The sequence below is a fragment of the Solanum stenotomum genome, chromosome 7, assembly GCF_019186545.1.
Source record: "Solanum stenotomum isolate F172 chromosome 7, ASM1918654v1, whole genome shotgun sequence".
Classification (NCBI taxonomy): Eukaryota; Viridiplantae; Streptophyta; class Magnoliopsida; order Solanales; family Solanaceae; genus Solanum; species Solanum stenotomum.
Genome location: NC_064288.1, coordinates 6,498,841 through 6,643,019, shown reverse-complemented (window position 1 = coordinate 6,643,019; position 144,179 = coordinate 6,498,841). Strand labels below are relative to the sequence as shown.

Genomic DNA, 144,179 nt, shown 5'->3' with positions numbered 1-144,179 from the left:
ATTAAGTAAGCCTAAAGAGCAAGAAGATTGATAGTTGCTCTTGAACAACTGAACTCGATTCTTCCAAGGAAGAAGATGAATTGAGATAGAAGATAGAGAGAGAAAGAAAATTTCTTATTGATTTGAATCGATACCTTTACAATGAAATCAACGAGTATATGTAAGGAGGGACAACTATCCATAAATCAGTTATAACAACTTGTAACCGACTTTCTCTACAACTATTACAACTCATGTGTCCCACTTAACAGACTCAAATACAAAATTAACGACTAACTCGATTTCTAATCAATTGACATGTAACAATACTCCCCCTCTTCATCTGATCCTTGACCTCAAGGATTAAAATGTGGAAACTGCTGGGTGAAAGACTGATCCCAAGTGCTATCATCTTCAAACACATTGAACCATTTGACTAACAACTGAGTAGCAGGTCTGCAATGCTTCTTGATAATCCTCTTGTCAAGAACTGCTTCTGGTGTTAAGAGGATGTGACCAGCGTCAATATGAACCTTAGGGAGGGTAGCCGAAACAATATGGGATCCTAACTTCTTTTTGAGCTAAGAAATATGAAAAGTAGGGTAAATTCGAGAGGCAGGGGTAATTGGAGAGTGTACACAATTGAACCCACCCTTGCTATAAATTGAAAAGGACCAAAAAACTTGGTTGAAAGATTTTAGAAAGTATGAGATTTCAATGATGTCTGTCTGTAAGGATGTAACTTTATGTAGACCTAATCCCCGACTACATAAAACCTACCAGTCCTTCATTTATCAGCTTGAGACTTCATCCTACTTTGGGCTCTAGCTAAATGAGACATCAGGCATCTCAAAGTAGCCTCTCTGGCTTGTAAACTCCTATTAACCATGTCAAGTTGGGAGTCAAACGGCATGTGAGGAAGGAGCGGATGAGGTGATTGACCATAAATAACAGCATAAGACGTCATGTTAATAGTAGAATGAAATGAAGTGTTGTACTACCATTTGGCCAGGGCCAACCATTGGGGCTATTCCCTAGTGTAGGTTTCTCAAACGTCATGCACCTGAGATAACACTCAAGACACCTATTAACAACTTCAGTCTGTCTATCTGTCTAATGGTGGTATGCCGAGGAAGTGAGCAAGGTGACCTTCTGCAATTTGAACAATTCTTTCCAAAACGTGCTTGTAAATACTGGATCTCTATCAGAGACTATGGTTTTTGGCATTCCATGCAGTTTGAATACCCCATTCATGAAAGCCTGAGCCACATCCACTGTAGTATAAGGGTGTTTGAGTGCCATAAAGTGAGCTGCTTTGCTCAACCTGTCAACTACCATAAAAATAACCTCATGTCCATCGACCTTTGGAAGACCCTCTATAAAATCCATCGAAATATCTTGCCATACTTTGTTTGGAATTGGTAGAGGTTGAAGAAGGCCAGGGTATGCTACATTTCACCCTTGCACCTTTGACAAACATCACAACATCTAACATAGGCATAGACATCCTGTTTCATTTTCTTCCAGTAAAAATCTTGTTTAAGCCTCTGTAAGGTGGTTGTTATACCAAAATGACCTCCACTAGTACTGTCATGGTATAAAGCTATCAGATCTTTTCTCACTATAGCCACAGAGCCTACCATCATCTTACCTTTTCTACTCAAGATCCCAGCATGATAACTGTAGTAACACTTAGTAACACCTGCAGTCTGAATGGAAGTGATTAGTTTTTGTAGCACAGGATCCTGCAACCACGAGTTCTTAACATCTTCAAGTAGTTGAGTTTGAACCCTAGAGATGCTACAAAGTTGGATGAGTTCCTCTTTTCTAGAAAGAGCATCTGCAACAACATTGTCTTCGCCCTTTTTATATGAAATAAGGTAGTCATAACCAAGTAGTTTGACCAACCACTTTTGTTGGCTAGGGGTGGTGATCCTTTGCTCCATCAAATATTTGAGGGGTTGATGATCAGTTTTAATTACAAATTGCCGACCCAAAAGATACGGCCTCCACTTCTGGACAGCTGACACTAGTGCTAACAATTCCCTTTCATAAACTGATAGGCGTTTGATTTTTAATTTAAATTATAATCGATAATAAATTTCATTGGTGATCATTTATCTTTGAATTTATCACACAAACTTTTTTTTTTTTAAAAAAAATTGTTATATAAAAAAATTTCAACTTTAAAGTTATCCCTCTTCTATGCAGGTCCGAACCTCCTTCGGCAGAAAACTATATCATTTATACATGGTAAACTATATTTTTAGGTATATATAGTAGATGTCGAACCCCCTTTGACTACTTCATGTGTTTGTTTCTTCAGATTTTGAACCTCCTTATTGAAAATCCTAACTCCGCCACTGATGCAGGGGTTTACTATATCACATAAAAGTTATCCAACTTTAAAGTTTATCACACAAAAAATATTTTTTCTATCTTTTATCACATAAAATCATTCAATATTGCCAAAATCAGCTAAAAAATAAATTTCACCCGAATTTTTATATTTATTTATACTAAAAATATGACGTGACTTTATAAAACAAGTTATAAACATTATAAAATATCTAATTAACTTAATAAATCATATTAAAATAATGAATCAATTTCAGATACTTTCCCATTTTTAAGAGACCTCCCAATTAAGGTAATGATGTTTGGCATGTGAGTGAATGAATTATAGTTTTTGGGGCAGGTGCTATGATTGAGCCATCTAGGCAATCACCAAATTTCCCCTACCTTGCTAAGTATTAAAGTCATCATTAAGATATCATTTCTAATTATTATTTTTTTAAAATATAACTTACCGAAATTCCACCTGTTTAGAAGCTAATTACTTCAATTTACGCTAGTTTGCAATACTATAAATCTTATTAGATTTTGGACTTTGAACTTTGGATACATGTATCCGGCACGTTCAAATACGTCCAGATACATGTATCTTGGATACATCAAAATTATGTGTAATTTACTCTATATACTCTGTATCTAAGTAGATTCACATGTATTTGACTCTCTCACTTGCCTCTTTCCTCGACCGCCTCTCTCCCTATTTTAGTGTATTTGGTGGCAAAAATATATGTATTTATGTGTATCTGACTTGAAATCTGATATGAAATTATTAATTAGTGAGACAATATATAATTATTTTAAATTATAAAAGAATTAGTAAATGTTAGAAAATATTTATCTAATTAGATAGTTTTTCGTTTAACATAAGTTATTTAATTTCATTTAAAAAAAGGACACGAAGATAATTTCATTCGTTTTGATAAGTTCAATAAATGGATTGTTAAATCGATAGTCAGCTGGACTTTAAAGAAATTCAATCTAATACTAGGTAATTAAAATCCATTAGTTTGAATTTTTAAAAAGAAAAATATTGAATACTTTTTGATGGAGTACTTGATTTCTCAATTTGGATTGTTCTGTTTCTAATTTTGATTTTGATTAACGATCAAAACAAAAAGGATTATTTTTTTTTCCAGACTTCCATAAAATTAGAACAATAAAAAAAGTTAACGACTCTTAGCTATCAGTAAGTTTAGTAGTTAAGTTAGAATTTGTTTGAATAATAATCTTTAGGTATAATAAACATGTTCTTTTAATTTAGCTTTAACTAATATTTATGTCTTTCAACTTTTGGTGTACACAAATTAAAATTAATATTTATATAAAATTAAACAAGTAAATCCACATGTTCATGATAATTGTGTGAGATATACTCAAACTGATTTGTATTATGTTAAGTAGAATGTGTATCTACTTATTGGTGCATGCCTTATATATGGTGTTAGCTTATAACATGTATTTCAAAGGTGATGAAAACGCCATGTTCAATTTTATACAAATTTAAATGCACAGTTTCGATTGTGAATTATTTGATTGTTATTGGAAATGGATAACTCAATACATAGAGTTCTCTAATTCTGGTCCTATATCATCATTCACTTGACATTGCTATTGGCATCTCTCTCTAATAATTATAAAAATAAAACATCATATCATTTTAAATGCGTAACAACACATTCTGTTGTGATCTAAAGTTTATTCATTAATTACTTGCCAAATTAAAAATTACAAGACATAATCTGACTTTCCTAGAGAGCATAAAACTTCAAATGCAACAAAGGGAGAACTAGTAATCCAAATTATTAATTGGTTAAAGAGCTTATTTGGATTGATTTATTAAAATTAATGAAATGATCTTTCCTAATAAAGTACTAACTAAATTATTAGTAAATTTGAGAATTTTATTAAGGAAATATACAAAGATAAAAAGATGATTATTATAATATTCACACACCTGAACAAATTGAAGTGAACAAAAAAAACTTATAAAAAGGATGATTTACTTGGAGATGAAGCAAAGTTACGTGTGAAAAGAACTTCGATAAAATAAAAACAATGATGTAGGCATGTGGTCGGATGACAATTTCCTTAACGGGTTAAAAAAACAGGTCATATGATTGACCCATCCAGGCAATCACCTAACTAATCCCTACCTTTTTATTAAACTCATCATTCAATATAAATTTTAAATTATTTAAAAATAATTATTTTGCCATGTTAAATTTTTTTAATGATAAATTTACTTCAGTGATTTTGGATGATAAAAATTCTAAATGAAGGGATTATATTGGTACAAAATAAACTTCAATAATTTTATTAAATAACTTTTCATAACTAAGTAACGTTTTAAGTTATCATTTGCGATAAATTTATTAGGTTAAATTGAATTTAATTGAATAATAGACTTTATGGTATGTGAAATTTGTTTTTGAGACGCAACGCATATGTATGCTTATCTTTATTCCATCTTGAATTATTTGATTCTTGTTGAAATGGACAACTCAAGACATATAGTTGTGTAATTCTTGTCCCATATCATCATTCACTCGACAATCTCCAAGAGGCAACATGAAAAGTAAAGCACCAACAAATTTTGCAGAGTAGGAATGAATAAGATTTCTTGTATTTTAATCAGGAGTGACTCCATGTATGCTAGAATTTATTCATAAATTTTGAGAGAAATATTTAATATAAGTATTTTTGAAAAATATGATTTATATCTATAAGTTATACAAATTATTTAAAATATTTTTAAGTTTCTATTGTCATTTTATAATGAACATGTTTGTCACGACCCGAGAGTACCCCCTAGTCGTAACATGGCGTATTCGACCCCGAAGGGGTCTTATACGAGCCACATAGTCATTCATTGCATTCAATAATGAAAATAGTGCGGAATAAAAAAAAACTTATTTACATCCACACATTTAAACTTCATTAAAACAACTTTAAAAACACACAGCGGAAGTCTAAGTCTCACATGGCCATCTTAGACACAGTCACAAAACATAAGTAGGGACACGACCCTTTACAATCAAAAGAAGTCTATTAAGTCTATTACATGAACAAAAGAACTTAAAAGTCTTATCCTCGAATCCATGAGGACATACCAAGTCTTGGAGGAAAGCAATCCAACACTTCAAACTAGCTAGGAGGGATCACTTGCCGGAACCTACACTTATAGTAAAAATATGAAGAATATGGGTTAGTACACAAAATGTACTAAGTATGATGACCATGCAAAACATGCTTTAAAAGGGACATTTTGGTTAGAAACCATGCATTATGCCACTTTTTGAAGTACCATGAATAGTTGCATAAAAGACATACAATACAAGCATAAACATCAAGTAAGTCATAATATTACCTTTAAACAATTTCAACATGAAAACCTTTACCTTGGACCTTCACCTCAAGAAACCCTTATGCTATACCTCGTGCAATGTATGGATGGCGTCCCATACCACCATCCATACTAAGGCACCACATTAAGGTCACTTAAGGTAACTTATCATTCCTTTCTTTCACCTTTGCACCATATTCATACATAAGAGGTATATCATTAATTAAGACATGACAAGGGAAAATAACTCGTAATATAACCCAAGTATAGCATGCATCTCATATTAAGCATTTGAGAGCCAACATTCTTTAATAACCTCATTTAGGCCACAATTGTATCACATACATTAGGATTTAGAGAAACTCACTATGACCCTCTCCAAGCCTACTCGTGCAATGTATAGGTAGCATCCCATACTACTACCTACACTTTGTAGAACCTATCAAGAAACCATAATGAAATCTCGCATGATGGGAAGTAAGCGTTTAACCGACATAGACCATGAGAGCTTGTCATGGAATCCGGTGTCATAAGTCCCCACACCGTAAAGAGGTGGTCTACTTGCCTAAGGAAGACCGGTATATAGCTTAATGGATCCACTAGCTACCTATGCGGGCACATAGTTTATGGGATAAGGTAGACGATCATTGAAACTCATGCCTAACTATTGGGGGAGTTTCCATCTAACCAAATCCACTCGGTGCTTAGCCAACATTCCCATAGAATAGTTCGTTACATTGACATTATCACATATGAGAGGTGCCATTGGCCTACCAACTCCAAATTACATTTATTAACACGTGAAAGGGTGCTTTAAGCCTACCGTTTCAAGGTTCATTTAGGAAAGCTCATTAACTCCTCTTGAAAGGGTGCCATGGGCCTACCGGTTCAAGTCTCATCATTAACCTTCATGGAAAGGTGCCATAGGCCTACCGATTCCAAGGTTCATTATAAGCTCGTGTGGAAGGGTGCCACTAGCCTACCGATCCGAGGATTCAACAATCAACAATATAATCATTTATACAAGAAAATGATGCATAAGCCCTACCAATTCAAGGTATACTTTATATTGAAGAATCCTTCATATTCTATCATCAACATTCATGAGTGTCAAATTGAGAAATAATCTTTCAATAGCAACACCTTTACGTTCATAACATGATCACATTATCTTCATTGAATTCTCATTCATATAATGTCATGATAACACTCCAATTTCTCATACTATGCCTTTAAGGCCATGGTCACAATACATTTCATAATTAAACACCTCCACCATAAGTGGATCAAACCAAGCAAGAACAATTTTTATCCATAATATGAGATTAAGCTAACTTACCATCCTCCAAAGCCATAATCAACAACACTCAAGTCCCAACCATTTTTCTTACCACAAGAGAATTCATCCATAACTTGCCCATAAGGCCACAATCCTCAATTCATCCATATACCAACAATACACCATAAAATAAGCATGGGTAATGACATACTCCAACAATCTAAAGACATTTAAACAAGTTTGATTCATATACATTCATTATCAAGCAACCCACTTCATAAAGGCATAAACTAGGAATAGAGAGAAATCATGGGTTCTTGAAGAAGTTTCATATAAAATCATCTTAAAATCATAAATACAACTTCAATTCACCAATATAATGACTTTGAAAACATTTTACCCATGAACCCATACCTAGAATAGAAAATAGAAATTTTGTTCTTTGAAGACTTTTGAAACCCTTTTTAATGGACTCCTTGAAGGAAAGATAATCAAGGATCAAGGGTCACCATACCTTTGCTATGATTCCCCAAGAAAATTGATGAAGAAAGCCTTGAATCCAAGCCCTAGCTCCAAGTTCTTCTTCTTCTTAATGGAGGATTGTAGAGAGGGAAATGTTTTAGGGATGGGAATTGAATTAATGGTATCTAGGAAATAATATATGCCCTTTGGAAAAAAATTCGTCCAACACTTAGAAAAAAAATGGGGCGGGTGAACAGTAAAATTAGCTACTGGAAATTGCCTTTTTCTGCCGGACAGATTTTACGAAAATGGGCATAACTTCTTCGTCCGAACTCCGAATGAGATGAAACGAAGTGCGTTAGGTAGCTAACTCAAAGGGCTTTCCATGGATATATTATTGGCCACCCAAATAATTTGTGTGCTAGGAGATATGACCCTCCAAAGTAGACCCTCGAAAAAGGCTTCACTTTGAAATTTCGGATTTTGATACGGTTGCTCTAAAATTTGGGTTAGACCCATTTCCCACTCAATTTGACCCCCTAAACAAGAATATGAAGTCGGATTTTCGAAAAACGAAACGGATCTTTTTATATACAGCTAAACAAGTTTCCGGTAACTTCCGAAGCACATTTTTAAGAACTTTTTGGGTCAAATTCAAATATAATCATTTCATTAAGTTCTCGACTCCAAACTCACATGTGAGGCTCTAGTTTCACTCTATCATTTTCCGGGTCGTTACAATGTTCCATTAGAAAGTAATATTATAACATGATTGATAACAATCAACAACAATAAAATAATACATTAATTGCATAATCAAATTTGTCACTGATTCAGGATGAATTATATTCCATTAAAACAAGTTATTCTTTTTTGAGTACATTTTGTATAGATAGATAGCAGAGAGGAATAATTATTAGTGTAATAGAGTTATTTGGTGAATATATACTTCAACTGTTCCTAATTACTTGTTCATTTTTCATTTTTTAGTTGTCCCTAATTACTTGTCCATTTTGACAAATCAAGAAAGGACAAATTTTTAACCTATTATACCCTCAATTAATTATTTTGAAAAAAGTAGAAATTCTTGAAAATCTTAAATTTTAATTCATCCACTTCATAATTAATAGGGGTAAAATGGTAAACTCACTATGTCAACATCATTTTCTTAATAGATGTGTCATTTCAAAAGTGGACAAGTAATTAGGGACAAAGGGAGTATTAGTTGGAATTAATAACTGATGAGTATTTTTTTATATAAAATATAAAAGTTTAAGGCAATTTTTCAAAAATCCCCAAATATTGGAACTTGGTCCAAATACTCTTTTTCTAGGACTTGGAAACTTGGGATATTTGACAAATATATTTGCCAAGTAATATCAAGTTGAATGGCCAAACACCAATTTTCAAGTTCTTCCCAAGTTTTTACAAATATATTTGGGACCAAACAGGTGGTAAACATCAACATTTATCTCTGACCTTAGTATTGTAAGTTCGAGTAGTGACAAATTCAAAATTTTCATTAAAACTAAGAAAGTTCGAAAAATAAAAATATAGTTCATATAGTTTGTACTTGCAACCTTAAAGAAAATTTTAAACCCCTAAATTACCCGCATAGCCTTTTTATTGGGTAAAATACATCAGGATACACAGGTTGACAGATTAACCTCTAATCTTATTTTTAAGGAACATAATATATATATAACTTTGTAACATCTTTAACTCTTTAAATCTGCTGCTAAATACGAGTCATTAAAAAAAGAAAAAAGTTAGAAGTACCTAAGGAGGAGCTAAGAAAAAGAACGTCTTCCACCTAAAATGGTAGGAGCAAAGAAAAAGAATGACTTCCACCTTAAATGGACCTTAGATGTTGCAAACTCAAATTAATCAGAGTCCAATACTGATATCAAATATCGAACAAAACTAAAATTAAAATAAAAAAACTTGAAAAATAATAGAAGAATAAAAGAATTGGCATGATAAACGTGGGCCATATTATAGAAATGAAATGAAGAAAGAATATTGTGTGTCCTGTGACGAATGAAAGAGCCGTAGCTACCGTTGCCACCGCCCAAAGCCGCCCCACTTTTTTTAAAAGCTCACCAACCAAACTGGATATGTATTCTACTTTATTTATTTTATATATTTATTCTATTTTACACATAAGCCACATTTTGGCAACAAGCATTGAGTGCGTAGATGCTGACCAACATTTACTCATTTATGATATTTAAAGTTTTGCATTTTTTTAATTTTGTGTTCGATATTTATATTAAAATTTGATTAGATTTGAATTTATATCGAAAAGTTTCATATTTAGAGATAAAACACCTCCTAACAAAAGCGACTTCGTATCCAGAAAAACTTGAATCCAAAACCTCTTAAGAATGAAGGAGTATTGATCATCACTTTATATAATCTGATCACTCAAAAGACAGTGATAAATAATATTAAATAAATAAATTTTTTTGGTAATTTTAAAAAATAGTTCATACATATTATAACTAAAAATTATATCGATAGTGTAAAAACATTATTTTTAATAATTAGTATTAATTGATAATAAAAAATTAAGTTATTCATTACTCGCTTAGTTCCAAAATAAATAATGTGTTTAACTTTGACATAATCCTTAGAGAAACTATTCAATCCAAGAAAATAAGAGTGTTTTACTAATTTATCCTAATCAAAGAAAAATTAATTAGAGATTCTTGATTAAGTAAACAAAGATAATTTTGGAAGACTAAGATTAATTCCTTCTTGAATATTTTTTGAATAGAAGGGAGAATAAATTACATAGTAAATTAAATCACTATTTTAAAGAAAGGTTTATTTCATCATTTTTCAACGATGCATTTAATTTTTGCGCATAATTTATTAGTCCATTGTCTACTTATGTCAACGTTAACATTTTACTGACGCAACTTTCTTCTTCTTTTTTTAAGCGACTTTCTTGTTAACGTTTATAAGTTGGGGAGCTAGGCAAATCGGAAGTACTGTATAGTTTTGAAGGGCTTTATTCGTCCTTAACTAGATATGTTAGGCTTTAATTTAAAAAAATAAAAAAAATTATATCGAAAAAAATATTTTTATTTAGTAAATTTCAGGTGATGCGAATTAAAATTAGTAACCATTATAAAATTGGAAAAGAGTTGAATAGATGCGCATTTATTAGAGTCAACTTTTGGTTCATTATAGACAACGGCATCTTCTAAATCCCAAGGTTGATCTCGTCATTTACTCGGTTTCGCGGTATAAGTCCAATATATAAATATGCCTTTTAATTTAGTTTTAGATAATTTATACCTTTAGTTTGACCGTGCATAAATAAACACTTAAATTTATATAAAATTGAACAGGTTAATATGCACATTATACGTACGTAGAACGTCACATAGAATATGTTAATTGCCACATAGGGGGTGTCAAGTATGACGTGCATGCCTACTTATTCAATTTCGTAGGAATATAGGCGTCTATATATCCACATAAAAAGTTAGAGAACATAAATACCAGATAAAGTCGAAACATAAAATTGGACTGACGTTACTCCTAACTGCGCCAACTTTTTGTCTCTTTCTTGTCCTTTTTACCCTTGCTTTCCTCTTCTTCTTCTCCTATACTATTACACACTTTTAGCTCCTCCATACAACAGTAGGTATAATCACAGCTAAGCGTATCAAAGAGCCAGTTTTTTTTTTCCCAGAGAGATCTAACTGCAAAAATGGGTTGATTCAGAAAAACCCAAATCAAGTAATTAAGGAGTTGTTGTTCACTTTTGCGGCTGCTAGGCCCAGTTTTGATTTCATTTTCTTGGTAATTTGGATTTTCCTCCATGATCATCTCAGTTGTTTTTTGTAGCTAAAATCTGTTCAGTTCAAGTTTTTATTGACTTTTAGTCAACCCCTTTATGGAATTTTAGTTAATTCTTGTTCAATCTATGATTTTTGACTTTTGCTTCTGGATTAAGGAACTATTTAACCTAGTTTTTTTCCCCTTTGTTTGATTCAGTGATCTGCAGATTTTGCTTAATTTTTCATGTTAAAAGAGACCATTTTGATTTGATACCAACTTTTTATGTTAAAATTTCTTGGACTAGACCAAAATTTTCATTTTAAAATGTGTTGTTTTGTTCATTAATATTTTGCTTCTTCTTGTTATTATCTACAGGGACTAATAGAACAAGACTTATAGAATCCATCACTGAGCATTGAATTGGGTGTTCAAAAGTATAGTATATTTGTTTTGGAATGCCATATTTTTTTTCCTTCGCTTACATTTGCTGAGTTTGGAGGGAATTTGAGGAGAAATCTGTATTATTTGTAATATAAACTTGGGAAGATGGCTGCTTTGTCGCAGCAAGATTCTCGACGTATGTACTCTTGGTGGTGGGATAGTCATATCAGCCCCAAAAACTCAAGATGGCTTCAGGAGAATCTCACAGGTACTGCTGTTTTCTTTCTTTGGTTGTGTACAACTCCTTCATTGTTTGGTTATGCTAGAGTTATCTTAGGAGATATCTAAGTTTTCATCAATGGAAGAATTAATTATTCTAGCTCGACCTTCGTTTCCTTTTAACGAGAGCTTAATTAGCATGAAGCATTGATTTCCTGCCCATGTACCATATGAATTCATTATTGTTTAAGTCGTTGTGGAGATGATGGTAACATCATGTTACCAGTATAAAAAGAGTTGCATAAATAGTGACATCTGTTATTCACAAAGTGGAATTGTTGTTTGATTCTTAAGATGCTCTAGATGGCCTTGAAACCTCAACGATTGTGCATTTCAGTTTATAGATTTTGAATATAACATTTCTTGAAATGATTCAGCAACCATGAAAATGTGGATTCTCCTTTTCCTTTTAAGTAATTCTTTCTTATATGGTGTTTCTGAATTACTGCTAATACAATTGTTGTTCACTTTGCTAGATATGGATGTCAAGGTTAAAGGAATGATCAAACTCATAAATGAAGATGCTGATTCTTTTGCAAGGAGAGCAGAGATGTACTATAAGAAACGTCCAGAGTTGATGAAATTTGTAGAAGAATTCTATAGAGCATACCGTGCATTGGCTGAAAGATATGATCATGCAACTGGTGTGATCCGGCACGCCCACCGGACCATGACAGATTTAGGACTTGGAGATGATTCACCTGCAGGTTCTGATCCTCAAACACCAGAGCTATCGCCAATGCTTAGTCTTTTTGACCTTGAAGAGCTGCAGAAAGATGCTCTTGGAGTCGCTGCATCTAATACTCATGATCTCAAGAGCAATGGAGGATTCACAGATGAGTCACACTCAGTGATGAAAAGAAAAGTATTCAAGCAGCGCAATAATTTGTTTGGAGACCAGGGAAGGTTTGCTGACGGAAGGGTTAGGAAGGGTCTGAATTTTAGTGAGGCAGACGAGAAAGTAGTGCAGACCAATGAGAGCAACAGTTTCCAAACTCGAGCACTTCCAGATTCAGAGCGCATGGTTGAATCTGAGGAGATTCTGAAGTTAAAGAAAGCACTTTCCCAAGTGGAAGCAGAGAAAGAAGCAGGCCTTATCCAGTACCAACAGACATTGGAGAAATTATCTCACCTGGAGTCAGAAGTTTCTCGTGCCAGAGAAGGTTCCCGAGGATTTGGTGAAAGAGCAAGCAAAGCTGAAGTTGAAGCCCAGACCTTAAGGGATGCACTTTCTGCATTGGGAGCTGAAAAGGAAGCTAATCTTAAGCAGTATCAGAAGTCCTTAGACATGATTTCTGAGTTGGAGAATAATGTGTCCCATGCACAAGAGAACTCTGTTGCAGTTGGTGAAAGAGCTAGCAAGGCTGAACTTGAAGGCCAAACTTTAAGAGAAGATCTTGCAAATGTAGCAGCTGAAAAAGATGAAGCTCTTAAGCAGTACATGCAATCTCTTGAGATGATAGCAAATCTGGAGAGCAAATTGCAGTGTGCTGAAGAAGATGCCAAAAAATTAACTGAGAGAGCTGAAAAAGCAGAAAATGAGATTGAATTTCTCAAACAGGAAATCCTAAAATTCACTGGGGAGAAAGAAGCTGCAGCTCTGCAGCTCCAGCAATGCTTGGAAACCATCTCCACTCTAGAGCATAAGCTTTCTTGTGCCAAAGAGGAGTCCCAAAGGTTGAATGCAGAGATCAATAACGGAGTTGCCAAGTTAGAAGATGCAGAAGAGCGCTGCCTTTTGTTAGAAAAATCCAATAAATCTCTTCATTCTGAGCTGGAATCTCTGACACTGAAGATGGGTGTGCAAAATCAAGAGCTTACAGAAAAGCAGAAGGAACTGGGAACGTTGTGGACTTGTGTACAAGAAGAACGTTTGCGTTTTGTTGAGGCTGAAACTGCTTTCCAAACTCTGCAGCATCTTCATGCCAAAGCTCAGGAAGAAATGAGGGCTCTTGCTTCAGAGCTTCAGAATCGGTTACAGGTGTTGAAGGACTTAGAAACGCATAACCAAATTTTGCTGGGTGAAGTCCAGAAGGTTAAAGAGGAGAACAAGAGCCTTGGTGAAATAAATGTATCTTCAGCTATATCCATGAGGGATATGCAAAATGAGATATCCAGCTTAAGTGAAGCGAAGGGGAAACTCGAGCTAGAGGTTGAGCTTCGAATGGACCAAAGAAATGCTCTTCAGCAAGAAATCTACTGCCTTAAGGAAGAACTTAATGATCATAACAAGAAACTATTATCTATTGTGACACAGGTGCAGGCAGTGGGCCTTGATCCAGAATGCTTTGAATCATCTGTGAAGGAGCTGCAACATGAAAAGTCAAATCTTGGAGAAACCTGTGAGAGGGAAAGAAGTGAAAAAATAGCTCTTCTGGAGAAGCTACAAGTGTTCGAAGAGCTTCTTGAGAAAAACTCCATTCTGGAAAACTCTCTGTCAGATTTGAGTGCTGAACTAGAAGCTGTGAGAGGCAGTTTAAAAGCATTAGAAGACTCTTGTCAATCTCTTCTACAGGAAAAATCTGCAATTCTCAATGACAAAGTTACTTTAACTAGTGAGTTACAGGTAACAATTGAGAATCTGGAAGAAGTCTCAGCTAAGAATACTGTTCTGGAAAATTCCCTTTCTGATGCTCATGCGGAACTTCAAAGCTTAAAGGTAAAATCAAAGAGCTTAGAGGAATCATGTGATGTACTAGTCAAAGAGAAAGCAGATCTTGGTCGTGAAAAGGAAAATCTATTTTCTCAGTTGCAAGCTGCACAAATTGCACTGCATGATCTAGAGGGAAAGTATTCAGGACTGGAACAAAGACATTCAACCTTGGAGAAAGAGAAGGAATTGACACTTCGTGCATTTGAAGAGCTGAGGATTTCTTTGGATGCAAAAAACTGTGAACATGACAGTTTTGTCCACACGACTGGGGTACGGTTGGCTGGCATGGAATCAGAAATGCATGTTTTGCAGGAAGAATGCCAATTAAGAAAGCAAGATTTTGATAAGCTTCTAGAAAAAGCTATTGAGTCTGACATTCTCAACTTCACCTTACAGACATCTTCCCAAGATCTTGAAGGAAAGGGCTCTTCTTTGCTGGGTGAGTATCAGAAGCTTTTTGAAGCATCTACATTTTCTAAAACTTTGATTTCTGATTTAAAGCAGAAGAATGTTGAACAAAAAATGGAAATGACATCCTTGTTTGATCAAGTTAGTATTCTGAGAAATGGGATATTCAAGTTGCTGAAGGCTCTTGATATTGTTCCAAACCATGCATGTCAGGACAGGAAAGACCAAGTACATCTTGACCATATTTTTCATAGAGTTGAAGTTTCTAAAGAATCCTTCAACAAAACTGAGGAAGAAAATCATCGGAGGGCTATTCAGATGAATGTTCTTGTCACATTGCTGGAGCAAATAAAATTAGAGGTGGAGGCTCTTGATGCTGAAAAAACAATTATTAGCCAGGAGTCGAATTTCAAATCGGAGCAATTATTGGTGTTGCAGAATGAAGCCGCTGCACTCAAGGAGGTTGGTGAAGAACTGAAATTGAAAATAATGGAGACAGGTCATAGAGGGGAACTTCTAGAAATTGAAAATTGTAACCTGGCAAAAGCATTGCAGTTGGCAGAAGATGAGTTGAAGACTGTTAAAAGTATGATGGATCAGCTCAATTTTCAAGTAGTTGCTAGCAAAAATCTGATGTCTGAAAAGGACACTGAGCTTCAAGGAATGGAACAGAAGCTTTATCTTACTGAAACTGAGAAAGTTGTGTTGCATCAAATTTTGATGAATGAAGTCGCTGCACTCAAAGAGGGTAGTGAAGAACTGAAATTGAAAATAAGGGAGAAGGATCGCAGAGGGGAACTGCTAGAAATTGAAAATTGTGGCCTAGCAAAAGCATTGCAGTTGGCAGAGGATGAGTTGAAGACTCTTAAAAGTATGACGGATCAGCTCAATCTTCAAGTAAATGTTGGCAAAAATCTGTTGTCTGAGAAGGACACTGAGCTTCAGGGAATAGAACAGAAGCTTTATCTAACTGAAACGGAAAAAGCTGTGTTGCATCAAATTTTGATGAATGAAGTTGCTGCACTCAAAGAGGGTAGTGAAGAACTGAAATTGATAATAAGGGAGAAAGATCGCAGAGGGGAACTGCTAGAAATTGAAAATTGTGGCCTAGCAAAAGCATTGCAGTTGACAGAGGATGAGTTGAAGACTCTTAAAAGTATGACGGATCAGCTCAATCTTCAAGTAAATGTTGGCAAAAATCTGTTGTCTGAGAAGGACACTGAGCTTCAGGGTGTGGAACAGAAGCTTTATCTTACTGAAACTGAGAAAGCTGTGTTGCATCAAATTTTGATGAATGAAGTCGCTGCACTCAAAGAGGGTAGTGAAGAACTGAAATTGATAATAAGGGAGAAAGATCGCAGAGGGGAACTGCTAGAAATTGAAAATTGTTACCTAGCAAAAGCATTGCAGTTGGCAGAAGATGAGTTGAAGACTCTTAAAAGTATGACGGATCAGCTCAATCTTCAAGTAAATGTTGGCAAAAATTTGTTGTCTGAGAAGGACACTGTGCTTCAGGGAATGGAACAGAAGCTTTATCTTACTGAAACTGAGAAAGCTGTGTTACATCATATTTTGAAGAGTGAAGTTGCTACACTCAAAGAGGGTAGTGAAGAACTGAAATTGAAAATAAGGGAGAAAGATCACAGAGGGGAACTGCTAGAAATTGAAAATTGTAACCTGGCAAAAGCATTGCAGTTGGCAGAAGATGAGTTGAAGACTGTTAAAAGTATGACGGATCAGCTCAATCTTCAAGTAAATGTTGGCAAAGATCTGTTGTCTGAGAAGGACACTGAGCTTCAGGGAATGGAACAAAAGCTTTATCTTACTGAAACTGAGAAAGCTGTATTGCATCAAATTTTGAAGAACTTGAGCAGAGAACTTATTGGGAGTAAAATAATTATGGAGGACCAAGAAAAGAAGATCCTAAAGTTGTGTGCTGACAGTAACCAACTGCGCACAGAAAACATGCACCTTTTTGAGGCCAGTCAGCTATTGCAGGAAGGGCTTCAGCAATCAGGTGGTGAGCTTGAAAAGCTAAAGATGCAAGAGGAAGCGTTGCACTCTGAGCTCCAGAAGCAATTGAATGAGATTAAGACATGGAAGTTAGAGATGGATGTGCTTTTAGGCGAGTTGCAGGTCTCGATGTTCTACCATATCCTTTATGAGCAGAAGATTCATGAGCTTGCAGAAGCATGTCAAAGCTTTGATGTCCAAATCACTTCAAAGGATAAGGACATTAAACTGCTGAAAGAAAAAGTGAGCACTTTGGGTACTGAAAATGAAGACCTTAACACTCAGTTAGCTGCATATGGACCTGCAATCTACTCTTTGAGCCAATGCATATCATCCCTAGAGAAGCACTCCTATTTGCATGGGAAACCCAAAAGGCCTGATAATGAGGACACAAAGGTAACTGCTTCTACACTAATGTCCCCTGCTTGACTTCTTTTAGCTGGACAGTAAAATAAGTAATATCATATTAGAAAGCTTTTGAAATTAATCTTGTCCGTTAAGATGCTAATTGGCTACTGATATGTGATATGTATAATGTATGTGTGTGTCTGTATTATATGCCACAAGTTGTTCCTCACTTGTAGAAAGATACATTCTCAATTGTATCGCGTGAATTTATTAACTGTTGTATCATCTGTTATCCTCTCCATCCGTGTGGTAAGTTGCAATGGTACTCTCGTCACCAGGGCCCAGGTGTTTTTTTCCATCTTGCATTTTCCTCCTAAATCATGTTGCATCCTGTCTAGGTTGCCTTAGAATACTTTCTTTAAGCAGTCTTAGGTTTGTTGGTTTCATACATCATACTTTTAACAATGACGTGAACACATCTTAAGAGCCTGCTAATTTTCATAGACACATTAATTAATATGTGATGGACCTCGATATTTGGCATGGACAATATGAAGATCAGAATTAGTTATTTTTTCCTAGGATTTAGTGACAAGAAGTTTCCCCAAGTGACGCTAAATCTCATAGTGTAGGGTAAAAATACGAGACACATTGTAAACATTTTTGTACAAAAGTGGACCCATGCATGATGCTTCTGCAATATGAAATTTCGAGAAATTAGATCAACGCAGACTTAGCACTGCATTCTAAAGGTTATTTTGAAGAATTTAGACCTTATCAATATGTAGAAATTAAGGTTTTCTTTTTTCCTTGTATATGTGAGATAAAGATTATCATCTTGGCTTATTTTCAGGACATTGTAGTAGTTCCTACAGATGACAGCACTCGTTTGAAAGACAATGAAAATGCAGTGACAACCCATGCATTTTTTGATCTGCATGGATTGGAAATAAGGGTTCGAGCTGTTGAGAAGACATTGGTTGAAATGGAGCAGCTTGTGGTGAAGGAAAATGTAAACATGCATAGCAAACTACAGGCTGCAATGCAACAAATTGAGGAGTTAAAGTCAGAGAGTAGCCGACATAGAAGAAATTCAGCACCTAAATCTGAAATCTTTGAGGCAGAAAACGGAATCCTCACCAAGGACATCATGCTTGACCATGTATCTGAGTGTTCATCCTATAGAAATGGCAGGAGAGAGCAGGATAATCTAGTTTTTGACCTATGGGATACTACCAGTCCTACTGCTGGTAAAGCAAAGTTGGATGATACTCCAAATGCTGAAAATGATATTGATTTCCATAAACGTGTTATATCAGTGAAGAAAAAGTGTCAACGTCCTGCCTCAGATGTGCAAAGTGAGAAGTATTCAGATGAGGGCAAACTGAACATCTCAAAGAGATCAACAGAGTCCATTCAAGAGGGAAACAAGAGGAGGGTCTTACAGAGGCTTGATTCTGATGTGCAGAAATTAACTAACCTTCAGATCACAGTATTAGACTTGAAGAGGGAACTTGAGATTACTGAGAAGGGAAAAAGGGGTAAAGCTGTAGCTGAATCAGACACTCTCAAAGGACAGCTAAATGAAGCTGAGGCTGCTATTCACAAGTTATTTGATCTTACTGGTAAGTTGATGAAGAACATGGAAGACAGCTTTGGTTCTGCTGATATGAAATCTGCACTGGAGTCTGAAGAGATTGGAAATGTTAGTAGGAGGAGATATTCAGAACAGGCACGGAGAATATCTGAGAAAATTGGGCGGCTGCAATTAGAAGTTCAGAAGTTGCAGTTTGTTTTACTGAAACTCAACGATGAAAGCAAAGGAAATAGTAGGGTCCCGGAGACAAAAAGAAGGGTTCTACTACGAGATTATCTCTATGGCGGGGTTAGGAAAAGCAACAACAAGCGAAAGAAAGCATCATTTTGTGCATGCATCCAGCCTCCAACTCAGGGAGATTGAAGTTTTAACTAAGGTGTGCAGTTTACATATGTTAGTTAACTAGTTTATAGTTCATTTTTCGCTTGTGTCCATAGTACTTTTAATAGTTTCGGTATGAATATATTCAGAACCTTAGCCTCTTGGAGAGAATTTGTTGTATATTCGTGTCCAGCTAAAAGATGCAGCCTTTTTATTTACAAATGTTTTCGTGATTGATCTAAGCTTGTCTCAAATAATTGGGTTGTCCCTGTACATATTTCTTCAACCTCAGTTACTTTTGGACATGGATTTGGATCAAACCTGATTGGTCTCGATAATTATTATCTTTTACTTATTGTTATATTTCTTAGGTAACCTGACTTGTCAAAAAACAGTTAGTTCTTGAGAAACCTGATACTGTTAATATTTTCTTACATAGTAAGTGTATAAAAGTTGCTCTTTTTATTTAAAATTTCTTTTGTTTAGAACATATAATTTGGCCAACAACTAACTCAAAGCTCAAATTAAGCCAATATGTTACACAGCCTTGTCATACTTAAAGTCGATGCATCGCCAATAATAACATATTTTTTCTACTATATAGAAGAGTGAAGTGGTAGGATGACCAAGGGTAAAAATGTAATTTCATTTTAACAAAAATCTATTAAGAAAGTAAATAATTCTAGAAACATCTTTCTATATATGAAGTGAATAATGATCAAGGGTAAAAATGTAATTTCACGCTAACAAAAATCTACGAAAAATGATAACAAGAAAATTAAATAGTTCTAGAAACATTTTTAGTTATTGTTATTACCATTAATTTATTTTGTTATTACTTCACTTTCTTTTCTTTTGTGAGTTATTGTGATATCTATTTATTACTCTATTTTACTATTACTTTAATTTAATTTTTTATATTTTTTCTATTCATTATGCTTATAAAAAATGCCTACTTTTAATATAAAATTTATTATGAATTAATTATTTTCACCTTTATTTTGTGTCTAATTAATATACTTGAAAATAAATAAGTGTGATAAAATTAATAATATATATTAAATTGAAATTAAAGAAAAAGATGTTAAAAAGTAACTTTACAAATAAAAATGAATAGGATAATATTTTTGCATTTAAGATCAAGAATAAACATGTGATTTCATTCTGACAAAAATCTATTAAGAGATAGCAAGAAAAATAAATAATTCTAAAAACATCTTTATATATATGAAGTGAATGATGATCAAAGGTAAAAATGCAACTTCATGCGAACAAAACTCTACCAAGAATGATAACAAGAAAACTAAATAGTTCTAGAAACATCTTTAGTTATTGTTATTACTATTAACTCATTTTGTTATTATTTCACTTTTTTATGAGTAATTGTGATATCTATTCATTACTCTATTTTACTATTACTTTAATTTAATTCTTAATATTTTTTCTATTCATTATACTTACTAAAAATGCTTACTTTAATATAAAAATTCATTATTTAAAAATATAATTAATTATTTTCACTTTTATTTTAGCTCTAATTAATATACCTGAAAAGAAACAAGTGTGATAAATTAATAATATCTATTAGATTGATAATAAAGAATAAATAAAATTAATTCAATATTTAAAAATATATATATTAAAAGATGTTAAAAAGTAACTTCACAAATAAAATGAATAGGATGGTATATTTGCATTTAAAGTAAACTAAAAATGTTTACTAGATTATAAAAGAGTAGTTCTTCATTAAATTATATAATTACATTTTTCTTTTATTTGATTTCAAACATATTAATCTAAATAGTGAACTAATGTAAGTTTGATTTAAATTTAAAGTTGTCCGGCCAAAATTTTGTATTATTCTATTATAGAAATACAAAAATATGAAGTTGAGGAAGATGAAGGATAATATGGTCATTTCATATATATTGCATTTTAAAATTTCATAAATTCTATTTTTAAATTTGTAAAAATATTTTTTCAAGTGGCTAAATTTCCTCCATAAGTTACATGATTATTCTAGAAACTATAAATTATAAGATTTTTCTAGAACTAACTATGACACAAATAATTAGACACTAACTCATTTCACTCCTCAAGTTTCTCCCCTCTCATGTCTTATACCAATAAATTTCTCTCCCTTTATTTCTAATTTGCATCCTAAATATTACACACTTTAGTATAGATCTCTTATTAGGAAGACCAATAATGCATTTTTTTTCAATAAATTTCTCTCCCTTTATTTCTAATTTGCATCCTAAATATTACACACTTTAGTATAGATCTCTTATTAGGAAGACCAATAATGCATTTTTTTTCAACATTAAGAACTTTATTTTTGATCAATTCCCTACCTAATGACCCTACTTTTGTAAAACAATTATAAGACAAAAGTAAAATTAGTTATTTCTTGGTGAACACATCACTTTTGGGACTTGTCCATATAACAAATTTTCAGCAAAATTCAACAGATCCATAATTTTCAAACACTCTAATGAACATGATAATGGACCAGTTAACATGTTAAATCCAATATCAATCACAATTGTAATTCTCAAAAGGCCTAATTCATAAAGAATGCAACCAGTGAGTAAGCTCTTCAAGAACAAAATTTTCAATAATTTCGAAGCATGTTATGTCCTTTCCTTTGGTTCTCTTTAGACTTTTCAATTCCATGGTGTTGCTTTTCTTTTTGGATTGTAAAGATAATTTTTGAAGTATCTAATTTACTTGATTTCTCTTTCTATGTTTAATCCCAAAACTTCACGTAACATATATGTCATTATATAATTTATTCAGAAAATATATTTATTTATTACTATTATTTTATCATCAGTTAAAATCATTTTAAGCAAGTTATATAAATTATTATTTTAACCACCTCATGTTGAATTATTGCAATAAATATTATATTAACTTCTGTTAATATTTTTATATACTCATTAGTTGAGGTAAAACATTCATTCATCAGGTATATAAATTAATTTTAAAAAAATTCCTTACTATACAAATTGTTCTCCTAATTTTAATGAATATAAAGACAAGATATAAAATCATAACTTTTTTCATCCTTTTATCACTTTGTAAAGAATGAGATGATTCATTCTAATTTTCATTAAGTAGGTCATTATTTTTGTTTTTTAAACACCTATAAAACAAATTTTAAGTGTATTCAAAATTAATCTATAGATGGATCAATATGCTTTATTGCTTCATATAGTTTATGAAAATTGTTAATATATTGAGACTCATAATTTTAATCTATTCTCTTAAATAATTTTCAAATAAAAATAGAAAAAGAATATCATTAAATTAATTATTTAATTCGAATATATATGTTTGACATGATGTTAAAATAATCACTGGAGCATGTGATATTTTATTATTATTTCTTATCATGTTTATTTGAAAATGTCATAATAATTTTTCTTTTCGAAAACTAATTAAATCTCTATTATAAATATATATAATATTGTAATATCGAGCCCGTAAATGAGCCTTTCATTATATTGTAATTATCTAGTAAGTATATATACAGATGAAATAACATTAATGTTGAAATTAAAGAGTAGTCAAACGTTATTGCTGAATGAAGCATCCATGCCGGATTTTGGTTTGCAAGAGTGAAGCATGTAGTTGCATGATTCCACAGCTTCCCCAACAGTTAGAAAAATCCATTCTTGTCCTAGTGTCTCTAGGAATTTGGATTTGTTCAATTTCTTCATTACTTCTGCACCTGGATTTGCCAATACAAGCTGCAATAATCCAACAAAAAATCACACAATATATTATACTTTTGTTCCATATATAGTTGAGTCCAGCCTCAAAACGGACATTTCTTGGGCACTACATATCAAAAGGAACCCTCCCTAAAAACACAGATTAAAATGGACACGTTGCCCAACAATGGGCGAACTGCCCCAAACAACCGTGCAATTGCAGTGGAATAGACAGAGTTAACGGTACTTGTTTGGAACAGTTCACTCATTTCTAGGTGAAATATCCGTTTTGATCTGTGTTTTTAGGAAGTGGTCCCTTTTGATATGGTGTGTCCAAAAAGAGGCCGTTTTGGGGCAAGACTCATATATAGTTAGCATTTCATAAAGTGAAAAAGATTTGTGAAAAGTGGGTAACCTTGAGATCTCTTCTATCAAGATTTCTCTTGACTTCTTCTAGCATACTAATTCCACTAGTATCAATGTTGCCTACAGCTGCAAATGATCATATAACGAATATTAATACGAGTTTAAGTTCCGTGCAATGTTAATGTGTGCACTGGTGGGAGTGCTTCACCCTTGACCAGAGGTCTCGAGTTCGAGCCCTGGGTATGGAGAAACTCCTGTTGGGAGCATCATCCCCGAATGGGCCCTGCAGAGCGCAATCCGAATTTAATCGGAGCTCCAATGTGGGCTCCGGACACCGGGTGGGAAACCAAAAAAAAAAAAACTTATAGTAGCTCTTCGTATCAAGCCTGATATGATAACTCGGACAATAGAATGAAAACCTACTATAGCTAGTAAATTTCACTAAGATTTAAACATTCTTTATTTTTCACTACATGCATAACGTAATCCTTTTAGCATGTCCTTGTTTCATTTCTACTTTACTCGGATTAGAAATTTTCAAACTTCAAGATCTCTGAATTGTTTTTGTTTTCTATCCAGTGTTTGGTAGATCAATTTGATTCGTTGCAAAACACTTTTTAGTATAATTTTTTCATTCTCAAGCTGAAACATTTGGTTAAGGGCGTGAAGGGATTCTATACATCCCACCACAACGTTTGACGGTCAAACTTCAATATCATAAAACTATGAGAAGTTAATTTACCTCCCATGTCAAGTATAACATATTGTAATGTCTCCCCTGAAGATTTTAACTTGTCTTCCTCGTCATCAATCCACCTTGAGATCCTATAAAAATAAAAAAAAGTGAAATGGAGTGTTGTCAAAAAGAAAAAATGTCATTTTTTTAAAACAGACTAAATAAAGAAAGTAAATCGTTCTTTTTTAAACGAAGAAAGTAATAGATAATTGTAGAGTTAAAAAATCAATTACCTCTCTCTTAAGTAGCTAGCATTGGTAAAGTAAATAGGTGCACCAAGGTCTAGTATGAGAACCCCACCAACAGTGTCTGTATTAGGATATTGTTCAACATTTCTATAAATGTTAGAATCTGGAATGTTACCAAGTACTAGTGTTCTTGGCCTTGCTACATACAATAACACCCTTAACAAAGATAAAGCAACCTGCATTGGAATTAAAACATATATAATAAGTTTAACTTCCATGCATTGACAGTGTAAAATAATATTTACAAAATCAAGTTATTTATAAATTAATATTATGTTAATCTCTATGATAACCATTAATTAGAATGGTAAAAAAATGATGATTAATTTGTTATCTAACATTTATGCCCTCCAACTTTATCTGATATTTATGCCCTCCAACTTTGAGTGCACATGTGTATAAATAGATATTTAAACTTGTATAAAATTGAACAAGTAGACACACATGTCCTACAAGGCATTATACACGTAAGACGCCACATAGTACACAAAATTGTCATGTAGGACGCCACGTAGGATGAATACGTCTATTTGTTCAATTCCATACAATTTTAAGTGTCTACTTGTGCACACTCAAAATCAAAGAACACATATATCATTTAAAGTCAAGTCAAATGACATGTTTATATATTATACCTTTATATATACATTAACAATGTAAACAATATTTACACTATTAGGTAATTACTTATATACATTGACATTATACTTTCATGTAATTTTACCTGTTGTACCATGTAACAACATGTTCTCTGTTTTGTTGTCCAAATAACTAGTTTCATTTATTATTACGAATAAATATATAGTTACTTGCAGTTATCGTTTTGATTTATTAAAATGACGTAAAAAGGGATACGTACAGCAATGACTAATCCAATTTCCACGCTGGCAAATACGACACCAAAATACGCACTCATGCAGACCAAGAAATCGAATTTATCGACATGCCATAGATGAATTGCAGCGTTATAGTCGATGAGTCCAAGCATGGCTGAAACAATAATGGAAGATAAAACCACTAATGGAGTGTAGTGGAACAACGGAGTTAGCACCAATAGTGTAACCATTACTGCTAGAGCCATGACTATGTTTGATACTGCTGTTTTACATCCTGCGTTGAAATTCACCGCGGATCGCGAAAATGGACCTACAACCAATTTCATTTTTTTAATTAGAAACTTGATCAGATATTCATATCTTCAAATCTGAAAGAGCTGTCAAAGCACGCTTTACTAAGATTTTCTTGTCATATACATAGCGATAAAATAATGATGTGGCGATGACATGTTATTGTTCAAGCGTTGAAAAATTGACTTTCTATAGTGATTTATACTTTTTAGATAACTAGCACATACAAAAACTATTTTTATGATTTTAAACGTAACAAATAACTAATTTATAGCAACATTATTGTTACAAAAAATAATTTTGCAACTTTAGTATGAGAGGTATTGAGTTTAGATTTTGGTTACCATCGGAGGTATTATCCCTTCATCCGCACCTAACTTTTTTATCATTTTGTTATTATGTTATAAAGTAGATATTTTCTTGTCTCTTTCTGCATTTATTTGCTATTCTTATGTGTGTCTGATTGGTGTTTCGGACATCATGGTCCACACATTCACATGCTGATATATAAGCACATTATAGGGTCGTTTGGTAGCTGGTTTGGAGCGTAGATATTAAATTGTCTCAATAATGTTGTGTTTGATAGCTTGCTAGGGAATAAATTATTCATATATAAGATTAATATGGTGTTCAGTTTGTAATTTAAAAATTCTCATAATTAATACTATATATTTATATGAAAAAGTTTATGTATTATTTATACAGAATATAATGTGGAATAACAAACACTCCATGAATAATTAATTCAAAAATATTACTAATATATGCATAATTCTAATCAACTACAAAACGACCCTCATATTTTTCAGGCAAAAGCAAGTAATTTCATGCAATAAAAAAGAGTTAGGAAGTTACCAGTAGTGAGGTAGCAAGAAGTGCAAGAGCCAACAATGTTCATCATACCAAAAGCAATCATTTCTTTATTTCCATCTATATTATAGTTCTTGTACATTGCAAAACTTCTTCCCACTGCTATTCCTTCCTGTTTCATCATTCCCAATCAAACTTCAATTTTATAAATATTATATATATTATTTTTTGGTCATGAGTCTTAAGATAATATTCATTTTCAAACATAGTCAATACCAACACGTATACAAAATCTTTTTGGTAACTATCGTTGAAAAGTCATCGAATAAGTTCATGACACACTGTTACAAAAACAATTTTTAGGCACAATACATATATACATTGATTAAAAATACTATTAAAGCATTTATCGACATTAGTTTATTATCATTAAATTTAATGACGCTAAAGACTTCAGTGACATTTATAAATAGTGTTAATTACCACTAAAAAAATATATCTAACGGATAATTAAGTTATTGATATTAATTAATTATCGTTAAAGATCATTTTTGGTACAGTGACACTACATATAGTATGAATTGACTATAAAATCTTTTTGTCCCGTACTTAGTAACTCTTTTACGTGATATGAACCTCCAGTTAACATGTTCATTATCTATGAAAATTTTTATAATTAATATCAATATAACGTAAATCAACACCAATGTAACAACATTTTTTGAAAAATTCCAACAAATAATGGAAAATAAGTAGGTGGAAAATGAGGACAAAAATAAATAAAATGTAAAAAGCTTACAGCAAGAGAAACGACACCCGTGACTATGCCAGTTTTTATAGCAATAGACAGATAAGGAGCTCCAAATGACAAATCTGTTATCGATAATGGATTTAACCCTTTTTTCAGCTCCCCTATCTGTTCAATACATAAACGTAAATGTCAATTAAAATCAAGTTAAAGAATAGTTTATGTATTATGCCTTGATTTTATCCGCACTATATATATATATTTTTTTTTATTATTTTTTATTTTTATTTATTTTTATTTTTTTATTTTTTTTATATAGTAACAATAATAATATATTCAATGAAATTTCACTCAATAAAATCTAAAAAAGATAAAATGTACATCGAGGAGGTAATTAAGAACCCAATATTAGAAAATCGCAACTTATAAATTTTTGGATCCACCAAAGTGTCAGTTGGTATGACTTTTTTTTAAACGACTTTGATTAAAGATATTGTTACATGGTACTAATTCCTAATTGGTTATGAAAAGTTTTCTTTAAATCACTTAACCCCCGTCCCACTCAAAAATTACGATAATATATTTCAACAAATATGAATCATCGGCTACAATAATTCAAATTTCGTTCAATCTCATTCATTTAATGTTAAAAAATTTGGTAACTTCTAGGAATTAACAAGTAAGTCATCATTAATTAGAAATGTCTATTTCAAAATGCGTAAAGATAATGGCAGCAACGATTCAATGAACAACAAATATGTATATGTTGGGCCCGGGGGCAGCTACCTTTGGACAAAGGGTAACCTTCGTCGAAAAATTATATATAGGTTAAAATTTAATTTAATGAATATATATAAGTGTTGACACCTCTTGATATAAGCTGAAGATTTAACGTAATGGTTAAGGAGTTGCAAAAATTACTTAGGATCATATTATTTTATACTTTATATTTTGATATAACTTAATAAAAATCTTGGATCCGTCACCGGTCAGTTAGGCTACTATCCTTTTAAACATTTAATATGAGTCAATCATAACATTGGTAGGTCGTCTATTTCGAACCAACGTGCGCAATACTAAAACCACAAGAATAACAATGCAACTTCAACACTCAAACTCAATAATCCAAATACTACCAAAAATAATATCACATCAATCCCCAAGTTCAATCATAGTGTAAAAATAGTAGTACTATAATAGCTAATCATAGTAGTTCACCAGTCAAATTGATCATCATTAAAAGCCAAATTTGTTTCTAACTTTATATTTTACACCTTCTATAAATTAAATAAGGCGTTTCGCCATAAATTCTTAATATTTTGCTTATTTGTAAAAAAAATAGCGTTAATGCTTGTATAATGAATTGAAAAACAAGTTATAAGTTATTGCATATCCGAAATTTGTAATTTGCATGATCAATAGTAATAATTTTCGAATTTAACGTAGAATATTAAAGATGCTTACCACTTGAACGCCATGATTTTCAGCATGGGTGAAATAAACAAGAATAGTTGCCAGTATGACAGATAACAATGGAGCCATTGCTGATACCCAGAAAAACTTGGGTCTTTTTTGGCTCTGCATACAAGCATTTACACGTTAATTTTGTGAAACATCAATTATTTCGAATCAATTTTTAGAAGCAAAAACATTAATTATTTTGGATCAAAAAGATTATTATATTATTGATGTTTTAATAAAAGGTCAAAATTAGAGGTAACTTACGAAGAATCTAGCTGCGAGCAGGTAGAAAAGGAAACAGAAACCCAACACCGCACTTTGCCATCGCCACTGCAATACATATCAAATACGGTGTTTGATTACTAGTTTATAATCTCTCATAACTAAAATACGAATAAATAATTATGAGTTCATTTATGTATTATTTTGAATATGCTACGTAAAAGATGAAATAACTAAATCATACATTACTAATAACCAAAAGTCCCCTACCACTTGATGACATTTCAAGTGTGACACTGACGTGCCCAATTTGATAACAACATTTTCACCCTCCTAATTAGATGACACTTCAAGTGTGACACCGAAGTTAAATTATTTCTTTTTGTAGTATCGATGCATATATCTTAAATCACGTATATACCTCATGCGTTTGGGTAAAAACGGAACGCAAGACGGAAATAATATCAGTGGACTGAGTGAAATGGTCAAGACCAAGTATTCCCTTTAATTGTTGGAGTATTACAACTGTGGCTGCTCCTCCCATGAATCCCACTATTGTTGAATGAGATAGAAAATCCACAATGAATCCCAGCCTGCAAATTATTTATTTAATTACTCAACTATGTTACCTTAATCAATATTGCTTATTCTAGAAAAAAAAAGTTTAGTTGTAAAACATCAATTAGAGTTTAATTTCTGTATATTGATATCTAGCGTAAAAAATATACTTACACAATTAAGTACTTATTGACAAATCCCTTAATAAGCATTAATGATTAATCTTACCAAAATGATAATTAAATTGCTATCACAAGTTTAAATTTACTCATAATTTGAAAAAATTTATCGTCAAACAAACATTTATGATTTATTTTAGATCACAAATTTCAAAATTCTTTCTTTTTATCTAAAATTTTGTGTTAAGTCAAACTAACTCGTATAATTGAAATGGAGAAAAGACTAGTACTATTTTTATCTCAACTCACATGATACCGTTTGAATTTCGAAAGTCAAATAATTTTTTCACATAATTACCTGAAAATGCCAAGTGCGGCTTCAAATAGTCCGGCAAAGAATGTGGCGGTTAATGCAAGATGAAGATAAAGTGTTGGATTATCAGTTGGATTAACTTCTTCTCCTAACATTGAAGCAATGAGAAGTGATGCAACTGCAACTGTTCCAACTGCTAAATCTCTTGAACTACCCATTACTGCGTACACTAATGCCGGAACAAAACTAGAATCTGCACGCATCCCAAGAAAACATTAATTGACGTATTTGAATTATCTGTTGTGTTTATATTTATTAGAAGTGATTTTGAACATTTTATTCTTATTTATATTTTAAAATATAAGTAATACTTTCTCTGTTTCAATTTGTTTGTTCTATGTTAACTTGACATAAAATTTAAGAAAGTAAATAAAAAATTTGTATCTTATTGTATGAAATTAAAGATATGTCAAATGTATCAAAATGTCTTTAATACATGTCCCATGAAAAAACGAAATTAAAGAGTTGTAGAAAAAAGGAAAATGACATTATTTTTAAAATGGACTAAATTTGAAAATAGGACAAACTAATTGAAATGAATAAAGTATCATCCTTAATCAGAGATCTCGGGTTTGAGATCCCTTAGGTACGAAATCGCCTTTATAGGAAGTGTTTTACCCCCAATGTGGATTTTCCTAGGCGAATTCAAATTTAATCGAATTTCAATGTAAGTACCGGACACTGAACGGGATGGAAAACATAAAAAAAAGAAGAAGGAAGTATATGTTGTGTTTATGCATGTGTTATCTCCACATAATTAAGGAGTTTATAGTTTCCAAGAACAATTATACTACTACGAGTAAAAAATGGAAAAATATAATTAATTCTATCTTAAATTTCTACAGTAAGAAATAATTTGAGACAATTGTTACTAAAAATCGCGACAGATAATTTGAGACAATGGTCGTAGAGAGTATGACTTACAGAGGCCAAGAATAGGTGGCAAATTGGCAAGTTTAGCATAGCTAATTCCCTGAGGAATAGCAAGACTGGCTATAGTAATCCCAGAAATAAGATCAGATTTAAAGAAATCAAACGTATATCGAGGCGCCCATTCGAAAATTGGGAAAAAATATTGAACCCCAAGTTTCAATTTCTTCAATGGTGGTTGATTCTTGAATTGCCTAAGTGGATCATCTGGAAACAATGTTTCTTTTACAGTGTTTTTAAGTGACTTCAAAAATGGTTGTGGTGGTGGAATTTCAACTTGGTGTTTTTTTCTGTTTTCCCCTCTCATTGATGATGGATACTCAGCATCATCATACTCTGCGTTACCCATTAATAAAAAGCTCTGTTATTTCTAAAGAAAGATAGTAACTTTATTGGTTTATAATTGGACTACAAGGGTGGATGCTTTATATAGAGAAAAAGAATACGCATTTTTCGTTTCAAAAAGAATGATCGGTATTCTTTTTTAGTCTGTTTCAAAAATAATGATTCTTATTTTCTTCTTTTTTTTTGGGATAAGGTGCAACTACTCCTAGTCTACGATCGAAATCAACTAATGTCCTATTATCCTTCAAATTCTTTTTTTTGGTAATTTTGTACCCCTTTGACTTACGTGTCACACTCTTTGACTCCACAAAATTGAGGCGTGTGAGAGATATTTGGATTTCACGTAAGCCAAAAAAGTGTATAAAATTACAAAAATAAATGGGTTTCGGGGTAATAAGACCTTAAGTTAAGGTGTGTGGATTTGTGTCATAGTCTAGGAGATATTTGTGTCTTATCCCTTTCTTTTTTTGCAATACTTTAATTTCAGTTTTTCACGTGCTATGTTTAAGACAACAAAATTAAAAGACATTTTGATATTTTTAACATAATTTTAATTTAAGAGTTCAAGATTTAATTTTATATATATATTAAACTCACCAAGTCAAATTAGGTTATTTTTGAAAAAACTGAGGAAATATATTTTTTTTTTTGGTGTGTCAAAGAGACCAAATAATCTATTTTCTGATTGGTGATTGATAGTTACTTTCTATTTCAGCGTTAACTGCCGCAAAGACGGATTTTTAATAGTAGCTGTTTTTTTATTTTAGCGCGAGGAAGCAAAGTGCTGGTAGCGCACGATTCCACTTTTGAATGTAAGTTTGAAAAAAACTGTAACATACTCGTCATCATCGAGTTAGGATGGTTTAAAATCGAATTATAAATTGATAACTTAATTGTAAAATTAAATTATTATTAGTGGATTAACGATTGAAGAACGGTTTAAAGTTTCATAGTTATATAATAACTGAACTGTGTGAAGTATACGATTTACTTATTTTTTCTTATCGGATTTACCGCTAACTCGTTAAGAATTTTTAAATTTTCAAAATAATACCTCTTTTTGAAAAAAAAAAACTCTAAGGTAATTTGCCGTTGCTATAGCAAGCACTTTACGCGAACCGAATAAATTTCCTACTATGTAATACTTGCAAATCACACAAAAAATATATTTTGTGTTATTCTACTCACTAAACATCGAATTATTCTTTTAAAACTCATCCTTTTTATCATAAATAATCCGTTTATCCCGAAATAACTTGAATCTATTGAAAATCCATGCTGTAACAAAAATATAATAATGTATTGGTTCATGTACGTCTATTGTTATGGTGTAAATACAACTTCTTATGTTAATGATTCTCCAGCAATTAAGTCTGAAGGGCTTGGAGATAAAGCAATATCAATTATGGGAATTGGTGTGACCAAGAAATATTAAATTCATACTAAATCAACTGAAATCTTATTAGTTAGGCTAGCGAATTAGTGTATTGAAAAAACTGCGATAACTTATAAGTTGAACTAATTAAGAGCATTCATGATTTGGGTAAAAATTGATTTAGATGTTAAAATAAATTGATTAAATAAACTAATTTTTATTTGATTTGTCTCGGTTTTTATTTTTTAAAATCGATAATATTTGATTTGATTTTGATTTTATTAAAAAAAATGAAGAAATAATCGAATCGATAAATTAGATATATATTTTTAATAACTATATATACATAATATATTCTTTTTTATGAACAATTTTAAGTATCATATATATGTTTCCATTAAAATTTATTTACGAAATAAAATGAAAACAGCCAAAAAGAATAGCAAATGAGTCTACTTTTTTTTATAATAATATATACATATTACTAATTGTTGATAAAAATAAGTTGGCAAATAGGAAGACAATGGTGCATTGCTCAAGATAAATAGTGTTTTGTGAGACCAAATGACACTATGGAGTTAAATATAGTTAGAGTTTTGTTGGGTTTTAAAAGTTGTGTATGAAAAATAAAGAGTTATAATTTTTATGAATAGTTGTGATTTTAATGAAAAATTGTGATTTTTATGAAAGATTGTGACTTTTTCGAGAATTGTAACATTTTCGAGAATTGTAACATTTTCGATAAGGCACAATAAACATCCGTTCACACTACCTCTTGTTGTCTATAAATAGACAATTTCCTCTTATTTTTCAACAATGAATTTTTGGACTTCTTCTTCTACAAAATCTAGTATTCTAATAGTACTTTACTGTTATTGAGTGGTTAGCTGACACTGTGATTTAAGTATCAATACACCGGTGAGTAATATCGTTCTATCATGAGAGGATATATTCTATTAACCTCGAGTACTTGAGAGGAATGATTTTCTTAAGGACACACGCTATGCATTCAAGGTTCGATTTTCTTCTTTGAAAAAAATATTTTATATATTATTTCTAATCTATTTCTGATTCAATTTTCTCTACTGGTTTTAATTTTCTAGTTTTGAGAATACTCTTTTAACTTTGTTGCTTCTTACCAAGTTCTTCAAAGTTATTATTCTAAGTATTTTAGGAATACAACATAAAACAACAAGTTTTGATATAAGAATTATAAGATTGTAATGGCACGAAGACAATTGATTTCATTTTGAATAAATTGTTGTAAAACCTTGTGAAAAATTATTAACTTGAAAATATTGCCTAAATTTGAAAATAATAGTTTGACATGTCAAGTATGTGTGATCTAAGTATGTTAAGTATTTTTATAAGTTAATTAATTGAAAGAGATCTAAATTCCTTAGATTTAATTCAAATAAATATTTGTGACATGAAATCAATATTATCTCACGATGAAAGTATTTTATAATTTTTATTGACGTTAACAATCATTATTATTATATTTATTTACTTAGTCCAAGCCTTAGACATTTATGATGAAATTAAATTTCGTTAAGGAAACATAATTGTTTGTGGACTTAATCAAAGTTTATTTTTCTATTGTTATTTTTGTTTCTATTTATACTTTGATGGCAGGAATAACAATTTTAACTTTAGGAAAAAGGATAAAAAGTTATTCCTTTATTTTCGAATATTTTTTTAAATTCGGCTGTGATTATATTATAGGACCAAATATACTCCTGCCATTATCAAAGTTAACAAAATACTCCCTTCTATATTTTTCCACCATAACAAGATAAAAGTCTACGTAGCCTGATATTTGGATAAGTGCCACATGGCATGCTATTTCATCACCATATTTTTTTCCTTTGTCATTACAATTTTTTTTCTTCTTATAAATTCTATTTAATTTTTTATTTATCTATTAAAAAAATTTGAAATATTCAAATTTCAAATGTATTTTCTCTTGTGCAATTTTTGAGCTTAGATAAATAAATATGTGTATCTAGAAGATATCAAAATGAGCATAAAGTGGCGACTAGCAGGAGTCAATTTCGACTCAATAAGTTTACGTGATTTAGCTATATACTTCCTCTGTTCCTAATTATTTGTCCATTTTTGAATTGACACACCTATTAAAAAAATAATTAATTACATAATAAATTTACTATTTTACCCCTATTAATTATGAAGTGGATGAAAATTTTTACATTTTTCAAAGTAATTAGTCATTTAATTGAGGGATATGTTATCACTTTGGTTTAAGGTCTAATCATTACGTAGCAAATTTCACAATTAATTGTGTTTGACCTTTATTTTGTCTATTTTAATAATCAATGGATTCCTTAAACTTCACAATTTTTGTATGGGTTGGAATTAGCTTTATCATGATATGGTGCTTATGTGTTTTTTTTTTTAAAGAAAATACTCCCTTTGTTATTCGATATTTTTATTTTTATTTATTATTTTTAGCATATAAAAATATTTTTTTAAGTTTTATTTTAATATTAATTACTTATTCTCAAATGTTCAAAATTTTATAAAATTAAAGATCAATTAATATGAATATGGATATAAAATACGTATATAAAGCATTTTTAGGAACGTGCAAAATTTAACTAAACAAGTAAAAGTAAACGGATGAAGTAATTTCTTAAAAAATCATACTTATCATATTAAGCATTACTTATAGATAGCTTCTAAATAACGATTCTATTACAAAAAGTTACCCAAAAAAAATCCAAAATCAGAAATAAAAACAAGAATTATAGTCAGCACTTCTGCTTCATCGTAAATGTGAACTGTTTAGTACCATGCCATTGATTCTCTTTCACAATGATAAATATTCTTTTATTCTTAATTAGAGATTTTGAGTGAATTATTTTTGATATGAACACATCTTAATGAATGTTTTATAATCCTTCAATGTGAAACTTTCAAACACAAATCTGAATTTAGTCGGACTAGTAAATCAGAAATAAAATAAGGTTCGGCTTATTCAACTTGTAGCAACTCAATATTATTCCTTATAACTTCTTGAGACCTCTAACTTCTTAATATGGAATCAAATATTGTGTAGCATGAACTTGAACTTTATTATAAAACATTTCTTTCTTAGTTAACTATTGAATGAGCAGACGAGGAACAATTGAGCTAAATTTTCTGTGTATTTTATTTCTGCATAGCAAATGTATATATAGGAAATACAAGGAATAATAATCCTAACAAACTAACAGGTGTCCTATCTTAATTGGCTAACTTGTAACAAACTATTATTTACAATTAATAAAAACATAAATGGAAATAATATTTACACAAGAACAAAAAATTGTGGAAGGTTCTGGATTGGTGCCAGCTGTGAGGCCACGTGTTTCTTCAGTCTTCATTTTTATTTTGCTCTTTTCAATTTTGCAATATCTATGTATGGAACACTCTTCTCTTTCATAATGAAACCTTTGCTATCTTTCTTCTCTAATTGATTTCCATCATCTGTAATTCCAACACCCCCCCTCAAATTGGAGGGGGAGGAACGAACACCCAATTTGCTTAACAGAAGATGATGAGAAGTACCTGGAAGCGGTTTAGTAAAAAGATCTGCTATCTGGGAAGACGAAGGAAGAAATGATAAAGAAATCAAACCAGCAAGATATTGTTGTCGGACGAAGCGGCAATCTAAGTCAACATGCTTCGTTCGCTCATGAAAAACAGGATTTTTGGAGATATGAATCGCGGCCTGGCTGTCGGAATGAAGAGAAATGGGTAGAGAAGGAGACAATGTAAGATCCGAAAGAAGACGAACAAGCTATGTTAACTCGGCAACAACACGACGCATAGACCTATACTCTGCTTCGGCAGAGGAAAGCGAAAGAGATGGTTGCTTTTTCGACTTTTAAGAAATAGGACTACCACCGAGGCTAATGTAGAAACCACTGACTGACCGGCGAGAGTCAGGACAAGTAGCCCAGTCAGAGTCACAAAAAGCCAATAAGGTGAAAAAAGGGGAAGAATTGAGGAAAATCCCTAAGCCAAGGTCGGAAAGAAGATACCGAAGGACATGATAGGCAGCCAAGAGATATGCTTGATGAGGTCGTTGCATATATTGACTAAGATGCTAGACGGAAAAAGAGATGTCAGGGCGTGTGTAGGTGAGGAAGTTGAGTTGCCCAATAAGCCGGCGATAACTAGTAGCATCAGGAAGGGGACAACCCATATCTGATTGTAATTTGTGAGTAGGATCCAAAGGGGAAGAAGCGGGTTTAAGGCCAAGGCACTCATATTCCGATAAGAGCTCCAGGATGAACTTTCGTTGATTAAGAATTAAACCATGGGGTTCCCTGATTACTTCAATACCCAAAAAATAGTGTAAGTCCCCCAAATCTTTTATCTTAAATTCTAAGTCCAAGAATGATTTTAAAGCATCTAATTCTGCCTTGTTGTTGCCTGTAAGTAGAATATCATCAACATAGACGGCTAGGATAGAAATGGAAGAATCATGGCACTTATAAAAAAGTGAATAATCATTTAGGGAGTGAGTAAAGCCTTTAAACTGCAAGGCTGAAGTTAGACGAGCATACTACTGTCTTGAGGCCTGTTTTAAGCCGTAAAGAGACTTCTTTAGACGACAAACTTGAGTAGGATCAGTCACTTTCAAACCAGCTGGGAATTTCATGTAGACTTCCTCATCTAACTCGCCATGAAGAAATGCGTTGTTTACATCTAATTGATATAACCCCCAGCCCTTCTTAATGGCAATAGCAAGCAGACAACGTATAGTAGTAATCTTGACGACAGGGATGAAAGTTACTGTAAAATCAATACCGTCTTTTTGAAAATCACCGCGTACAACTAACCAGCCTTCAGTCTCTCTACAAAATCGGATGAACTAAGCTTAACTTTGTAGACCCATTTAGTAGGCAAAGCTTTCTTTTCGGAGGTAATGAGACCACTTCCCAAGTGTCATTAGTGATCAAAGCCTCGAGCTCCTTAGTCATAGCATCATGCCAACCCGGATATAAAATAGCTTGGGTAAAAGAAGTAGGCTCTTGAATATGGGACAATGAAGTGATATAATTCTGGTTAGAGTGAGATAAAGCAGAGAAAGCGAAAAGGGAAACAGAAGACGGGTAAGAGAAACAAATATCAGACACACGAGAAAGATGGATACTATTGCAAACATAATCTCGTAGGTAGGCCGGAGTCTTGACAGATCTAGTGGATTTTCGTAAGACAACAGGATCTGGAGAAGAAGTAGGAGGATTTGAAACAAGGGAAGGAGGGACATGAATAACAGGAACAGGAGGAGGTGATGTACTAGAGGAAAAATCAGGCTCATAATAGGCTTGAGGAATGTCAAAAGGAAACATAGAAATGGAGGGCTGAATGGCAGCAAAAGGGTAAATATCTTCATGGAATTTAACATCCCTTGAAACAAAACACTTTTGATAAATGAGACTTAATAATTTGTAACATTTTTTGCCAAATGGATATCCAAGAAAAACACAAGGCTCAGCCCTTGGGGCTAATTTAGATCTTCCATGAGAAAGAGTAGAGGCAAAGCCAAGACACCCAAAACACTTTAAATGAGAGTAAGAAGGAGGATGGTGAAACAATCTTTCATAAGGGGTTTTGAAAAAAAAATAACTTAGTGGGGCACTTATTAATCAAGTAAGTGGCTGTCATAAGAGCATCCCCCCAAAATTTCTGTGGAAGATGGGACTGAAAAAGAAGGGCTCGACAAATTTCCAATAAATGTTTGTGTTTTCGTTCAACCACACCATTTTGTTGTGGTGTGGCGACACAAGAGGTTTGATGAATAATTCCTTGGGAGGACAGGAATCTAGAATTTTCAGAACTGGAACCTAATTCCCAAGCATTATCTGATCTAATGATTTTGACTTTTTGTTGAAATTGTCTTTCTATCATAGCAAGGAAGGACTTAAGAATTGTGAAGGCATTGCTTTTAGTGATTAGCAAAAAAGTCCAAATTCCTCTACTATAATCATCCACTATGGTTAAAAAATATCGATATCCATCATAAGTAGGTGTTTGAAAGGGTCCCCATTTATCAATATGAATTAAGTCAAAAATTTGCTTAGAAGAAATCTGGCTAGTAGGAAAAGGGAGTTTGTGTTGTCTTGCTAAGGGGCAAATAGAACAAGGTACAAAAAACTTAGAAACAACAGAAACTGGAATTTCATTAATATGCTGAATATTTAAAAGAGGGATATGACCCAATCTGACATGCCATAGTCTACTTTTAACATCATTAGAAGAAGTACAAGACAAACTGGATGAAACATCCTTGAAGGAATGAGAACTACAACTAGAATTTTTAAAAGAAAGAGCAGCTGGAAGCCTATTCTTGAGGGCATAGAGACCATTCTGACTTTCACCAAGGAGCATTGGGCTCTTCATTGAAGGGCCCTGCATGAAACAATGAGAAGAGGTAAAAATTAGCATGTTAGAAAGTTGTTTGCACAACTGATGGACAGACAAGAGGTTGAAGTGAAAACTGGGCACAAATTAAACATTGTGAATGATAAGATTAGAGAAAAGTTTCACAGAACCTGAGTGTGAGACCTCAACCCTTTGGGAATTAGGCAAATTAACATAAATAGTCTTAGGTAGAGATTTAAGATTGAAGAAGAGATCCTTGTTATAGCTTATGTGCTCACTTGCACCTGAATCTATTATCCAAGTTTGCCTAGTATTGGTGGTAGGATCAACATGTAAATTCAAAGAAAAAGGGCAAGGACAAAAGGTTATACCAGCACAGTTAACAGAGGTTGTGACTTCAGAGACATTGTTGCTTTGATCACTGTTTTTCATATTTTGAAGCATCTGCATCACCTGTGCTAGCTGATCTGTAGATAGTAGTTTACTTGAATTTGTTGAGTCCATATCAGTCATGAAAGAATTTCCAGAAAACTCATTTGAAGTCACTGCATGTCCCTGAACAGAATTCTGCAAAATTTTCTGCCTAGTAAATTTAAAATTTAGTGGAAAACCATGTAGCTTATAGCATTTCTCAATGAGATGCCTTGATTTCTTACAATATTTGCATAAAAGAGTTGATTTCTTAGCATCATAAGGAATTCTCTGACCCCTCAAATCAGTAGAAAAAGTCCTTTAACCAACATTTGTTTGATTTGTCGCAATAAAAGAAGAGGATTCTCCAGGAAATTTTGGGATATTTTGCAACTCCCTTTGTTTCTCCTCCTGAATCAACAGAGCATAAGCATTTGAAATAGAAGGTAAGGGTGAGATCATGAGTATGTTACCCCTGGCAGCACAATAAGACTCATTGAGTCCCATTAAGAATTGAACTAGACGTTCATCTTGTTTGGACTTAACGTTTTTCTCTTTTGCTCTGCAGGAACACACACAAGAGCAAAGAGTAAAAGAGTCTAAAGTATCCAACTCATCCCAAAGTCGTTTGATCCTGGTATAGTAAGCAGCAATATCAGATGACCCTTGGACAAGGTCACTGAGTTCCTTTTGAAGCTGAAAAAGACGAGGGCCAGAGCTCTGACCAAACCTGTCTTCCAATTCTGCCCAAATATCTTTAGCAGTGGAGTAATACAAGACACTTTCAGAAATTTCTCTAGAAAGAGAGTTCAGTAACCAAGAAATTACCATGTTGTTAGATCTGGACGAAGCTCGATGGAGGTCTGTTCCTGCTTCAGGTTCCACAGTCGATCCATCAATGAAACCTGATTTGTTCTTAGCAGTCAAGGCTATCCACATGCCTCTCTTCCATCCACCGAAGCTCTTCCCATCAAATACAGTATTGACCAACAAAGTACCAGGAGAATCAGAAGGTGATATGAAGTAAGGGTGAGCATGGTTAATCAAATCAGTAGAGGGCATATTAGCAGCTGAAAGGGGAACTGAAGTCCCAGTAGCTATTTCAGTAGTCTCTACCATGATAACAAAATATTGAACTAAAAAAAAACGAAAAGAGTAGAAATCAGAACTCTTGCTCTGATACCATAAATGAGCAGACGAAGAACAATTGAGCTAAATTTTCTGTGTATTTTATTTCTGCATAGCAAATGTATATATAGGAAATACAAGGACTAATAATCCTAACAAACTAACAGGTGTCCTATCTTAATTGGCTAACTTGTAACAAACTATTATTTACAATTAATAAAAACATAAATGGAAATAATATTTACACAAGAACAGAAAATTGTGGAAGGTTCTGGATTGGTGCCAGCTGTGAGGCCACGTGTTTCTTCAGTCTTTATTTTTATTTTGCTCTTTTCAATTTTGCAATATCTATGTCTGAAACACTCTTCTCTTTCATAATGAAACCTTTGCTATCTTTCTTCTCTAATTGATTTCCATCATTTGTAATTCCAACAACTATCCTATTTAGTTGATTTTGATGGTCAACGTTATATAATTTGGGAAATCGAATTACTCTTTGGATTATTTCTCTATTTGGACAAAAACTAAATCATCAGTCGTAATTTTTTTAACCTAATCCTTACTTTTAAAAAATATTTAAATTACCATGGATCTTTTCAGGAATTAATAATAATACTTATCTAGAAGAGGTCAAATGACCATAATTGGGAAGAAAGAAATACCACTACTCTTGCACCAAAATAACACTAGTATAATTGTTCACGTCAAAGTGGAACTTTTTTTTTATGCTCCCTCCGTTATTATAAATAAGAAGATAATTTACTAATCCATCTTTTTAAACTTTTTTTTGGAAATTTTACAAACAAATATGTATATTTTCAAAAAAAATTAATTGCAATAAAATAATACAGAAAATCTCTATGATATTTTTTTGATTTAATAAGGTAGACAACTTATATGGAGCGATTGTTTTTAGTAAGATAATCAATTAATATAAAAACAGACGTAGTACAACTATTACTATTGCTTGTTGTTATCGACTTATCAACCAAATTAGTAATTCCTGGTTTAAAACAATTACTACAATAAAATAAAACCAATTATTGAAGTCATAATACTACACTACACTAAAAATTAGTTTTAGTGACAATTAATTAACGTCAATAATTTAATTGTCGCTATATATATATATATATATTATTTTTTTTTAGAGACAATCAGGGCTGGATCTATGAAGGGATGTGGGGGTGCCACGCCACTCCCGAACTTCAACGGAAACTCTATACATACATAGGTATATATATATAATATTTATATAAATATAAAGCGTGCCACCCAGAGAACAAAATTGGCTTGTGATGCCACGGTAGGAGGGCAACTTTAGAAGGTTGATGTTGCGGGTTCGAATCCCATTTGTACCATTTTTTTTTGAGAAATTGGAGAGAGCATTTTCGTCAATGAAGCACATAAAAAATGTAGTGCGGAATAGTATTGGTAATCAATATTTAAATGATTGTCTAGTGTGTTACATAGAGCGTGATGTATTTATAAATGTTAGTAATGATGTAATTATCGATCGTTTTCAGAATATGAAAACTCGTCGAGGACAATTGTAAATGAATGGTGAATATTTATAATATTAGTAATATTATTGAAAGTTTTAAATTTGTTAACTTTATGCTTTTCGTGTGGAGTGTGGATTTGTAATATCTTATTATTTATATTTTATTGATTGGTTTATGATATATCGAAAAGATGAATAATTTAAACAAATATAAAATTAATTTAATCGATAAGTCTATTTGGCACCCACATACTCTAAATTCTGGATCTGCCAATGGAGACAATTAACACTCTTTATAAATTTCCCTAAAGCATACAACAATATTAGATTCAATAGTAATTTAGTAATACCGATAAATATTTTAACACTCTTTATTAATATATCTATTTGTTGCAAAAGTTGTTTATATTATAGTGTTAATATTATGAATTGATTCTCAATTAATGACTAAGTTTAGGATAACATAAAATGTACTATTAATCTAACCAAGGTGTTCACACAAGATGCAGACAAAAAGTTTTCACATTCATGCATTCATAGAGAAAAAGGTCAAAACTATGTATTAGTCAATGAAATAGTATGTGATTAAAATTTTGATTAATCTATTAATAACGACAAAACTCGACAATAATATATTAGTTCCAATTAATCATTCTTAAACATGTTTTTTATTTGGCATTATATTACGTGGTTCTAAATTAAACGGCCGACGAAAACCTTACAATTAAAGAAATAGGACAAATATTAATAACGTATACGCCTCCAATACATTGTTATTCGGATGAGTCCAAATTTAAAATTTATAATTTTTATAAACACCTCAGTTCAACTATTCATATATAATAATAATTGAATTTTTATCGTTTTTTTATGAATATTTGATAATTTTTTTTAAATTACTTAATTCATATGAAATCATAATTCGCCCTTGGTTATTCTTCATGTCAAATTAATTTTAAACGTTAGGTGTAAATATTTTTAAAATAAATTATGGTGGGATTGAATAATTTTCGAATACGAGCTCTGAAAATGAAGTTAAAAGCATCATCTTCAAAAATAAATCATGTAATGCGTAAAGCCGAAATAATAGGGGCCATTGTGTAACGTTGTATAAGGTGAAAATATCCTTGAAGTGTAGCTATATTAGATGATGACACATGGAAGGTAACAAGGGCAACGATATTACTCTGAAAGCAAATGGTAAAATTCATCTCGTTGGGATATAGTCTCACATTTGCTCCCTCAGTAATTCAAGTTCATAACCTTAAGGTTGAAAGTGACGGGTGCTTATCATCAGAGCAACTCCTTCAAGTAATACTTATCAACTTAGTTGTTCATCAACTTTTGGCATTCCTCAAGCTAATCTGCAGATATAATCAACCTATACATTTCATTATTTCGATAGGTTCAATTCACATATCTTCTAAATCTTACGTATAAATTTAACTACATATTTTTTTGATAAACATACCTATCGAATACTAAATGAAAAAAAAAAAAAAAAACGTTTGGCGTGAACAATTTTTTTGTGATACTAATATATGACTATTTATGGATATATGACAAAAAATTAATAATGATGAAGTAGTTTGTTTGAATTTGGTCTTCGTGTCGACAAATATTCTAAGTCTTGGTATTTTACCGAACGTCTCAAACTTAATCACGTCTATTATTTTTCCAAAAACAAAAAAATACATAGAAAAAGTAACTAAAGGAAAAGAAAAAGAGGGGTCAAAATTAGAAAAAAAAAAATTCCAAATCAATGTTTCTCTCTTTTTAACTTCAGCTTAAATAGATAATTTAAGATTTGGGAAACAGGTTGCAAGTTTTTACAAGTTTTATTTTAATAAAAATTTATAGGTATTTTCATGTTAAACGCAATTTTAACTATTAAAAACTCTTTTTTAACTTCAACTTCAAATATTATTCTTTTCAAATCTCGATCAACTCATGTCAAACGATTGTGAAGTTTTTGAGCACAAGAAACCTTCAACATTTTGTTAGCGTTTAGCTATAAATTGAGAAATTTGATGAGGATAAAGTTTGAATTAAAGTTTCAACATGTGTTTTATCATAGTTTTTGAAAACATATTTCACTTATATAAAGATATGATTTATATTCTTAAGTTTGACACAAAATTACATTTTTACAATGAACTTGATATATAAATTATCCAAAAGTTATTACACAAATTACATGTATGTCTACACCACAACAAAGTACAACTAAAATAATTAGCTTATACATTAGAACACAACATAACTAAATAAAAATAACGATCAACTCAATTTTTTGTAAATCGTTAAGCCATTAAACTTAGATTACTATTTATCATATATATGAACAAATTAACTTATGAAAGTTGGGGTTAAAACAAGTAAGGCAATGCTTGTGAATTTTTTTTTATTGGCTAAATCATAATTTTCTCAAGACAAATTATAATTGGATAGTCATAGCTATCTTGGAGTAGATATCAATTTCAGGAGCCGTATGGTAAAGGAAACAGTTGGATAAAATTATTTGGAGTCATAAATAGATTGGAATTTTTATATATATAAAAAACAATATAAAAATCTGAGATAAATTTTGTAAGAACTCAACAAATTTTGGTCCAATTTCTTTTTGTAAATTTAGGAATCAACCCCCCGACCCCCCACCCCCCCAAAAAAAATCCAAAAACTAAACAAATTAATGGCCAAACAAATTTAGCTTAAAAAAAAAAACAAAAAATGATTGCAATATCTTTGACTAAACGTGTCTTTTATTTCAAGTGAAATTCATGACTTGATACTTCCATGTTCTTAATTACTTATTCGCTCTTGGATTGACACACCTATTAAAAAAATAATAATTGATATAGTGAATTTATCCTTTTACCCTTATTAATTATGAAGTGGATGAATTATAAACTTAAGATTTTCAAAAAGTTCTACATCTTTCAAAGTAATAAATTGAAGGTATAATAGAGAAATGTTTTTTTGTCCTGTTTTGATTTGTCAAAATGAACAAGTAATTAGGGATAACTAAAAAAGGAAAAATGAACAAGTAATTAAGGACAGAAGAAGGAGTATAATTTTTCAACTTCCATTTCCAATACATGTTTTTTATTTTTACAAAATTCATCCAAAATTATGGTCAAAATGTAACCTTGGTAATGTATCCACACGTGTTTAATAAATTTCATGAAGTGATGAGACTATTTTAGAAGGTCTAGAGAGGCAACTGCCTCTTTTTTCGGTGGGTTGAGAATAGACATGTTCCACATTTGTCCCTTAAAATCCATAGTGGAACTAATCACATACCTTGTGGTCCTCAAATGATATATTCATATCGTTTTAATTTGTTTCATCTACTTTGTGTTTTTGTTCGTTTAAAAAAGAATATATTTTAATTTTAATTTTTCACCTGACATAGTTAAAATTACAAGATTAAAAGGCATTTTAATACATTTTACATGTCCTTAATTTAAGACTTCAAGATGCAAATATTTTCTTTATTTTTTTCGACTCCGTATCAAATTAAAATCAGGTAAATAAAAAAATGTTAGACTAGACAGATAGGGCAGAACCATCACAATTTTTTGTAGGTTTGCGATTCATCCTTTCTTCTAAGCCACAAAAGTAACTTATCATGGTGTCATCCTTGATACATTATTTCATAAGTCGCTTTTCTTCCATCCAAATCATTCATGTTGCCTTCTCTTTGCTACTTTTTATTCCACTTAAATCTTCATTTGTGAATCCAATGACACATGTCATCATTTATCGATTCAGAATATAAATTTTATGAATTTGGAATTTTTTGTCATTCATAATAAATTCAAAACATATTATTATTTGTACTTATGTAATATCGTTTAGCACATATCTATAAAATAAGAATTGAAGCTATTGAATTCAATTACATAAATAAATATAGGAGAAATGAGTGTAGTGATAATTTAATCAGAGAATAACCATAGCTCTTTTGTTTTGCATTTAACAATCACGTATAGTATCAACACAAGTGAAGCCATAATTTTAATTTTATTGGTTCTGAATTTCATAACGACGAATTCAAGTGTTGATAACAAAATTCTAAACTTAATATTTATACATATTTTTGATAAACTTCTTAATATAAATACACAGTTTAAATAAAAATTATTGAATTACTGAATCCAAACATGTACTCAGACTTCTAGCTTCGCCCCTAATAGCTAGTATGCCACGTATGTTCGTAAGTAATGTTTTACTATCAAATTGCTAATGTTGCCTTCCTGAAGAGGGAAACGATAAAGATCATGTCGAGATCAATCTTTCTCAAAATAAAATAATTTATCCATTTAAATTTAGTGACAATGGATCCAGAGATTCTCCAAATGAAAACTACCTATAATAATGTGGAAAAAGACATAAAGGCGTCATTGAAATTGTCCCAAATTTTCAAAAAAATACTTTAACTTTGCAATTGTCCTATTACTTCACTAAACAATTTTAAACAGGTATTATTATATCATTTTTCATTCACCTGACATGGAGAGTGGTGTGCACTCTCTCAAAGAAAGTGAGCAACCTAAATGAACTAATATAATTTTATTTTTACAAGTACTTTATTATAAAAATATATTTTTCTTATTATTTTAATTTTTTTAATTTTTTTCTCTTTCTTTCTTCTTTCTTCTCCAAAAAATTATTGTCATCTCCATTGAAACTTTTCACCTTCAATGTCATCATTTTTACCACAACTCCACCTTCCTTTTTTTACTACTATTAGTTTTACTCTCTTTAATTTTAAAACTTTAACTAAATATTTTCTTAGATTTCGAACAATTTGATAAACCCATTAGATTTCAAGATGATTAGGAAGTATCATATAGTTTATTTTATCCGATTTCAATTAAGTTCTTTCAATTTTCGGGAAATTCATGGATTCTTCTAAAATTATCATTTCTAATTTTGGAAGTTATATGAAAAGGAGTAGTTGATGATATCTTCAAAATTTTAAATTTTCTTAGAAAAAATAATTAATTTTGTTATCAATAATTCAATAAAGTCTAGAAAATAGTATGAATGCTATAAAGAATTTGACCGGAGAAGAAAAAGAAAAGAAAACAAATGGGAGTGGGGTTCAACTTGACGTGGTGGGTGGGGTGAGGGTGGGAGGTGAAAAAAAAGAAAGAAAATGGAGGGATGGATCACTTGAAAGTGGGAGGTGGAAGATGAGGTGAAATTTAAGATGAAATCAAAATTAAAATAAGTGAAAAAGTAAAAGAGAGAAAGAGAAAGAAAAAAAAGAAAAAAAAAAGAAAAAATTTAAAATGAAAAAAATTATATTTTTAATCAATTTAACACGTGTCATGTAGTGATTGGTGTGTGAACACACTTGCTTCTTAAAATCTGGGGCAAATCGAAAAATGATACAATAATATTTGTTCAAAATTGTTTAGTGGGGTAATAGGACGATTGCAAAGTTAAGGTGTCTTTTTGAAAATTCGGAACAACTTCAGTGGTGACTTTATGTATTTTCTCTTATAGATTTTAGTATATTTTATTTAGTCGAGAAATCTATTGAAAATAACTTATAAATTAAAGTTACATAGTTATTGTTGATGTAATTGTTACAGTATGTGTGAAGAGAAAGATATAAAAAAAAAACACAAAGAATAAATTAATAATAAGGCGATTATAATTCATATATCTGAGGTTAAAGTGTATGCTTATTCACGTAAAAGGATTACGGGTTAATTTTATGGATGATCACACAATTTTTACTTTATTGTACACAAGAAAAAATACAAAACTGTTTTTCGTAACAAAAACACTATTCAATTGTATATAAGTATCACAAAAGTTATTAAATTGTGTTTTGTAACAGAAACGTCATTCAATTTTATATAAGTATTATAAAAGTATGTTTTGTAACTAAAGCATCGTTCATTTTTTTTGTAGGATATCACATAAAACTATTAGGCGTTAAAGAAAAACATTTTATATCATGATTAGATAAAATTGAATAACCATTTTGTTACGACAAAAAAAAAATGCATAGCCATTTTCTTGTATACTCGAGCAAAGTTGCATGATTATAATGAAAAAATAATAATATCTTTAGTGAGACAAGATACATAACGGCTTAGTGATCATTAGTAAAATTATCTCCAATAACAGAGAGATTTTTGAAAGATAAAAGTTGGTTTTGACAAGATTAATTAATTCATTATGAACTAATTCGTTATTAGTCCAGAGGCTGAAAACTTTTGTAATGATTGAGAGTCACTCGTAAAGTTGGAACAAAAATTATGGTTTTTTTACCATTCATGTATCTACAAATTCCTGTTTGAAAATCAAAGTATACATCTATGTATTAAATAACATACAAATTCTTGCATAATTTATGTAAATATTATTTATATGAAAAATAAGTAATGACCAAATATTATTTTGCGATATCGATTGAATTTTAGTTGGAAATTATATCTACTTAGCTAACCAACACCTAATAATTTGTGGAATATATAGTAGTTTTTTTCAAAAAATTGGGCACAACCACCACCAACCAGAATATCTAATTGATTTTTTTTCACTACTACAAAAAAAATCCTCATTAAGAATAAAATTTAAAGTTAAATTATTATAAATTATAAAAAAATTTTGAGACTGACTAAAAAAATGTCATATAAATTGAGATCAAAAGAACAATATGTTTTATGCATGTGGTTGAGATTCACTGAAAGCACCTAGACAAAATTAAATACAAAATTTGAAAAAGATTAGTGGTGATTTGGATTGGTTTAAAAATCAATTTCACATCTGAAATCGATCGGGGAAACATCACCTTGCCAATAGTCAATATATATCACTTGAGTATATCATTGTATATCAGACACATATATAGAGTGTTTGGTATGAAGGAAAATATTTTTGAGAAAATGTTTATTAATTTTTTTATGTTTGAAAAATATTTTCTTGAAGAAAACAAGCTCCTTAAAAATGACGAAAATGATTTTTCTAATGAAAGTAGGGAAAACAAGTTACATGAGTGACATTCCAAGTTTATTGTCTAATTCAACCCTCACCTGTTGACCAAATACCCCCGAACCCCACTCCCATCCCTACCCGCCTCCATAACGTTTTGCTAGATGACCTATAAATGCTCTTGAGATAATATTTTCTTACTTACTTATCAAACACTAAAAAATAAGTAATTGATCCACTCATCCTACCAATCACTCCCTTTAGTTTGTCAATTTTTTTATAAAATTGTAAACCGGACAGATAAGAAGAAGTGGGTTATTTCTCGCCATTTAGTGGATCAGCTAGTTCCAAAAACACTCGGGACATTGACATGGGCCTCCAAAAGCCCAACAATTTTTTGTATATTATTATAAAATATACATAACATATATGTTTTTGATACAAATATAAGGTGTATATATATATATATGGCTAGCGAATATATTTGAGTTTTGAGAGGGAAAAAATGAAGAAAAGACAAAAAGGTGTTTGCTATACTGATTTCTAGTCGAGCCGTGATAGTTACCTATTATCTTAACTTACCAAATGCTCGTTCGATTAGAAATAATTTAACTTTAAAATTCTCTTTTTTATCTTTAATGAAATGTTTTATAATCACGCAAATATCTAAGGATTATTTTAGACCACATGTTTTAAAAATCTTCCTTTTTTATTTAAATATCGTGTCAAGCCTAATTGTGTCACATATAAAGGAAAAGGCTATGGTGATAGACCCCAAAGAAGATACCCTTGCTCACACCTTAGCCGGATTCAAAAAAAGTCATTGCGCCTTTAGCCGACTGAGAGGACTCCCTAGAAATTTCTTGTTTAGAGAAAGCTGTACAATCAATGAAAAGAGCGGACAATACTATTACTGAGGGTGAGCAATCTCAATGGGACGGAGGAATATCTTGTTTTCTTAGTTTTTTTAAGCCTCATATTTTTCTATGAAGCTTCTTCTTTGGGACACAAAAGTCAAATACGTCAATGAGAAATGACTGCACACTTAACACTTAAAAGACTACCTAATAGTACGTGTCTATATTCTGATGCTTCGTCAGAGGCTCATACCTTATTCAAGATTGATTGTTGATCTCTCGAAAGTTTAGGGAGGTGTCCAATTGTAAGATGATCTTCCTAGGGTGAAGATCCTATGAGATGTCCGGTTGCACGACAACTTTGCATAGGCAGTCATTGAGGCACATCAAGACGTACCGAGAGCGGCTTCTCCCAATTTCCTCGAATCATAACAAACATTTCTTGGGTCTTGATTTTACTTCATGTCACGGTCTGATTTGTTCCTCTCACTAGGCTCAATTTTTCCCCTATACAAGAAGGAGAAGAAATGTGTGGACATAGTCATAACCTTCCACTAAATCTATATTTACAAAATTTAAAAAAAATAACAGTCTGATGTACGGAGTTCTTACTAAACGTGAGATTTAGGAAAAGATCGGATCATAAAAATTTATTATATTAGTCTTATATATCCTGTATTTCTGCAAGAGATTGTACGTTTCAAAGGAGAAGATACATCCATTCCAAAAACAAAAAAAAAATGGGAGTTTCTGTAAAAGTTACGTAATGACTTTTAATGCCATTAACATTGACATCTATTTCTAAAATTTAACTCTCCTATTTGCCGCTCCTTCTCTTGCAATCCTATATAAGAAGTGGCCGCTTTGGTAAACATAAGATACACCACACTACCAACAAAAAAAAAAGAAGAGAAACTTTTTCCTCTTAGCTTATTCTTAGAATATTTTTTGGGCAATTGGTTTTGGGCAACCTCCAAATTTTCAGCCACAAGTGCAAGTGTTTGAGAGTAACTATGGAACCTTGGCAAGCGATCGGTTACAACAATTTCACCGCAGTCGGACCGAAATCGCTTTCAAGGTAGTGACTTGCCACGAAACAGTGTTTGAACTAAGTTATTCACTTCTTTGTAATTTCAATTCAATATCAATATTTTAGTATTTTTTCCAACAGAGATTACGTTGTATCCACAAAATCTAAGAAATAGGAAAAATAAAATAAAGAGTGGCTTAAAAAAAAAAGAGACATGCAATGTCATTTCCTTGTCTCATTTGGTGTTCAAATCCCAATCAAAAATGTTAGAACAACCACCGTTACTAGCCCACAAGCTCCAAATTCAACCACGAATTGATGAAGAAAATATAGTATTTACCCTAAATTGGTGGGTAACAATGTGAAGAGATCATAGTCTGGGACACACTAATAAGTCTTATGGGGTCTACTAAAATGGCATCTAAAATTTGGTGGTTGTCACGTTACGTTTACAAGATCTTCAAGTGATTGACATGATTCCAATTTCAAACCTTCTTTGTGAATTGTGATCAACATTACACAATACAAAATTAGTATACCCATGGCCTTTGATATCACTAGATGAGCCCTTCATGTCTATCATGCACGGGTGACACGATGAAGTTTAATACATTTGACTTATAATCGTGACGTTTGAATCAGTTTATGCGCATCTCAATTAATTTTATAGGCATCTGATATCTCTTGCACCAACATAGGTATCGAGTAAATCTCATGATTTTTAACTATTTCATTAATCGGTCACTAAATTACATTCTTAAATACATATATCTCATGCCATAATTTTAAGATTACTAAATTCTCTGGTACAAATACGAAATTATGATTGAAGTCAAACTTCAATAGGCCAGGTTAATAACAATTTACTAATTTTGAACCCTTTTTGAAGAAGTAAGATCATACTAATCTTGAGAAACTAAGAGCTTTCAATCATACAAAGACGAGTTCTGAATTTAATTCAAAGATGTTATTTTATATCTTTCTTATGTAACACTAAGGGGTCGTTTGGCGTAAGAGAGATAAAAATAAACAGTGCAGAAATAAGATTTTGGTATCTTGTTTGATTGCCAAGTTTGGATAACTTATCCCGATATTTATATCATAGACTATAGTGATGAAATAAGTTATCACATATACATATTAGGATAACTTATTTCGAAATAGCTAATCTCAAGATAATTATTTCTGAGTAACTTGTTTCCAATCAAATGACCAGAGTCACTAATTAGTCTACAATTTGACTGACAAGTAAGCTAATTAATTTTATCCTCTTTTAGTTTATTTTAATTTAAAAGTATTTCAAAAAGTTAAAATAATAACTTTCACTTGCAACTTTCTATTTTCAATTGAAGCTATATCCAAACACAACTTTAAACTTCAATTTGAAATATTTTTTCACCTACACGTGAAAGGAATGTAACTTCTAGGTGAATATGGCAAAAAAAAAATTTGTAAAAAAATGGAGAAATATATATATGAAAATGAAAGAAAATAATTGGAATGGTTGACAGCTATATTTTACCAATAAAATATAATAGATCACATCTTACTAACCTGCCTTCACATCTTTACCGACTTGCTTTTCAATCCAAAAATTCACTCCAAGAGGAAAAGCTATTTCCAAAAAAGCATCTTCATCTTTAATCTAACTCCTTTTTTATCATAAAAGTAAGATCCAAATATTAATAATCATGTACTTGAGTAGACACTAAACCTTTTTAATGTAAGAAAAATTAGCGACAAATAAAATTTTTTAGTCAAATAATAATTTTTTATGCTAAGTCAATTTAGCTACTGATTAAGACGGATTATAAGAAAATTCAATTAGTTAGAAGCTATCTAGAGTTAGGTTAGCGAGGAATTACCCATAAATTTCGTACCTAATTCCTTATTTTTATGTATTACTTATTCCAACTAATACTACACTATTCGATTTGCTAATAATATTACTCCTTATACATGTAGAAAAATATTATTCACTCGTTGATTAAACATCGAAAACTATTTATAAATACATATTTTCCAAAGCAATATCTTCCGTTCCATCATATTAATCGATTATTTTTTGTGAATTTTGAGTTTACTTTAAAAATTGAAAAGTCTTTGCTAAACTACATTCCCAAATTTGCTAATAGAAGACTCTTTATTTCTTCACTCTTAGCGCAACCCAAAATACATAAATTATAGTGAAATTGTTTGAAATTTCATCATTCTTAATTAAAAGTTTGAGTTCGAAATAACTAGTGGTACAAAAATACAAATGAATGGCAAGTTCAAAATTCAAAGAAAACTATTATTGTCAATCCACTAGATCTTTTGATTTGTCGTGAAGTCTACAAATTTTTCTTCATTCTGTAGGAATGTTTCACGTGTGACATTTATAATAGCCTCACCTAAGAACCTCCCAAAATCACAATTTTCTTTAACTGGTTTGATTTGGTTTCAGTTCAATACATATATGGATTAATACTAGTAAAGAAAGCCCGGGCGCTGTCCGGGCCCAACATTAATAAAGTTATATTGTTATTCTTTTCGTCCCATATTAGATGAGAATCTTACTAAAAAAAAAATTTCATATTATTTGAGCACTTATTAAATTAGGATAGAATTAATTAATTCTTTTCCATTTCACCCCTACAATTAATATGACCATTCCTATATTGTATGTGTATTTTTTGTATCTCATTTCAATGTGCATTGATATAAACAAAGGGCAAAATAGTGAAGTCTTCCAATGTATTAATGATTTCTTAATCACTGTGTAAAGTTGGAAGTGCCCATCTAATATGGGACGGAGAGAGTATAGTTTATGTATTGTTATAAGATTAGTAAAGATTGTTATAATATATTTTGCTCATAAGTGAGCTAATATAAAAACTTATTTTTCATTTGTCTTTTTAATTTCAATTTCAAATCGCAAATAAATGTAGCAATAAGATTGAGGGTAGAAATGAAACATATCTTTCTAAATTTAAGTAAAAATAAACAGAGTAGAAGTAACATTAGGGTTATCGATAGGACGATTCATTCGGTTATTTTTAAAAAAATTATATCATTCAATTTTTTGGCTATTTTATAATGTATAACCAAAATTAAAATTTTAAAACCATCCCAATCCTAATTTATGTGACACAAGCAGTACAAAAATCAGTCTTTTTTTTGTTGTCTTGTAGATATTTTAAGTTATTATTTATTGTAAATTATAGTACTTTTTATTAAAGTTTTTAATAACATATGTTACTTTTTATGTTTGAGAGTTAAACCATTTTTTTTTTATATGTCTTTTAATCTTATATGTGTTTTGTCCTTTTCCATTTTCAAAAACTAATACTCTGTCCATTTCATTTTATATGTCATTTCTTTTTATAAATATATTGGTTATTCCCTCTTCTTATGTCATATATTATGAAATTTGAGAAGTTATTGAAGTTTTTATATGATTCTAAAAATATTTTAAATTGTTAGCTATTGTGATTTGTAGTACCTTTTTTTTACAGAATTTTGAAAATAATATTTATTACTCTCTTTGTTCTAATTTATGTGGCACATGCAAAATTTCAAATATTAACCATTTTTTATATGTCTCTTTACTATATTAAGTTGTTAATTATTGTATTTTATAGTACATTTTGAACTTAATTTTTAAAAATATATGTTATTTTCCATGTCCCAATTTATGTGGCATTAATTGATAGATTTGTTTGGAGTCGAGAGAATTTTTTTGTTAATTATTGTAATTTATAGTTTCTTTTTCGTCAATTTCAAACAATATATGTTTATCCTGTAATCCATTTTATGTGGTAGCAATAGAATTTAGAGAGTCAATTAAATTTTTTATATCACTTTTAAATATTTAAGCTATTAATTATTGTAATGTATAGTATTACTTATATTATTTTTTAATATAAATGCTACCTTTTTTATTCTAATTTATATGGCATTGATAGAATTGAAAGTGTCAAATAGTTGTTAATTATTGTAATATGATATGTAGTACTTTTTATGTAGTTTTTACTATTTTTAAGCATACTAAGTATAGTATTACTTATTATTTTTAAATATATTTAAATCTACTACTTATATATATTTTTTTTAGTAGATAAGTGTGAATGTGAGGGTATTTTTAAATACCCAAAATACCCTCACTTTCACACTTATCTACTACTTATATATTATACATTATATATATTATATAGTAATTTTTTTTTAGTAGATAAGTGTGAATGTGAGGGTATTTTTAAATACCCAAAATACCCTCACATTCACTTATGTTCAACCCTCTCCTTTTTTTTGGTGCCACGTGTCGAAAGAAGAGTGAATTTATTCACTCTTCTTATATAGTAATAATTATATATTATACATTATATATATTATATAGTAATTTTTTTTTAGTAGATAAGTGTGAATGTGAGGGTATTTTTAAATACCCAAAATACCCTCACATTCACTTATGTTCAACCCTCTCCTTTTTTTTGGTGCCACGTGTCGAAAGAGGAGTGAATTTATTCACTCTTCTTATATAGTAATATTTATCTGAAAAAAATCATAGCGAAATAACTTTATAGATTTTTTAATAAAAAAATTATTTTAATTGTAAACAAGGTTTTATTATTAAAAGTCTTACAAGTAGTGAAACTTAATTTTTTTTTAAATATTGAATCAAGGATGCAGACGTAATAGGTTAAAAAAAAGAAAAAAATCTGTCTAACTACAAATAGAGAACTATATAAGCTTGAATGATGTATATTGATATTTACCTATATCATTCCTTACTGTAATAAAAGACAATAGCATTAAATTAATAGCTTAATTTCTTAGAGAAATATTACATCAAAATCTAACTTTAATCTTTTAAATAAATTAAAATTTTGAACTTTACGAAAGTTGTAAAAAAAAATACTATTTTCTTTATTTTAATTTGTTTGTTTAGTTTTGATATGACATGAAATTTAAGAAAGTAAGTACTTAAATTAAAGGCAAGAACGATGAATCAAAATATCATTTAATTTTAAGGTCTTAAACACATACATGACGGATAGAAAGTTAAAATTAAACAATTACAGAAAAAAATCATTTTAAAAAGGAAAAAAGGACAAATATATCCCCGAACTATCGTAAATGGTATGCATATACCCTTCGTTATACTTTTAGTACATCAGTGCCCTTACCGTCCAAATTTTAAAGCGTATATACCCTTTATACTAACGATAGTACACGTGTCTTAATCCTATGGACCCGATATTTATTAATTTTTTTGTCAAAATTTAAAAGTCCCCAACTTAATTTTTAAAACCCACCCAAATACTTAATACCCACCCCATAAAAAGAACTCAAAATCCCCAAATCAATTCACTCCCCAAACCTAGTTTCTTCTCCTTCTTCTCTAATGTTCGTCGGTCCAGCAAAGAATCAGATTAACTTGATGTATTTTGTATCTGGTATCTTATTTAAAACTCTTAAAAATAAGTTCTATCTTGGATATGTTAAGGAGGAGCCTATTTGCATACAACTTATGTCTTTATGGAATTATAATCTCATATAGATGAAAAATCATGATAGCACCCCCAAAATCAAAGCTCGTTTGCGCCTCAATCGTGACTAGTAAGCTTGATTTAGAGTTTTGAGGAAAAGAGAAGCTCAATTGTCAAGTGAGAACCTGTTTTTTTTATTTCAAAACAATATACAGTTCTCATGGAGGAAATATGGATGAAGTAATTTACTTGTCTATGATATTTCTTCTTTCCAAGTAAAAGTATTTGTTACCAAGTATTGTTTTGCTATTTTCTACTGAAATATTTCTATTTCAGATGAATTAATTCTCTGTTACGCTAAAGATTAGAGAAGATCGGAGAAGATGGAGAAGAAACTAGGGTTTTGGGAATGAATTGATTTGGGGATTTTGGGTTATGTTTTTGGGTGTGGGTATTATGTATTTGGGTGGGTTTTTTTAAATTAATTCGGGTGGGTTTTTTAATTTTTGGTTGAAATTTAATAAATTTTGAATCAATGGATAGGATTAAGACACGTGTGCCACCGTTAGTATAAATTAAAACACATAAATAAACGATGTCACGAATATTTTAATGTCTTAAGAATAAAAATAACACAGAGTATAATATAAAAATAAATGTTGATCACAAATTTCTATGTCAATATGAAAAAGAAAAAAAAAAAATTAAAAGCAATAAGAGAGAGACAAAAATCCTTTTGGATTTTTCTTACAGAATCATTTAAGACAACTTGTTTCGCTACAAAAATAATTTATGTATTTGAACTCCTTTTCCCCACAACTATTGTAACGGTTTACTTCACTCTGTTTCATAATATCATTTTTCATTTTAGTCCGTCATAAAAAAAAATATCACATTATTATTATTAGAAGTAATTTAATTTTAAATTTTATGTTTGTTATTAATGAAATAATTTATAATCATACAATTATCTATAAATTGTTTTAGACCACAAATTTCAAAACTTTAAAATGGGATGAAAGGGAGTATTATTTTCTTACATATTCTTCCAAATATATAAGTTATTGATAAAGATGCCATTAATCGTGATTTAAAAATGGCAATAGTCATGATTTAACTATGGCAATAATGGGTTCGAATTATGATCTTCTGGATTAAATGATTATTTCAGGTTAGCGATGTTTTCAGCAACTACAGAAAGAAAAATAAAATTTGTATATATGTTGCTTCGTTTAAAATGTATGAATAATAATCATACAATTATAATTTTATTCTTATTTTTAAAGTAAATGAAAAATAGAAAAATGAAACCAAAGTTATTTTGCCAAGTCATATGTTTTTTGATGACATGAATAAAAGGACAACTTGTAAAATCACAATTTTTTTATTTATATTAATAATAATTAGGTTAAGAGAATTATTATGAAATCAAATTTGAGGAGAGGTTTTTGCAAATAATAACCTTTTTGTTTTTGTTTTTGGTGGGAAACAAGTCTATCTTGAATAACTTTGTTAGAGAAAATTCATAAATGACTTTACTGATAACTTAACTAAATAATTCGACTTACTTGAGTGATTTTTTGTAAAATTTACTCAGTTTAACCCCAATAAAACTAATCATTGTATAAATTGTTTCATACTAGATTATAGTATAATAGTAGAATTGTGATAAATAATATAATCTGTTTTTGATACGACAACCAAACAATCCAATAAGGGTAATTCAGTTAAATCATATTTTTAGTTAATAATTTGTGAAGGATAGTATAGAAGATAAATATGTGAAGTAAATGTAAGATGGAATATTAATAGTGGAGATGTCGAAGTGAATTGATAATTATGAGGTTTCAAATTTAATTTTCAGTGAAGATGAAAATTTTTAGATGAGTTTTTAGAGAAAGTTATTTGATATTTGTACCGATGAAAGGTAGTTAGCCCGAGGGTGATGTAGCCCTTCGATATTTAGTACATTACAAAGCACTTTTTGTGTGGTTTGTAAATTTATGTATAAAATTATGAAAAAATTTACTCTCTTCGTTCATTTTTACTTTGTCAACTACTAACTTTACACACTCACCTAAGGAGCAATAAATGAAATAACAATTTACTATAGCACCTTTGGAATACAATAAATTTAATATTTTGAAAAATAATTATAATTAATAGTGAGAGTAAATTAGGACTAAGTTAAACTATTTATTGATCTTTCAAATTGTAACAAGCAAAAGTGGACATCTATTCTAGTATAGTGGATAAATAAAATTAGTCGGAGAAAGTATGTAATTCTTCGTAGATATGAACACATATAAAGTGTGTTCAATATGAAGGAAAATATTTTTGATTTTCTTATGTTTGGTTGATCAAAATTTTTGAAAAAATATTCTTTTAGAGAAAAAGTTTCTTAAAAGAAAAATAATATGTTCCCTAATGGAAGTTTGCATAACAGGTTATACAAGTGATATAATACATTAACGGTGTCCTCCTCACCTTTCAACACACCTCATCTTCACTCACACCCTCACCGTAGCCCCCAACTCCACCACCCTGCACCTTTACCCTTCATTTTCACCTCACATAATATTTGTCTAGATTATATATAGATATTTTTAGAATAATCTTTTTTGATAAATATATTGTTTATTTTCTTTTAAAATATCTTTATCTAATTAAAAAAAATGAGAAGTAATCTTTCAAATATAATAATCTCATTTATTTTTTAATTCATAATATATATAAGATCATAATAATCCATTATTAATTTTTACTTAAACAATAATAACATTCTTTTTTCTAATAAAAAATACATATTTTTATTTCTTAATATATTCTGAATTGAAGAAGAGTAAGTATCTGTCAATATAATTCTTGATTTAACATTGAGATAGAAGAATCATAATGCTATAAGACATGATTTTTTTACATTGCTAACTTTAAATCAGAAAATATCTTTGAAATATCATTGATAGAGTTATTATTGATTTTTTTCTATTTTAGCTTTAAAAACCATAGAATATATTAGTAAACACTTATCTTGCTTCAGTTAAGAAAATATTAAGAAATAAAAATATTTTTTAATTTATTAGGAGTTTTTTTAATCGCTATCTAAATTAAAATTAGTGAATTAGGAACTATATTATTAGTTAAAGAAGTACATGCGGTTGGATAAAGATTTTGAAGAATTTTTTTTCCCACTTCTTTTATTAGTTAAAAATAGTACAATGCGGTTAGATGAGATTTTGAAGAAAAAAATTATATCTCACTTATTTTTATTAGTTAAAGAGATTTAAAAATAAAAGAAACAAAACCTGTTCTTTAGAAATAGTATTTCATTAAAAATTATAAAAAAATACGTTTAATAAAGAATATCATTTTTAACCTAATAAAAAGCTATACAAAATTTTAAAGCTAAATTATTACTTAATAAAGAATATTTTTAATTCATTTTTGTAGACAAAAATATTATAGTGGCGATATCAAGAATGTTTTCCTAAATCAGAATAAAGAAGGAAATGATCCCTACTAAATTAAGACTAGAGTGGGGACAACTTTCGAGTTTGTTCATCCCCATGACTTTACTTGTGGGACCCAATTTTTTGATTTTAAAAAACGAAGCTACTTTTTTCAATTTTTTTTTAAATAAATCAAAGTTTTGAAAATGTCATTTGAAAGCGGACGCATCATCGCTTTTGCTTTGTTTACAATTCTTTTACCGCTCTCTCCATTTTCTTCCTTCTCTGTTCACTCCATAAATAAAATTAATTAATTCAACAACTGGTCTTCATCTCTACATTAACTCTCTTCTCCAATTCTTCATCAGTTTCAGGTACGTAATGGAGCAAAACATTTGGTACATTTTGAATTTTCTGTGTTTATCGGTTTCTGTAACGGTAGGTATTGTATTTTTTCCTTTTTTTTTATGTGCTGCAGATTGTTGTTGTTCCACGCAATTGCTATTCGATTAGGTTTAGTATTTGTTTTGAAGTTTTTAAAATGGAGCGTTTTCCGTGATTTAATTGCAGGTGTCTATAATTGAGGGTTTAAGAGTTTGTATAGCTTCTGAAATAGTAGTATGCAAGGCATATAATTAATTGGATTACGGTTTGTGTGTAGATAATTTACTCAAGGATCAAAAACATTGTGGTTTTTGAAGGAATTTATTGATTTACATTGAATAACTCATACTGCTGATTAGAATTCCTCGTTGATTAGTTGTGTGTGTGAATTGACTAATTTAGTATCAATGTGTATCCTCAGGATATGTTTTACTAGTTGTTTACAGTAGTAGATTCTTCCTGCCTGGTTGAAAGAAAGCCGGGGGAATGGGAGGCTGTGTAGGGCCTAGAAATTTCCTATACATTCAAATGGTGTATGAAAGTTGAATTGTATCTAGATATACAAGATGTTTCAACCTGTAATGACCAAAAAAAATTCTGGACTAAAGAGGTGTTGCTAATTCCTATGTTTTCAAAAAAATTCTAATAGATGCATATTTCCTTTTGATGTACAGTATGTTTGCAGGTTTGCTATGATAGTTCAACTGTGAAAAAAATTTGTATCTGGATTGAAATCGGTTTGATAAAGCAAAAGTGTTCTTATAGATCATAAGATGGAAAATTATGAGATTTTGGAGCAGATTGGGAAAGGTTCCTTTGGCTCTGCACTACTTGTAAGGCATAAACAAGAAAAGAAGAAGTAAGGAGATGTGCAACCTTTTCTAAGTCCATCTATTATACTTTGTTCTTTGTTACTGTATTCAGTTTAGTTATTGTGTTTTTCAGTTTATTTTTTATTTTTGACTGTTTTTTTTTTCTTCTGTTCCTAAAGATATGTTATGAAAAAAATTCGCTTGGCTCGCCAGTCAGAGAGAACACGCAGATCTGCCCATCAGGAGGTAAGCCTTTTATCAACTTTCTTTGCGATCTGAGAGAATGAGCAGGGTAGTTACATTTTTTTTCTAGGTATCTCATGAAGAGTCTGAAGACATCTGCAAAGAAATGTCAGAAGCACTATAGGATTCACTATTATTGTCTTAAATTGTTAAGAAGTTATGCAATGAATTGCACATTGCTACCTGATAGAATGAAAGTTATGTGTGCATTTGGGTTAATCGAACATTTATCGAACTCATTGATTTGATAAAGGCCACAAAGCAATGAAAAGGCCTTTGTTAATAAAGTGAAGTAATCATCATTTTTGTTAAAGACAATGATACTTGCTTATCTTAAATGCAATTGTAAGGCTTTAACTTGAGTAGATCCATTCTGCCTAATCTCTTTTTTTCTTCCTTCTATTTCTTGAGGAAGACTAGGGAATCTGTAGGTGCAGGTTTCTATGTGCAATTTCTGAACTGGGTTCTTTATTTTTCAGATGGAACTGATCGCAAGAGTACGAAGTCCATTTGTGGTGGAATACAAAGATTCCTGGGTGGAGAAGGTCTGTGCTTACTCTTGTCCTTTCACAATTTCATTTTAAACACATATAAGGAATCAACGTACATGTGATAACTTGTCTACTCATGTCATTTACTTCTAGATTCTCACAATGTGAACAGCATGAAAGATTGTTAAGTGGAAGTTTACAGATTGTAAAGAACGGCAAAAAGGTGCCTATCTAAGTTAAACGTTGAACTATATAAGAACTAAAACTGCTGTTCAAGTGAATACTCAGCCCTTGTGCATTTTTATTGTTTAAGTGATTTCGATGTGAATATGCATTTACATATCTAAAGGTGATAGACGTATAGTGATTTAACTATTGAACTGAATGGTTAATTAGGATTTTACTAGGCAAAAGCTGGTGCTACAATTCCAATTTTAGCAAATATTCTTAAGCTTAATACACCAATACGAGAAGTGGTACATAAATTATCTTAGATACGACTAAACCTTTGAGTTGTTCACAGTACTATATAGCTGTTGAAGAATGATTTATTCAGTCTACCATGCCATTGACCATGTGAAAATACCCAATTTCAGGGATGCTATGTGTGCATTATTATTGGGTATTGTGAAGCTGGTGATATGTAAGTCATCTTTCCTTTTCCAAATGAACTGTTTTCAGAATAGTGGACCTTAGGCCTGAGCGCCTGAATCTAGGTACTTATGTCTTTTTTCCTACATATCGTCTAATAATCTGTTCATTACTTAAACAGGGCAGATGCTATTAAGAGAACGAATGGTGTTCTTTTCCCCGAGGAGGTTGTTATTGAATTTACATTTCCTTGTGATTCATACCTTCCTGCCTCCAAATTTACTTCCTAATATTTAGACCATTTCATTTCCTAATTCTAAATACTGACTGATAAGCAGAAGCTTTGTAAGTGGCTAGTTCAACTGTTGATGGCACTTGATCACTTGCATTCGAACCATATAATTCACCGTGATGTCAAGGTGAGTTGCATATATCTTCTATGTTATTCCATAAAGTTATTATTTCTCTGTTTCATAGATTTGTTTGCTGATTTTACTTTTTCGGCGTCAGTGTTCAAATATTTTTCTGACTAAAGAGCACGATATACGTCTAGGTAATCCCCTTACCTCATAATTTGAAGTTGGGTATGATTGACTTTGAGTATTTATTTAAAGATTTGTTTTCAGGTGATTTTGGTCTTGCTAAAATACTGTCTTCCAATGATCTTGCTTCCTCTGTAAGTAACTTGTCTGCGAATATTCTGTATTTGTGTTTGTTGTTTTGATTAGTCTGGTGATGAGGCATATTGACTGTCAGGTGGTGGGCACTCCAACTTATATGTGTCCTGAGCTTCTCGCTGATATACCCTATGGTTGCAAATCAGATATATGGTCTTTGGGTAAGTCTTTACCTTTCCTTGCTTGCGTAGCTTCACACGGAACCACGTTTTATTTTAGATGCACACTGTTTTGCTGACTGTTTGCACATCCAGGTTGCTGCTTATACGAAATGACTTCTCACAAGCCGGCATTCAAAGCATTTGTAAGTCATTAAATAGTACTTTCCAGACAATGAATTTCTAATACTATCATGAACTATATAATCAATTACTAAATCATAGGTGCAACTGGCAGTTTTAGGGAATATACTGGCAGCTCAGATGACATATATATATTTTTGTAAAAAAGTAGTTGACTGTCAATGTTAATTTTTAGCCTATGGGCTGCTGGTGTATACTTGGTATACACTTCCATGCAAGAAGTGAGAGCTGGAGTGGTAATTCAAGGATGCAATTAGAGCAATTGTAGATTGGTTGAAAATGGGAGTACCTGTCCTCGTGAGTGCAAGCAGTGAAATAATGGAGGAAAGCACTCTGAGTGGGGTTAGAGTTCCATAAGTTAACATTGGCTTTCCAATTAAAAGTGGTGCTACTGTTAGATGTAACTCTGGCTTCCTGCTGGTTCCAAAGCGAGGCTATTTGTGTTGATTTTAGTCCAAGCCTTATGCTGGGCCCTGAGATTTGGTATTACTGAGTTCTCCTTAACAGTGTGTGGGTGTTGGGAGCTAACAAAGATACGTTGCCGAACTGTGGACTTGTAAGAGCTTGTAGCCTTGAAAATAGTTGTCTTGAGAACATCGTCAAGGATCCCTTACGTGGCATTTTGTGCTTATCATCTTGATGGTGCTATAAATTCCACAGCAATTTTGTTGCTTTCTGCATTTCTAAATCCAATTTTAGGATATTCTCCTGTGACTGTTTCCATGGGCTGATGGGTAGAGTAACCATTCCTTACTTGATCTATAAGTGAGACCGACTGTACTTACACTTATGTTGTATAACTTTGTTCTACCTTTAACTAGTGGATGTAGTTCTTTCTTATGATTGTGACATTCATCAACTATTGGGTTTCATTTCTTTTTATTTTTATTAGATTTTCGGCTTCTCATCATGAAATCAATAGATGGTTTACCTGAGATATGTTTATTATCAGTTGTAATACTTTAAATAACCTCCAATGCTTTTAATGCAGGATATGCAAGGTCTCATTAATAAAATTAACAAATGTATAGTTGCTCCACTTCCCACCGTGTATTCTGGTGCACTGTGAGTAAATTATCCTTTGCACATTTGAGGCTACCCATTTTTGTGCTTATTTCGTCAAATTGTGCTACAACTGGATTAATATATTTTTGTTATTCTTTTGCTAAAGTTATTTTTTTTTCCTTGTCAGCCGTGGCCTTATTAAGAGTATGCTAAGGAAAAATCCAGAACTCAGGCCAAGTGTATGTATCCCTCACTTCCTCAAAGTTCACTATTTACTTTCTAAGTGTATATTTGAGCTTCATGAAAGGAAGTTTACTGTTCGACACATCAACTCTTTTTTCACTTCAATTCTCTTTCAATTGTTGTTCCAGGCTGCAGACCTACTCCAACATCCCCATCTTCAGCCCTATGTTTTAAAAATCCTTCTGAATTCTGACAGCCCGAGGCAGCACAAGTTCCCAGTCCAATCTTCTAATTCAACATATGCAAAGAAAAAAAGATTGTCTGAGCCCAGAAATGCTCCTGTCTTTAATGAAAGAGAGCTGAGGCGATTGTCCAGTGATAGAGCTTTGAATCCTAGTATTTCTGGAATGGACTCTCCATGTTTATCCCGGAGAACAAAAGATCTAATGAGTTCTGTGAAGAAAATTTTTTCAGAGCCATCTGTTGAAAGTGCTCCTTATGACCTTGGTGTAAAAAGTTCTGCTATCTCAAAGTTGTCGGCAGCTGTCAAAACTGTGCGATTCAATTCAAATAGAAATTCCACACCTCACAGGAGACAGAGCACACCATTAAAGATGTCCAATGCTGGCTCTACCCGTGAACTGGTAAGTTTCTGATCAAATAGTATCATAAAGATCTTCAGCTTATAAGTCGAAACAAATGAATATAACTCCAGGCAGGAATTGGATATTCTTGTCCCGATTCTATATTATTGAGCTAGTACCTGTAGTTTTTCAAGGCTGGATTTTTCATTTAGACTTAAATATCTACACACGTATGCAGCTTCCAGTGACAAATACACTAGTTAGCCAACCTTCCAAGTCAACACGTAGAGCATCTCTTCCTTTATCAAGAGGAGCTGCGAAGTTGGAATCACCTTACAAACACAATGTTGGTCTTATTCACCATGTGGTGTCTCCGGATGTTTCCATGAATGCTCCAAGAATTGACAAGATGGTTGATCCCTTGGCTTCTTCAGAAGACCCCTTTTTACCCATCCAGAGAGCTTCACCAAAATCGACACAGTTGTCTTCCCCATCACCACGCTATAGTGACTGGTCATTCACGAAAGACAAGTGTACAGTACAGGTTGTTGACAGAACCTTTCCCAAGCCACCTTTAATTGACCCTGTTCATGGAGTTGCACAGATTGGAAGTGAATGTTCAGAACATTATCCAACTGGTGCCTCAAGCCGGTCATCATCAGAATCTCGTTCACGGAAGTTTGACACATCTTCTTACCAGCAACGTGCGGAAGCCTTAGAAGGATTACTTGAGTTCAGTGCGCAACTATTGCAGCAAGAGCGTCTAGACGAGCTTATGGTGTTATTGAAACCATTTGGTCCAGAAAAGGTTTCTCCAAGGGAAACTGCTATATGGCTGACAAAGAGTTTCAAGGAGAATGGAGTGTAACCTTCTTCTACATTTTGATCTTTCCTGCTTACATGAACTAATGAATGCATGGGTTTTCAAAAGAGAAAAAAGAATCACAATGCATAAGGGAGAACTGCACAACATGAAAATAACCTGTTAATGAGAAGCAGAAAGAGTAATTGATTTTCAATTAACTGTTTGGGTTTTTGTTGAAATGTGATGATGAATGAATAACTTGTTCATGTGCACTCATTTTCAAAAGTTTGATGTAAGGAGTCTTTGAACTTACCTCCCTATCCACAACCCTCCTTCGGGTCTTCCATCATAACACACTAATTTTTTCAATCTTCAATGCAAACAAATGAAAAAGAGTAGTACGAATTGACCCACTGAGTTGATTGTTGGACACGTTAAAATCCACAAGGCATTAATGCTTGAGATAGTTTCATTGAAGCCATTGTTATGCAAGAGAAGTCCCATGCTTGAGATTGAAAAAAAATTATTCTTACAGACACACACTATAAATTTCTCAAAAAACTATTGACATAATTACTTTTATATCGAAATATTTGCTTGGGGAATAACTGTTTATTAGAGTATAAAGTTTGCAACCAAACGACGTCACTTTAGTCGACTATATATATACATAGTTTACGACGTCGAAATTGCAGCATTGCCATAGACCATAGCAACAAAGAAAGAAAAGAAATGGAAGTAGTAGAATTGTACGAGCTTCATTATTCTGATTTGCTGCAGCTCTCTTCAGACAAATTTTTATCAGATGAATTTATAGAAGAAATTCAGCGTCTGGAATCAGTCACCAGAAGTGTAATGGAAAACCTAGGGCCAGCGGGACCAGGACTTCTCGCCATCACCGGCGTTCCAGAAGCTTCCAATCTCCGGCGAACTCTTCTTCCTTTAGCTCGAAAACTCGCTCTTCTCAATAATGATGATCGCAAGCGCCTTCTTAAGGTCAACCTCTCTCCTTTTTCTCCCCTTTAATATTCAAAAATCATAATGCACGCTTAGCTAAGAATACAATGATAAAAAATATTTTTTTAAAAGTTGTAATGACTAATTGAGGCACTTGTGTGAGCTTTTTAGTTTGGTTAAAAAAGCAGCTCTAATTAGAGAACTCTTACCATTATTTATGTAAACGAAATGTTCTTAAATAAAACCATTGGTTAGTAGGTAGGAGGTCCATAGTAGTAATAGTAATAGGTAGAAGTGCATTGTCTTGTTGCCCTTGTTAGTAGTCATAGAATAACTTTTGTAGTTTCTTGTTCTTCGATTTCTGTTACTATATGTTGTTTCGTGTAGTTCTATTATAGTATTATTTTGATGTAGTACTATTCTGCTACTATATGTCGTTTTTGTTACTATCTATTGTCTATTGTACTTCCATTACGTCTTTTTCTAGATTGATTTTATCTTGAACCGAGGGTCTATAGGAAACAACCTTTCTACCTCGCCTTTGAGGTAGAAGTAAGGTTTGCGTACACTCTATCCTCACCAGACTTCACTTTGTGGAACTACATTGGGTATGTTGTTGTTCTATTTAGAGAACCCTTATATATTTGCCTTATAGTATGAATTGTTATTATTATTTACCTATGTTTGAATGAAATTTGGCTACATAAAGCAGGATGGTTCACTATTTCAAATTAGTTGGGGTTGGCTATATATATTTACTGATAATAAAATTTGAGATCCAATGGGTATCTAATGTTAAATGCTTTACTCCACTTTGATTGGTGAGCATATTTATCTGTATATCCCAAATTGTTTTGCCATATTACTGTTTGAGGGTGAAGGAATGGTAATTGTTTTAAATGCTATTTTTATGATGCTTTTGAAATGTGACTGCTGCATTGTAAAATTTGATTTTGAAAGAACAAGATGGTAGCTAGGTTGTATAATTTTCTCCATTGCTCACTACTCTCAATATAATCATTGATGAACAGGAACAAAATCTGGGAAGTGATGTATCATTGAAGAACCCGAATAGAGATGTCTCCTCTTTTTCCATGCAATTGAAATATGGGCAATGCTATGAAAGAAGTGGTTGTCAGGTTGATGATCTAGATGTTGATAATCGGGATGAAGGAGAGGTTGATCAGGATGAGTTTAAGAAATTAGGTTGCACCTTTAAGGAGCTAGGATATTGCATGATGGACTTAGGGCTTCGTCTTGCACAAATATGTGACAAGGCCATTGGGGGCCAAGAGCTGCAACAGAGCTTACTAGAGTCTGGCACAGCTAAAGGGCGTCTGATCCATTATCATTCCGCTGTTGACAATGATATTGTTAGAGAAGATGCTAAAAGAAATGGACAGTCTAAAGCAAGAAATGGGAAAGTCAATAAGAATGAGCAATCCAGTCTGAAGCAGCAAGGAATTGAGTCATCGAAAGACCAGTCAAATGACTATGGTCTGTGGCAGCAGTGGCATTATGATTATGGTATTTTCACTCTTTTAACAGTTCCTATGTTTCTGTTGTCCTCTCACCAAGAATCAGCAGCAGCTATAAATAATGATTCACCTGTTTCTTCTAAGCATGAATTCCCTTCACCCGGTGGGCACACATATCTTCATTTATTTGATCCCAAAAAGAATCAGGTCTTCATTGTAAAGGCACCTTCAGAGAGTCTCATTCTGCAGGTTGGAGAAGCAGCTGATATATTATCTAAGGGGAAGCTACGAGCAACACTTCATTGTGTTTGTAGACCACCAAAGGTTGAAAACTTGAGCAGGGAAACATTTGTTGTCTTCTTGCAGCCAGCATGGAGCAAACAGTTCTCTCTTTTGGATTACCCGCTTGAACTTTTAGCTTTAAGTGGTCAGCAGTGCGGGGTATGTAGCAAGGGAACTGAACAGTCTAAGCATCTCCCTGAGGAATTAAGTCATGAGATTCAAAAGATTGTTCCACCACTTTTGTCGAGGCTGAAAGATGGGATGACATTTGCAGAATTTTCTCGCGAAACTACAAAACAATACTATGGTGGTAAAGGTTTACAGTCCAACAAATAGATGACTGGTGAGTAATAATCATTCTTTTACTTCGGCGTACGAACATATAACTTAAGTATATAATAGCGTATTTCTTATTTTTATCTTGGATTCAGGTTTTCTGTGGATATCTTTATATGGCCAGAGGTGCCATCCAGCTTGATAATGTTAAACTGGTGGTTGCAAAGTGTCACTGTCAACTTCCCCGTCTCAGGTAAAGAGGGGGCTGCGTGCACTTGTACTGTTAGGAGGTTATTTCACTTTCTATGGCAACAAAGAACTTTGCCTTTGGAACTTCTGCAATAGCCCGGTTTTGTGTCACTGGTTCAATGTGCCTCAGGAAGAGAGAACAAGTCACTGCAACTTGCGCCATGCTTAAGAATGACCGTTGAAAGCTAAGAACAAATTCTTGTGACCTGTACTTGGGATACCTTTGCCACTCTAAACTTTGGATCTCCGAGATCTACCTTAAATTTGTGTCCTAGTCATAGGCTTTCCTTTTCTGTTACTTGCAGATGGCCAGAAGGTAGGCGTGAATGGGGTTTACAAGCTTGGGCCTCATCCGCATAACTACAGGTACATCTGACTTAACGGAAATGTTCTCCTGGTTTTGAACTTGCATTAGGACTGGCTCACTGCTCTGTTATTCTTCATCATATCTAAAATAATGGTGACATGTTTGATTAAAGAAGAAGATCAAATAAGTAAAACATTTAAATGCTACCGTGTACTAAAATAAATATTGGAATATCCAGAAGTACAATGAGTAAACTTCTTAAAGATGTGCTAATATGAAATTTAGATACTTTAAATGGCAAACCAGTCAACCGAAACCTTCTCAGAAGAAGAATGTGGATGATCAGACCACAATCCTCTTCTGTTGCAAGGCGCGTTTGCATCTTTAAATTCCCTGACTTCTCACCTAAATAAATTGTTCCATCTTTGCAGCGTTGGTTATACATTGTTTCAGTTGATCCCTTTTGATGAACTTTTCGCCTTTCCTTTTAAGTTATGTTATGTCGGTATTTGGTTACAGTTACATCCTCATACGCATGTATATACAAGTGCTAATTTACATGCATACAGTTTTCCACGCAAGTGCATAGATAGTCGATTTTGGGAACCTCTATTTAAAGCATAACTGAAGTTAATAATATAATGTTGTAAGTTTAGTCATTTCAGAAATAACTTTCGAAACATGCAACCATAGTTGTAAAAATTATGTGTCTGGAGCTGGCTTGCCAAGGACAAACTTAAAGTATGTATATCTAAGTATGAACTATCAATGTTTGAAGTTTCACATATATGTTGGAAACTGAGAATAGTAACTTGTTTTCCAATTCCATCTCAATTCCAAATAAAGTGTTCTCTTTTCTCCTTTGAGAAAAGTATATAACCTAACACGACTCCATCTTCAACTCCAACTTCTTAAAGTCCAAATAAAGTGAAAATATTTGAAATTTATTACCAAACGCCTACTAAACTCACTTTTCATTCCACTTCTTTAAAGTTTGCAACACTAACAATTTGACAATCTTTTCAAACTTTCTCCAACAACACCTACTTGATCTAAACTCACTTTTTATATTCGAATTTCAAGATTCACTTCTTTAAGCATTATACTTGAACTGATATACAATAAATTTCAAACACACTATTGTACAACAACTAAGGAGCATTTTGTCTGAAGGCCTAGACTGGCTACCAGTATTTGCTTAGAGCATTCAAAACTTTTAAGAAAAAAAACACACGAAGAAATCAAAGTATTTGATATAAATATAAAAGGAGGTCCGGCTTTCGACCCCTAGCTTCGCACATGACTACCAGTTAAATATTTTGGAAAAACTGGTAATAGGTTAAATAAGGTGTGCCATGAAATTTTACTGTTTTATGTTAGCAAGTTGTATGAGTTTTACAAATGTTTTGCCCTTCAAGTGTTGTCAATCAACCAACAAATATGGAATAACAATCTTTTTCATGTTTTTGGATAGAAAAGAGTGGTTTATAATGATTACTTGTTGAATGCTTTTTGTGGGCACATGCTGCCCATTTCAATAACACAAGGACTAAGATGAGGTAATTATTCCACTAGTTGAATGATGGGATATATTTGCCTTGTAGTTTGTACCTATTGGAGAGCATAGTTGTACTATTTCGATCAACTTATTCTATAGACCTTGTCTTTTTTGACTTCTAGATTGTCTTTATTTCAGAGTGGAATAACAACTCTTATCACTCTCATAATTGAATCAAGTTAAAAACTTACCGTTTATATCGAATCAGTAAAATATGTATTTTTACTAAATGTTAAGGTTAACTTCAATAGCTTTAAGTACCTGGTACGAATAAGTATTTATCATAAATCACATATTCAATATAGAATCTTGAAGGTGGTTGAGAGTGTATTTCTTATTTTCTTTCTTTGAATTATTCAATCTGATTTATTATTCATATATCCATTTAAGTTAAGACGAACTGAGTCATAATCCAACCCGTCTTGTACTTTTATTCCAAATATTTGCTGATTAATTCTACCCTATACGACAGATGGATTCAGAAACAAAATTAGATGTTCTGATGGAATGGTTGAAACAAATAGAACAATGTACTACTAATTTTGTTGTCTGCAGGAAAATGATGACATTTGAGGTGAAACTTGACAATTTTGGGTTGGTACATTGTGCATATAGGCAAATGAGAAAAATGAGTAAGCAAATGAATTGAACGAGAAGCTATATGAGGTGAAAATCTCATATACGGTTAGGTAGTGTACGTGACCAGGGGAGGAGCCATCCTTTGCCCAAGGGGTGTTAATATATATATACAATTATTAATATCTCTTGACATAAGTTGATGGTTTAATTTAGTAGTTAAAGGGTTGCAAGAATTCTTTGAGCTTGCGTGTTTAAGCCCTACTAGCTTTATAATTATTTTTTTACTATAATCATTGACATCCCTTAATAAAAATCCTTGCTCTTCAGCACTGCGTGTGACAGTGATTTGTTTTACAATTTGATCTTAAATTAGCTCCCTTCAAAAAAAGACACATCTTCAATAGAAAACCAGCACAAGTTAGTATCTGTCCACTTGTCCAATGAAAAACAAGGTGGATAACTAATTTATTTAAATATGGATTATATGATTAGAAGCTACGTACTATAATTTTTTTTTTGGATAAAATATGATCCAAAAAATACAGAGACGGCGCCACTGAGGGATTTCAAAAGATGCAAGTTTGGCTCCAAATTATTTATATTCATTATGGAAGTGACTATATTTTTTTCATTTAAAATCATATTAGCTAGCCAGGTTTTCCGTTACTCAACCCATTTGTATTTGTATTGTATTAAATATAAAAAAAATATACGGTTGCTTTAATTTGGTCGAAAGTCGTAAAGAAGGTATCGAATTAGCACTTAGCAACTAAAATAAACTCTATATCTATTATCTTTCATTAGCAAATGTATTATGTAACTCTATCTACTAAGGTTGTGTTAGGATAGATGAAAGAAAATACCTAGTATTGAACATGAGATATCGTGATTCTCAACCTATTTCATTGACTACTAGACCACAACCTTGAGTTTGAAAGTTTAAGTCTTGATCCAAACTTTATATATTTGTTGGACAATCCATTGAACAAAGTTTTGAAGGGTTATTCAATTAATATTATATTATCATCTCAAAGTTACATTTCAAAAGCTAAGTAACCATTTTTTGATATATAAACTTCAAATTCTGAGATCGTTTTTGATCGAACACATATTTGTTGTTTGATCATATCAAGTCTATTGAAATTTTAAACTCAAACCCTATTGGAGTTACAAAATGCAAACATCAATCCCAATGAAAAAATGAAAGTGAAAGGAGAGTAGTGGTTGATCATTGGAGTTTTCAGACAAAGCGAATAAAGGGATCTTCTTTTAAATCCTCACAAATATAGCTAGAGATTGTATAATGGTCCCCAACTCTTTTTTAAAATTTCAAAAGTTTTTTTTTTTTTTTTAAACACAGTTTGCTATAATAGTTTTCAGATATTAGAAGATGATAAAAGCAAAAGAATTAAAAAAGATCTGAAAAAAAAAAAAAAAAAAAAGAAAGATAATGACGTTTCTTATAGCACGCCTAAATTTTACCAGTACAAAAATCACACAGCTTTGTTCAGAAATATTTTTTTGTATTGATCCTAAACAAAACATGTAAGAGTTCTTGATGTTGAGAATACTTGAGACAAAAAAATAAATAAGAGACACAATATAAGAATAATTCTGAATTAAATAACCTTATGGGGTTTGTCATTTTGCATGTAACAATTATGCCCCGACAATTTATCTTGTTTTGCATTAAGCTATGTAGTATGTACAGTGTCTAAATTGGAATAAAGAATGAGATGAACAGTGACATATCGTCCAATTTTTCAAACTTTATTTAATATTTGGTACATGAGTTGTTAGTGTTGTTTTGGGGGATAGAAAGATACACGATGTTATGCAGATCAAATATGAGAAAGTAGTGGGTGTAAAGATGACTATGTGGTGGTCGTTGGGTTAATTAAGTCGGTCTAAAGATATTCTTAATATGATGTAATATTGTTCGTTTTAGGTTAAGTACGCATGATTTTTCTCAAAGAGTTTTACACCTTATGTAGCTTCTTGATTTTTTCAATTACTCAATATGAAATTTCATTTGTACACAACATTCCCATCGGCCATCACCATGATCCAAAAGATCTTTCCTTCGAAGTAAGTTTCATGTGGTGAGGCCTATCATCATGATCTACACATCATTATTTGAAATTCACTATGTGTCACCCACATAGTCGAGCATTTTATAGTCACCAAACCCTAGAGCTAATTTCTTCTTGTGCATGTACGTATCTCTTTAAACTATCTTTGACATGGTAAAAGTAGTAAACCATGAAACATCTTCATTCTTGTCTCCAAAACCATTAGCTCTAATAATAATTGTTGTGTTAAGTCAGTTTAAAGATTATTTTAAAATATGTGTTATATTGTTTGTTTTGAGTCCAAATCGTATGTGATTGCCCCCAAAAGGCCTCATGATACCATTAAGAGTATCTCTACAGCTTTTTCAATAGCACAATGCAAAATTTTATTTGTACACAAAATACATATATATACCCTTTTGAAATTTATGTTACATGTTCGAATTGAAAGTAATAGATTCAGTCGAAACGACTCTAGCTACTCAATTGCATCAATGAATTGGACTTGAACTACATATATGCAAGGGTGGATCTAGGATGGGGCGAGGATGCTCACTAGAACCCCCTCAACAAAAAATTACATAGTATATATATAAATAAGATTTTTAATTTTTTAATTTTTAGTGTATATGTTTATACTGAAATTTGCACTTGTTGACATATATAAGCTTTGGATACGTCTTTACTTTAACCACTGAAGGTTATAAGCTTTTTGAAGAAGCACAAGCATCTTAATGATAGATTATTCGTTGCAGAGTACATTTTTAAAGAAAAAGAGAAGGAAAAGTATTAGTCGAGTATTTTTCACTTTAAAAAAGTGTTTTTTGAGAAAATTGCAAGCGCTTAATCAACACGATAGGGTGTGCTTTGGATGGAAAACATTATCCCCGAAAATAAATAAGTTTCTTACTTATGTTCTGATGTTTGATAATAAGCAATAACATATATTTATATGTAATTTAGAAAAATTCTACGATGGAGGATGTAGAAGTTGGGGGTTTGACGGTAGAATAGACAATGAACTTGAAAGGTTACATATAAAACTTGTCTACTTTCGTTAGACAATAATTTTTCTGATTTTTAAATAACTTGTTTCCAACATATATTTTGATCAACGAAAATGAAAAAAATTAAAAGTATTTTTTTTTAAATATTGGGCCAGTCGACTATCCCTCTGTGGAAGTAAAAAGGATACTTTGCTGCGCGCCTTTCCTTTTGCTACGGTCTCTGCCCTTTGGGTGAGTATTGTATGTAAACCGCACTAGGTAAGTCCTATGCGACATACTCGACTCAGAAGGCATTGAGGAAAATTAATTTCGAGTTACTCGTGTGGATAACCACCCTCCAAACCAACTGAGCCAATGTGCTGCATCCAAAACTTTGGCCAACTGGTTCTTTATGAAAAAAAATGTATTTTCGAAAAACAAGAGGACTTTTTTCTTATTGTTAATAAATAAGCAATTAAAAAATGTCAATTCTAAAAAAATTATATATAATCGAATAAAAAATTATGAGAATATGGAGGGGATTGGGGTGACATGGAGTGGGATGTTTAACGGGTGCATAGAAACGAAATAATGAACTTGAAGTGTTATTTATGAAATTTGTTTTTTTCACTTTCAGGAAAAGTCATTTTACTTATATTTTTAGAGAAAATATTTTTTAAAATATTTTGGCCAACCAATCATATTTATCTCCATAGCTAACTATATATAGTGGAATTTATAATTTAAAATATATGTTTATACTAGTGGCATATATTCACTTTCATAAAAGTAGCTTCTAAGTAAAAAATAAAAAGTACGTAGAGGTACTTTTAGTTTTTGACTTTTTTTAAATTCATTTAAAACTTATTTTAAGTTATTTTTAACTTTGGCAAACACTCCTTAATTTATTTTAAGTCATTTTTGACTTATTTTAAGTTATTTTTATATTTATCAAACATTTCCAGAAGTCAAAAATTGACTTAAAAATAGATTTGACCAACTTTTAAACCAATCCAAGCACCTTCTTAATACTCCTCATTCACTAACTGAAAAATTCAAAATTGACTCCAATTTTCTTGATAAAGATATTTTAAAAAATTACATAAATAAGCAGATATCTTTAGTATAATTATCAAATTACTTTAAAATGGTTACATAATCACACAATATTTAATTTGGATTTGAATTTATAATGGGTACGTAATTGATACCATTGTCATTGAAGGACCACTATTAAGTCATAATTACACCAGATATATGCATCTATGCACAAATATAAGTATTTGGATAACTATGTCTTTATTCTTCTTTTATCTCTTTTTTTTTTCTAAAAATGTATCTATACACAAATATATTGTATAAATCACAAATTTGATATCAAATATATGTATTTTTTTTATATTAGTTTGATGTACTTAAGCATAGATGCACTACATATATCACAAATACATTGGATACACCATTGCACTTTTAGAATCAATATGTAATTATGTACAAATACATTGCATACATGAAATCGATAGTTGATAGTGCATACACTAGATATTTGATATCGAACACACTGGATGAAATTGACATGCGCAAATACACTAAATAAATAATTGTATTACTAAATACATGAAATTGATAGTCGATACACTAGATATTTGATACCGCACACGCATGATGAAATTAACATGCACAAATACACTGGATACATTAGTGCATAATTGATACTGAATATATATATATATATATATATATATATATAATTGTGATACACAATACATTATAAAATATATATACAAAGAAGCACATGAAGAAGAGAGGGAGAGAGGCGAGAAGCAAGATACATTCGTTCAATATAGTGTATCAGAAGCAAACTCTGACAAGATATAATTATTGAAACTATTGTTATATTAAATAACTAACGCATATACTAATGTACTTAATGAAAATTGCCCTATAAATTTTCACTTATTTCTTAACCCTTACAATTACGAAAAAAAAGAAATAAGAAGAAGACAATATTATTTGCAAGTTTATTTTAGGACAATTTATATATTTTAAAGGGAAAAGAGTCTGATATACCCCTCAATTTTGTCATTTAGAGCTGATATACCCCTCGTTATAAAAGTGGCTCATATATACCTCTATTGTTATACAAATGGTTCACATATACGATATACCATTTTCCTCTAACGGAAGTGAAAAAATTAATTTTATTTTAATTTTTTATATTTTAAAAAAAATATAATCCCATATGGGTATATTTAATCCTCCTCAAACATATATTATTTTTTTAACTTTTTTTTTTGTTTCAATGACTAATTTAGATTTATTATTTTGATGGTCAAATTTATTTAAGTTTTGCTAATATTCCTGTAAAATTTATTATAGATGACCCAATTTTTTTCTTCAAATACAAAACTAAATTACAATATATCCAAAAAAAATAATTTTAAATTATAATATAGCCACAAAAAATAGTTTTAAATTTTTTTCTTTATTATACTAAGGAATGAAATGAAAGAAAAAATAAAATAAGAATAAGAAACTCAAATAATGATAATCAAGAAGTCAAAAAATAATTTATGTCCGAAAAAATTAAAATATACCTTGAAATTTACTAGAAAAATCATATATACCCCTAAATAATTTTTTAAAAAAATCAAAAGTCAAAAATATAAATTTAAAACTATTTTTTTCACTTCCGTTAAATGAAGGGTATATGTGAGCTCATTTTATAATGGTTGGGGTATATGTGAGCCGTTTGTATAACGATAAGGATATATATGAGCCACTTTCATAACGAGGGGCATATCAACTCCAAGTAGCAAAGTTGAGGGGTATATCAGATCTTTTTCCCTATTTTAAAAACAGGACCAAATAGTGAATAAAATGATATTTGCACCATATAAACCATATTAGTGGTGTAGGCCCTAATGAAAAGCTTTAGTAGTTTTCATTTGTGTACTACATATCTCTTTCTTTTTGTGGGACAATTGCACTTTAGCTTTTACCCACCACTGTATGCCTGGGATCAACCAAAATATTTGGTGTAATTATCTTTCAAAAGAAAAGAAGGATCCCTGACAATAAGTCAAACACAATTGCTTGACCTAGGCCCACTTGCCCTCATTTTCAACAATATTATCCCTCAACATAGTGATCTTCCGAGTTTTAGTTGGTTGACTACCTGAACTTTCACTTTATAGATGTGGATTCGATCGATTGGTTGACCACCTGAACTTTTACTTTATAGATGTGGACTCGATCGATTCCTTACATTGTAATCCCCTACTTCGAATTTTGAAAAGAAAAATAAGAAGTTGTAACTTATAATGAGTGTTTTTTCCATGTAATTTAACATGTTATTTGTAGAAAACGATCTAAATTGATGGCGTGTTCGATGTGAAGAAAAACATTTTCAATTTTTTCATATTTGGTTGGTCAAATATTTTCTCTAGGAAAACAAACTCCTCAAAAATGAGGAAAACAAGCTCCTTAATAAAAGTAAGGGAAACAAGCTTGGTCTACTAGTGATATTCCCAATTGTGTCATCTCCGCCCTCTAACACACCTCATCTTCATCTCCACTCGATATAGTCCTCGTCCCCACCTTCCAACACTCCACCATCTATAATATTTATATAAATTACATAGAAATAGTTTTTGGATAATAAATTTTACTTACCTACTTAATACAACTTATTTTCTAAAGAACATTTTTCAAAAAAAATATTTTCCATCAAAAATACCAAACACACCCTACATCCACTTTGTTTGAAAATCATATTATACAAGTGGGCAAAATTTTCTTTTGTGTTTATATGAACGGTTGAATTCCCTTAACTTTTAGGTGTAGCATTTTTGCATTTTTTTCAAAATGCTCTTTACTAAAATTCTTTGGTTCAATCAATGATTATCTTATTTTCTAATATTCACTTATTATGTTTATATGTGTGGCCAAATTTTTTGAGAAGTCAAATATTTTTTATTATTAAGAAAAGACATAATAAATAAATGTGTCTTTTAACTTGATTGCATTTCACATTTATGTCTTTCAACTTTGGATGTGCAGACGTAGACACTTAAACTTGTATAAAGTTGAACAAGCAGACACATGGGTCCTATGAGACATAATACACATAGGTCACCATATTGGATGCAAATTGCACTGTAGGACGTGTGTGTCTATTTTGTTCAATTTTATACAAGTATAAGTGTTTACCTATGCACACTCGAAATTAGAGGGCATAATATAAAATGAGGTCAAGTTAAAGAGCATATTTATGCATTATGCCTTAAAAAGATAGTTCATATAGATTGGGGTATAGACCAACTTATTGTTTGACTCGAAGTGGAAGACTATATAGATTAGAATGAAGATTCAATATTTTGTGATAATTATCAGGATTGAAAAGGAATGATTCAATAATAACACATAAGTTTCTTACAAAGGTGCCTTGAACTGGTGGGAAAAAAAAATATAAAGCAGAGAAAAAATCAATCTCAAAAGGAAAATCTAGATGAAAAGAAAATTTTCTATGATTCTTGATTAGCTGGCTAAGAGCTTGTTTTGCATTACTGCTAAAAACTGCTTAATTTTAGAAGCACTTTTTCAAAATAGCTTTTCAAAAAAGTACTTTTGAAAAAAAGTAATTTGTGTTTGGCTAACTCATTTGGATATTTTTTTTAATAAGCAAATTATGTTTGACTAATCTTTTTTAGAAGTACTTTTAAAGTCAATTTACGAAAAAGAGCAAGTATCAATACACTTTTAATATTAGATTATTTTATAGAGATAAAATATTTTAAATATCTGTTATAAAATGTCTCATTATTTTTTGTTATTAAATTAAAATGTACCTATTCAAATTTTCAATCAATATTATACATAAATGAATAAAAAATAAATTAACTATCAATATGATATTAACATGATAATATAAATATAATTAAAAATAACACGCAAACTAAATTTAAAAATCATTCCACAAATAAAATCACTACAGACAAAAAATTCACAACAAAAATAAACAAGTATAAGAGATATATTGGTAAATATGTATATATGACAAGGATATTTTGTTCTTGAAATAAATTTTAGGGAAAATGCATAAGTACCCCCCCAACCTATGCCCGAAATCTCAGAGACACACTTATATTATACTAAGGTTCTATTACCCCCCTCTCCCCGAACTTAATTTATAAATAATTTTCTACCCCTTTTTGGCCTACGTGGCACTATCTTCTGGGACCAGCGCGTGTTGATAATTTTTTCAAGCTATCTGGTTGATAGTGCCACGTAGGCCAAAAATAGGTAGAAAATTATTTATAAAATAAGTTCAGGGGGGTAATGAAACCTTAGTATAGTATAAGTGTATCTCTGAGATTTCGAGCATAGGTTGGAAGGGTACTTATGCATTTTCCCTAAATTTTATTTCTACTTCTGCTTTTTTTAAGAAGCAGAAAATTTTAATTTCTTTCCAACATCAGAAAATTGCTTTTGCTTTAATTTAAATGCAGTTTTACTTATTAGCCAAACACCTTATTTTTCAAAAAAAATTATTTTTGGCCTCCCAACAACAATGCCAAACATGCTTTAAGAGCAGATGGGACGGATAAGAAGAGCGGCATTGTCAATTTGGCATGAAATTTGAAAAAAGGGTAAAAGGTTTGATATACTTCTCAACTTTGTCATTTGGAGTTGATATGTCTCTCGTTATGAAAGTGGCTCATATATACATTTACCTTATACAAACGGCTCATATATACCCCTACCGTTACAAAATGAGCTCATATATATCCTTCATTTAATAGAAGTGAAAAAATAAGTTTCAAATTTATATTTTTGACTGGAATGCACTTAAATATCTTTTAATCTTATAGTTTTAAGCATTTACGTGAAAAGTGGAAATTCAAAATCACAAAATTCAAAATCCTTTTTTATTTTCTTAAACTCTGTATCAAATTAAAATAAGACAAATAAATTAAAACAAACAGAATACTTTATTTATCTTTATCTTTATCTTACCTAACCTAATAATGTAACATCACATCAATACATATAAGTTAAGATAATTATGAAAATGACTTAACAATCAATATGTTTTAACAAAGCTATTACTACATTACAATTATTATAGTCATTTCTCAATCATATGTGTACAAAACAGGACAACATTAACAAGTCAAGTTCCTACTATAAAAACACCCCCAAACCTAAAAATTAACAAGACCCCTGCACTCTTGTTCAAAAGCAATTCACACTCTTACTACTACAAAATACTAGCCCCAATTAGTGTTTTTTTTTTCTTGATGGATAATAGATGGTCAGAAAAAAACTTGAATATGAATCTTCCAGAAAGTCCAAAAGCACCTATGGAATTTTTGTCAAGATCATGGAGTGCCTCTGCTTTGCAAGTTTGCAAGGCGTTAACAACAACTTCTTCATTATCATCATCTCCATCTCTTATTACTAAGACGAATAATAATACAAATATAAATAGTAGTAGTAGTGTTGTTGTTACTATACCAGAGAACATTATCTCTGTTGAGGAAGAAGATTCTTCTAATAAACTTGCTGGAAACACATTCTCTTTTGCTTCCTCTGCTACTTCACAACTTGTTCTTGATCGCATTATGTCTCAATCTGTAAGTACTGTCAAACCTCTCTGTAACAACATCATTTGTCTGGGTATGTTTTGGTTGCTATAACGAAATATTGTTATAGAGAGTGTATGATCAATGTAATAACATAATCTGAAAAATTGGTTCAGGAAACAAGTTAGTTATTATAATGAAATTTGTCATAGAGACGTATGATGTTAAACATTTTGATTGAGATAATCTTGAAGTGAAGCGACATGAATAGTTGGAATTTATGTAATTGGTCTAAAACTAACAATATCATATGTTGGACCGTTTTATTGCAACAACAAAAAATTAGTATTGAAAATGACTGTTATAAGGAGGTATGACTGATAGACCAAGTACAAATTCATGTAATTGATGCAACTTACTTGGAATCGAGACGTAGTTATTAGAAAAATGAAAAAGAGAAGGGGTGTTTTATTTTTGTTTGTTTACATTATACAGGGGAATTTCATGGAGTAATTTTGTACTAGTAATATTTTTAACATTAGTGTTTATTTTTTTTGGAAATTTTTTATTAGATGCATAATGGGCAGGAAATATCACCATTAACATCAGGAAGATTGTCTCATAGTAGTGGACCTTTGAATGGTTCTCTGACTGAAGAAACTGATAGTCCTCCAGTCTCTCCTTCTGAAGAATTTGAAGATGTTGTTAAGGTAATTAATTTTTCTCATTAGTATTAATTAATTATATTTTGTTAATTAAAGTAACCCCAAGTGCATATCTTATCTGTCTTTAAGTGGTTAATTATGATAAGTGTTGTTATTAGTTAATGATGATAGTAGTAGAAATAAATAAAGGGTATGGATTGGACCCATTTCCAAAGTAAAAGAAAACATATCAATACACTTTTGTTAATATCAATGTACAACTTTTTCTTGCTTTACAAATTACAAGGATGCTTTAGCCGTCTAATCAAAACCACCTTTTGACTTTGTTTAGGGAATAACTCTACAAACAAATGGCCATAAAAAGAAAAAGAAAAAGGAAAAGATGTTAACTTTGGTTTTATACGAGATCAACAAAGTTAGCAAAACAAAAAAAAAAGTACTAGTATTTTAATAATAGGGTTTTTACTTTTATCCTGTTCACTTTTAACATTGCAAAAAAGATAAAAAAGAATTCATGTTTTAGCCTTAATATTCATTATTTATTTTCCAAGTCATTATTTATAAGACATAATATTAAATATCGATTAATAGGGATAGTATGGTAAAGTAGTTATGTTAATTATTATTTTTAATGAGTATGTCAAGTCTAAATATAACAAGTAAAAATAAATGAATAAAGTATCTTCTTAGGTAAATGTTACTCCTATAAAGTCGATAACATTTACGTTTCCCACTTGAAATCAAATGGAAATAAGTACTAAGACATTGGATAAAAAACAACAACAATGTTAATAGCCATGATTTGGTAAAAGCCTTTTAATTTTAGACTGAACCTTGTAATAATAGAAACTGATCTATATCTATATATATATAAAAAACTTATCGTATGGACTATGGAGTACCTTATTATTATATGTAGCACGTGAAGATGTCATATGTAAACGAGGCCAAATTTTTATTTTTATGTTGGTCTTAATTAACTTTCACAAAAATATACTACAAGTACGATTCAAAATTGACTTAGATTTATCCTTGTATTTAGTTACCTATCGATCATCAAAACAGAAATTTTTTAAGTGGAGTGTGTAAGTGGAAAATTGATGCTCTCTTGTCATTTTTTATCATTTTGTCATTGCTTCTCTTTTCAGTATTCTGCCACTTACCAATTTCAGAATTCTGCCTTGCTTGTTTTTTAGTGTTCCATCAACATATTTCCTCTCTTATGTTAAAGTTAAATTTTACCTATCTGCTTCAATGCTGTACCTTTTCATGTTTGTTATTTACATGTTGTAGTCAACTTCATTAAAGTCATATTCAAGATTTAGTTTAGTGTTTTCCCCATAGATTTTGAGAAATTATCTTCTTTGGTCATTAAATTTGATATCATCGATCTTCAAGTATTTTGAAGTGATTAGTTTTTGAGAGTTTTTACTCACAAAAATTCAAGTAAAATGAATGTCTAAACACAACTTCAAAAAGTCAAAATTTCAAGTTTGAACTTCAAAATCTATAGTCAAACAAAAGCTTAGATTTTACTAGTGTTCGCGGTCAACCAACTCAATTTAATATGTTGAGTGAGGTCTCAAGTTTGAAACCCCTTACTAAGGAAAGCAAGGAGTTTGCCTTCCGAGTTGAGTTCATCGCACCGGTCTTGTCTAGTGCAGGTTACCTCTCTTGTGTGGTTTGCGAGCTATTGTATAGGAGCGGGGTTTTTTTACCGTGTGCACACCCAAAAAATAGTGATTGCGAGTTTCTCTTTTCATCAATTTTTTTTTAATATGTTAAGTGACTTAATGTAATGAAAATGTGCATTAATTAACTATGGTTAACTGATAAAAAAACAAATGTAATGTATTTATTCGTCTAGTGTAAACACTGTACAAATAAGCTTTTACCATCTTACAAATTGACCATTATACATTTGAATCATGTGATCAAATTTCAATATTTTCACACTTCAATACAGGCTTACGTATCGAAAATATTGAGTTCAGTTAATTCAACGTTACGTATTCTGGTACTGATATTTCATTTTCTCATATTGTGGTACAGTACTTGAAAGCAAACAGCACTCTGCAACCATTATTCACAAATGTAAGAACAGGATACACTGGATCAGCTGTTGGGTTAGCACCCAACACGCCTGGTGGTAAGACAGTTGGCAGGTGGTTAAAAGAAAGGAGAGAGAAAAAGAAAGAAGAAAGTAGGGCCCAAAACGCGCAACTCCATGCTGTTGTTTCAGTAGCTGGAGTTGCTGCTTCGGTGGCCGCAATTGCTGCGGCCACCGCATCAGCTTCGTCCACTGGCAAAGATGAGCAAATGGCGAAGACTGATGCTGCTGTAGCTTCGGCAGCCATGTTGATTGCCGCGCAGTGCGTGGAGGCTGCCGAAGTTATGGGAGCAGATCGGGACCATCTCATGTCCGCGATTAGCTCTGCAGTTAATGTTCGATCTCATGGAGATATTTCAACTCTTACTGCTGCTGCTGCTACAGGTGACTAATAAAATACTTCATATGAAACAGAGTCCATAATCTCATTTAAATGTATATAAAGTTGAACAGTAGACACACACATGTATGCTTGTTCAATTTTATATAAGTGTCTACTTGTGCACACCCAAAGATGCAGAACATAAAAGACGCATTTATATGTATTATGCATTTACAAATTGGACTAATAATGTACTTCCTCTGTTCCATTCTCCTCTTTCAATAGGTACTAGTTCTAGTAAATAACTTTCTTTTTCTTAAATGTGAAATATTTCGAAACAAATTCAATTCCACAAGACGAGCTAATATTTGGGACTTGAGATAGTACTAATATGTTCTTTCTGTTTTTCGCAGCATTGCGAGGGGCAGCAACATTAAAGGCAAGAGCATTGAAGGAAGTATGGAACATTGCAGCAGTAATTCCAATAGAAAAGGGAATTGGCGGAGGAACAGGGCGAAACAGCGACCAAAATCACAGCAACAACAACAACAACAATAATTACTGTGAGGGACTTGACATTGAAGAGAACTTTTTGGGTGTTTGTAATCAAGAATTACTGGCTCGAGGCCGCGAGCTTCTCAAGAGAACTCGTAATGGTAAATTGCACAATTCTTCCCTGCTAACAATGCCATAAAATTTGATTTTTTTTTCTGTCCTGTTTTTAGATTTCATGCTGACTTGTTTTATTTTTCGGTTTTTTAGGTGATCTTCACTGGAAGATTGTCTCTGTATACCTTCATCGTAGTGGAGAGGTAAGCACTTCCTGAGACTCAGTAATATATCAGTGGCGCAGTCAGAAATTCATGAAAATACTAATGTTGCATTTTCACGATATAAATTTGTGACTTAAAAGAAATTATGAATCCCTTTTACCACTATAATGGAATATTTCTGTATGTCAAGGGAATTCAACCGTTAATATATACTAGTCAATACCCCTATGAAAAATTGATCATATCGGAATGTTTATGAGACCGAATACACTACAATATAATATATCTGGGAATTTACCGTCCATCTAGAGATTACTAGTCGTCCAACTTAGAACCCATTGAACTAATTGAGTGTAACTTTTTTTTCTTTTGCAAATTCCATTATTGTAGTTTAGTAAGTATGAAATAGAAGGTTCATTATAGAGACTGATTTATTTATAATTACTTTATTATAAGTGATATCATCCCATAAATATTACTTATGTCGTCTGTGCATAGAACTTTAAAATGTTATTGATGATGTTCCTAGTCCTTACCATTTTAAGTTTCCTTATTTCACAGGTGATGCTGAAGATGAAAAGCAAACATGTTGGAAAAACTATTACCAAGAAAAAGAAAAGTACGTCCAAATAGAATAATTTTGATACTATATGTTATAGCAAAACAACTCAATTTAATTAAGACACGAAAAAATAACGTATGTTGTGTGTGCAAACAGATGTAGTCACAGAAGTTTACAAGGATGTACCAGCATGGCCAGGAAGGCATTTATTTGAGGATGGAGAAAAACGTCGATATTTCGGATTGAAGACAGAAATACGTGGTGTTGTTGAGTTCGAATGCAAAAATCAAAGAGAATATGAGATGTGGACTCAAGGTGTTTCAAGACTTCTATCTATGGTGGCTGAAAGGAAGAAGAGATTTCAACGCTAATCATCAATTAATTATATTAGTAGTACACTAATATGTGTTACTAGTAGTAGTAGTAGTAGTAATAGTAGGTACTACGTACTGGATTAGTAGTTAATTCTATGATGGTAGAAAATTGTATAAAAGTTTTGAAGGGCAACATTCTAAAACTTATGCATGTATTATATTAGACCTTGAAGAAATCAATTAGTTGTGATTCCTAGCTAACACAAATTGTTTATTAAAAGGTATATAGTGCACTAGCATATCCAGGGGTGGATATACGAGTTCGATTGAATTATGTATTAGTTTTAATAAAATTCATTAAATGTGTGCAAATTATTAGTTTAAAACTCAATAAATTGAAGAACTAAAATCTTGAATTCACAAACTTTAAATTCTAACTCAAGAGGGAATTTCAGCAACATTCCCACACATGGGAAATTTCAGTTGAGTGATCAATTAAAAATCTTGCAATGGAGGAGGGTAGGGGCCATGATTCTAGGCAAAATGTGGGGGATAAAACAACTCACAAGTCAACTAATGTTTACTTCAAACTAACAAATCATGACATTTTCTACACTTTTTTTTGGTGGAAAGGGTAGTAATAATATATATAACAAAACCCTACACGAGAGTTTGTGCCACACAATATAATAGATGGTCGTTACAGTACCTAAAGAGTTTGAACTCCTAATACTAGTATAAGTAGAACCATAGTTAGTAGATAAAGCTGCCCGTGGAGTGGAAATCATACGGATGGACATTGCTCCTATTCAATCCTTGCACAAAATTTCAGATGGATGATGTGGAGTGTCCCAAAAAACTTGTAAACAAGTGTCAACAGTCCCAGAAGTAGCCAAGTTGGCAAGCCCGTCTGCAATTTGGTTTTGCTCTTTGTAGACACGCCCTATAGTAGAGCTAGCTATTCAGCGGCTGGAGAAGGTACCTGCAGTCACCAACAATAGACGAACAATGAATATTAGAGTTACTTAGGATTAGAATAAACTCACTGGCGTCTATGTTAATTTCCAGAGGTCGAATATTATGCTCCAATTCAAGTGTAAGACCTGTGAAAAGTGCATATAATTCACTATTAAAAGCATCTCGATGTGCAATTGAGCCTTTGAAACCTAAAATCCAAGTGCCTTCATCGTTCCTAAAAACTCCTCCAATACCACTAAGGTTGTGCAATTGACAAACCATTCCAACAGTTTTTAGCATATAGCAAGGCTGTTTAGGAGGATTCCATTTGACATAAAGAGGTATCTTTTGTGCCTTTAGAGGCTTAGGCCTCTGTGAAGAACCAAAATTCAATAGCTTGTTGGATGATAGTTTTTTTTTTCTTGGAGAAAGTAACAACTTGTATTCTATTTCCAAAAAATCAGAAACTTGCGACAACAAGTCACAGGTTTCCTAATTCCAATTGAGGCAGAGTATCAGGAAGACATTCAACCCTTTAACAAAAACTACAAAGAGCTTAAGACATCTGTAACTGATTCTACATCCTCCATATACTCCTGTTTACACCAAAAATGAAACGACACTAAACAATTCATCTTCATTTTCTGGATGTTGTTGCTCTTGTTCTGGAAGCACCTGAGATTTCTCTCTCCAAACAGACCACCAGATGCGAGCTGGTATAATTTTCCATCTATCCTAGTCCAGATATGTTAGCATCGCTGATCCAGATCTTCAGGGTCTGAGCTATTCTCGTTGGCATCACCCATCTCAGACCCTTCATAGTTATGAAGATTTTCCACAGTAGATAGGTAATCCTGCAGTGTAGAAATGGGTGAGTTACTGTCTCGCATAGGAAGCACATAGGGCTCAGATGAATCCCCCTCTTCATGAGATTTTCTTGAGTCAACACAGCCTATTGATGAGTGCAAAGTTTATCATTCCTCTCAAGAGGAAACTATATCTCATCTTCTTTTCAACAATCCAAACATTATACCACTATGGAATTCTCTCAATTTTAGGCACAAATTGTCATCTATACCTTAATACCTGTTTACCCTCGAAAACTAATTTATTGCGAGCCTTCCATATCATCTGGAGACAGTAAGGAAGGAAAACAGTACAGGGGATTGAGTCATAATAATTGTAGGGGTGAATTGAATGAACTGTTTAAGCCATGCAGAAGGAGAGGTAGCATCTAAAGGTACAGTAGAAAAAAAGATGAGATATAGTTTCCTCTTGGGGGAAATGACAAACTTTGCACTCATTAGAGTAGGCTATGTTAAGGTGAAGGGGATAGCTAGCAGTAGGCAATCTACCATGATTAAGTATCCATGAGAAATGTTTTATTTTAGGAGACAGTTTGAGACGCCAAAGACAATCGAAGGATAGCAAGTCTTTACTGAGAAGGAGCCATTTGAGGTTAGTCCCCAGATCAAACTATCATGCGTAATGAGTATTTGGGGAGATGCACTGCTTGTATTTTTCAAAGTAGAGTATCTGGTAGACAAAGGAAAGAATCGAGAAATCCCACAGATTATTGGCGAGAAATCCCACAGATTATTGGCACGAAACGCAGCTATTGTAGTCAAGAGATCCTTTTCCAGTAAAGGTCCATGAACAAGTGTTTAAGAGGGATATTTGGTCGAATCCAAGAGGCATTCCAGAAATTAATGTGTCTGCTGTTCGCAGGTTTCCAAAGAAGTCCAATTTGGCAATATTGCCATCCATGTTGAATGGCTTTCCAAGTGTAGTCAAGAGATCCTTTTCCAGTAAAGGTCCATGAACAAGTGTTTAAGAGGGGTATTTGGTCGAATCCAAGAGGCATTCCAGAAATTAATGTGTCTGCTGTTTGCAGGTTTCCAAAGAAGTCCAATTTGGCAATATTGCCATCCATGTTGAATGGCTTTCCAAGTCCTAGATTTATTAGAGCTAATGGCAGTAGAGGATAAATATTTAGAACATAACAGAGAAGCCCAGAGCTGTTGTTGTGAGTTGAAGAATCATCCACCCAAGGAAGTTGTGCATATATCTTTCAATAGTAGTTAAAATATAAGAGGGAATGGATATGAATTGCATAATATGGTTGGGAAGACTGTAGAGCGGATTAAAGCAGTACGTCCTACAGGAATAAGAAAATGGGTTTGCCATCCATCCAGTTGTATTGTAAAACTGTCCAAAATAAACTGAATATCTGCCCTAGAAGGTTTTTGTCAAAAATGGGAAATCCCAAACATTTACCAAAAGACTGCCTTCATTCATTTGAAAAGAAGAGGGGACAGCTAATCCAAAACTGAGGTATTCTTCGAGAAATTTAGATTTGTCAAAATTAACTTTTTGGTAGTATTACAAGAAGTTTCAGTTAAATTTTGAAGTAAAGATAATATCATAAAGACTTAAGTGCTAGATTGGGGGGTCCATTCCTTGAAATCTTGGCAGGCCTCCAAAGATGGTGATCAACAGCCATAATAATACGTCTTGAGAGCATTTCCATGCATAAAATGAAGAAAGTTATACAGGGAGAGAGGGTCTCCTTGGCAAATACCCTTACTTGGTTTAAAAGAATCTGTGGTTGACCCATTGAGCAAGACAAATATTGAAGTAAAAGCAATACAAGATATTATAACTTTTACTACTTAGGAGAAACATTGAAATAAATTAAACTTTCTCTAATGAAACCTCATTCTAGAATCTCTTGTATTGCTTTTACTTCAATATCTGCCTTGCTTTGTATGAGACACGACTCTTAGATTTATGAACGTAGTAGAGAATCTCTTGAACAATAACGGCATTATCGGAGGCACATCTATTCTTTTGGAAAGTAGATTGTGAAGGGCCAATAATGTCAGGCAAAAAACATTTGAGATGATTCACAATAACTTTGGAAATTATATTATAAATAGTGTTACAAAGAGTAATACGGCGAGATTGAGTAATCATAGAGGCCCCTACACATTTAGGAATAAGACGAAGATAAATAGATTTAATAGACTCGGGAATAGTGATTTCTCTAAAGATTGACTAACAGAAGTACACAAATAATAAATTTCTGCACAACTTAAATGTATATATATTATTTAACAGGAAAAGGCATAAGTATCTGCATGACTATGAACATATTTCCAAACTACACACCTTTTCTTTTCAGGGGTCCTATTACCCCCCCACCCCCACCCCCCTTTTTTCTATCAATAGAAGGAGCAAAAATTGGTTTTTGCTCCCTTTACATTATGAAGAAAGAAGTAAGGGTCGTGAACCAATTTAAAATGGAACAAATACACCCTTAGGTGTTGAGGTGGCATAGAGAGTGTGCTCACTCTCTGATAGGAATGTGAGGACAAATAAATAACTTAAAATGTGATTAATATGGACACATCATTTTTAATTGGACACTTAATAATTAATTAATTCATACACATAATTAATTAACATTAAAACTTAAGCATAAATCTTTTAAATTATTTTCCTTGTTTTCTTCTTCTTTCCTCTTTTAGAAGCACCATTACTTACAAATATTATGCTCTTAAATATAAAGTATATATAATATGATAAAAATGAGCATTTTTTTGGTAACTAATTGTATTACTTACTAAAGTAAGAAACTGTACAGTGCATCATGAAAAGTAACAACCAATCAAGAACATAGTCCTCGGTTTGGGCCAGTCAGCCTGAACTGGTTGAGCTAAACGTTTTAAACATGAGTTTAAGCCAATCAGCCTGAGAAATTCTACAATGAGCCTCACACAGCAAACAGTAAAACACTACTTGTATGAGAGGCTATTTACATGCTTGACAAGAGGACCTTTTTGGGTCCCACTTACCAAAACTCCTCCAACTTTCCCTCTCTGCTCAATCACTTTCTCCCTCTTCTCTAATTTGCTTCAACTCTTTCCTCCTCCTCCTCCTTTTCTACCCTTCTAAATCTCTCCCTCCAAACTTTCTTCCGCAACTGTTTCCTTTCCTTCCATCTTAATAATTTTTTCCCTAAGACCCTAACACACATGGAGACACCCACAAAATTGGAGAGGAACCATCCTCTATTATTCCCAACCCCAAAACAAACTACCTCCTGAAAACAAGAAACTTTATCAAGCACTCACTTCAAAGGAAAAAAAAACACCAACGACTTCTTCTGTAGAAATAACACGAGACATTCACCAACACAGAACCATCCCCTCACTTACACGGACAACATTACCCACTGCAGACCAGAAGATACAATCCTTTTGTTTTAAACTGGTAACTTTGTATATTCCTCAAAAGACGGTACTAAAACTGTACTCGTCAATATTTACAACATGTACTCCAAATCCTACTATCTTTTCCTAAATTGAGTCTAGTACATCAATTATGGAAATAGTATCATTGGAGCATAACTGATTACACCAATAACATAGTAGCATAAGACAATTTAGTTTTGACTTTTTGCATACTATTCTCTGTACTGAAAAGCTCCATAGTTCCTCTCCTTCCATATTGCCCACCACATACTAGCAGGGACTATTCTCCATTTGTTTCTGTTCTTGGACTGCTTTCCTGCTTCCTCCCAACTCTGAATTGCTTATGTAATTTTGGCAGGCATGGTCCATGACATACCCTTAAGACTCAAGAATAACATCATAGCTGGCCAGTGATCTTCCAGTGTAGTCAGCAGTTTTCCCACAAAAGAAACATCTAGAACATAATGGCATCCCCTTCCTCATTAAGTTGTTTTGAGTCAGTACAGTTTTTTGGCTAACAACCAGCAAAACAGGGCATTTTGAGTGGCATTTTTGACTTCCAATTCCTCTCCATGGCCAATGACTTTGGGGTGATTGAGATGGTTCAAGCAGTTGTATGCACAACTCACCTTAAAACTTCCCTTCTGATTGCCTTTCCACTACAAAAACCAAATGATGTTGAAAAAATTGCCCAATGGTGAAATTTGCTACCCTCTGAATCTCCCAAGTCACTTAATTGTCTTCTAAAGATAAAATTCCACCCTTGAGGAGTCCAGTGACCAGAAGAGACGATCCTCAAGACTGAAAAAACAAAAGGCCTGGCTCCCTCTTCCATAAGCCCAACACCTACTCTTTAATTTACACCACCATTGCCATTGATGAGGTTTTCCTTTTTAGCTCAAGCTATGCTCATTGAGGAACTAATCCCAAAGACCAACAACACTTATTTGCAAAGTTGTTAAGAGTTACACTCAAGATAACCTAAGGTTCATGCATTCAGTATTACGAATACATTCACTGAATTTCTCCACACAATACAGAAAAAGGTCCAAAAGCTTGAATAAGGCAGGCAATCCTTTGCAGATTTAGTTCATTAACTACCATTTTTATCCATCTTGGTAGAAAAATGGGAATAATCCTGAATGCCTGATTAAAATTAGAAGGGGCAGAGAAAAGCAAGTTGACGAAATTGGGGACAAGAGTTAGGACAGAGAGAGATTAAGGGAGGATAGTCAGGATTTTCCTTCAGCAGATGTGCTGGGATTTCAGTGGGTGAAATTATTTGGGCTTTATGGACCAACAGTCCATTATCACATAATAAGTCTCTCACACAAGTATTACTAGTTATATCTCACACATGATTACCTCAGTCAGCCTAAAGGAAGCAACAAATGGAAGAATCAACAATGCTTGCACTGAATGTATTAGTGTACTAGAGATGTGGAATAGAGATACAGAGGTTATCAAAACAGTGATAATTGTTAAATAACACAGATGCACTATGGAAGATGGTTTTGGACTAGATAATAAGCCATCTAATAGAATTGTCTCTCCAAGTGCCTGATAAGATTGTTGCTTACTTAGTTGACATAGAAATTAAGTAGTTTGACTCACTGTCCACTTTTCTTTGAGTTAAGAATTCTGCCCATCTCAGCGTGACATGTCTTAACCGTATGTTAGAACAAAGTTGAAGATGCAAGGTTGTCTACTTTTGCAGAAAAACAAAAAGCATACATTTCTGTGGGAGCTCTGTTAAACAAGAGATACATGTATGAAATCAACATAATAGCATGTTCAAAGAAAAGGAGCAAAAACATACCAAATCATAATCAAATCATTACTATCTATTATTAAGGGAAGGAGAAACCCCAACCTTACAAATATCTAGCAAAAGTTTGTAAAGAACAATAGTTGAGAAGAGGATTCAAAATACAGTGGAAGGATTAACAATAGCCTCTTCAGCAATAGGCAAAGATGCCAAAATACTTATACACCGGAAATCTTACCAGACATTCCCTTCTCTTCATCACTATCTCCATAGTTGTCATGGTCATTCCCATTGTCCTGTTTAGAGACAGCTGAATCCCGTTGTGGTGGAGCACTAGTAACACCAGTTACAGATTGCTGATAAAGAACCCCTCCCGCAATAGTCATCAACAAACACCCTAAACCAAACGGACTAGCATGCTTATCCCAAATAAGAACATTAATCGCAACAGTCAAAAACTTATTCACAACCCCAGTTACTGTAAAAGCAGTAGCAGATATCGCCTTCCTCGCAGCAAATCCAAAGAAACTAATAAGCAATCCAAACACACACGACAACGCCACCGCCACAAACGCAACAGGATGAAACAAATTCCCTTTTCCATTCGATCCCATCGCAATAAACACATCGACATACTCCCCAGTAATAATCCAAAACAAAGGCGCCATCATCAACGACAACAAATTATTATAAAACACAAAACCCCAAGTATTCAACCCTAGATTCGTAACCATATGCTTAATATAAACCATCTCAGTCGTAATAGTCATCAAATACGCCAACGCCCATGAATACGCCGTCAAATTAAACCCTGAATCCGTAGCAACATACCCAAATGCACCACCCAAAATAACAACCAATGCCAAATACGTCAACTTAGACGGACATGGCTGCTTCCTAAAAGCAGTATCAGCAACTGCAACAAGTAAAGGCGTACACGATCTAAACACAATAAACGTATCCACATTGGCATGACGCAATAGATTAGTATTAGTAAAGATTGCCAAGTAAAAAACAAATGCAGCAGGCAAGAATTTCTTAGCATTTTCAATTGTAAAAGGATCATGATGTAAGAAACCAAATTTGCCCAAAATCCAAACACCTAAAGTTGAAGTTAGGTACTGTAATGCAGTGAGAAGACCTGGATAGTTGAAATTAGTAATGGCGAACTTGTTGATCACAGCAAGCAAGCTTGAACACAAGGCATAGCCAACAACGAGACTGCTAGTGGCATAATATTGCTTCGATCTGATTGCAGACATTCTCTATTCTATTCTATTTCACAAAATAGCTCTGTTTGGCTCTAGGGTTAATATTTAAGGCCCAAAAATATTTTATTGTTGTAATGAAAACTTCAAAAATAATTTTCATTGTAATAAAAATTTCAAAACATGTCTTTAATATTTTTGTCAGAGATTGTACATATAATTTCTGATTTTCCTTTTATGCATATAATTTTTATTTTTATTTTATGTTTCCTGTGTTTTTACTTTCTAATTTCTACTCATATACTTGAAAGGGAAAATGGCATGATATACCCCTTAATTTTGTCATTTGGAGCTGATATGTCCTTCGTTATGAAATTGACACTTATATGCCCTTACCGTTATACAAATGGCTCACATATTCTCCTACTGTTACAAAATGAGCTCACATATGTCATTCATTTAACGGAAGTGAAAAGATTAGTTTTAAATCTATATTTTTAATTTAAAAAAAATCATGTAAGGATATATATGATCCTTTTAGCAAAGTTCAAGGTATATTTTGATCTTTTTCATACATTTTCCCTACTTTAAATAAAGATATTTTTGGTCATATTTGGCACTCTCCTCCTTCCAACTCTATTTGTCCACCGTTCAAAAATACTTGTCTAGTTTATTAAATTAATAAGTAATTTATTATTTTTATATTTATTTTATTCTTGTTATTAACTCATATTCAGTTTTCAATGTTTAAATGATTTATATTTAATAAGTATAATTTGATAAAATTATTCATATTATTTACTGTTTCTTAATTTCTATATCAAGTCAATAGTGAATCACTATTGGTGAACCGGGAGAGTAATGAATAACACATTTACCGTCTTCAATGTCTTTGTCATTATTATCTTATCTTAATTGAAATTAGAAAATGAGAAGGAAAACAGAGGTTGTCAGGGGAGGTTGGTCAAGTATTGATTTAGGCCCTCGAAATTTTGAGATCCCAAATATTTTTTATAGTAAGTTTTTATTTATTTTAATTTAAATAAATATTTAAGTTCTGGAGGAAAAAATAAGAAGTACAAAAAAATTGTCAGAAAGAGAGGAAGAATATCTACTTTTCAATAGCAAATTCGGTTTTGAAATTTAAATTAAACTATTTGAATCCTTAGAGGGAACGAAAGGCGGGTTCATTTTATAATATGAAGAAAGAAATAAAAAATTGTGATTATCTTAAAATAGAATAAATACTTTTTTAGGTGTTGAGGTGACACATAAAATGTGTTCAATTTCTAGGAGAAATGTGAGGGACAAAAAATAATTTAGAATCTGATTAGTATTTTTTTTTAATTAGACACGTTATAATTAATCAACATTACAACTTATTGATGTTTTTTAGATTATCCCCTTTCTTTTAGTAGCTCAATTACTAAAACAATCTTATGCTCTTGAATGAAAATTCGCCCATTACTATAAAAAAATCGTATGCTCTTAAATGAAAATTATACATAACATATAATATAAAATAAGTGTTTTTTAACTATACAGACGTAAGAAATTGTACATATAAAGAAAGATCACTCATATATTTGACTAAGATAATTACTTAATTGGTAAGTAATTGGCTAAATGCTAAAATCGAAGAAAATCCAGTCATTTATTTGACTAGATGATTAATTACTTGATTGGTAAAAAAATTAGACATAAAACAAGAATCGAAAAAAAATCACCCGACTAAATAATTACTTGATTGGTAAGAAATTTGACATAAATAAGACGAATCGCTCATTTGTTTGAGCAAATAATTACTTAGCTGATAAGAAATTGGGGATATATAAAAAACGAGCCACTCATTCGTTTGACCAAATAATTACTTGATTAGTACGAAACTAGGCATACGTCAAAGACGAACCACTCATTTGTTTGAGTAAATAATTACTTGGTTAGTAAGAAAATTGAGCATAGATCGAAAACGAACCCCACCGGAGTGATTGATCCTGACCAATGGACGTGTATGATTATTGAGTTATGACCTTTTCCAACCAACCATTCAAACAACAGAACAGGAGAATGGGACTCATAGAAGAGGGGAAACCCAATCATTTGCCAAAATCGATTCAGTTCTAGTTCTTCTAACTAAGAAAACGTTCTATACAATTATCAATAAGCAAACCATCCATAACAAAAGAGAGGAAAAGATAACGAATGATAAGCATACACATACACGTGAAGAGAGAAATTTGTATAGCTATTCCTCTCTTTTAACTCTTCAATTGTCCGCAGCCCTGAAGATGGACAATAGAGCGAGGAACAAATTGATAACGTCAAGATACAAGGATATAGCAGCCCAGATGTACTCATCGTAAGTGTAGCGCTTGATTAGATTGTCTGTATCATAGACAATGTATCCACAGAATATGATTGACGCAAGACAGCCATAGATCATCACTGAGATCTTACCCAGAGGGAAAAGAATCTGCCATAAACAAGGAAAGAAATCAGATTATTTGTTAAATTAAAGAGTGATAAAGATGAACCTGACGTGCAGAATAAGAAATAATAAATTTACAAACCTGAATGAAGGAAAACAACAGAAGAACAATAAGAGCACCAAACAAGAAAGGTCCCAGGAAGTTGAAATCTTGGCCTCTTTTAGCCGCCCAGAAGGTGTATAATGTCAGACTAATCACCACCGCTGTAGTAAGTATGACTGCCTCCAGAATTACTTTGCCTGAAAAACACCAGTAGAACACTTACATACTAATATGTTTTCAAGTCCTATTTGCAAGAATGTGTTATTTTTCCAGGGCTATAGTAGATGATACACATCGGCACTGGCAAGTGACAACAATTGGCCCCTCAGATCCGTAAGGGGACCTATGTCGATTCAGTTTGTAAATCCATTAAGATTGAACAGAGATTTCATGTAATCAGTACTATTATAAGTGAACTCATTTCAATGATGAGTTATCCTTTCGAGTGAAGAGCGGATACAGCTCATTCACCATTGATTACAATCAGAAGTTTACATAATCAAGTACTATTATAAGTTGATAGACAGGTTGATTATCTGGAAAATGAACTTATAACAATCTTTCAATTGCCTTAACAAAATACAAAAAAATCTTTCATGGGTACAATCAAGATGAATGTTCTAAATAAGCAATCTCAATTGTATCAATTTATCCACGGTATCAACTTGGTTCATTGAACATTCCATTTCGTATGTAAAATAACTTCACTAAAGGTCACCAAAATTTACTTATACTTGGGAATATCCATCTTTGAGAAAGAAGACAAGATGGTCTTAGTAGTATCTTGATTATTTTCTACACACGCAACAACTTGACAATCATCATATACATTATTTCAGACTATTGGTTCATGTCATGATATCACGTTCTTCATGAAACCCAGCTTCTAAAAACTAAGAACTAATACTAGGCAGTTTGTGTTATAAATCACAAGTCACGACTATATCTAGTTCTACATAGGAGAGAATTTACTAAGGCCCCAGGGGATGCCATGGCACCTGCAAGCTTTGGTTGAAACTTCTTGTATATATCTGAGAAATAGCATAAATATGTTAAGTACCACCAGCAATGACAAATACTCCGAAGGCGCCAATGGCAGAGGTTTAAAATTCCTCCCAACTGGTGGGAGTTCGAAATACTGGCAACTTCATGTTTTGCTGCTTCTATTCTCTGTGGTTCATTATTCTTTTCCTCTTGACGAGCTATTCTTCATTAGTTGTTGTTTGTCTCTTTGTTATTTTAATGGATTCTAGACTTTTTGTCTCATATATGTTTAAGACTTCATAAATAAAATTAAACATTCCTTCTTCCTTAAAAGATAAAAGTTCATCTCTCCCTGTTATGCTTGGGGTTTGATGCCATTATCTCTTAAAAATGAAATTGGAACATCTGTGTTCTTTCTTTCTGTGATTTATAAGTCGGGTCAAACCTTTGTTTTGCGTCAAGCTATCATAGTTGGTATTATATTATTTTTTTAAAAGTTGATCAAAACCAACCAACTGTTTGTTCTATTGGAGGTTTAGGCTAACGTAGACGATCCTAACCAAAAATCACTAACTTCTCTAATAGAGTCTGTCAAAAATTTGGCACGTCAATAACGTTTCTGACGGATTTCCCATCGAAAATTCCTTATGATGAGCCAAATTTTGATGTCTGTTGGATATTTACCATTTTCTGATAGTGACCTCTGCACTCAAAGAGGTATGGCACCCAAAACCTTCAAATTCTTAAGCTCCCTATGTGTGTGTAGAAATATATTTGTATTCGTATAGTACCTATATAGCAATTTTATTGAACTTGATTCAATGTTTCTTTATAACAGTCTGTTCATCTATGGTTAGTTTTACAAATTAATTTCGACACCCCTAATTGACAATGGCAACTTCAAATAGTTATATGAGACTAACCGCCATAATACTTGATCACGGAGATTTGTATTAACACATCACCACAAGAGAAGAATATTCTAAAGATAAATGCACTAAGACATAAAACGCACGCAATGTCATCGATCCTAAAACAGAAAAACAATAGAAAACAATCAAACTGAAGATGCTTACCGCTGGTGAATGCGCAAGTCAATCCGATAGTAAAGGCAAGAGAAACCGTGAACAGTCCAAGAAGCAAGTAGTTAACCGGATGTTTCTGGTGATAGTAATACAACGGGCACAACGCTGCAACAACAACACAATCAATTAAAAAAACACTCAAGAAGAAAAATACCCTAATTAGATCCACGATTAGAATCATTAACTTACTGATAAATGGAGTGATGATGAGTACAATATAAAGTGCTAAGCCTGCATTTGTGGCTGCAAAGAAGTGTGAAATCGGATGAACGGTGACGACGACAGAGGCGACCGCAATAGTCAGAAGCAACTGAATAGAAATAATCGAGTACACTTTTCGAATAAAAGACCACCGGAGTTCAGGACTTTCCAACATCGCCGGATACAACGGCGCAGTGCCGGACTCCACGTCATCTTTCCGGTAAGCCTGGTTCCACATCTCTCAAAATTATTGAACTTGAACAAACTATTTCTCACACCGATTGTACGTTCGTAAGGTTTACTTGTGCGTGAGGAAATTTGGGTAAAAAGAACTGCCCCTTTATATCATTTGCAATTGAAATTACGACCCGACCCGTATTCTTTGAAGGAAGAGAAAAGACGGGTTCAGTGGAAAGTTCGTGATTCGTCGAGCCACGCGTGTGAGAAAATAAATCATCTACATGTTTCTTTTGATTTAAACATATTCTAGACTTCTCTCGACTCATCTTTGCTTTCTTACGAAGGCAAAAGCTAGGACATCTCCAAAACAGTATATATGTGGACAAAGAGAGTTAATAGTCATCCAAAAAGGGCTAGAAAATCGTTTTTTACGCTCGCTAATTAAAAAATATTATTTCTTATGTCTCAATTTATGTGATACTTTTCATTTTTTGAGAGTCAAACAATTTAAATTTGACCAAAAATTTGCGCATGAAATCTTCAATTTTTTTGAAATAAAATTTATATATTTGTGAACTACGTAGAAAGTTCTATAAGTCACAATAATTAAAAATTCAAGATGTTTAAAAAATCTATAAAAAACATTTACGATAAAAAATAAATTTGTTTAAATCTTGAAATTCGAAAAATGTCATATAATTAAAACGGAGAAAGTACTCACTATTTTACTCTATAAATAATAGATAGAGAAAAAGCTTTGGGACCAAAATATAGAATAACTTCAATAAACGATATTAAAATTAGAATGATTGACGGGTGTGGAATCCAATGAATGATTCAACTGGTTTAAAAAATTGCTACAATTTCAAAGATCGATTCATAAAGTTTAAATCTTTATAAATTTAAAATCTAGGAATGATTTTTGCCCCCAAAAGTATATACTATAATAAAAGGTAAATTTTAATTGATAGTGTGTTCAATCAAATGGGTGTTTTTCTCTCTGACTATAGATCTCATATAACTTACCCCATTATAAACTGAAAATTCTTTAACTCCGATTGCTACGGAAATGCCGTTAAGGAAATTGTTAGAGTATAATGACATCCTATTAATATCTGAGATAATTGTTGAGAAGTGTGATATTGTCATTGATGTTGCCTGGAACCTTCAGGGGTGGTATGATATGATACGGTACGGTATGAAAGTTTTGATATCGTAATATTGGTATTTGGTTTTTAAAATATTATATCATTATCATACCAATTTAATTTGGTATAGTTCAGTATATTAAAGTTCGGTTTCGGTATTCTACGGTATGGTAAATCGATAATCATAATTTGTTTAACTTTGACTAATATATACTCGTATAACAGAGTATTATGACTTCAATAATTAAAAAAAAAGTCTCAATTGTATCATACTAACACATTACACATGTAGAAATAAATATGCAAAATAAAGTACAAACAAATTATTTTGTTAATCAATTACAAGTCAAATACATTAGTTTATACTAATATTAGGTTGCAGATTTGTTAGTATTACATATATATATATTATTTATGTAACCATATACTTCGGTATGGTATTCGCTATTTTGATATATTATTCCTAAATATCATATACCGTATCGAATATAAAAAAAAATATATATATATATACCAAATACCATAATATCAAAATCACGGTATTAGAAATTTCAATATGGTATGACAAATCGGTATATATCATACCACGCCCACCCTTACTTGAGGACAAGGTTCTTATTGGGGATGGAAGTATTGTTATGAATCAATTCTAGTCTGACATGAACTTTGACATCACAGAATCAATTATTGAGCCAGAAAGGTTGATTTGGGATTCAGGCGCAATAAGCAACTACTTTAAAAGGAAGAGAAGTTAGAAAGAGAGGTTATGTATATTGTTGTGTGAAAGTCTGGATCTCCTCATCTCCCTTCTGAAGCGTCTTGTATTTTCTCATCTCCCTTCTTTTTTCTATTAATCCAAAGTCTTACTTTCGATATTTCTATATATTTGTTTGGGGCATTTACCATTTTAATTGTTACATTTACTTTTGAAAATTATCATTGAACTTTGGTCTTATTAATATAGTTGAAAAGTGGTTATTATTGTACATAGGACTTGAGTCTTTACATATGTGGACAAAGTGGAGTCAATTATTATTCGAAAAGGGTTAGAAAATCATTTCTTCTCATTTTTAAAGCTTGCTAATTAAAAAATATTACTCACTATTTTACTCTATAGATATTGAAAAAGTTTTGGACAAAATATTGAATAACTTCAATAAACGATGTTGGAATTAGAAGGATTGAAAAATTGCTAGAATTGCAAAAAGTGATTCATACAGTTTAAATCTTTATAAATTTAAAATCTAAGAATAATTTTTGCTCCAAAAGGTAAATTTTAATCGACAACATTATTAAATGAGTGATTACTTGGAATATAGATCCCATACTACCCCTATTATAAACTGAAAATTCATAACCACAATTGCTACAGAAATATCATTGAAGAAATGGCTAGAGTTTCAAATCAAGAAAGGTCAATCCATCTTCTAAAACCTACGAAATAACATTTTAATATTAAAAATACATAAAATATGCACAAGGACATATAAAATCAGAGGCGCACCTATGTGTGGGCTCCACGTACACCTGTTAACTTCGAAAAAAATCATATATATATATATATACACACAACATAATCGAATTGAAAAAAGATTTTAGATGGTATTTGGTAAATTCCATGGAACATATCGACATTGATCTCGTCCATTTTGCACATGCAAGATAATGCTATGTAACATGCTAGTTGATCACTTGCATTTGAGCATATAGGTGATGTTACGACCCGATTTCGAAAACTAAGGTTTCGGAACCAATTTCGCAACTTTTGGCAATTTTGTTGAGTTTTGGAAAAAATTATAATTTGGAAGTCGCCACTTAATTTTTTAGGAAAAATTAAGAAAACCATTTAAAAGGGATAATTTTTAAAAGAAAACATTTGAATAAATCAGAGTCGGGTAAGGGTTCAAATAATTTTCTAAGGAAGGGTTTAGGCATCTTAGAGAATCCGCTAATACGCGATTGACCGACGGATTTAAAAGTTGGCTAATTTTAAAAGAAAACTTAAATTACTTGAAAAAATCTTATTTGAAACTTAGAGAAAATCTTTTGGTATTTCTAAAAAATCTCAAGAATAATCTTAACTTAAAATTTTTATCCATTGTCAAGTTTTGAATCATACGATTAATTCAAACTTATAAACATGGATTAAAAGACTTTGTTTAATAACTATGAAAGGATATAGAAAATCCTTAAGTCATGCTTATAAAGTCCTAAGTTAACTTTAAAGACAACTAATTTAGTTAAAAAAAAAAACTTAGCAATTTTATCCTATTCAAAAATTTGAACTAAATAGTTAGTTCAAACTCATAAACATGGATTCAAAGCTTTTCAATAACTATGAAAGAACATGAAAAGTTCTTAAGTTATTCTAATAAGCTTAAATTGCATAACTTAAAACAAGTTTTGGGAATTTGAAATTTTGAAATGCTATTAATTATAATAAAGAAAACTTTGATAAAAATAAACTCAAAGAGATCCATGGGAATTTCATCTAGATTAAGAAAATGTTAGCCATCACAAATAAAATAATAAGAGGAAGTAACATGAACAGTGAGTCAAAAACTGGAAATTCCAGCCCACATTCGATCATTTCGGGGCTGAAATTGTTGTGTTGCGGCTTGATCCCTTAGGGGGTTTTAACCCAATTTTGTTTCTCCCTTTTCGGCCTTTTTGAGGTCTCTACTGCTGCTGGTCATTTTACCAAGCTTTTAAGTCCAAATTACTCAAGTTTCAGCCCTTTAGGACTGCTGCAATCTGCCTCATTTCTTGGATTTTTCACCCAATAAAAATAACTTCTCTTTCACGACTTGGAGGAGGACTCGAAGAGAGGAAAATGCAAGAGATGGGAGTCCAAATTGGACTCAACGAGAGAGTGTTCATGCACCAAGAAATAAAGGAATAAAAGATTAGCACATTAACAAGGGGGTAACATTAGTTTAACACGTAAACAAACTCAAACAATACATAGTAATGCAAGTTAGATATGTCAAACAATGGAAGAAACCAACAGAAACAAACAAAGACAATTAATTTCCAAACCTAACACAATTCTTCCACATTCAAACCAAGAAACAACACAATCATAAATTCCAAACGCATACTTAAGCGATAAGAATATCAGAATATCAGATAAGGAAAAGGACAATTGAATTTTTACCATAACACTTGAGAGTACCTAAAAAGAAAAGGTTAAGGTAACCATCTAAGAAGGGCAAGAATACTAAACATACATATATATAGCTATCTTAATATATTTAACACATAGAAAGTGAGAGGAAACATAATTTGAAACATGAGCTCACACAACATGAGTTGCTGGGAAAGCTTAACAAATTCCAACATTTCAAAGAAATGGAAAGTATTTAAGAGAGGCAGTAACCAGACCACATCAATTAATCTAATTGAGACTTGAAAATATGTCTTTCCCAGAAAACCTAAGCTATTAATCCAATCTAAAATGCAATTTTCATGTCAAGCATATGCATCTTATATCTTAAACTAGGAGGATAAATATATATTTGAAAGAAGCAATTTTTAAAAATCCAAAGAATCCAAGAAGCTCAATATAGCATTTTTATACCAAACAACCCAATGTTAAAGAGTATACAACTTATATTTCTAATTATATGCATTCAAAAGAGGGTAAATGGAAGGAAGGAAACCTTCCGTAACTACATCGATCAGCAACTATATAACATGGATTTCAAAGTTGAATAAGAATTAAGGTAACTAGAAGCACATATTTCACATGGATTTACGAACTCGGCTAAGCGAAGGAATCATCTACACATTTTCTCAAGTATATGGAAATAACCATGAAGGAAATGTAAAACAGGCGGGTTTAAATAAGTAACTTGAACAAGATCATACTTCATAAGAAAACAAAAAAAAACTAACTAAGCCAAAATTAATTTTTGCTCGGAATAAACAACAACAACAAAAGAACACTTAAGATAATGAGGAAAATAACAATTTATTTTTCTATGCTAAAGCAGCTAATACCAAACATGATTCCAACGAGCAAAACATAATTGAGAGCGCACGAAACATTGAAATAAAGAGAAGATTACCTGGTTCTGGGCAACGAACCGGACGTCAAGTTTGACGGAGACGACCACCACCTCCTTCAATTCAAACAAACCACAAAAGCTATGAAAATTTTGAACTATTGAACCAAAAATTCCCAAAACATTTAGGGTCCTCTTTGGTCTCCAAAAAAAAAATCCTCCCTAATTTTTGAAGATGATGACCGGCTTTTATAGGAGGAAGTAGGGTAGATTTGGGGGGAAACAGATGAGGGTAGAATCCCGCTAAAAAAAAGGGTAAAATTTGAACTTCCAACGGAATTCTATCCAGAACAAAAGCATATTCCCAATGATTCTTGCAATTTCAACGGATTGAAGGCGAGATGGAGGGCTAAGATCGGCCCATCGTCCTTTGAATGCTACGCGGCTTGATCTTGAGGCCACAAGGACGAATTTGCAGCTGGAATCGGCGCTGGAACAGTACTACGCGTACTGTTTGTCGAGGGAAAAGAAGAAGACGACGAGAATAAAGCTGTCACGAGTACATAGACGCCGTGAACTGCTTATGTGTATTGACGCCGTGGACTGGCTGCTACTTTCTGTCTGCTGACTGTGTACCTTTGAATTGAAAGGAATGTTGTTGGGTTTCTTTTGTTGGTGAAGGGATTGGGCCGGGTCATCTGGAGGGGCTGGAAATAAGAGAAAAAAAAATGGAATTGAGAATGGGAAGGTTGTGGGCTGAGATTTGAAATGAAATGCCCAAAAATGGGTCTTACAAAGAGTGAAGACAAGGCAAACGAAAATAGCTAGAATTGCAATTATGGCCATTTAGCCAACTCAAGTTATTTAGTGAATTCGGCTAAAAACTAAATAAAATGAATTAACATAAATTAATTAATGAGCTTCTTAATCTTGACGGAATAAAAATAATTAACTTAATTATAAACTAATGATTCAAAATTATAATCATAATTTAAACTAAGCTAATTTTATAAAATACTTACTAAAGTTAAAATTGAGTTCCTAATGTTTATAAAATATACTAATTACATACAAAATTATATAAAGTATATGTATTACTTAAAAATTATAAAAATGATAAAATTAATTAAAAGTAAATTGAAAAGTATTTTGAATTTTATAAAAACGAATTATTTCAAATCATTTGGAATTTAAGAAGCTCGGTGATTAATTTATATTATTGTGGAGGTCTAAAATTGGATGTCAACAGGTGAGATTCTATTTCAGTCATATACAGAGAGTCCAAGCATGGACAAACGTATCTGATATCTTGTTGGTGCAAATAATGGTGAAACAGTAACGACGAAGAAGACAGAGGTTTGTTAGGTGTGTTTCTTGTCTGAAAAAAAAGCTTTTGAAAGATTAGTCATATATATTTATTTTATTCCTTGTAATTATCTTTTAGTTTTTTAAACAAAGTAGGACACTTAGTTTGTTAGATAAAGTAGGACACGTTTCATAGTTGGTCAGTCACGTTCTCCATTATCTTTACGCAATTTGTTGTTCACGTATTTCGTGAGTTGTATATATACGCATCTGTACAGTGATGTCAAACATACAGAAAAGAGAATTTTCTCTAAATCAATTTCTTGCTATCTTTTCATGGTATCAGAGCAAGTTTAGAATTTGTCTAAAATTCTTGTTTCGTTTTCTCTTTTCTTTATCTTCTCTGCAATGGCACCCACGTTTTCTACTTCTGATCCAATTATTGAAAGCACTCCAGCCAATCTTTCAGCTAGAAATAATGTCATCAATTCAACTCATACCTACTATATTCATCTCTCTAATTATCCAGGGATGAATCTCCTTTCCACAGTGTTTGATGGGAACAGCTATGGTGGATGGAGAAGGGCTGTTATAATTGCGCTCTCTGCCAAAAACAAACTTGGGTTCACTGATGGTTCACTGGCGATTCCAATTGCAGATTTGGTTCTTCAAAAGTCATGGTCACGTTACAATGACATGGTTCTTTCGTGGCTTCTTAACTTTTTATCTAAAGAGATAGTTGAATCAGTGTTTTACTCCCAAAGTGCCAAAGAACTCTAGGGCGACCTAGAAGATAGATTTGGTCAGACGAATGGTGCAAAATTGTTCCAGTTACAAAAGGAACTAAATGTTGTGGTGAAAGGTAACTCTAGTATATCAGGCTATTTCACTAAAATGAAGAGTTTATGGGATGAACTAGATGTGTTAAACATGTTTTCTGTTTGTGTTTGTATGTGCGACTGTGGTGCTAAGGTAAAACTTCTGAAAGCCCATCAAGATGAAATGTTGTTACAATTCCTGATGGGGCTAAATGAATCTTTTATTGGTGTTAGGAGAAATATTTTGTTGTCATCTCATTTACCCTCTATTGGACATGTTTATTCCATGGTTATCCAAGATGAAAAGCAACGAGAAATCAATATTTCTCCTGTCTATTCAGGGGATTCTGCATCTTTTATCGTAACAAATCAATCAGGAGGAAATAAAAACTATCCTAGTTTCAAACCACCAAAGGGATCTGTTGAATCAAAAAAGAATTCAAGTACATGTGCCTATTGCAGAAAGCCAGGTCATAGCACTGACAAATCCTACATGATTCATAGATTTCCTTCAAATTCAAGTTCACAAAGCAAAGGAAATTCCAAACTCTGGTCAACAATGTTTGCCATGTTGTGGATGAGGTTGATCAAGGGGGTAATAGGTTCTCAAATGGAAAAACTCTAACCCGGGAGAACATAGGAGAACTTTTGCAATTACTTTAACAATTCAAAATGGGACAACAAAGTGATAACAATGTCGAAGCTACCACGAGTGCCAATTGTGCTGGTATGAAAAGGTTTTTCAATTCTTATGCATTTTTTGTTAAAATAGACACCAATTCTTGGATATTGGGCAGTGGTGCATTTGAACATATGAATTTTAACAAGCATCTTTTTCCAATTTTAAGTCATTAGGAAATCCAATCATGGTGACACTTCCCAATTCTCACAAAGTTAAGGTCACACATTATGGTTCTGTTACTCTTCTGCAAAATTTGATCTTGCATAATGCTCTCTATATTCCATCTTTTAAATTCAATCTTATGTATGTCCACATGTTGTGTAAACAACTTAATCGACATGTTCTCTTCACTCCTTATTCTTGCTTTCTACAGGGTCANTCTTCTACAAAATTTGATCTTGCATAATGCTCTTTATATTCCATCTTTTAAATTCAATCTTATGTATGTCCACATGTTGTGTAAACAACTTAATCGACATGTTCTCTTCACTCCTTATTCTTGCTTTCTACAGGGTCATTCAATGAAGTAGCCACTGGAGATTGGTGAAGAAAAAGGCGGACTCTACATTCTAAAATCGAAGTCTAAAGCTGCAGTTTTTAGGGATAATTTTATTTCTAGTCAAGTTTTAATTCCAAGAAGGCACTGTGTTGCCAATCCTGTTCCTATTTTAAATTTTAGCTTCAATGTTCATGTTTCAAATGTAGAAGAGAAGCTATGGCATTATAGACTCGGTCATATGCCTTTAATCAATATGAGAAAAATTTTAACTTTTTCAGTATCTGATTGTGCAAATTTTCAATCTCCATGTATTATTTGTCCAATGGCTAGACAATCCAAACTCCCTTTTCCCTTTAGTTCTATTTCTACAAAATCTATTTTTGAATTAATTCATGTAGATACTTGGGGACCTTATAACAATCTTACTCATGACAATATCAGATATTTTCTCACTATAGTAGATGATTTTAGTAGAGGAACATGGACTTTCTTACTATCTTCTAAATCAAATGCTTTTATAGTACTTAAATCTTTCCTAATCATGATAGACATGTAGTTTCGCACTAAAGTCCAGAAAAAAAAATCAGATAATGCTTTTGAATTAGGCACTGAAAAACTGCAATCTGAATTTTTGTCGTCTCAAGGAATCATTCACCAAACAACTTGTATTTCCACTCCACAACAAAATGGAGTTGTGGAAAGGAAACATAGGCATCTATTAGAAACGTCTAGAGCATTTCTTTTTCAATCACATTTACCTATTAAGTATTGGGGTGATTGTCTTTTAACAGCAACCTATTTGATTAATAGGTTTCCTTCCAAAGTTCTCAAATACAAAACACCTTATGAGATTCTTTTTAAGTCTAATCCAAATTATCAAAGTCTGAAGTGTTTTGGTTGTTTGTGTTTTGCTTCCACTCTTTCGGTTCATAGGGCAAAGTTTGAACCTAGAGCTGTGTCATGTGTGTTTTTGGGATATCCTCGTGGAAAGAAAGGTTTTAAGTTACTTAATCTTCAAACCGAGAAAATTTTTGTTTCAAGAGATGTGATATTTCATGAAAACATATTTTCTTTTGCCTCTACTAAACTTGGTGAATGTACCGAATCTTTTCTATCTAAGGATCATATTATTGGTCCTAAGGATTCTGTGCCTACTTTAGTTCCTCATAATCTATCCACAGAGGACAATTTTATTCCCATTTCACCTATCACTAAGTCTGGTTTTCCTGATGATCATCATCCTGGTGTCTTTGAATCTCCGTCTTCTCCCTATTATTCCTGCAAACATTCCCTCACCTTCAGTTTCTCCCATGGTCATAGATAATATTCTTAGAAAATCTTCTAGGCCTCATAAAACACTTAGTTATCTAAAGGATTATATATGCAATGCTTTGCAACTCACCAATGTCACCAATTCTTGTTTTCTTTCCTCTGTTACTCCTCTTCATTTTTCTTTTTCCAGCTTGTCTTCCACAAATCAAGCATTCATAAATTCCCTCTCAAACCTCCAAGAACCTACTAGCTACACTCAAGCTATGATACACCCAGGTTGGCAAAATGCCATGGCTAATAAAATTGCAGCGCTTGAATTAAACAAAACTTGGGAGGTTGTGGAGTTACCTCATAGGAGAAAGGCATGACCATGTAAATGGGTGTATAAAATCAAATAACATTCAGATGGAAGCGTGGAAAGACTCAAAGCTCGATTGGTAATTAGAGGCGATATACAAAGAGAGGGAATAGATTTCAATGAAACATTTTAACCGGTGGTTAAAATGATAAAAATTAGGTATATCTTGTTTGTAGCAATCAAAAAGAATTGGGAATTATTTTAACTGGATGTGGATAATGCATTTTTACATAGAGATTTAGATGAGGAGGTGTACATGAAATTTCTAGTCTGACTTATTCCTCATTTCTCAAATCATGTTTGTAGGCTGAAGAAATCCCTTTACGGGCTTCAACAAGCATCTCGGCAATGGTATGCCAAATTGACTTTTGCCTTAAATTTCAAAGGTTTTACTCATTCGTTAAATGACTATTCCATGTTCTTTAAGAAAACAGATTCTTCTATATGTATTGTGGCTATCTATGTAGACAATATCTTGTTAACGGGAAATGACATCGAAGAGATGAATGGTCTTAAAGTCTTCATGAATCAAGAGTTCAAAATTAAAGACTTGGGAAACTTGCACTATTTCTTTGGTATGGAGGTTTTTCGCGAGCAGTGGGGTCTAATTCTCAGTCAATGTAAGTTCACTTTGGATTTGCTGGCAGAATTTGATATTCTCGACCTTACCGCAGTATCTTCCCCTCTTGATCCTACATCAAAATTGCTTGCTAATTCGGGTGATCTAATCAAAGACCCAACTTTGTATCTCCATCTACTCGAAAAGTTAAATTATCTCACACATACTCGCCCAGATCTTGCCTTTATAGTACAACATTTGAGCCAATATATGGAAGATCCAAGGGACCCTTATTTGAATGTTGCTCTTGGTGTCCTTCGCTACTTATTGAAGTACCATATCTGGGATTATTCATGTCTTCATCACCATCCTTTGAATTGATAGCTTTCTGTGATTCGTATTGGGGGGGATTGCCCCAATTAACGAAAGTTTGTAAGTTGATTTTACATAGCTCTTGGTGCTTCTCCTATCTCCTGGAAGTCAAAGAAGAAGAATTCTATCTCCCTCAGCTCTGCTGAAGCTGAGAATTGGTCCATGAGGAGAGTTGTTGTCGAGTTGACTTGGTTGGTACGATTATTCACTGATCTTTCGATCCCTATAGCTTTGTTGGTTCCCCTTCACTCGGATAGCAAAGCTGCTATACATATTGCCAAGAATCCCATGTTTTATGAGCGAACCAAGTATATGGAGCTTGATTGCCATTTCGTCCGACAACAATTTCTTGCTGGTTTAATTTCACTCTTATTCACTCCATATTCGTCTCAATTAGCCGATTTATTCACCAAGCCCTTAACAGGGCCTCTTCACAGTAACCATCTGGGGAAGTTGGGTGTGTTTTCCTCCCCCTCCAACTTGAGGGGGGGGTGTTGATGTAGATAATGATGAAACAGTAACAACGAAGAAGATAGAGGTTTGCTATGTGTGTTTCTTGTCTGAAAAAAAAAGCTTCTGGAAGATTAGTCATATATATTTATTTTATTCCTTGTAATTATCTTTTAGTTTTGTAAACAAAGTAGGACACTTAGTTTGTTAGATAAAGTAGGACACGTTTCATAGTTGGTCAGTCACGTTCTCCTTATTTTTACGCAGTTTGTTGTTCACGTATTTCGTGAGTTGTATATATACGCATCTGTACAGTGATGTCAAGCATACAGAAAAGAGAATTTTCTCTAAATCAATTTCTTGCTATCTTGACAAGATTCAATGTTCGAATTTGCGTATCAAAGCTGTGAGGAGAAGTTTATGATCTGTCACCAACATGAAGAATCAGGCCATTTTTAGCCAAAATTGGTGTCAATTCTTTGATATGGAATTTGAGTTATTTTAGTTGGGTTTGCTAAAAGCACCTGTTGGTGTGATTTTGAGTTATGAAGAGAAGAGCACCAAATGTTTAGGACCTATTTGCTGCGTTATTTTAAGACTAGGAAGGGCACCAATTACTGCATATTTGGCTAAATAGAGTCGGATTCAGGATACGAAAGCTTCGGTAGAGAAAATACACCCAAGGCTTGAACTTGTATCCTTAAAGGCGTTAAACTTGAGCTTTAACCATTGGTTCCATAAGACTCATTTGTATAAATATACATGTATATCAGAATTTCATGAGTCGAGTTGTCTGGGTGACGTGGCACCCCTTCCGGTCTACATAGAACTGTCCCTAGCAATGGTGCTAGATGGAGTGTGAAATTAAGCATTCTATGTGTGGTAGTAGTACCTGGTGCTCATTTTTTTTTAGAGAATAATGATGGATGGATGGATGGAATTAGTATGGTTTGGATATACAAAGATAGTGTTTTTTTCATTGATCCTACTCTTATAGAAAATGATTTGGTAAAAGATTGGTCCAACTTTAGTGGATTTTACTTCTCCATTTATCCTACATTTTAAGGAAATGATATGGCCACATCGTCTTTCGATTTCGATATAGTTTATCATCTCATTGAATCTATTTCAATAGGTGATGATTTGGTACAATATAAATCAATAATTTGCTTCATGAAGGTGATGTCTTTTGATGCGTCGAGAGACTGCAATTAATGAGATACTATCCAAAGAAGAGGAGCTGCTAGAATTGAGTTTTAGACTTGGGGCATATTTGGTACAACAAAAAGCTTGTTCGAATGCAAGAGATCATGTGTAACACAAAATAATTGGGACACAAAAATCAAGACGCATGGTGAAAGCTTTGGTAGCATATGAAGCTAGTTTAATGTCAAAGCATCAAGAACATATTTTTTGGGGAAAATTTTAAAAATAGCTAGGAGTTGAAATATAACGAGTCTTCTTAGATACAATTAACATAATTACGTAGCGTATTTATTAATTCAGTACCTATTGTATATCTCGATGCAGGAAATTTACTTTTATACAAATTAGACTCTTAACTTAATTAATGAGACAGTAATTTAGGTTATTAGAAAGGAAAACAAACCCACAAATCGTTGGTTATTGTATTTGATTAGTATTTCTTGTCAAATATTACTTCTGCGGTTCTGCTAAACAAAGAAAGATAAATTTAACTTTCTAAATAAACATGTCATTAAATGACTATATATATAGTATATGTTTTTCTGTTCTTGATCTCCTTTTTTGTTTTTGTTTTTGTTTTTGGAATTAAAAATATGCATAAGTTGTTGCATCTTCAGTGGGTCATTCCAATACTTTGATTAACTCAAGATTTAGCTAGAGATCCTGTAATTTCTTGAAAAATTTTGAGTTAGACCCAAAGATAAAAATGGAAAATCATCCCAGATTTTTTGGATGCGTCGTTTGTATACCTCGAGTGATTCTCTTGGAAGGACTTTGTTCATCCATGATTCTAATTGTATTAAAGGAGAAAATTGAAAAATCAAAAGAAATCATTGTGATACACTAATACAAATAAAAATATTAGAAGATTGAAACCGCAATAAGAAATAAAAATATATATATTTTAAACAGCCAAAAGTTGCATTGAAATCTTGGCTGCATATTTGAGAGGGAAAGAAGAAATTTTTCAAGTTTTAAAATTTGATTGTGCTCAAGTGAATTATGGAGAAATAAAAATATTATGGAGAAAGAGATAGTATAACTTTAAATAAGTGTGGAAACAGAATTATACAAAAATGAACGTGGCTTACGTAAATACGGATAAAGATTTGTGGTGAGGAGTAAATTACTCAAACTATAGCTATGTTAAATAATTAATTAGTATATGTTTGCTAATTAGTTGGGTAACTTTCCCTTCTTTGGGTTAATAGTTTTGATTATTTTGTTGGTTTCATATGATGATAGTAGCTTATTTTTGTAAAATCAACTTTACTTTAAGTTAATCATATAATTTTATTTTTCTTTAAAAGCGTAGGTACTCTCTTTTTGTAATGAACTTCGTTATTATCGTTGCTTAGTGGTATAAAAGCTCAAAAGAATGTCTGACTATTATTATTAACTAGCACAGATTTTTGGTTTATAGTAAAAGCTAAAGCATGGTCAAATGAAAAATAAATCATTATAATTTATAAGCATTCCAAGAGAACTATAGTAAAATCAAAATCATAAGATACATTAACTATATTTAGCAGAATTTTATAAACTAAAGTGTGGTCAAATAACAAAACACTTTTTTCAGTAGCTTAAAACACTTATTATGACTCAAGTTAACGACTTTTTTCAGTAGGTTTAAACACTTGTTGTTCAGAAATTTAAAAGAGCATAAAACATAAATCTAAAAAAACTAGAGCAACTTTTACATATAGCAAACATAAAAATCATATTTGTATGTTATAGCTATAGTTTGCATAATTGCGCACCATAGAAAATTTTATGTTTGCTATGGAGCTTTTGATTTGTATAATTCGCTAGATACATCCAATTTTATACAAATTGTTCAGTTTTGTATAAATTCATTTATACATTGTAATTTGTATAATAAGATCTGTATTTGTATAATTATAAGCGTATAGAACGAAAATATATGTATTTTTATTTGTAGATACACTTTTCTCTCGCTTTATACAAACACAAACACATTTTATACATTTGTTTACTGAATGGGTAATTGTATACCGAAAATGGCTAATTGTATACCGAACCAGATGGCAAAAAAATGGGATATTTGCTGCAAATTACAAATAAAATAAACTATGGCTATAACATTTAATTTGAATTAATAATTTGTTATTTCATACAATTTTCCCAAAACTAACACATGGTCACATCAACTATAAGTATTACATAACTTAAAATAGTAGTAGTAAATTTTTCTAACCTTCACCCTAATATCTTCAAGCCATGAGTGAAGGACTTTATGAAGTAGTTGTCCACTATAAAATTCTTGCATTTGGCGTCTAAAAATTCAACTAATACGAAATAGAGGGAGTATTACACAAGCAAGTGGTCAGTGGATAGAAATGATTACTTGAGTTTGTCTCCTCGCCACCCACATTAATAATTTATTTACTTTTACCTTTTAAAAAGGTACTGTCTAATTCTATAAAAAGTCTTAAACCTCCTTTCCAGCCTTGTTTCGAAGCTTGAAATCGCTTTTCATAGATTGATCATCAAATCAAGGGAAAAAGGATAAATATATCCACTAATTTTCGTAAATGGTATCTAATACCCCTCGTTATATTTTTAGAATGTTGATGCCCCTACCGTCTAATTTTTAGAGCGTGTATACCCTTTGGACTAACGGAGGGACACGTGTCACGATCTTAACAACCTATCAAAAATTATTTAATTTTTATTTTCAATTAAATAATCCGACCCGAATAATTAAAAACCACCCAAATATTTAAGACCCACCTAAATAATTAAGACCCAACTAATGGTGGAACATGAAGTGGTAGATATATAGAAAGCGCACAGTCCAGTGTGTAGTGATTGATTTTGATGAAACAATGCAAGTGTTCATGTTCTCATGACCAGGAGATAACAGGAGCAGTTAGGGTTTCTGTGAACTGTTATATAGAGAGGTAGAAATTTGGAGACCCAAGCTAGAGGTGAGGGGTCTTCATTCAAATAGGAAAAGAATATTGATAGTGGTTGCAGAGGGAAGAGGCACAGAGTTGTGGGGACGACTCGGTTCCTGGACCAAACAGCTTCTCCTCGGATTCTTTGTTGATTTTCGATTTTCACAGATCTATTTTCTTGGCTTTCAGCCCTACAATCTTCATTTTTCAAAATTCAGTCATCTAAAAAAGTTATTGAGTTTTGTGATTATAAATCCATTCGAAGGTCGCTGGTTCGATTCGCCGGAATTATTGGAGCAGCAGTACTGATGGAGAGATGGGTGAGTGGTGGTCAGGTTTTATGGTGGATGAAGGGTCGCTGCCTCACTGATTTCACTGGAGCGTCAATAGAGCAAGAGAGGTTGAGTTCGATAGCAATTAGAGGTGGTTTTGTACATGGAGTTTCGTCGGAGAAGATGGAGTTGTGGCAGTGGTGTTGGGTAACTAGTTCTTGGGGAGTATGGTCGCTGGAACTAAAGAATAATGGGAAAATGGGATTTATTTGGGTGGATTATTTAATTGGAAATAAAAATTAAATAAATTTTTGACAGGTTGTTAAGATCGTGACACGTGTTCCTACGCTCCAAAAATTAGACGGTAGGGGGATCAGCGTTCTAAAAGTATAATGAAGGGTATTTAGATACCATTTACGAAAATTCAGGGGTATATTTATCTTTTTTTCCTTAAATCAATGTGGATTACTCCTCCTCAATTTTTGTGCGTATACTTTCGAAAAATTTTATTATGTGTGAGGCGCACATAGTGTTAGTTGTGTGAGGCCTTTTTGGGCTGCCATTTATATATTGTGGGGCCCATATTGTACTTGTTTCATTTCCTTACTTTTTCTCTTTCAATTTTAATCTTTTCTTTTACTTTTCTTTCTTACTTGCATTTTCTTTTTTTGCTTGTCAACTCTTATTGTAATTTTATTTTAATAAAAAGAAACTTTAGAACTCACCCACGGATATATATATATATATATATATATGCCATTTATATATTGTGGGGCCCATATTGTACTTGTTTCATTTCCTTACTTTTTCTCTTTCAATTTTAATCTTTTCTTTTACTTTTCTTTCTTACTTGCATTTTCTTTTTTGCTTGTCAACTCTTATTGTAATTTTATTTTAATGAAAAGAAACTTTAGAACTCACCCACGGATATATATATATATATATATATATATATATTTATTTATTTGATGGAAAATTAAAGTAATATATCAGATGAAATTAAATTAATTTTTTCTAAAATAAATTCGAAGCGATTGAAGATAGTGAAACTAAAATAAATAAATTGAACTCTCACAAAAAATTAAAAATTCATATAATCAACCAACTGAGATACTAAAATTCAATCGGTATTATTTATTACATTTAAATCCACAATTTAATTTTAATTATTTAAATTTTAGTCATTAATTTATTTTTTGAAATTTTCAATTTTAACCACCCAATTCTTAATTATCAAATATGTTTTATTTTTGTTTATATTATATCCACTTAATGTATTTGAATGCTTTATATTAATAATAATGTATTAATGATATCAAGTACTCAATTATCTTTTCTTTTTCATATTTGTTAAATTCTCTACTTCTGTGGCATGTATCCAATAATTATTGCTAATATTAATTTTTTGTGTTTCTTGTTCAAGATTTTCTTTTTATTTTTTTTTATGTTAAGCGTTTTAAAATGTGAAACGAAACTTTTATAGATTTATTTTTTCTCTTGTGTGTTACAAGAATTAATAAAAAAAAAGAGTCAACCAAATAAATTTGTGAAAGCATAAAATAATAGTAGTATGAATATATTTTTTTGCACAAAGAGGTAGGACTTAAAAAAAAACTATAGAAACATTGATTAAAAAAGGGTGCAAAGATAAAATAGAAAAAGGGTTTTGCAAAGGAAAAAAAATACAGATAAAGAAAAGACTACATTTTGAGAAAATGGAAGTGAAAGAGAGAGTGTGTGACAACAAGAAAATGGCCCACAAAAACACTTGTCAAAAGGAAAGGGTGCCCTCACACAACTATTGTTGATTGTGCCTTAACCACAATAAATTTTTTCTATATAGAAAAAGGGTTTTGCAAAGGAAAAAAAAATGCAGATAAAGAAAAGACTAAATTTTGAGAAAATGGAAGTGAAAGAGAGAGTGTGTGACAACAAGAAAATGGCCCACAAAAACACTTGTCAAAAGGAAAGGGTGCCCTCACACAATTATTGTTGATTGTGCCTCAACCACAATAAATTTTTTCTATACTTTCAACTTGTTGTAATCATCAACTTAATTATCATTTTATTTGTTCAAAACTCTCTTCAGCTTTGACTCACTAATTCATATTTCAAGTCAATTATCATGTCTTTAACCTTATATTTAGGTTTATTATTCAGAACTTTGAAACAAAAATTAGATGATTATAATTAATAATAGGGAAAAGGGCCTGATATACCCCTCAACTTTGTCATTTGGAGCTGATATGCCCCTCGTTATGAAAGTGGCTCATATATACCCTTACCGTTATACAAACGGCTCACATATACTCCTACAGTTACAAAATGAGCTCACATATACCCTTTATTTAACGGAAGTGAAAAAGTTAGTTTTAAATTTATATTTTTGACTTTAATTTTCTTAAAAATTATTTAGGGGTATATATGATTCTTCTAGCAAAGTTCAAGGTATATTTTAATCCTTTTTATACATAAATTATTTTGTGACTTCTTTTATTATAATTATTTGAGTTTCTTATTCTTATTTTATTTTTTTCTTTCATTCCTTAGTGTAAAGAAAAAAATTTAAAACTATGTTTTTGTGGCTATATTATAATTTAAAATTTTATTTTTTTGGTCTATATTGTAATTTAATTTTTGTATTTGAAGAAAACAATTTGGTCATCTATAATAAGTTTATAAGAATATTAGTGAAACATAAATAAATTTGACCATCAAAATAATAAATCTAAATTAGTCATTGAAACAAAAAAAAAAGTTAAAAAAATATATATGTTTGAGGAGGATTAAATATACTCATATGGGATTATATATTTTTTTAAAAATAATAAAAAATTAACCTGAAATTAATTTTTTTCATTTCCGTTAGAGGAAAAGGGTATATGTGAACCATTTGTATATAAGTAGGGGTATATATGAGCCACTTTCATAACGAGGGGTATATCAGCTCTAAATGACAAAGTTGAGGGGTATATCAAACCATTTTCCCTTAATAATATAGTATGAACAAAGCATATAACAAAAAAGGGACATGGACCACCAATCACCAGTTTAAAATCTCTAAAATGAAGACAACGATCAATAAAAAAAAGGACAAAGCTCGAATGGTAAGGTTGATGGATTGGGTTTAAAAATCTATATGAACCAATAAGATGAAGCTATTTGTTTAATAAAATGAATTATCAAAATATTGCCATGTCATTTTGCTATTAAAGAAGATCATCCTTATACTTTAAAAAAACGTTTTGGACATTTTTTATATGATAAGTGGGAGGAAGGTCTTTTTCAAATCATTTATGATTCGTTAAAGCAGTGGCGTACGTAGACACTATTTTTTTTAAGCAGCGTCACCATTTAAAAAACAAGAATGGCTCAAGAATAAAATTTTTGACAATCAAATAGAATAAAATAAAATAATTATTATGAACAAATAAAAATAAAACTTCAAGCAAATAATTAAAAAAAAGAATAACAAAACAAAAATATTAACATAATGTGGAGATTCGAGATATCGAATGACGATGAACATGAACAATTTTTATTTTTTTGAAGAAACTCACAAGTCACCACATATAAATTTATGGAGTCAACAGTATTTTTATTTAACTATACTTCTAAACTCAAAGATTTTAAGTTTTATTTCAATTTTAAAATAAAAGGTAGTAGATAAATTTTGAATGAATTCAAGTGGATCCATAGGTTTTTAATAATGGCCCTACATTTTTTAATTTAAAGCTATAATTTAAGAGAGAGAAAAACAATTTAAAACTTAAATTTAAGAGAAAAATAAAACAAAAACGTGAATTTAAAGGTAAAATTTAAGAGAAAAATAAAACGAAAACTGTGTAGGAATCAAACTCACGACATCTTATACATGAATAAGATGCTTTAACCACCGGTGCTGAGAGAAATTTCATACGAGCAGTGTCCTTTTAATTCCTTTTATCGGTTTACTATTTTCTTTTTTAAAATATAAGTATATTTTAGTAAAATTTCCGATGAAGCCGTGTCACGTGACACCCCTTCCATCAACATAAATCCGCCCCTACGTTAGAGACATTTTTCTTATCATTTTTTGAAGATAAATATAGAGCTCCATTAAAAGTATAACATCTGAGACTTTCGGTCACTTCAAATATAACAATGAGAATCCATTACTTTTAAAATTCTAAATCCGTCTCAACACATACCTCTCATAAATCTTTCATTTTTCTATTCAAATTATATATATACTTTCATTGTTTTAATTTATTTGTCTTATTTTAATTTGACATAAAATTTAACAAAGTAAAAGAAATAAATTAAATCTTGTAATCTTAAATTAAAAATGATATAAACAAAGCATATATATATAATAAAAAAGGACATGGACCACCAATCGCGAAAGGACATGACCACTATAACCAATACAATATAAATAAAGCATAAAAAAGAAATCAAAATACACAATTTTTAATAGATATTTTTTATATTACAAACCGAAATAAATTAATGTGGACAAAGTAGAATTACTACTGGGACAACTTCCACATTGCTAACGTTAATAAAGCAAAAAAAACGTTTTGTTTTTTCTCTATGGAAAAGAAAAAATAAGGATGAAAGTTCAATTTTTGCTACCTCATAATTTCCATGGAAAAAAATATCTTGGTATCCATCCAGTTTAACTATATATTTAATAATGAATAACTAAAGCTTACAAAGAAAATAAAAATATATAAAAAAAATAAGGTGAAGGGTATTTTTTAAAAGAAATAACTTATTATTAGAAATTAATAAAAAATTAATTTCAGCATAACTTATCCTGACATAACTAATCTCAGCATAACTTGTATTCAAACCAAAACGACAATTAAATTATTTAAAATAAGTTAGTTTTATTATTTATTGCGTTTTTTAGCAAATTTGCCCTTATTGCTATGTTTTTAACTCAAATATGTCCTCCAATTAATAAAATAGTTCAAAAATACCCTTGTTACAGAGAGAGTAGATGATACATGTGAGCTCATCATTACTTAATTGCCCAAGGTGTTAGTGCAATAACAATAAAACAAAAGGGGTAGGGTGACGTTTACCTATCCCCCCCCTCGAATAAGTTAGCTAGGTGGTCCATGTAAGCTCATTGATTAATTGCGCAAGGTGTTAGTGTAATAACAATAATATATTCAGTGTAATTTTACAAGTGACGTTTCAAGAGGATAGAGTCTACGCATTGTCCAAGGTTTGAGTGCAATTACTAATATATAAATCAATGGTGTATGGCAAAGCAAGCATAGAGAGAAACATAAAGATGGGAGCATCATCAATTTTCGAAATAGGTAATGAGACAATTAACACTATCAATGTTAAGAGCTCTTCTTCATTGCCATGTTCATTGTTAGTTTTTTCACCAACAACGAAAGGATCCTATCCAGTCTTACTCTTTTTCCACGGCTTCATGCTCAAACCCAGCTGGTACAAATCCCTCCTTCAACACATTTCTTCCCATCGATATATCATTGTTGCTCCTCAGGTACCACTTACCACAACTTCATCATATCTACTTTTAACATATTTAGTGTTGGTTATACGAAAAACTATTTATAATTACATATTCCTACCATATTGTCTCACTAATTAATAATTTCATACCAAATTTCAAGTCAAATACACCTAGATACATGTATGTTTGCTATAAGATACACTTTGAAACACAAATACATAGGAAGAGAGGCGAGCGAGAGAGCGGGAGAGTTAGAGTATCCTAAATAGAAGTGAATCACACTAGATACATGCATCTCAGATACATAGAGAGAGAGTTAGAGTATATGTATCTAAAACAAATTTCACCTAATTCTGACCTACAACGCTAGATACATGTATCTAGTAGATGAAATTTTGCACAAATGGTAATTTCGAAATTTTACAGGAAGGCACGTATTTAGGCGTTAAACTAGTAAAATTTGTGTTGTTTGCTATATGAATCTTCATTGTCGCTATTTATTTATGCCTGTCTTAGCTTTTACTACTAGTTTTTATTATATATTTTAATTTTGGTTAGTAAAAATCATGACTCTGTCACTCAGATTTATTTGTTACATGTTAGCAGATTTCTCTTATAAACCAGGAAGTGAAAAGCGTAAGGAAAATAGCAGAATGGTTAATCAACAACCTCGAATCCGTACTGCCGGAGAAAGTTCAACCGGACCTCGAGAAAGTGGCGATCTCCGGTCACAGCAAAGGCGGTAATATGGCATTCGCCGTAGCTTTTGACAGCTCAATGCCTCTAAAATTCTCAGCACTCCTTGGAATTGACCCAGTAGCAGGAACCTCCCCGTCCTGTCTATGTCCTCCCTATGTTCTCGAATACATCCCTCGCATTTTCAATCAATCAATCCCTGTTGCTATTGTTGGTGCTGGCTTGTCAAATCAATCAACATGTTGTTTGCTCCCGTCAGGTTGTTTGTCTTGATTTTCTTATCATAATCGTGTTTGTAAGTCTTTTTATGGTTATGAGATAGTGTCAGAGTTACATTTTTTACTAAATAATTCAAAACATGAAAAAGTAAGAAGAATTGACTTAAAATAGTAATTAGATGAACCCCTTGGTCTACCTGACTCAGCTCCTGACTAGGGAGTTTCGTTTAGAGAGGAGCTAATAGACTGTTCATAACTGTATTGACTAAATCACATTCAAGATTTGTTTTATTAGCATCTACATGACACTTTATTATTTTGATCCTAATATAGGTGCGCCAAATGGAGTTAATCATGCGGAGTTTTTCAACGAGAGTAAGCCCCCTTGTTATTATTTCTTGGCAAAGGATTACGGTCATGCAGATATGCTGGAAGCTGAAGGAATAATGGCAATTTTAATCAGAATTCTGATGAAAAGTGGAAAAGGATCTAAGGACAGTATGATAAGAGCTGTTGGAGGAATTGTGGTAGCATTTCTTAAGGCTTATTTGGAAGGTCAAATTGATGATTTAAATGATATTGTTAAATCACCTAATCTTGCTCCTATTACTCTTGATCCAGTTATATCTATCAAGGATTAATTAATTAATTAATTAGAATTGTATTGAAAAGATCTTTTTAAGTATGTGGATGTTTGCATTTCTTACAATCTTATTCTAAAATGTGGTCCTCTTATTAGACCACATTATTAATGTATGTGTACTATGTTTCAGGAATAAATTTGTTTGTTTCGAAAAACTCAAATAAAAATGTCTCTTTCTTTCTTCTAATTTTGAGTCATATATAGCTCTTTTTTTTTCTTTTTTTTTTTTATGGCATGAGTATCTAGTTTATTTGATGCTAATTTATCAATCTTGTTTGAACTTTTTTAAAATTATCGGTAAGCGTATGTTAGATTCTCCAAACTGAAAGTAGTGTATTTTTAGAGAATTCAATATGAATGCAACATCGAAAATGAAGAGTTCATGCAAATTATATGTTAATGTGTAAAAAAAGTTTATATTATTAGGAGTTGACATGCATCAATTTGTAACTTTTTATAACGAATTTGATATGATAACTTAAAAAAAATAATCTATGTAATAATTGATAAGAGTTACGGGCAACGTCTTTAGATGTAGCAACGTTAAAAGTTTCGTTAGGAACTATTACATACAAATATGTTGCAATGGGATAATGGAAAATGTTCTCAGATACCACCATCATAATTCATAAATCATAACCAATGAAAGATTTATTCTTTGGTCTAAATTTGAAATTGGAGAGTTTTAGTAGATCAGTTGATTGGCTATCTGAATCCTCATCTTGTTGGTGAGGATTCGATTCCACACATTATAAACTCCTCCACATTTCCCCTTCTCCTACCCCCATTTTTATTTATTTTTTTAAAAAAGATAACCAACTAGACATGTTTCGATCTTCAAACATGACTTTATTTTGTGTGTATAATTTTTTTTCCTGTTTTGCAAATATTCCCTAATAGTCAATGTCATGCCTACAAACACGATGCAATGTCGTTTTTACTATATGGAGCCCCATCAATTTGAAATTAGGGGTGGACATATATACCGAAAAATCAAAAAATCAAATTAAATTGAATTAATTTGGTTTTTCGATTTTGGTTCTTCGATTTTTCGATTTGGTGTCAGTGTTATTTTTTCAAAAGTTTGATTCAGTGTTCGGTGTAAGAGTCTCATAACTTCGGTGCACCAAAAATCAAATTTTTATTTTAAAAATATTTTTAAAAAAACAATATATATATATATATATTATATTCCATGCTGTTTGAAGGATTATCATTGATATTCCGTCAGAGAAATGATTTAAGCTTAAAATAAAAATTGAAAAATGCACTTTGCCGGCAATAAATAGGATCGAATGACCATTTTACATAATGAATAATAATTTAATTATTTTGGGTAAAAAAAATTGACCCAATAAATATTCTATCTATTTTTAAAAAAAATATTATAATCGGGTATAGCTGAAGGCAAATTATGGCTCATGTGAAAGTGGAGGCACATACCCTCATTTCTTATCTCTTTTTTAGAAAAATTATGGGATATTACAAATATAGCCTCTAAATTTATCTGAAATAGTGATATTTGAAAATAATTATGATACATAGAGAGAGATTGAGCTAGTAGAAAATACGTTTAATATACCTATCTCTTTATTTCAAATCTGAACTACATTTAAACCTATCTCTTTATTTCAAATCTGAATTATAAATGTAGTTCATAAAATAGAATAATATGAGTGATTTTTAATAGAGATTGGGATAGTTTATAATGATCGTACGCGTGTATTTCATAAAATACAAGTGTCATATAATAAAAATACAATGTATTGTCAATGTGTATTTAACTTACGCACAAATCTAATGTATTTCGCTATATTTAAAAATAAACTATTGTTATATTATATAAATGTATAAACTATCACAATATTTCATAATGACATAAAACACTTTAACTTGGCTTCACCTTGTATCTATGCCTTTCAGCTTTGGATGTGCACAAGTATATACTTAAATTTGTATAAAATTGAATAAGTAGATACACACGTTCTATGTGACATAATATACATACGATGTCACATAGGATGTGAATTGTCATATAGGACGCATGTGTCTATTAGTTCAATTTGTTTAAGTATTTACTTGTGCACACTCAGTGTTAAAGAGTATAGTTGTCAGCTAAAATCACGTTACAGAATTATGTTTTTAGTCGAAACTCTTGCTATATACAAAAAAAAAATTCTCTTTTTTCTATTTTCAATTGAGGGAGTTGCGGAGTGGGTTAGTTTGTATTATATCTTTTTTCTATTTTCTAATTGTTTAAGTATTTACTTGTGCACACTCAGTGTTAAAGAGTATAGTTGTCAGCTAAAATATAGTTACAGAGCACGTTTATGTATTATGTTTTTAGTCGAAACTCTTGCTATATACAAAAAATTCTCTTTCTTTTTTCTATTTTCAATTGAGGGAGTTGCAGAGTGGGTTAGTTTGGGCCAAAATGTAGATGCAACCAAAGAGCAAATTGTCTACATATTAGGTGACACAAGAAAAAGAATGGAAAGCACAATGAGTGGACCTTTCTTTTCTAGAGGGACTCTTTAGCAATAGTTTCACTATTTATTAAAAATGACAATATTTCAGTTTGTTAAAAGATGAGTTATGTATTTATTTTATTTTGGATTACTTTGAAAGAATACAAATACTTAATAACAGAATAGAAAAAACATGAAACAAAAAAATTCAAAAAAAGGAAAAACGATTTTAAATATAAATCAGTTACGTTTTGAAAGACCAGATGTAGTCATTTTTTCTCCTTTTTTTGGAGATTTTTTTTGCCCTCTCTTCTTTAGAATTCCAAAAAAAAATTGGCAAAAAATAGTTTTTTCTTCCGAATCATTCAATTGATAATCTTCATAGCTTCTTCGAGTTGAATTTGGCATATTCTTGAAACAGATGTTTTCAAATCCACGACTATAATTTCGTCAGTTTCATTGAATTCGAAAATTTTCGATATTAGGTATTTTTGTTTTGGTTGATTATTTTATTTGTTTGGATAATATATTCGTATATCAGGTCGTTGTGATTTTGTTGATTATTTTGAATTAGTGAAATCTTTGTATGGTTTGATATTTTTAGTTTTTTTTTGGATGTTTTGTATCCAATTTATGATGCAGAACGATTGAAAAGTTTTTGATTCTTTTTCGTTTTGTATCTGTTTTCTTTTTATTTGAATGCATACAATATTTTGTATTCCATTATGTTTAATGTAAATAGTAACAATTAGAGATTTTCGTATCCCATCAGTTCCTTGATGAAATTGTATGTTTTTTTAGTTTGGAATTTGTTCTTTTTTTTAAATACAGACACTATTTTGTATACCAGTAAGTTCAACTAGTGATTAAAATGCAACAATGAATTAAGAATTGTATACCAAAATTTGTTGCCTTGTAGTAAATTCTGGATATAATTAAAGTTGAAATAGTTGTATGTAAATACAGATCATTATGTATTGAGTGCGTGTTCTATATTTTTTCTTTTTGAAGCTATTGATGTTTGAGCGCACATTACATTTATGTAATTAGTTACTACTTTAGGATGCAATTGATTATTGGATACAATTTTATGTTTTGTTAATGTAGTCATGGGAAGCATTAGTTTGCTAGTCATGCATTATGGGAGGTGGAACGAAGATAATTGCTACGTTGATTACACTATAGAAGCAATTGTGATTAAAGAATATGCGACGTATAGAGAATTATGAGATGAAGTTGCTAAGCAAATTTGTGTTGATTTGAGATTCAACAGTGTGAAACTTAAGTATAAAATAGAGGGTAGTAATGCACCTTTGGAAATACACAATGACATGGGTGTGAGGGTGTATGTGTCTTTGAAGAAAGATAACAAGAAATTAGCAAAGTATCCTCAATGTGTATTTGTATTTGTGAATGATTGTGAATTGACTGATAGAAATATTTTGGAAGATGGAGTTGGAATGAGAGATATAGTTGATACACAAACATTAGTGCTTAGTGTGCTGAACAATAGCGATTATATGAATTGCGACATTATTACAAACAACAAACATAAGGTAGTATTGGAAGATCAAGTTTATAAGGACAAGGGGACTTTAAAAGCTGTGATGACGGATTACGCGATTGAGCATAGATTCCAATGGAAAACGAACAGATCAAGTCAAACATGGTATGTGTATTTTGTGGGTTTCTTTTATTATTGTATTCTCAATTTATTTTTTTTACATAATATCAACATTTAATATGTATTATACTAATTTTGATAGTATAATATTCAAACAGTTATACACTTGTTTGTGTGTCTGAGAAATGTGGATGGATGTTGAAGTCGTCAAGTATTAATAAATCTGGAATGTTTAGAATTAGAAAATTCGTAGATGAGCACACATGTCCATTGAAAGATAAGGTGTATGATCAGCGACATGCAACAAGCAATCTTGTTGGAGGTATGATCCAACCCAAATTAGTTGATCATAAAAGGAAGTTAACGCCAAAAGATATATAACAAAATGTTAGTCTTGCTCTTGGAGTAGATGTATCTTACGCAGTGGCATGGAAGGCTAAGGAAAAGGCTGTAATTTCCTTAAGGGGGACACCATCTGGATCCTATAGTAAATTGCCGAGCTACTTATACATATTGGACACTACCTACCCTGGATCACATATAAGGATGAAGAAACCGATGAAAATCAATTTCTGTATCTTTTTATTTCTCTATTCCCGTTTATAAAAAGTTTTGAAAATTGTATACCAATTGTCATAGTTGATGGCAGCCATCTTAGGGGGACATATAATGGTACATTTGTTTCTGCGAGTACTGTAGATGGAGCAGGTATTCAATTTATAATAGATACAATTTGATTCGATTCTTAAAATTCTTTTTCTTTATGAAGTAATAAATTTATTAATATTCTGTATACATGGAATATATTGCCGCTAGCATATGGAATTATTGATTCGAAAAATGATGCATCCTGGACTTGGTTTTTTGAACAGTTTAGAGTCGCTCATGGAGTTAAAGACAACATGTGTGTTGTATCCGATCGAAATGAGAGTATTATAAAGGCAGTTTCGAGGGTATTTGATGGAGTCCCTCATTATGCCTACACTTGGCATCTGTGGAAAAATGTGAAAACACTATTTAAAAAGTCACAATAGTCTTTCGGAAGTGTTTTATGCGATGGCAAAGGCATACAAACAATCTGAATTCAATGAACTGATGGAAAAGGTTGAACAAGTTGATGTTCGTGTAAAGAATTACTTGGAATCGGCAGGTTATGAAAAATGGGTTAGGGTATATGCAACAGTTGATCAAGAATTTGTTATGACATCAAACATAATTGAGTGCATAAATGCTTGTCTGGTGGAAGCAAGGGAGTTATCAGTATACGATTTTCTTGAGGAAGTTAGACAGATGTTTGCAAGATGGAATTTCAAAAACCATACGTCTTCTTCACATACTTTCACCACACTTTGTGGTAAACCTCAAGAGATGCTTGTTTCTAATGAAGAAGCATCATTACATATGAAGGTATGTTTTTATATTTTATATGCTTATCAACATTATATAAACATAGCTGATTTATATTTTTTGTTGCAGATTGTACCATCAAATAATTATGTGTACAATGCTCATCACGAAGGTAGAACATATATTGTCTGTTTGAAAAATAAAACTTGTACTTGCAAGAGGTTTCAAATGGATGAAATACCATGTTTGCATGCTTGGACTGTTATAAATAAGAAACATTTTGATGTTGGACCATATTGTTCTGACATGTACAAGCCAAGTAACTTGTTGGATACATACAACATTCCAATTACTCCCTTACCTAATCAAAACGAGTGGAATGTACCTGAGTATATTAAGGATGACAAAGTGCGGCCTCCAAAGCACAAAAAGCTACCTAGAAGGCAATCTAAGAAGTATCGTGACAAGGCGTATAGCGAGCTATCTGGAAAGAAGAGCAAGAATTCTTGTGGTACTTGTGGGTTTAAGGAGCACAATAGGCGTTCATGTAGGAATGGACCGCATATTGTTTAGTTAATGATGCTACAATTTTATATCTTATTAGAGTGGAATTGTAAGCATAAAATCGTGTTAAGATTGCTGGATACAGTTTGATCGAATCGGCTACATTGAAAATATATACATGTATACAAATATAAACTTAATAGGTATAAAGGCTAATGAATATATATGTATTGAGTAGAAAATACAATATAAAACTTGACTTACCTCGGGCTCAATATTTTTGGTATCACTGCCATCTGGAATGTTGATAGTCTTAACAGGAAAATAAAAAGACAAGAAACATGTAACCAAATGTTAATGGATACAAATTTTAAGGTTAATAAATTCAAATTGTGTAAAATACACCGTATTAATAGTCATGTGTACAGTTTGATAAAAAATGATAAATATATAGATTCATATTGAACCAAATTAATAAAAGATGCAATTAACTAAAAAACTACAATTACCTCCAAATTCCCAGATTCCAATTTGTCAAGTGGAACTACCTGCACTTGATTTGATGGAGATTCAGGAATTGAAGTAGATGGATTCATCATTTAAATTTGGGGGGACAATGGGATCACCAGAATGTCTAACCTGTGTAATATTACAACATAATACATTAAAGAATGATTAGTTGAAATACATTACATCATATTGTTTGTTTATAACGAACCTCCTGCTCAGTATGTTTAGAATTAATGGCTGTCAAAACAGTCTTGAAATTATTATTGAATAATTTGTGAATGTCAACAAACTCTTTTTTAACCTGAAAATAGGACATAATATTGTAGCTTAATAAAAACTCAATATGCTAAGAAGTGTTAAACTAATAAAGATGTATAAATGGTAGATACCTCTTTTCTGAAATCAGATAGCTCTTTCATCCAGACTTGCACTTCAGATCCACTTGCTCTTGGAATGTCAGAATCCTTCGATGTTGTATTAGTTTGATCTGCAGATACAGATTCAGTCTGCTTTAAAATAACCTTAGGTTTCTTCGGTACCTTTTTGAATACAATATCCTTTTTCACCGGCAATTTAACAATAACACGAGGTTCCAACTTTTGTGCTGCCTGTTTGGATCAATCAGTCAACTGTTTCTTTGTCCTTTTTTTAACAGGCGACGGTGAAGAACCAACTTTTCCTTTTCTTTTGATCTTTATTGTTTGTGGAGGAGGTTCTCAGAATCTTTACTATGACTTATTGCCTCATCTAGTTAGTCATACTAAACTTCACCTTGATTCTCGATACCCTCCGATGGCAATTGCAATATTGCAAGTTCTCTTTGATTGGGAGTAATGTTCCTGAATTTAAACTGAACCAAACATATTGTGTTACTATTTATACTAAAAACAATAATAACACTATACAAATTGACTTTTATTAAACATATATCAATTAAGTACCTTGTTATTCACATCACTGAATATGGTCTTCATTAGTTTCTTGTATCTCGTACTCACTTTGGCCGTCTGCCAGTTGAGTAACCTCGAAATGTGGTCATCAACCTTTTGAGCAACTTGGAAGTCGATCCTTGAACTGCACTCATATAACCATTCTTGAATGACAATTGACATGCCACCAATTTTGTAAAACTGTTTTTCACTATCCAACTTCTTTCTCAAACTCTTCATCAACAAGTAGAACGTTTTTTTATCCCATGGAAACTGATTGTACATACCGCTTTCAACCAGATCAAAATGTAATCTAGGAACTTTTTTGGTTAATCTTTCACCAGAAAAAAATAATTGTTTGGATGAAGAATAAGATGGCAAACTTCAAGCCATCCTGATCGTTATCACCCAGAAGAATAAGATGGCAAACTTCAAGCCATCCTGATCGTTATCACCCCACACTTTTTCCTCAAAACTTTTCATTATATCTATTTTTCAGATCAACTTAACACCCTCAAAATACTGTTTCATCAACCTATTTGGTTTTTTTGTATCAAAATTGAAATCTTTTTCCTCGCTGACATAGTTTAATCCACTAATCAAAGCGAATTCTCTTTAAAGCGAAACGAAGCACAAATCCATTAACACGCATGACAAATGCTCGATGAGAACTGCAATTGAGTTATAAAGCCCTGCAACACCTATGTATTTGTCCGCGGCACAACATCTATGCATTTGCATGTAATTACCAAAACAAGTGCTCTTGCGAAATACATTATGTACATTCTCATGTAAATTTCTAATCAAGTCAGTTTTTATGCCATTTTTAAAGACACATTGGATATCTGGAGCTTTTGTAGGATGATTTTTGACATAAAATTCACTTGTCTGCACATGTTCGAATAAATGAATACATACTTGTATAATACTAATATATAATTCTATTTCTAGATAACAAAATATAATAAGATAAACTACCTATACGACAAAGTGAAAAACATTCTGAAAACTTGAATGTTCATTCTGATTTATGAATATTAATGAGATAAAAAATTAATATGAAACCAAAAATAGAATGCATACTGAACTCATACTATAAATCTAATAAATTGGAATACATAAAGGTGCTGAAAAAATACAATATATTATACAACTATCTAATATAAGTATACAACTAGTTAGGGACAAATACATTGGCTAATAAAATACAAAATTTGTCATCACAAATAATTTATATAATTTAAAAATTTCGTATTTGCAAAATTTACACAAATCATATCTGAATAATAGAACAACAATATTTAGGGAAAAATAATCACATTTTCTAAAAAATATACAGAAATTGTTAGCTATACACATTATGAATACAATAGTGAGTTTGAAACAAAAACAGTAAAAATACAAATATTGTTTAAAGTACATTCATCCTATAAAATCAACAATAAACGTGCAATCACAAAATCAACAATGGACATAACATACAAAAATAATTTAATACCTCTTCATCGCCATAAAGTAATACTTCATCACTTCGATCTTTAACTTGATCATCGGGGGTTTCAGAACACAAAACTCTCCTTTTTTTTGAAAGAGCTCTCTTGTGCCATTCTAGCCACAGATCCTACATTTTCGAGCAACCATTGGGTAATACACAAATCAAATGACGAAAATTTCCCAAAATTTTGAATATTATTTGGGATACCTCTAGTAATTCTGATTGAATCAGTCATTGTAGACAATCAGATGTTTTTCCCAAAATTTAAAACCCTAAAAATAAATTTCGATATTATCAAATATTAAAATGTATTAAATATCAAACGAAATAAACAGATATATGAATTTCTAGAATCTACAAAATCTGAAAATTTAAAAGAAAATCACAAAAAAAAATGACAATCATAAATATATGATGAATATTTAAACAAATCACAAAAAAATTGGAAAATTCGACTGGAAATCCGTAATGTATAGAATCGGTGGTTTAAACATCAAATCAAAAAATAATGAAAATTTCCTTGCCAACCGAGAAATCTGCTTGAATTAATAAAGAGATTTCGTTTAACAATAAAGAAAATTTTCTTGATGAACAACAATTTAGCACCTTGAAGAAATATAAACTTGAAATGTGAAAGTTGGGGAAGAAACGTGAATGGTGATGAAAAAAGATTAATGGTATTGATTTTATTTTTTATTTTTTTTCACTTTAAACGGTTATTGGTAAATAATTTGGTCCAATATAGAACTCTTTCCATAAATAAAATTAATTTAAAATACTAAAATATGAATACATATTATTTTATAAAAATATTATCGTTCTGCCATTTTAAATAAATATTTTAAAGTGTTGTTATTTTGACTAATTATGTTAAGTATTATAACTTAATTGCTAATTTTCCCTTTTCTTTTCTATCAAAATAAATATGTGGGCCTTAAAGTATAGCAACCCAAATTGCAAATAAACTAGAATAAGCCTATCCAATTTAATATAACTTAAAAAGATTTACATATCTAATGAGAAAATAATAATAATTTAAAGATTAATAATTATTTTTTGTAAAATGAATTAAATAATAAAATAGGGAGACGTGGCAGATTAGGGAGCCATATATTGATTTGGTCCCACATCCTTTCATTGTGGGCCGAAGCCCGATTGTGAAAGATCATTTCCATGACCCGGACCAACACTTTTTCAGTCTGCACTTTTATTTGAACTTTTTATTTTTTACGTTTTGATAAAAATCGATTCAAATTAAAAATTAATTAAATCAACATCAATTTGATTTTATATTTTAAAAAATTGATAATTATTGGTTTGATCTTTATTACATTAAAATGTACATATTCAGATTTTCAATAAATATTATACTTTTTTTAGGGCTAAAATATTTTTTTTAAAAAAATCATTTTTTAATCTTGCAAAAATATTGTTGTTATCTTTTTCCTAAATTTGCAAAACAATGCGGAATATAATAAATAAAATAATAATACATAAACGTAAAATAAAACATAAAATTCTTAAATGAAACTTAAACAAAATTAATAAAATAATAAGAGATATATTGGTAAATATGTATATATGGAAGCAGGGGCAGACCTAGAGTCTGCCAAGGGGTTCACCCGAACCCCCTCGATAAAAAATTACGTTGTATATTTAAGATATTTTAAGAATTTTTATGTTTATATATTGATTTTGAACCTCCTGAATATAATATTAGAGGTTGGCTTAGTGGTTCAAACCCCAAATCTTAAGAACTACTCTTCTTTTTTTGGAACCCCCTTAATGGAAATCCTGGATCCGCCACTATATGGAAGGGATATTTTCGTCTTGAAAAAATAAATTTTTGTTTCTGCTTTTTTTAAGAAGCAAAAATTTCTAGTTTCTTTCCAACAATAGAAAAACTGCTTCTGCCTACTAATTTGCCAAACACCTAATTTTTGAAAAAAAGTGTTTTTCATCAAAATAAGTGTTTTTGAACACCCAACAACAATGCTAAATAGACTATAAATATAATAGGTCATACAACGGTATACGAGGAATTTTTAGTAAATTTAATTAGTCTTTACAAATTTTCCATTCCTGTAATAATATTACTACAATAAAACCTCACTAAATTAATATAGGTGGAACCATAAAATATTATTATTTTGTAGAGGTATTATATAATCGATAAATTAATATTTATTGATTTAAAGAGTCTTGAGATTCAATAAAGGTCAATTTTGATTACATCAAATTCATGATATCTTACTAATTTATGCATAATATTTATTGAATTCATATAAAATAAATAAATTTATTATACATAAAGTACTATGAATACATCAAAATTTGTATGTTACTAAATTATGTATCATATTTGTTGAATTCACAAAAAAAAAAAAGCTATCATACTAAAGTACAATATATGTGTATGATTCATTGTAATATTTTTTTTTACCTGTGGAACCACTTACGTGTAAGGAACATTTATCGCATCTAGAACTCATAATTTTATGACTCATTTTGAAAAGACAACACCGAAACTCTTGGATGCAATAAGAAAAGTTAGAGGTGAGCTTCTACTAGATTTAAATTTCCATAAAAAACAAAACACGATAAAGTCATATTTCACTACGTTGTCTTAGATATATTTGTACTTTTAAAGAATTATTATTTTATAATACTAATGAGACTATATATTTATAAAGTGGGTCTTCTAAAAAATATATTATTTTATTATCTTATCGAAATGTGTAATTTTTTTCATTGTCTTAAGTCGAAATCGAAGAAAAATATTATCTTAAAGAGATTATTAATTTACCAAATATTAGTTTAGTGAAGTTTTATGGTATCTATTACTACTAAGGAAGCACATTATCAAACAAGAAGTTTTTCTTATTTTTTTGAAAATTCTCCACGTCATCCTTATATTTTCTGTTAATATATAATATATACAGAACATAGTATACTATATATTAGATTTGTATATTTAACACTATCTAAATATAATGAATATGATATAAAGTACTACTAATATAATTTATACTCAAAATATGATATAACTATATTTAGATTTGCACATTTAACACTATCTGAATATATAGCTAATGCAAATTTAAGTTTAGCATATATGTGCATCCATATACTATATTTCTATAGCCTTTATTTACCGAAAAACTATAAAGTTGGTGAAAAGAGATTTAAAGGCAAGTGAATCAGGTCAGGTCAAATCAAATTTATTCACTTTAAGCTAAAGTGTTAATATGATGATCCTATACAAGAATATGATCTTTTAAGCAAAAAGGAAATAATACAAGTGGGAATTAAGGGGGAGGTTTCAAGACTTCTTTCCATAAAAAATGTTAAAGGAAGAAGAAAGAGAGTAAAATAATGCTTCTTGAAATTTTCTGATACCTTATATTCTCTATAGGATCTTTTTATATAGGCCATGAAAATTAAACTATCCCCTCAATGTAAAATGACGACACACTTGGTAATAAAAAGTGTGAGCATGCTACTTGAAAGTTGATAATTGAGCTATTAAGGGTCATTATGATCAATTATAGCTATAAGACAATTTTCCCTTATTGAAGCTTCTTTTTGATGTCCAACCACGTGTCGGTTCCATACAGGTAGGCACTCGAATCTCTTCTTGATACATTGATGATGGTCTCTTTCATTCTCCTAGGGTCTTCACAAACGTTTTTTCATATTAGTTTTTGTCAGGCCCAATTTTGCCCCATGCAACCTTCAAACAAGGAGAGTGTTAATATAATATATGTGACATGATATTAGATATTTTTTTTAACACTAACCAATAATAAATATGATACATAAATTATTAATATAATATATATTGAACATAGTATATGGAGTAATATATTTCCCCCCACCATCAATACTATTCATGATTTTCAAGCAATACGTTGTACTACACTCGAAAGCTCATTGGTGATTAGGATCCATGATGGAGCTTACATTAATTAAGTTAATAATGGTCCGTGGAACACTTTCATCAAATTAGAGGTGATTTAAGGTATCTCAAGTGCACATCTTCAAGTTATGCAATCCTTGATTGAGAAAATAAAGTCCTAAAAAGCCATTGACCTACATGTGGGGGGTACTTAAGTCATGGAAGAATATTTAGGATATATAGAAGAGAGTGAAGATCCACATGTGGTGATGATCAAGCTATGAAAGATAACTTGGAAGGAAGATGTGGAAGATAATGCAACCACAGCTCTCATATGGATTATAACTCCCCAACAAGAAACTCTATTGAGAAAAGCTCAATTGCAAGTTTGCAACCCCTTTATGCAACCGCATAATCCACTTGCAGCCACAAGTCCTTCGCATATAATGTCATATCGTGATCTAGATGAGATAAAAAAAATATTGCGATTGATCAATATATAAGATGTGATAGCGTATATCAATCAATCTACAATCAAAGATGAATCAATTCAAGGGGGAGGAAAATTTTTAATTCATACCTAAAAATATAATCCTAAATTATCCAAGAGGTGTTCAAAGTAATGAGATAAGGAATCCTCCAACTAGTACCTAACATTAATCTAATTCCACAAAGGAGGAGCTACACTCAAAAAGAGTTTTTTAATCATTCAAAAGCTATCAAATGAAAATAACTTAGGTTAGTATTTATAGTTTTGCCTTTACAAGCATAACCCCAACATGAACTTAGCAAAAATAACTATAGTGACCCAATAAACGATCTTCCTAAATCACAATGCGACACTATGGTCACAAATGGGGTATGCAGTCGCATATAGGGTTCACAAGTGTTCCATGGAGTGCATATGTGATCGCATATGGTTGCCTTCTCTTCCCCATCTTCCTTCCAAGCTATCATCTATAGCTTGAGCATCTCCACACATGGGTCTTTATTACTCTTCCATAACTTGAGTACCCCACATATGAGTCTTTGATGGCTTTCAAGGACTCCATCTTCTCAAACAAGGATTGATTGAGTGAATAACTTAAAGATGTACACTTGAGATACGTTGCACTTCTAACTTAGTGAAAGTTTTTCATGATCTATCACTGACTTGATATCAAGCTCAATTATAAATTTTAATCAAGCTTTTCAATACCATATAAATACATTTCTAGGACATTTTTTTTTCCAAATATAGCTAATATTACTTATGAGAGATAGCAAGATACTTTTATTTTTTTGAACCTAGTCAACACACATTAAAATGAGTTCGACATTAGTAGGTTTTTGAGTAGCAAATATGTGATGGGGAAAAAAATTAGGCCGTGGAGTAGAGCTATAGAGGTGATAAAGAGGGGGGGCCCTCGGCCGAGATGGGGGGCTAACTTTTTCAATAATGACATCGCACGTGGCAACCTGGGGTTGCAGCCTTGCCTCCCCAAAATGGGTTACGGCCAAAAAAGTAAAAAGCAACACACTAAAGCGGCGACGCCGCGGCCATTTTTTTCCTCAATACTCCGCTCCCGGCACCACTCACTAACTCACTGTCAAACACGTTTTTCCTGTTTCTAGTTCTCCGACGAACCAAATTGTACCGATTTCCACCGGAATTTCACATCATGTCGCTGGAAGAAACTGTTTACAAGTCTCCTCTGGATAAACCGCTCTACCTACTTACCGATGACGACATTTCTCAGCTCACTCGTGAAGATTGCCGACGTTATCTTAAAGCTAAAGGTTCATTTTTCGCTTCTCTCTATATGTGTGCCAGTACATTAAAATAATCTGGAGTTGCGATAATCGAGAATCGAATAAAGTAATTTGAAGGATGATTATGCTTTGTGTCTTCTGAATATGTTTCCGTGTAGGAATGAGAAAGCCTTCATGGAATAAATCACAGGCGATTCAGCAGGTGATTTCACTGAAGGCGTTGTTAGAGACGACGCCGGACTCCGACACCGGTCAGCGGAAAAGGCGTCACACTTCTCGCCCAGACACCAGTTTACAGCGAGTGCGTTTTGATTTATCTACTTGCATTTCCTCTTTTGATTATCTTCATGGTTCTGTGATGAATATGATGCTATATCTGCTGCTTAACTTCATACTAACTCGCCTAATTATTGAATAATTAAACTAATGTAGGTCCAGAAAGAAACGGGCATCGATGCAGAATTTGCTGAATCGGCTGAAGAAATGGTGCCGTACGGTAGAAAACCTCCCAATAAACCTGATCTTTCCGGCAATAAGGCTGCAGGTTCTGTTGCCGTTGTCAATAACTTAACTCCTTCTAGGTGAATTTTCGTTTCCTCAAATGGTTTGTGCTGTTTATTACACCTTTTTATATGCTGAATGGATGGCTCTTTACTTTTCCTTACCACTAAATAAGGTGCTTGTCTATGAGACGCTTTGTTCCTATTGAATAATAGTTCCACTCTGCTACTCCATTAAGTAGCGGCTGGCTCGTCTCTACCATATTACCATATTACCTTGAAAGATTACAATCCTAATTAAGTGGCTAATATGAAATTTTTCGCTTATTTGTCTGTCCTTATTGGTTTTGTAAAAGATGTGCAAGAATTGTGCTTGATGATTTGACAAGCAAGTAAATGTGAATACCTTATAAACTTAGTCTCATTTGAGAGCTTCGGTCTTTGATTGTACTTTGAATGGCATTAAGGGGGTTTTACTTGCCAATGATGTGCATTTTATTTTGGGTACAATATTTTGTGTGCAAAGTTGTTGGTATTTTGTTGGTCGTATCCTAAATTCTACTACCACTTGCTAGATCCCGGAGGAGCACTGCATTGTTGCTCCTATAGGGCTTGTTTTATTGAGCACACTATATACAATTGGAAAATGTTGAAGAGCATGGACTGAGTGTTACAAGGATTTTAAGAAAAAAAGGGTTTATCATCATCATTTATGCTTTATCAACTACCTTAGCCAAAACCCTTAGGCTTCTTGAATTAGCTTAAAAATATGACTTTAATGGTTTCACTAGCTATCATGTGAGAAATTAGAAGATAATTATGCAGGTCAGAATATCATATTTCTCATACTATGTACATTCATAGTTTTCAATTTAAGTCTTCTATTCATCTCGTTCCTATGTAGTATATACTTTCATTTACAAATCTATCCTATATATATATATATATATATATACACTCAAATCTATCCTTTAGCGTGTCGGAAAAGTTCTTCCTCTGTTTCCTTCAAATAATAAAACTAGTTTTGCTTACTTTCCCTTCTTATAATTTCTGAAGTTATTTTTTCTCTACTCTTGTAATTCTATATTATGCTAAAAACTATTCTATTGAAGATGGCATCCCAAGGCAAGTTGTGATTCTGCAAGTGCGCGCACCTTTACAGACAGATTTTAGAAATTCCATTATAGTTAGTTCAAATGCTTATAGTTTTTTCTTGGTGAGTTCAGAACCACAGATTCGGGAAATGCATCAGCAGGTCAATTGATAATCTTCTATTGTGGCAAGGTGAATGTGTATGATGATGTACCTGCTGAAAAGGTAACTTAAGTTTGATGTATGACGGAACTACAACAATTTATAAGTATTGACAATTGACTAGTTTGTTCCTGTTGTGGCCACTGTCATATATGTTAGGCACAAGCAATCATGCATCTTGCTGCAAGCCCACTCTTTGTGCCTTCAGAAACTCCATTGGATGCTACCAGAGCAGCTCAACATTCCGAATGCCATTTGCAATCTGCAAATGTTAAAATGGGTCCAGATTCTCCTATGGTGCTCATGCCAACCATGCAAACAGGTTTGTTCTTACCATGGAAATTGTAGAATGTTAATACATTAGTCCATGATTTGGGGATTTTGATGGCATGTGCATGAGTTGAATTGAGAAACAGACCTAACCTATAATGTTCTTGGTCAAAATGCTGATAGTTTTGACTATCCCCACCCTCCCCCTCCTCTTGCCAAATGACATAGGTGAGTTTAATTCCATCTAGGTTATGAATTCCTATGAAAATAACTTCTTATGAATCTCGATGAGGTGTATCCTTGTGTTACAGAACATAATAATTTGGATATTTTACAGGGAGAATAACTGAAGTGACTCGCCTGCATTTGGAGGAAAGCAACACTTTCTATGAGGACAATTCTGGCAAGTTCTTTTGTTCTTTTTAATTTTGCTCCCCCCCCCCCCCCCCCCCCCCCCCCCCCCCCNACCAAGAAACCCTGAAAAATGGAGCGAAAGGTTCTCATTGTACCTTGCTGAAACTTAGGTAATATTAGGCTCCTCTGTTTAGTTTAATTGAGCAATGTACTTGGTGTTATTATTTACCCAGGGTGGTATGAGGCTATGACTTTCTTTCTCCATGTTATCTGACCTTGCTGTCCTCTAGCTATCATTAAAACTTATTTATTACAGTATGGGACCTGAAAAACGGAGGACAAGATAAGACAATTCTTGCCATTGTAAGATAATTCCTTTAACTTATTAAAAAATTTACTAGCAATTGTTATTCAAGATTCTAGACTTCCCATCCTGACCACACTTTATAGTTATATGAAAGATTTTAAAATTCCAAAACCAATCCAAGTACCCAACTATTGAAGTGATAATGCTTGAAAACCATAGGAGCACCAAAGGTGTGACTTAGCTGGCCCCAACACCATCATTATGAAAAAATAAAAGATGAGAGGAACAGATAACAAGTATAGGTGTTGCTTAGAATATTATACCACTGATCTGTTGAAGGTTCTTCCATAAACCAGGTTTTGCCAGGGTCTGCAGACGGGTAGGTTTAATAGTCCTTTCTCCCTATGTTGCTCAAACACTCCAAAAATGATGCCCACTCGTGTCTAATTCTCCAAAAATGCACTACTTTTGGAGCTCGACATGCACCCTTCGACATTATTGAAAAGTTAACATAGATTTCTCCTAACTAACCACCTGTTATAGTGAAAAAACTCTAGTTACTATTAACACAATCATGGAGCCCACAACTTAACCCGACCATTTTCTATGGCAATATTGTGATAGTTTACTTAAGCAAAGAATTTAAGCTAGGAAGGTCAATCTGCTACTCTTTAATTTCTTTGTCATGCATTATAATAGATCAATGGCCTTTAATTAATGCAAGTCTTGAAGTAGGTAATGCTTATATGATGATTAACAGAACTTGTTGAAGGCAAAGCAATCACGAGCATCTTATTCTACTTCTCCATAAATTTCTTTCTTATCTCTCTCTTCCCCCCCATTCCTCCAAAATCAATTATGCAGAAGCAGTGAACCACGTAAGCAGAAAAGCATTACTGGAAAGATATCGTGAGAAGCGGAAAGACAGGTACTGCAATAAGTGAACTGCTCAATTTCAAAATGGAAATAAGAAACGAGAACAGTTGTACTTCTTTTTGTGTCTTTTTCAGTATCTCACGTCTCTGTTAGATGAAAAGGTTCAAGAGAAAGATGGGAATGCCTTCATCTGCTAGCTTGGACATCTATTTGAACCATCGAACCGGAAATCATACCCCAAGTGAGCTCTCAAGTAGGAGCAACACTTGTTCCCCGCCTGCTATTAGATTATCTGTTGCACCTGCTCCAAGTGGTTCAATGGATAACATTCTCCAAATGGATGCCAATGCTTCTGGTTTTCTCGACGACAAAGGTGATTTTTGTTTTCACCAAACCATATTTAGTGATTTTCTAATTTCAACTTTCAAGGAGCATTCTTGTTTTTGCCTCCCTAAATTAGTTCATTTGAGATTTTGCCTCTCCAATTATTTCATTCGAGCTTTAGGGATCTATCAGAACTGCAAACTTTCCAAGGTTGGGCAATAAGTTAATGTTTGTTCTAAACCCTGAGCTAGTTGTTGTTTTTATTGTGTAATCTCATTGATTACACAAACTCTGTGTCAACCTCTTAATCTGCTCTTTCTAAGTTTATACGTCCATCTTGACATGAGTTTTTTCTGAATGAATGTATTTCCTTTTGAGCGAACCAACCTCGCATGGAAGCTTTGGGGACCTTGCAAGATGCCAAGTGATTGTTAATTGGTGATTGGTTATAAATGAAGATATAGACCTATCACTTAAATAACGTAACTGAACAGATAGTTATATATAGACCTATCTCATGAGTATATTTTATCCTTGTTTGTGAAGGAACCCTGTCATTCTTGTCAATTTTTGTTCTTTGCCTTAGGTCATGCATCACAAGTATTTGTATTTTAATTACTATATTTGTAGTTTTTGCTTGTTTTCCCGCTTTATTCTTGCACATTCCTCTTGTTTCGAACTTTCTTATAATTGTACGAACTTTGAGCTCCATCCAACCTCATAATCCAATATATAAGGAAAAAAGAAATCTGTTGCTAGCTCTGGAAAGTGGTATCTTGCACTCGATGAGATTCTTAAAATGGTTAAAGTTTATTACTTTTCTTTTTGCTGTGCAGATGGTAAAGAGTGAAAACTGGGATGATGAGGAAAACTCTTGCTTTCTAATTTGTTTTCATGCGCCAGAAAGTCTGGAAGGTAACATCCTGTCCTAGCCCCTGCCTAGTTGAATGGCGAGGTGTTGGTTGTTCCTTGTGGATCTGTGTTCAGAAGCACTTTGTATTTAGGCTGTCATCATTCCGCAGGTAAATGAAGAGAAAAGTAGTCAGGAATAGTCCTCTTGTCATGCAATGTTTTCTGCTTTCAGAATCTTTTTGAAAGCCACCAGGCCTCCAGAGTCCCACTTTAGTGTAGAATTTTAGGCAGTTGCGTTTTTCCCTTTTGCTGGAACTGGTTCTCAAGGAGCTTAACGTGGAACCCCTGTTGTAATTAGTCTCGGCACTTTCCACTCTAACAAGACAGATTATTTTGGCTGAAAAGTGGAAGTAGTTGGGTTACCAAGGCATATTCTAGTTTTATTTGGACTGATTCTTAGGAATACTTTAAATGCTTGACTTACTAAAAAGGTTTAAGGTTGGTTGGTTAGTACTTCCTCTGTTCATCTTTACTGACTTAGCACACCCTTAAGGAGCAATAAATAGAATGACAATTTTACTATATCACTCTATGAATATAATAAATTTAATGCTTTGGGAAATGATTATAGTTAATAGTAAAGATAAATTAGAAATTAAGTACTAATAAATACTCTCTTGCTTTTCAAACGGGACAAGTAAAAATAGACATTTGCTCCCTTTGTCTCTATTTACTTGTTCACTTTTGAATTGACACACCTATTAAGAAAACATTTTTTTTTTTGATAACAAGGGAAACCCGCAGCCGCACCCTTTGGGTGCGCACAGGGTAAAACCCCCACTCCTATACAATAGCTCGCAAACTACATAGGAGAGGTAACCCGCACTAGGCAAGCCCGGTGCGACGAGCTCGACCCAGAAGGCAAACCCCTTACTTTCGCTGGCAAGGGGTTTCGAACTTGAGACCTCCAACATGGAAGTCCCAAGCCCAAACCACTGGGCCACCCTGAAGGGTATTAAGAAAACAATTATTGACATAATGAATTTACCATTTTACCATTACTAATTATGAAGTGAATGAATTAAAATTTTTATATTTTCAATAAGTTCTACCTTTTTCAGAGTAATTAATTGAGGTATAATAGGTAAAAATATTTTGTCTTTTCTTGATTTGTTATAATTGACAAGTAATTAGGGACAACTAAAAAGGAAAAAGTGGAGTAGTAGATGTGTGAAAAGATGGTAGACTAACAGCATGATTTTTGAACTATTCATGTTGCAGTAAGGCTAATATATTAGGACAAATGTATTAATGCTGATGAGAAATACGTGGGTCCATCATGGACGTGTTTAACTCCAGTAGGAAAATGTTGGGATAGTTGGAAACCACAATTCCTGTAGGCATGTGGAAGAACATTTAGTTTGTTTTTTTTACTCTGATTCAGTTGGTTGAGATTTCACCAACTGTTGAATCCTTTTTCTTTGATAATTTGGATCTCGTTTCCCATCACAAAAAGAATGAAAAAACGGAAACATATACTTTGTGTTTATACAAAAGGACATACTGCAGCCATTGGAATTTCTCTATAGTTCGGTGCGTATAAGTTGAATCCATTCTATATACATCTCTCCATATTAATTCTGGAATTGTAGAATTAAACATACATCGCCTTGCACAAACTATAACGAGGGTGTTGTTTGATGAAATGATTGAGGACAAGTGTAATGCAAGGTCGTTATATGGGTTACTTGGAAAATCAACTAATTAGTATATTATAGAGTGAGAAATATTGCGTGTGTTTTTAGCTGCTTAAGGTAAGGAGCGTGATAGTGTATTACAAATTATAACGACTAACGAGGGCATTGTTGATGAAGTGATTTGAGGGCAAGAATGGAATGCAAGGTCGTTATATGGGTTGGGTTGGATTGAATTGGATTAATAGTTGGATGGATCCTTATGATCATTCAAAAAGGAAATTTCTAAAATAGCTAACATTAGGTTGAAATTAGACTTCCTTCGCAACACTTTGTATGACATTGATATAAATACATACTGGTGGAGAATATACTTTAGAAACACTCAAATACATTAAATCACACGTATAATAGTGAACAGATACACTCAAATACATGATACCAATGTATAACAAAGAACTAACAAAATTGAATATACAGATACAAATTTTTAACAAGTTGCAGATACAAAATGAATAATAAGGAACATATACACTTAATACTTGATACAAAAGTATAACAAGGAACATATACACTTGAATAATTCAAATACATTTACACATCATGAATAACAAGGACATGTACCCTTCAGTTGCTTTTCCAAATATATTGTGGTGATGAATACGCTATAGAACACTCAAATACATTGATACAAATATATAACAATGAATATATACACTCAAATACATTAATACAATGCATATACATGTGCATTGATCATGGATACAATGTATATACATGTAAATTTGATTCCTTGAATAATTCACCAAATATGCCTTAAATTTGTACCAAAATTCCTCAATATTTGATACGAACTTTGTGATACATCAAAACTTTTAAAACACCACCTATTTAAATATAGTAACAGTGTCATAACCCCACAATTTGAATTTAAGCTTCAAAGTCTTTTCTCATGGCTACCAATAAAGTTTTGTAAATCATCACGAGCCAATGACGAAGACACTTTATTGGATCAAGGGAGAGAAAGTACAACGTGGTTGAGTTTGAATTTAGATAGAATTCAAAGAATCGTAAGGAAGAAAAGAAGAAGAAAAAAAAAACTATCCATGAAACAGGGAAGAATATCTGAAGAAATGCTCACACGCCTAGTTGTAATGGTTTGTATTTTGTAGTCTTCATTAGTGTATATATATTTAATATGAATGTATAATAATAAGTACATAATAAATGCATATATTAATAATTATACATAAATTATACAATGGTGCGTTTATTATGCACCACATATTGGCTAAATTTTGCAAGAAGAAAAAAATTTAAATTAAGGCTATTTGTTTATTATGAGCTATATAGGACTGTTGTATGGTGTAAAATTTCATTTTTTTCCCTCACTTATTTCATCTAAAATGGATAAGAGAGATAATTCATTTCATGCAAAT

At 31.9% G+C, this 144,179-nt stretch overlaps 10 protein-coding genes and 2 pseudogenes across 15 annotated transcripts; 8 read left to right on the top strand and 4 right to left on the bottom strand.

Annotated features, from left to right (window-relative positions):
- Positions 1–11,588: 11,588 nt before the first annotated feature.
- LOC125871794 (protein NETWORKED 1D-like) lies at positions 11,589–19,518 on the top strand. Of its 3 annotated transcripts, none has more exons than XM_049552466.1 (4): positions 11,589–11,862; positions 12,350–15,396; positions 16,537–17,343; positions 18,149–19,518. In XM_049552466.1, exons 1-4 carry the CDS (start codon positions 11,760–11,762, stop codon positions 19,253–19,255), a joined length of 5,064 nt encoding a protein of 1,687 aa, XP_049408423.1. In that variant the 5' UTR covers positions 11,589–11,759; the 3' UTR covers positions 19,256–19,518. The 3 variants fall into 3 exon arrangements, with proteins under 3 accessions (XP_049408423.1, XP_049408422.1, XP_049408420.1); XM_049552465.1 differs by having other exon boundaries at positions 12,350–16,041; positions 16,327–17,343; XM_049552463.1 differs by having other exon boundaries at positions 11,593–11,862; positions 12,350–17,343.
- A 3,218-nt stretch (positions 19,519–22,736) lies between these two features.
- Positions 22,737–31,011, bottom strand: LOC125871107 (sulfate transporter 3.1-like). The gene is made up of 12 exons (XM_049551701.1): positions 30,625–31,011; positions 29,686–29,893; positions 29,072–29,243; positions 28,693–28,758; positions 28,432–28,545; positions 27,019–27,135; positions 26,265–26,391; positions 25,142–25,428; positions 24,268–24,458; positions 24,041–24,123; positions 23,348–23,424; positions 22,737–22,968 (listed from the first exon to the last, which is right to left on the bottom strand). The coding sequence occupies exons 1-12, from the start codon at positions 30,977–30,979 to the stop codon at positions 22,786–22,788; spliced, it is 1,980 nt and encodes a 659-aa protein (XP_049407658.1). The 5' UTR covers positions 30,980–31,011; the 3' UTR covers positions 22,737–22,785.
- A 28,877-nt stretch (positions 31,012–59,888) lies between these two features.
- On the top strand, positions 59,889–65,842 carry LOC125871728 (serine/threonine-protein kinase Nek2-like). The gene is made up of 15 exons (XM_049552383.1): positions 59,889–59,927; positions 60,612–60,796; positions 60,929–60,995; positions 61,472–61,537; positions 62,080–62,126; positions 62,256–62,301; positions 62,413–62,493; positions 62,585–62,627; positions 62,701–62,750; positions 62,831–62,912; positions 63,006–63,055; positions 64,045–64,118; positions 64,246–64,297; positions 64,430–64,885; positions 65,064–65,842. The coding sequence occupies exons 2-15, from the start codon at positions 60,711–60,713 to the stop codon at positions 65,691–65,693; spliced, it is 1,830 nt and encodes a 609-aa protein (XP_049408340.1). The 5' UTR covers positions 59,889–59,927; positions 60,612–60,710; the 3' UTR covers positions 65,694–65,842.
- Positions 65,843–66,297: 455 nt separating this feature from the next.
- Positions 66,298–71,310, top strand: LOC125871749 (uncharacterized). 2 transcript variants are annotated; one of them, XR_007447036.1, is made up of 4 exons: positions 66,298–66,626; positions 67,619–68,690; positions 68,779–69,238; positions 71,293–71,310. XR_007447036.1 is itself a non-coding variant. In XM_049552407.1 (3 exons), the coding sequence occupies exons 1-2, from the start codon at positions 66,363–66,365 to the stop codon at positions 68,681–68,683; spliced, it is 1,329 nt and encodes a 442-aa protein (XP_049408364.1). In that variant the 5' UTR covers positions 66,298–66,362; the 3' UTR covers positions 68,684–68,690; positions 68,779–69,352. The 2 variants fall into 2 exon arrangements, 1 of the variants encoding a protein (XP_049408364.1); XM_049552407.1 differs by lacking the exon at positions 71,293–71,310 and having other exon boundaries at positions 68,779–69,352.
- A 9,237-nt stretch (positions 71,311–80,547) lies between these two features.
- On the top strand, positions 80,548–85,963 carry LOC125871697 (VAN3-binding protein-like). Its single transcript, XM_049552343.1, has 7 exons — positions 80,548–81,012; positions 81,534–81,671; positions 83,679–84,120; positions 84,472–84,714; positions 84,821–84,870; positions 85,393–85,450; positions 85,550–85,963. Exons 1-7 carry the CDS (start codon positions 80,677–80,679, stop codon positions 85,762–85,764), a joined length of 1,482 nt encoding a protein of 493 aa, XP_049408300.1. The 5' UTR covers positions 80,548–80,676; the 3' UTR covers positions 85,765–85,963.
- A 565-nt stretch (positions 85,964–86,528) lies between these two features.
- On the bottom strand, positions 86,529–93,987 carry LOC125871301 (GDP-fucose transporter 1). Its single transcript, XM_049551893.1, has 2 exons — positions 92,927–93,987; positions 86,529–86,689 (listed from the first exon to the last, which is right to left on the bottom strand). Exons 1-2 carry the CDS (start codon positions 93,948–93,950, stop codon positions 86,670–86,672), a joined length of 1,044 nt encoding a protein of 347 aa, XP_049407850.1. The 5' UTR covers positions 93,951–93,987; the 3' UTR covers positions 86,529–86,669.
- A 1,989-nt stretch (positions 93,988–95,976) lies between these two features.
- LOC125871665 (protein LIFEGUARD 2) lies at positions 95,977–99,021 on the bottom strand. Its single transcript, XM_049552303.1, has 4 exons — positions 98,686–99,021; positions 98,488–98,601; positions 96,467–96,624; positions 95,977–96,369 (listed from the first exon to the last, which is right to left on the bottom strand). The coding sequence occupies exons 1-4, from the start codon at positions 98,933–98,935 to the stop codon at positions 96,163–96,165; spliced, it is 729 nt and encodes a 242-aa protein (XP_049408260.1). The 5' UTR covers positions 98,936–99,021; the 3' UTR covers positions 95,977–96,162.
- Positions 99,022–120,008: 20,987 nt separating this feature from the next.
- Positions 120,009–121,791, top strand: LOC125870968 (chlorophyllase-2-like). The gene is made up of 3 exons (XM_049551525.1): positions 120,009–120,255; positions 120,832–121,180; positions 121,473–121,791. The coding sequence occupies exons 1-3, from the start codon at positions 120,034–120,036 to the stop codon at positions 121,778–121,780; spliced, it is 879 nt and encodes a 292-aa protein (XP_049407482.1). The 5' UTR covers positions 120,009–120,033; the 3' UTR covers positions 121,781–121,791.
- A 3,790-nt stretch (positions 121,792–125,581) lies between these two features.
- On the top strand, positions 125,582–126,908 carry LOC125869601 (uncharacterized; annotated as a pseudogene).
- Positions 126,909–126,930: 22 nt separating this feature from the next.
- LOC125869600 (uncharacterized) lies at positions 126,931–127,794 on the top strand. Its single transcript, XM_049550070.1, has 2 exons — positions 126,931–127,281; positions 127,351–127,794. The coding sequence occupies exons 1-2, from the start codon at positions 126,931–126,933 to the stop codon at positions 127,792–127,794; spliced, it is 795 nt and encodes a 264-aa protein (XP_049406027.1).
- Positions 127,795–127,851: 57 nt separating this feature from the next.
- LOC125869599 (uncharacterized) lies at positions 127,852–130,894 on the bottom strand (annotated as a pseudogene).
- A 5,041-nt stretch (positions 130,895–135,935) lies between these two features.
- Positions 135,936–141,476, top strand: LOC125871732 (protein TIFY 4B-like). Of its 3 annotated transcripts, XR_007447033.1 has the most exons (10): positions 135,937–136,336; positions 136,468–136,610; positions 136,742–136,890; positions 138,036–138,126; positions 138,223–138,385; positions 138,671–138,736; positions 139,859–139,922; positions 140,032–140,243; positions 141,031–141,109; positions 141,217–141,476. XR_007447033.1 is itself a non-coding variant. In XM_049552389.1 (9 exons), the coding sequence occupies exons 1-9, from the start codon at positions 136,219–136,221 to the stop codon at positions 141,042–141,044; spliced, it is 1,020 nt and encodes a 339-aa protein (XP_049408346.1). In that variant the 5' UTR covers positions 135,938–136,218; the 3' UTR covers positions 141,045–141,476. The 3 variants fall into 3 exon arrangements, 1 of the variants encoding a protein (XP_049408346.1); XR_007447034.1 differs by having other exon boundaries at positions 135,936–136,336; positions 140,024–140,243; positions 141,031–141,476; XM_049552389.1 differs by having other exon boundaries at positions 135,938–136,336; positions 141,031–141,476.
- The last annotated feature ends 2,703 nt before the right edge of the window (positions 141,477–144,179 follow it).

Bases quoted from the DNA above. Each gene is read 5' to 3' on its own strand.
- LOC125871794 (XM_049552463.1), top strand. From the start codon at position 11,760: ATGGCTGCTTTGTCGCAGCAAGATTCTCGACGTATGTACTCTTGGTGG. The intron at 11,863-12,349 runs GTACTGCTGTTT...TCACTTTGCTAG, and splicing joins GCTTCAGGAGAATCTCACAG to ATATGGATGTCAAGGTTAAA. The intron at 17,344-18,148 runs GTAACTGCTTCT...GCTTATTTTCAG, and splicing joins CTGATAATGAGGACACAAAG to GACATTGTAGTAGTTCCTAC.
- LOC125871107 (XM_049551701.1), bottom strand. From the start codon at position 30,979: ATGGGTAACGCAGAGTATGATGATGCTGAGTATCCATCATCAATGAGA. The intron at 24,459-25,141 runs GTACGTATCCCT...ATTCCAATGCAG, and splicing joins AAATTGGATTAGTCATTGCT to GTTGCTTTATCTTTGTTAAG. The intron at 24,124-24,267 runs GTAATTGATTTT...TTATTTTTATAG, and splicing joins GCTAGCTACTTAAGAGAGAG to GATCTCAAGGTGGATTGATG.
- LOC125871728 (XM_049552383.1), top strand. From the start codon at position 60,711: ATGGAAAATTATGAGATTTTGGAGCAGATTGGGAAAGGTTCCTTTGGC. The intron at 62,628-62,700 runs GTAATCCCCTTA...ATTTGTTTTCAG, and splicing joins AGAGCACGATATACGTCTAG to GTGATTTTGGTCTTGCTAAA. The intron at 62,913-63,005 runs GTAAGTCTTTAC...TTGCACATCCAG, and splicing joins ATCAGATATATGGTCTTTGG to GTTGCTGCTTATACGAAATG.
- LOC125871749 (XM_049552407.1), top strand. From the start codon at position 66,363: ATGGAAGTAGTAGAATTGTACGAGCTTCATTATTCTGATTTGCTGCAG. The intron at 66,627-67,618 runs GTCAACCTCTCT...ATTGATGAACAG, and splicing joins ATCGCAAGCGCCTTCTTAAG to GAACAAAATCTGGGAAGTGA.
- LOC125871697 (XM_049552343.1), top strand. From the start codon at position 80,677: ATGGATAATAGATGGTCAGAAAAAAACTTGAATATGAATCTTCCAGAA. The intron at 81,013-81,533 runs GTAAGTACTGTC...ATTTTTTATTAG, and splicing joins ATCGCATTATGTCTCAATCT to ATGCATAATGGGCAGGAAAT. The intron at 85,451-85,549 runs GTACGTCCAAAT...GTGTGCAAACAG, and splicing joins TATTACCAAGAAAAAGAAAA to ATGTAGTCACAGAAGTTTAC.
- LOC125871301 (XM_049551893.1), bottom strand. From the start codon at position 93,950: ATGTCTGCAATCAGATCGAAGCAATATTATGCCACTAGCAGTCTCGTT. The intron at 86,690-92,926 runs GTAAGATTTCCG...TGGTGACTGCAG, and splicing joins TGAAGAGAAGGGAATGTCTG to GTACCTTCTCCAGCCGCTGA.
- LOC125871665 (XM_049552303.1), bottom strand. From the start codon at position 98,935: ATGTGGAACCAGGCTTACCGGAAAGATGACGTGGAGTCCGGCACTGCG. The intron at 98,602-98,685 runs GTAAGTTAATGA...TTGTTGTTGCAG, and splicing joins CATCATCACTCCATTTATCA to CGTTGTGCCCGTTGTATTAC. The intron at 96,625-98,487 runs GTAAGCATCTTC...GGTGTTTTTCAG, and splicing joins GACTTGCGCATTCACCAGCG to GCAAAGTAATTCTGGAGGCA.
- LOC125870968 (XM_049551525.1), top strand. From the start codon at position 120,034: ATGGGAGCATCATCAATTTTCGAAATAGGTAATGAGACAATTAACACT. The intron at 120,256-120,831 runs GTACCACTTACC...ACATGTTAGCAG, and splicing joins ATATCATTGTTGCTCCTCAG to ATTTCTCTTATAAACCAGGA. The intron at 121,181-121,472 runs GTTGTTTGTCTT...ATCCTAATATAG, and splicing joins ATGTTGTTTGCTCCCGTCAG to GTGCGCCAAATGGAGTTAAT.
- LOC125869600 (XM_049550070.1), top strand. From the start codon at position 126,931: ATGGCAAAGGCATACAAACAATCTGAATTCAATGAACTGATGGAAAAG. The intron at 127,282-127,350 runs GTATGTTTTTAT...TTTTTGTTGCAG, and splicing joins AAGCATCATTACATATGAAG to ATTGTACCATCAAATAATTA.
- LOC125871732 (XM_049552389.1), top strand. From the start codon at position 136,219: ATGTCGCTGGAAGAAACTGTTTACAAGTCTCCTCTGGATAAACCGCTC. The intron at 136,337-136,467 runs GTTCATTTTTCG...GTTTCCGTGTAG, and splicing joins ACGTTATCTTAAAGCTAAAG to GAATGAGAAAGCCTTCATGG. The intron at 139,923-140,031 runs GTACTGCAATAA...TTAGATGAAAAG, and splicing joins CGTGAGAAGCGGAAAGACAG to GTTCAAGAGAAAGATGGGAA.